The sequence below is a fragment of the Pelodiscus sinensis genome, chromosome 5 (genome assembly GCF_052426305.1).
Source record: "Pelodiscus sinensis isolate ZL-2025 chromosome 5, ASM5242630v1, whole genome shotgun sequence".
Lineage (NCBI taxonomy): Eukaryota > Metazoa > Chordata > Testudines > Trionychidae > Pelodiscus > Pelodiscus sinensis.
In genome coordinates, this window is record NC_143056.1 from 133,769,369 (window position 1) to 133,896,258 (window position 126,890).

At 56.8% G+C, this 126,890-nt stretch overlaps 8 protein-coding genes across 12 annotated transcripts; 7 read left to right on the top strand and 1 right to left on the bottom strand.

The window, feature by feature from the left end:
• Positions 1-548: 548 nt before the first annotated feature.
• LOC102462056 (perforin-1-like) lies at positions 549-4,910 on the top strand. Its single transcript, XM_006134368.3, has 2 exons — positions 549-1,078; positions 3,794-4,910. The coding sequence occupies exons 1-2, from the start codon at positions 549-551 to the stop codon at positions 4,908-4,910; spliced, it is 1,647 nt and encodes a 548-aa protein (XP_006134430.3).
• Positions 4,911-10,996: 6,086 nt separating this feature from the next.
• On the top strand, positions 10,997-24,678 carry LOC102457746 (interferon-induced very large GTPase 1-like). Of its 3 annotated transcripts, none has more exons than XM_014579179.4 (6): positions 10,997-11,150; positions 11,645-11,983; positions 12,580-13,161; positions 13,703-13,768; positions 15,902-16,054; positions 18,234-24,678. In XM_014579179.4, the coding sequence occupies exons 2-6, from the start codon at positions 11,713-11,715 to the stop codon at positions 22,946-22,948; spliced, it is 5,787 nt and encodes a 1,928-aa protein (XP_014434665.3). In that variant the 5' UTR covers positions 10,997-11,150; positions 11,645-11,712; the 3' UTR covers positions 22,949-24,678. The 3 variants fall into 3 exon arrangements, with proteins under 3 accessions (XP_014434665.3, XP_006134415.3, XP_006134416.3); XM_006134353.5 differs by having other exon boundaries at positions 10,998-11,150; positions 11,693-11,983; positions 18,234-24,677; XM_006134354.5 differs by having other exon boundaries at positions 10,999-11,150; positions 11,693-11,983; positions 15,923-16,054; positions 18,234-24,677.
• Positions 24,679-30,351: 5,673 nt separating this feature from the next.
• On the bottom strand, positions 30,352-41,148 carry ZNF646 (zinc finger protein 646). Of its 2 annotated transcripts, none has more exons than XM_075928643.2 (2): positions 40,993-41,148; positions 30,352-36,574 (listed from the first exon to the last, which is right to left on the bottom strand). In XM_075928643.2, exon 2 carries the CDS (start codon positions 36,420-36,422, stop codon positions 31,470-31,472), a length of 4,953 nt encoding a protein of 1,650 aa, XP_075784758.2. In that variant the 5' UTR covers positions 36,423-36,574; positions 40,993-41,148; the 3' UTR covers positions 30,352-31,469. The 2 variants fall into 2 exon arrangements, with proteins under 2 accessions (XP_075784758.2, XP_075784757.2); XM_075928642.2 differs by lacking the exon at positions 40,993-41,148 and adding an exon at positions 39,358-39,754.
• On the top strand, positions 40,050-47,058 carry ZNF668 (zinc finger protein 668). The gene is made up of 2 exons (XM_075928658.2): positions 40,050-40,332; positions 45,163-47,058. Exon 2 carries the CDS (start codon positions 45,193-45,195, stop codon positions 46,921-46,923), a length of 1,731 nt encoding a protein of 576 aa, XP_075784773.2. The 5' UTR covers positions 40,050-40,332; positions 45,163-45,192; the 3' UTR covers positions 46,924-47,058.
• A 3,231-nt stretch (positions 47,059-50,289) lies between these two features.
• On the top strand, positions 50,290-59,431 carry LOC112547639 (perforin-1-like). 2 transcript variants are annotated; one of them, XM_075928687.2, is made up of 3 exons: positions 50,290-50,608; positions 54,485-55,071; positions 55,471-59,429. In XM_075928687.2, the coding sequence occupies exons 2-3, from the start codon at positions 54,530-54,532 to the stop codon at positions 56,591-56,593; spliced, it is 1,665 nt and encodes a 554-aa protein (XP_075784802.2). In that variant the 5' UTR covers positions 50,290-50,608; positions 54,485-54,529; the 3' UTR covers positions 56,594-59,429. The 2 variants fall into 2 exon arrangements, with proteins under 2 accessions (XP_075784802.2, XP_089635174.1); XM_089779048.1 differs by lacking the exon at positions 50,290-50,608 and having other exon boundaries at positions 54,489-55,071; positions 55,471-59,431.
• Positions 59,432-69,506: 10,075 nt separating this feature from the next.
• Positions 69,507-72,302, top strand: LOC102458948 (perforin-1-like). The gene is made up of 2 exons (XM_075926090.2): positions 69,507-70,060; positions 70,347-72,302. Exons 1-2 carry the CDS (start codon positions 69,528-69,530, stop codon positions 71,464-71,466), a joined length of 1,653 nt encoding a protein of 550 aa, XP_075782205.2. The 5' UTR covers positions 69,507-69,527; the 3' UTR covers positions 71,467-72,302.
• A 9,293-nt stretch (positions 72,303-81,595) lies between these two features.
• Positions 81,596-88,867, top strand: LOC102459189 (perforin-1-like). The gene is made up of 3 exons (XM_006134358.3): positions 81,596-81,697; positions 85,903-86,488; positions 86,879-88,867. Exons 2-3 carry the CDS (start codon positions 85,947-85,949, stop codon positions 88,011-88,013), a joined length of 1,677 nt encoding a protein of 558 aa, XP_006134420.3. The 5' UTR covers positions 81,596-81,697; positions 85,903-85,946; the 3' UTR covers positions 88,014-88,867.
• Positions 88,868-92,075: 3,208 nt separating this feature from the next.
• LOC102459548 (perforin-1-like) lies at positions 92,076-103,854 on the top strand. Its single transcript, XM_075928666.2, has 5 exons — positions 92,076-92,179; positions 93,624-93,716; positions 94,495-94,956; positions 99,075-99,660; positions 100,692-103,854. The coding sequence occupies exons 4-5, from the start codon at positions 99,128-99,130 to the stop codon at positions 101,812-101,814; spliced, it is 1,656 nt and encodes a 551-aa protein (XP_075784781.2). The 5' UTR covers positions 92,076-92,179; positions 93,624-93,716; positions 94,495-94,956; positions 99,075-99,127; the 3' UTR covers positions 101,815-103,854.
• Positions 103,855-126,890: the final 23,036 nt, after the last annotated feature.

Genomic DNA, 126,890 nt, shown 5'->3' on the forward strand with positions numbered 1-126,890 from the left:
GAGTCAGAACCAGCTGTGATTGGGCTGCAGGAACATGATCCTCAGTCGGTGGTCAAATCCACCACTCCCCTTGTCTCCAGGGGGCCCAGAGGCCAGTCACAGCCAGCTAAAGTCTGACAAGTATGGGAATTTGTGTGGCAATACACCGCCCCCTAGAGGTCAGACCCGGCTAGAGCAGCAGCCCGTGAATGAAAAGGGAGATGAGCATCTTCTCCCCTGGTGGTGAGTGACAGCTATTACTAATGCAACAGGAAGGGGAGGGGTTATGCCAATGTACAAAGGGGTGTTCCAATGTGAAATTGGGGAGCTGTTTCAACTGCATAAAGCCAACAGGTTCCTGGATCCCAGACACGCAGCAGATGTGATAGACATTGTGATTGACAGAAACAGAGGTATTGGAGGCCGCTTGCTTGACCTCTCTCCAGATAGCCAAGTTAACCAGCGGAACTGCCTGCTACAGGATTATGATTAATGCAGGATCTCTTTATGTCTCTCTCTGCAGTGGGTTTCAGAAACAGACGCCCTTTCCTGTGCCTGTCGCCCCAGCCATGCCCGATCTTAGAGCCTTCCTCCTCCTCCTCTTCGTAGTTCTCCTCCCTGGGGTCTCCCCCGACTGCCAAACGGGCACGGCTGCTGCATGCACAAATGCGACCTTCGTGCCAGGGCACAACCTGCTGGGGGAGGGAATCGACGTGACCACACTGGGCCGGACTGGGGCCTACTTGGTGGACACCAGCCAGTGGCGTGGCCCAAATGGCTCTTGCACCCTGTGCCGGAACCCTGTGCAGGGTGGGCAGTGGCAAAGGCTGCCACTGGCCGTGGTGGACTGGCGGGCCCAGGTCGCGTGCCGCTGGAGGCTCAGCAGCTCGGTGCAGAAGTCGGCGATGGGCATGATGGAGTCGTCGTCGGCCGTGATCCTGAACAACTGGAAGGTGGGGCTGACGGTGTCTGTGCCGCCCGTCGGTGTCTGGCTCGGGCTGGCCGGCTCGCACTCCAAACTGGCCCAATTCGTCATGCAGAAGTCCCGGCAGGACAAATACTCCTTCATCAGCCACGAGGTTTCCTGCCAGTACTACAGGTAAGCCCCAGCCGGCACCCCTCCCGACACAGAAAGGGCTCACCCGGCCCTGAGATGCAGCTGGCTCTGGGGAGAGGCGACAGAGGAACAGTTTTCAGTGATGTCCTTTTTGTCGAGGAGCCGAACATGCTCCCAGCCCCGAGTGTCCCCCAAACTGGGGCTTTGCAATGTCCGGCTTTCTTGTGGCCCGTTCCTTTAGCAGAGGAACAGCTCAGGATTGGATTTGCCCTGAGCTAACAGAGAGAGGAGGGCGAGGGACGTCCGGCACGAGGGATAAGGACAAAGCGCTGACCACCAACTAAAAGTTTTTGGGTGGCTAAGGCGTAACAAAACAAGCTACCAGGCAGTTTCCTCCTCCACCTCCCTTCCAGTCAGAAGGCTGACCACCCCTCCGGCCGACATCTCCCACGAGCCCAATGTGCTCAGGTCCTTGGTCATCAGAGGTGAAAGATCACACGGGGTCCTGGGCCCCTCTCTTGCGAAATGCTGAGTAGTTAAGTCCGTCCAGGCTGTGAGGAGGGTGACACAGAACCACAGAGCTCTAGAACTGGAAGGGATCTTGAGAGCCATCAAGTCCAGTCTAGCACCATCTAGCTCATCCCTGGCAGGCGTGTGTCCAACCAGCTCTTAAATCTCTCCAGAGATGGGGATTCCACAACCCCCCTGGGCAATTTATTCCAGTGTTTAGCCACCCTGATAGACAGGAGCTTTTTCCTAATGTCCAACCTGAACCTCCCTTGCTGCAGTTTAAGCCCGTTGCTTGTCCTATCCTCAGAGGCCAAGGAGAATAATTATTGTCCCTTCTCCTTACAACATGGGGCCGTCTGGCCGAGGAAAGTCCACGGCGCTTTGTCCCCCTGCGTGGGGTTTGCCAAAATTCAAATCGATCTGTCCCTGCACTCGCCTCTCAGGGCTGCCTTGATGGTCCGGCCGTGTTGACCACCTCTCGCAGTCCCACAGTCTCCTCTTGCACCTGGGAGACACCTTCCAGGCACAGAACCACAGTCCTTTATCGGGGGGGGGGGGTACCTTCCAGGGACAGAACCACAGCCCGTTATCGGGGGGGGGGGTACCTTCCAGGGACAGAACCACAGCCCGTTATTGGGGGGGTACCTTCCAGGGACAGAACCACAGCCCGTTATCGGGGGGGGGGGTACCTTCCAGGGACAGAACCACAGCCCTTTATGGGGGGGTACCTTCCAGGGACAGAACCATAGTCCTTTATCGGGGGGGGGGGGGGGGGAACCTCCCAGGGACAGAACCACAGTCCTTTATCGGGGGGCGGGGGGTACCTTCCAGGCACAGAACCACAGCCCGTTATTGGGGGGGTACCTTCCAGGCACAGAACCACAGCCCTTTATGGGGGGGTACCTTCCAGGCACAGAACCATAGTCCTTTATCGGGGGGGGTACCTTCCAGGCACAGAACCATAGTCCTTTATCGGGGGGGGTACCTTCCAGGGACAGAACCACAGCCCGTTATGGGGGGGTACCTTCCAGGGACAGAACCACAGCCCGTTATGGGGGGGGTACCTTCCAGGGACAGAACCACAGCCCGTTATGGGGGGGGTACCTTCCAGGGACAGAACCACAGCCCGTTATCGGGGGGGTACCTTCCAGGGACAGAACCACAGCCCGTTATTGGGGGGGAGTACCTCCAGGGACAGAACCACAGCCCGTTATCGGGGGGGTACCTCCCAGGGACAGAACCACAGCCCGTTATCGGGGGGGTACCTTCCAGGGACAGAACCACAGCCCGTTATTGGGGGGGGGGTACCTTCCAGGGACAGAACCACAGCCCGTTATGGGGGGGGGTACCTTCCAGGGACAGAACCACAGCCCTTTATCGGGGGGAGTACCTCCAGGGACAGAACCACAGCCCGTTATTGGGGGGGTTACCTTCCAGGGACAGAACCACAGCCCTTTATCAGCGGGGGGGTACCTTCCAGGGACAGAACCACAGCCCGTTATTGGGGGGAGTACCTCCAGGGACAGAACCACAGCCCGTTATTGGGGGGGTTACCTTCCAGGGACAGAACCACAGCCCTTTATCAGCGGGGGGGTACCTTCCAGGGACAGAACCACAGCCCTTTATCGGGGGGGGGGGGGGGGGGTTACGTTCCAGGGACAGAACCAGAGCCCTTTATCGGGGGGGGGTTACGTTCCAGGGACAGAACCACAGCCCTTTATCGGGGGGGGTTACCTTCCAGGGACAGAACCATAGCCCTTTATCAGCGGGGGGGTACCTTCCAGGGACAGAACCAGAGCCCTTTATCGGGGGGGGTTACGTTCCAGGGACAGAACCACAGCCCTTTATCGGGGGGGTACCTCTCGCCCTGCCTGGCAGACGCACACCGACAACAGAGTCCCCAAGCCGTCGGTGTGCTGGGAGATTTTCAGTAGCCTGGCACTGAGAGCGCGAGCAGGGAGTTAGGACCTTGCTTTCCACAGCTGGCACGGCACCTTTGAGGTGCAGGTGATGACGTGGATAAGGGGAGGGACACTGACCAGGTCAGCCAGCTGAAACTCATCACCAGGAGCCCTTGTTCTCTGGCCCTGGGCCACTGTTGGGATCACACCAGAGTCACAACCACCCAGGCTCAGATCCGGCCCAGGGTGGGGCCTGGGATGGCTCGGGGGGCTGGGAACGGGATCTTTGGCATGCGTGGGTGTCCATGGAGGATGTTCTAATTGTCCCATACATGTCTGGGGGCAGGTTCCGGGTCAGCAGGACACCTCCGCTCGCCCAGGATTTCATCCAGACGGTGAAGAACCTCCCCAGCGCGTACAACAAGACCTCCCAGCCCGAGTACCATCACCTGATCCAGACCTACGGCACCCACTACGTGTCCCAGGTGTACTTGGGGGGCCGGGCGCGGGACGTGACCGCCGTGCGGGTCTGCCAGGCGGCGCTGGAGGACCTGTCCGTGGAGGAGATCGAGGATTGTCTGAGCATGGAGGCATCCCTCAACCTCAAGCTGATTTCATTAGGGGCCGGCTTCAGCAAATGTAAGAAACAGAGGACGGCGATGAGCTCCCAGCAGAGTTTCCATGAGCACTACCGGGAGCGCCTGGTGGAGGTGGAGGGAGGGCAGAACACAGCCGACCTGCTGTTCTCCAGCACTTCCGCGGGGGCCTTCTCGGAGTGGGCGAAAACCGTGAAGTCCCTCCCCGGGCTACTCACCTACTCCCTGAGGCCGATTCACACCTTGGTGCAGCAGGACTCCGCCAAGCGGGAGGCGCTGAGGCAGGCGGTGAGCGAGTACATCCTGAAGAGGGCCTTGCGGAGGAATTGCATCCAGAGCTGCCCCCGGGGGGCCTGGCCCAGTGCCCTTGACCCCTGCTCCTGCACCTCCTCCCCTGGGGATGGCTTCATCAACCCCTTTGGCTGCTCGCAGCGCCGGGGCCTTGGAAAACTGCAGGTGACGGTGGAGCGGGCCAACGGCCTGCGGGGCGACGTCTTCTCCAAGACAGATGCCTACGTCAAGGTCTTCTTCGCGGGCAGGGAGATCCGGACTTGGATCATCGGCAACAATGACAATCCCGTCTGGAATAACGTTATGGACTTTGGGTCCGTCCATGTGACCGCCGCCAGCCGGGTCAACGTCGAGGTCTGGGACAAAGACCGGTGGAGGGATGATCATCTGGGGTCCTGCACCATCCGACTGACGGCCGGGGGGCCCCACCACAGGGAGTGTTACCTGAAACGTGGCCACATCAGGCTCCGCTACAGCCTGCGCTGTGGGCCCCACCTTGGGGGCCCGAGCTGTTCTGAGTACGTTTCCCAGCCCCAACCCCAACACGCCATAGCCATGGGGAAGTACCCCTTGTAGTAATGCTGTGGGTGGGGAATTGAAGAGGAGCATGGGATGTGCCCCAAAGCATTCCTAGCACCTACTCTGCTACTGGACTTCAGCTCTTATTCCTGCTTGGAAATTGGTGTCTTCTAAGGCCAGAACAGCCTCCTTTCCTTTGGACCTGTCACCTTCACAGAGATCCCTCTGGAAAAACATCCCACCATTAACTGCCTCATCCTGCTCTGTCAAACCAGTGCATCCAGGCACTGACTCCAGCCAATCAATCACTTCATGTTTTCAATGTATGCAAGCTATTCATCCAGCCAATCAACCAACGTAGCTATCCAGTATATCCATGGACTGTCTCCAACCAACCAACCAACCAATGTATCTCTCCGGTATTTCATGCATTGTCTCCTGCCAACCAATCACTTCATGTATTCAATGTATGCAAGCTATTCATCCAACCAACCAACCAACCAACCAACCAACCAACCAACCAACCAACCAATCATCCAACCAACGTAGCTATCCAATACATCCATGGACTGTGTCCAACCAACCAATGTATCTATCTAGTACATTCATGCATTGTCCCCAACCAACCAATCACTTCATGTATTCAATGTATGCAAGCTATTCATCCAACCAACCAACCAACCAACCAACCAACCAACGTAGCTATCCAATACATCCATGGACTGTCTCCAACCAACCAACCAACCAACCAACCAATGTATCTCTCTGGTATTTCATGCATTGTCTCCAGCCAACCAATCACTTCATGTATTCAATGTATGCAAGCTATTCATCCAACCAACCAACCAACCAACGTAGCTATCCAATACATCCATGGACTGTCTCCAACCAACCAACCAACCAACCAATGTATCTATCTGGTACATTCATGCATTGTCTCCAACCAACCAATTACTTGTTGTATTCAATGTATGCAAGCTATGCATCCAACCAACCAACCAAGGTATCTATCTAATACATCTATGGACTGTTTCCAATTAGCCAACTAACTACCCACCCAACCACCATATGTATCCAATGCATCCATCCATCCATCCATCCATCCATCCATCCAACCAATGTATCTATCCAAGACATCTATGGACTTTCTCCAACCAATTGCCAACAAGCCATCCAGCCAGCCAATGTTTGTATCCACTGCATCCAATAAACCAAAGACTGTATCAAATTCCTCCAAGCTACCATCTAATCCACTCATGTACGCATCCCCTACATCCAACATCTCTATCCAGCCAGCCAACCAACCATTGTATCCAGTGCTTTCAACAGATTTAGACAGTGAAGAACAACCAAGCAAGTAATGTATCCTGTGCATATAACTAACCATGAATGTCTCTTTCCTACGTATATATCAATGTGTTCAACCAATCAAAGCAACTAGGGATGTACAATTTCAATTATTTGGCTAATTGAACAGACAATGCAATTTGCATCGACTATTTGTTTAGTCGATAAGGGCACTTCTGCCTTTGAAGTGTAGCAACAGTGCTGTGGGGAGCATGGGGCCAGTGGGGGATTCGCTGGCCCATGCTCCAAGTGGCATTGCAAAGCAGCAGCGCCGCATAGAGGCCAGAGTCAGAAGGAGAATCTCCAGGTGACCCTGGGGTCCATGCAGCGCTGCCACTTAGATGCACCCTCTCCTCTTCCCCCCCCCTTGCTGCCTCTTTCTGATGGAGGCAACAAGGGGGGTAACTGACTAGTCAACTCACCTGTCGACTATCCGATAAGCATTTGCTTATTAGATAGTCAACTAGTCGTTCACATCCCTAAAAGCAATCCGGCCTTCCATTATCCATCCAATATGTATATCCAGTACATTCAACCAACCCATGAGTGCAGCGCATCAATTCTGTATATCCATCCCTCTGGTCAATACAGGTATGCAGTGCATCCAAGCTGTCTCTCCAACCAACCAACGAATGTGACCAATACATGGAACATCTGCATGCAAACAAACTCTACAATGCATGCAGTGTATTCATCTAATCAACCACTGTATCAGGAGCTTCTAGCAAATCTCTGAAACCAATCCGACATCCAATGGTTTGTCCATCCATCCAGCTATCCAACCAACGAACATTCAAAGCGAGTGCAACAATGCACTCAAGCAACGTATCCACCGATCCATCCACCTAACCAATAGGTGTTTGTCTGTCCATACAGCCATCCAACCAATGAACGTTCAAAGCGAGTGCAACAATGCACTCAAGCAACGTATCCACCGATCCATCCACCTAACCAATAGGTGTAGGCGGTCCAACCACAAAATCAACATAGCCGTCCACCCAATTAATAAATAGGTGTAGCCATTGCAACCAATCAACCAAAGCATGTGTGAAGTGCATCGCGCCACCCGACACGTGCAAACAGAGGAGCCCAATTTGCCACCCAAGCTATCCATCCACTCAGGAAATACAGCGCAATGATCTGTCGAGTGCATGCAGCCAAAAAGTGATTGGCAGGAGCAAATGCCAGGCCCTGTCCTATTGTGGCTTTAGAGTTAACCCTGTGCAGAAACCTGAAGGCACCCCAGAGATGGGTGGGGTTCTCACACTCTGATGGGAGGGGGCTGTTCTCTGATTCTCATTTCCTTTGCTGCCCAGAACTACCCAGTAGCTTTGGCACTAATGATCTCATCAGGAATACCCAAATCCTACCCACAATCCAGCTGGATGTTCCTTCTCAGATGATCAGCAGCAGTGCTGATCTATCACCTGGATTCACAGTTAACACCCCGAAGAACGTACCACAGGGAAGTGATTCTGGCTGTCAGCAGACTCAGGGAGATAGCATTGCATTCAGGCGGCACTAAAAAGGATGAATTTCCCTTATTTCCAGGATTAAAGCATCTTCCTGGCTCACTGCATCTGCTGAGTGCTTAATAGATCCATGGTGTGATTAATTGGTAGAGGAGGGCTGTTCACTCTGAACCCTACTGACTGCAAGACAAAGTTCTCCAGCCTGGAAAACTGTCACCAGCTTTGCAGCTTCCTCACAAAATGATTTGCTTCCAAGATCTCTGTGTCTATGCAAATTTCTCTCCCTGCTTCAATAAACATTTGTGAAAGGAAGTTTGCAAGCAGGAAGCCTCGTCATTCTTCTTGCCCCACGAGGGTGGAACAAGATGGATGAGCAGGTGTCATGCATTCTGGGGGACGCTGTGCTGCAGGGAGGGGGGCAAGGCTCAGCAGGGGTCACTTTCCCCTGGCAGGCAGGGCTGGCCCAATGCCCCAAGGCGGCGCTAGGGGGTGCTGTGGGGCAGGGAGTGGGGAAAGGCCTAGCAGGGGGCGCTCTCCCCTTGCAGGCAGGGCTAGCCCAATGCCCCAGGGCGGCACTAGGGGGCACTGTGGGGCAGGGTGGGGGGGCAGGTCAGTCAAACCTGCAATCTTTAAGAAAAGCTTATGAAGGGGAAAGGCTTTTTTCTTGGGTTCCTTTCGCTGAAGTACCCAGTGCCTGTGTGGCTGCACAGGGTGGCGGGGGAAGGTTTCAAAGATGCTGCCAGGCTGCCTATTGGGCCTTGCGCAGGGGCTGCAGTGGGGAGCCCTGATACTGCCGCAGTCCAGGGAGAGACCATCCTCCGGCCCCAACATGGAGCAGCCGTGGCTGGGGGGGGGAGTAGGGTTGCCAGGTGTCTGGTTTTCTACTGGACAGTCTGGTCTGTCCGGTAGAAAAATTCAGACAATACCAGACACGTGCAATGTCCGGTATTTTCCTGGCGGGGGTGGGGGAGCAACTGGGAGGCGGGGCCGCGATTGGCGCGGGGAGCCCTGTGGTCGCATGCAAAAGCCGGGTGGGGTGGGGTGGGGGCCGAGACTCCCCCCGCCCAGCTTTGGCACATGACCAGAGGCTCCCAGCGCCAATTGCGGCCCTACCCGGCTTCTGCTCACAACTAAAGGGAGTGCTTGCCGGGGGTGCGGCGCGAAGGCCTCCAGCTGTGGCCAGTGGCTGCACCCCTCCCCCCACCAGGCCTGCTTCCCGCCCCCCCCTCCTCCTGTCTAGCCCCACGGCCCCTGATCCCCCCCTCCCCCGCCAGCTCTGCTTCCCGCCCCCCCTCCTCCTGTCTAGCCCCACAGCCCCTGATCCCCCCCTCCCCCGCCAGCTCTGCTTCCTGCCCACGATCAAGTGTGTCCGGTTTTTTGGCAGGGTCTACCTGGCAACCCTAGGGGGGAGGCGCCACTCACCTGGCTGCAGGATGGAGCTGCCATGGCCCAGGGAGAGGGGCCCGGCCCTGTGGGCCGCAGCATGGAGAAGCCGTGGCCAGGGACGCCCTGTGTTGAGCCGGCGGGGCAGAGGCCAGTAGGTTGGGCTCCTAGGCAGGGGGCCATGGATGGAAAAAATGAGCAAGAACATTGGCTCGTAACTCCCCCCCCACACACACACACACCCAACCCCCAGTCTTGAACCTCTCCCCAAACCCACAGCCCCTCTGGCACCCTAAATCCCTCATTCTCACAGTCACCCCAGATCCTGCCCCCCTCTGCACCCCAACCCCCAGTCCTGAGCCCCTCCCCAAACCCCTCCTTGCTCCCCAAATCCCTCATCCTCATTCACAGCAGATCGCACTCCTCCTCCTGCATCCCAACCTCCTGCCTCACCCCACAGCCCCCTCCTGTACCCCCCAAACCTCACCCCCAGTCCCGCTCCAGAGTCCACCCCCCCCCCGGCCAGAGACCTCACCCTGTCCCACACCCTAACTCCCTGCCCTACTCCCTCAGCCCCACCCCCACCACACACTGTCCCTGTGCGGAATGACTTTTGTGACGCAACACGTCACCTCCAGCTCGGTGCACACCAGGGAAGTGGTGCCAAGCACAGACCCCTGCAACCACACTCGGGACCCACATTGTGCCGGGCGCGGCACAGACCCCAGCTGAGATCAGGGTCCCGTCAGGCCAGGCCTTGCATGGCCCGGGCACTAGTCCACCTCCTCCCGCCCCGAATAGCCCAGGACAGAGGATCCCTCTGACCTGAGCCCGGGAACAAGCATGTGGCTGAACCAGCTGTCCCACCAAGACGACCCGCAGCCTGGACGTCTTCCTAGAACCCAGCATGGAAGTATTTAAACCCCCCTCTAGTCCCGCCATGCAACCCCCCCGCCACACACACATTATTTCTGGCCTTTTTCTCCCACTCCCCCCGGCAGAGCCCTTAGAATTAGAGGTGGGGAACTAAGTGGCCCCCGGCTTGCCTAGATCCGGCCATGGAGGCTCAGTCCCTCCTCCCAGCATTGGGGAGCCGGCGCTGGCACTACAGCCCCCCCCCCCAACCCCACCGCACCATGGGGCTGGAGCACCCCAAGCTCTGGTGCGGGAGGGGAATGTGGGGAGCGTCTCTGCTTCTCCGAGGGGGCCCATGTCGCAGAGAGGTTGGTTGGGTTTCTTTGCCTCTCGCTTGTGTGCAGCCCCCGGCTGATTTGCCTGTGGGTCAGCGCCCCCCACCCAGCAAAGTTCCCCACCTCTTGACCCTGCCAATCCCACAAGAAAGAGAGAGATTCCCCGCTCCCCCGAAAAGTGAGTTCAAATCCCCTCCATGGAATTCAGAGAGGTTGGTTGGGTTTCTTTGCCTCTCGCTTGTGTGCAGCCCCCGGCTGATTTGCCTGTGGGTCAGCGCCCCCCCCCCCCAGCAAAGTTCCCCACCTCTTGACCCTGCCAATCCCACAAGAAAGAGAGAAATTCCCCCCTCCCCCGAAAAGTGAGTTCAAATCCCCTCCATGGAATTCAGAGAGGTTGGTTGGGTTTCTTTGCCTCTCGCTTGTGTGAGGCCCCCGGCTGATTTGCCTGTGGGTCAGCGCCCCCCACCCACCCAGCAAAGGTCCCCACCTCTTCATCCTGCCAATCCCGCAAGAAAGAGAGATCCCCCTCCCCTGGGGGCTGTTTTGAACGGCGCTACAAAGTTCGCGGTTTCGCGATTTCCCACGCTCGGGGGTAGGAGGTTTCCTGTTGGCTTCCCACCGTCTGCCCCCGCCCCACCCCACCCATCTGAGCTCCCCTGCGACCCAACACCTTGCCCCCGTCCTGCTGCAGGGCTCGGAGCCCCCCGGAGAGGGGACCCCGCCCTGCTGCAAAGGGGAGGGCCCAGCCAAGAGGCTGGCTGCGGGCCCGGGCCCGGTTTCACTTTCGATTCCCTGGCGCGGCTTCCCCCAAGCGCCTCGTCGCCAGCCGGGTGCGGTCCGCTGCTGCGGGGAAGGGGTCGCGCCTTTCCCTGGGCTGTGAGCGCCCTCCGGCCGTGCCCGCTGGGGTGAGATGAGCGGGGGGCGGGTCGTGGGGTGCGGGGAGAGAGGAGCGTCTTGAAAATGTTCCAAACCAGCCTCCTCCTGCAGGGCTGGCCCAGTGCCCCAGTTCGGCGCTAGGGGGCGCTGTGGGGCAGAAAGAGGGCAGGGCTCAGCAGGGGGCGCTCTTCCCTGGCAGGCAGGGCTGGCTACAGTGCTCCAGGGCGGCGCCAGGCGGCGCTGTGGGGCAGGGCCCAGCAGGGGTCGCTTTCCCCAGGCAGCCAAGGCTGGCCCAATGCTCCAGGGCGGCGCTAGGGGGCAGGGCTCAGCAGGGGGCACTCTCCCTGGGAGGCAGGACTGGCCAGGGCACTAGGGGGCGCTGTGGGGCAGAAAGAGGGCCTGGCTCAGCAGAGGGCGCTCTTCCCTGGCAGGCAGGGCTGGCTGCAGTGCCCCAGGGCGGCGCTAGGGGGCGCTGGGCTGCGCTGGGCTGCAGGGGATGAATTGTATGGGGTTTTTTTTTCAGGAATTACAAACACAATGTAAAGTCATTTCTCTCCCGCTCCCTTGCCAGCCCCAAGGAGCTGAGCCCCGATGGCCTTTGAGACGATCCGCCGGGGACGGGAGCGACTCATCACCCTCCTGCTGCCAACCCCCGACCTCGTCTTGGACGAAGCGGCCTCGCTGGGGCTAGTCACTGAGGAGGAGTACGAGGCCTTGGAGAAGATCTCGGAGCCCAGGGAGCGGATCCGCCGGCTGCTGATAAAGATCCAGAGGAAGGGGGAGTGCGGCTGTGAGCAGTTCCTGGCATGTCTGCAGATCCTCTTCCCCGACTTCCCGCCGGATTTACAGCCCCCGGCACGCCGTGAGTGGGGCCTTTCTCAGTGATTAGCGGGATTCTGTGTGAGAGACCAGATGGAGTCAGGAGACGCTGCCAAGTCACTACGTACTGGGGATGGGTTGGACCTATTAGAAAGGGACTGGGGCGGGGTCAGGCTCTCCTGGGTGAGACGTTCCAATGGGTGTCACATTCCTAGAAACCTGAGGATTTATTCCTGTATCCCCCTGTAGTACATAAGAACGACCAGACGGGGTCAGACCAAAGGTCCATCTGGCCCAGTGTCCTGTCTGCCCACAGTGGCCAATGCCAGGTGCCCCAGAGAAATGACCCCTCTCCTGTCACCCACTTCCAGCCTCTGACAAACAGAAGCTAGGGCCACCATCCCTACCCGACGTGGCTAATAGCCATTGATAGACCTAACCTCCATGAATCTATCTAGCTCATTTTTTAACCCTGTTAAAGTCCTGGTTGTCACAGCCTCCTCTAGCAAGGAGTTCCACAGATTGACGGTGGCTGGCCCCCAAGACACCTCGCCCTTCTCTCTGGACCAGGGCAGTTCCTGGAATTGTGAAGAAATCTGTCAGGCGCTGAGATGGCATCTCTTTGTTTTCCCTGTGCAGAGGGTGTAACACAGACAAACGAAGCAGAGAATCCAGAAGGTAGCGAGTCCTCTGAGAAGACTGGACAAGAACATTTAGAAGCTGATGTAACCTCATGGAGAAAGGATCCAGAAAATCCAGAAGGCGGCGAGTCCTGCGAGAAAACTGGACAAGAAAATCTAGAAGCTGCTTTAACCTCAGGGAGGAATGATGCAGAAAATCCAAACGTTGGGGAGTCCTCCGAGAAAGCTGGACAAGAAAATCTAGAAGCGGCTTTGACCTTAGGGAGGAATGATCCAGCAGATCCAGAAAGTGCTGTACCGCATGAGGAGAATGACCGTGGGAATGCAAAACCAGAAGATGCCATGTTCTCAGAGAAGAACGATCCAGAAAAGATGGAAGAACCTAAGATGCCGGGAGACGTGTTGTCATCTGGGGAGAGACCAGTGACACCAACTTCTACCACATCCCTAATGAAGAGCAGATCAGAAACCCTGGAAGCTGCTTTGCCCTCCAAGAAGATTGATCCTGAGAGTCCAGGAGGTGCCAGGCCTTCAGAGAAGGATACAGTTGCGGTGTCCTGCGAGGGAGCTGATGCTGAAGGTACAGGATGGGTCTCTAGATTTGCCCTGGAGGGCAGTCCTTAAGAAGTATTTATGGTGGCTGGGCACTGAGCACAGGATCCTGGGCGGGTTCTCCCTGGGGCTGTATGGCGAGGGACAGAGGGAAAGCGGGGCTCGATTTCACATGTAGGAAGGATCTAATGCCCGAGTGCTTGGACCCCTTGTCAGAGCGGAAGGTGCTCGTGGATTGCTTGTGGACATCCAGGGGGAGGAGCGGTGGTGCTTTCAGCACCCTGGAGCTCTATGGATTAACAGGTTCACTCAACCACGAACCCCACCTCAGAGAGCTTAGTGCCTGGATCTCCATTTCAGCAGCTCCCGCTACAAACTGGGCTCCTCCTCTCTTTTAATCGGGGCGAAGGTAGAATTCCAGGGAGCCTGGAGTTCTCCAAGGGGTTTATGAGATGGAGCAAGACTCGAAGGTCACCTCTTGGAAACCCTCGGCTAGACAACGTGGATGTACAGGCTCCTCCCCTCCGTGAACGTGAACTTAAGCGATTTTCACTTGTGTTGCTTTGCAGGGTCTGGAAATCACCCCTGTTGTGGAGAAGAAGGGACGAGCGCAGCAGTAAAAGGGAACTTGGAAGGTAGGGGCTCTGCCATTGTGTTAGACCTGAGCACGTAGGTGAGACCCGCCAGCCAGACCCCGGGTAGGACTTCTCTGTTGTAACTCAGAGCCCATCACCAGCGGGTGGAGCTATTTGCTCCTGGCCCTTCCCTTTTGGGCTACATGCCGCCGTAGGCAGCCTCCTCATCCCATCCCCCTCCATGCACTTGTCAAGGCTGTTGGGTTTTTTGCCCCCATTGCTCCCTTTGGAAGGCTGATCCAGAACGACCCTGCTCTGATCGTTACAAATCTTTGTCTCCTCTCAAACCCGCACCTGTTGACGGCCCATTTATATCACGTTTGTTCTCGTCGATATTTGTGCTGATCTTCAATAACGTCTGTTGGGTATACAGCGTTACTCCATCTTCCCCTCTCCTTCCTATTTTAAGAGGGATAAGGGATCTTTCGGAAAAGGCTTTATTTTCCGAAAGATCCGCGTCTAGACTGGCGCTTTCTTCCGGCAAAGCTCCAAGCTGAAAAAAAGCGGCAGCCATTTTTATGCTAATGAAGCGGGGGAGATTTAAATCCCCGCTTCATTAGCAATTGCGATACGTCTAATTTGCATCCCTTTTACGGAAAAGGGATGTAATCTAGACGTAGCCCTGGTGTTTATCCCGCTGCTGTGTGTATGGAGAGCAACCAGATCTCCCCTCGGACTTCTTGTGAAGTCAGGCGAGCTCTTTGGATCTCCTCTCACAGAGTAGGTTTTCCATTCTTCAGATCACGCCGCAGCCCTGCTCTGCCCCGTCCCAGTTCGAATTCATCTGCCGTAGACCCGGCAGACCAGATGGCACATAGGAGTCCACATGAGGTCTCACCCTAAGGACATCAGAACGGGCACACTGGGTCAGACCAAGGGTCCATCTATCCCACGGTCCTGTCTTCCAACAGTGGCCAATACCAGGTGCCCCAGAGGGAGGGAACACAACCGGGAACCATCAAGTGATCCCTCTCCTGACGCCCATTCCCAGCTCCTGACAGAGGCTCGAGACACCATTCCTCCCCATTCTGGTCAATAGCCATTGATGGACCTAACTTCCATGAAGGCATCTAGCTCTTTTTGGAACCCTGTTACAGTCCGGGCTTGTGAAATGGCAGCAACACCTGCCTGTCTGTGCTGGAAATAGTGCCCTGATGCACCTTAGATCTACGTGAGTCTCTTTCATGACCACATCCTATTGATGGTGCATAGCCATGCTGTGATCGATCAATACACCCAGGTCTTTCTCCTCTGTCCCTTCCAACTGGTAAGAAGTCCCCAGTTTATAGCAAAAATGCTTACTAGCCCCTAAGTGCATGACCGTGCGCTTTGCACTATTAAATATCTATTACTCCCATGTTCAAAGTCTTCCAGATCTTCTTCTACAAGATTCCAGTCCTCTCCCTTGTCCCTCCACACCATCAGCCCGATCCCCCCCAAGCTCAGCCCAATCACCGAAGCTGTAGGAGCCTTAGCAAGATCTCCCAATGTTGTCTTCCCTGCACATTAACACATCCCACTTTCTGTGCCATGGTCACTGATAAAAATGTTTGGTCCCTAGAGCGGGGTGGCCAACCCGTTAAAGGCAAAAAGCCACAATAGTTGGGGATATCGCGCAAAGAGCCGAGGGGAAAAAAGTTTTTGAGCAAAAAAACCGGAAAGCCCCAGCTGCATTTGGTTGAGAGAAAAAAAAAGGCTGCCCCTTTAAACAAAACTCTGGGTGGCTTTTTGGCCACATCAGGCTCCTGTTGGCCGGCGCCATCTTATCGGTGCCATTTTGCTTCAACGCGCCGGACGGTGAGCACAGGGGACAGGGGGCCGTTTTTAGGGGCAAAGGGGCAGCTTCGCGAGCCACAGGCTTCACAAGCCGCAATTAAAGGGGGAAGAGTCACATCCAGCTCAGAAGGCACGGGTTGGCCAGGCCTGCCCTGGAGTGATCCCGGAGGAGCTCCATTCGTAACCTCCGACCTGATGGTTTCGTATGTCTGCTTTTGTAAGCAAGTGGTTTTGAAGTGAGGTGACACTGGTGGAATGCCAGGTGCGTCAGACACTTGACGGGTACAATCGTCTGCCCCAGCTGAGAAACACTCCTCTAGGGTATCTGAGCAGGCTTCTCTTCTGGAGCCACTCTAGACTCGGATGTCTCCATGTCAGAGAGCAGGCCCCAGACCCCAGAAGTTGCCATGGTGATGGAGAGGAGCGGAGCTGAGACACCAGAAGATTCTGCATCGGTGGGCAGGAGCGGAGCTGAGACACCGGAGACCTCTCCCAGCAAAGTTCCCGGAGGTAGAGTCCAGACAACATCTCTCCCCGCCCTCCCCACAGTCTCTCTCCCAGCGCAAGTCCCCCAGCCCTGAGTTGGCCACAGGGGAAGTCAATAAGGGTCCCCCACGTTTCTGTGGTTGGATAGAAGAACGTCCCTATCTCTTCTGCGGGCCATGCCTTGCAGAGGTTATGTCTAGACTACATCCCTCTCTCGAAAAAGGGATGTAAATTAGATTGAAACGGCAAAGGAAGCTGGGATTTGAATCTCCTGCGCTTCATTTGCATAATGGCGGCCGCACATTCTTTCGAAAACGGGCATTTCGAAAGTGAAACCGCTGTCTAGACTCCTCATTTTTGAGGGGTACAGGATCGTTCAAAAAAGGAGGTTTTTTCTGAAAGAACCATGTCTAGACAGCGGTTTCACTTTTGAAATACCCGTTTTCAAAAACGCGCAGCCGCCACTATGCAAATGAAGTTCAGGAAATTCAAATCTCGGCTTCATTTGCAATTTTGATGTGTCTAATTTACATCCCTCTTTTGAAAGAGGGATGTAGTTTAGACATACCCAGAGTGTCCATTCACGAAACGTGGAAGATGCTGGGGTTGTTTTGCAAATACTACTTGTCGAGCTGACTGGAGAACAGAAAATGGTTTTGGGGCAGATTCTGAGATTTTGAAATTTTGAGTTTTACCCCTCCCCATCTGGAACTAACACCCCCAAATCCTCCAGAAATGAAAATTGGGGGGTGGGTGGGAGAAGACATTATTTCTGAGCCAGTGGGAACGCATGTGGCCCAACCGTGAGTAGGGATGTTAAATTTAGTTGAATCAACTAATCGACTAGTCAATGGGATTCCCATTGATTAGTCAATAAAGCAGGGGAGCCCCAGAGGGGTTAGCTCTTCTCCCTGGGAGCTAACCCCACTGCAGCTCTGCCTTTTAAATGTATTAAGAGGTTGCAGACTCTTCATACATTTTAAAAGCAAAAGTGCAGCATTTGGGGCCAGGCACGAACTGGGAATCAGCCGATTCCCAGCTTGTGCCAGGTCCCTGCTGTCCCTCTGCCTCTCCTGCCCCCACGGAGACAGTGCTGGAGGGAACCAGCTTTTAAGCCTGCTCCCCCTAGCACCGACTCCTGGTCATTCCCCCCTGCAGCAAGGAGGGAGAAGCGACTAGTGGACGGACTAGTCAATTAGTCACATCCCGAATTGTGAGATACCCTGCTGTTTCCAGCCATGGTTGCCTAGCAACTCAATGAGCACGGCTGGGCTCAATAAACTTGCCCTGAGGCCATGTCTACACTTACCAGCCAATCAACACTACAGCAATCCCTGCAGCGGTGTCGATTGAGTGGGTCTAGGGAAGGCACGCTAAATTGATAACAGAGCACTCTCCGGTTGGCTCCAGTACTCCGGCTTCCTGAGAAGTCAGAAGTTGGTGGGAGAACATCTATCGACATGGGGCGGGGTGGACACCGCTGTAGGTTGACCGAAGCTCTGTCTGCTTCAGTTACATTATTCCCATAGCTGGCGTAGCACAACTGAGAATGACTTGCCTCAGTAATGTAGACAAGACTGCGCTCCCTGACAGACGGACCCACAAGTCCCTATTTAAGCCAGGTAGCCACAGCAGCAGCCACAGCATCGACTCAATGCGTTCCTCATCCACAGCCCCACCAGACCTACTCCCGCCCAGCCCTTCCTCAGTCACATGGCTGCTCCACTCCTGCCCTGAACCCCTGGCTCTAATCCCCGGCTGGCTTCTTAACCGTGTGTCCGCTTCTGCCCTTCTGCTCCACTATGACCAGTAGGCCAGACTGCTGCCCCAAGTCTTGGTCACACCATCTACACCTCAGTGTGGGACATCCAGTCCCAGAAGTGAGGGGGTCTTGGTAAAGGGAAGCATTCCTCAGAATTAGCAGAGGCAAAGGGGCGTGAGTGGATAGCTGGGTTAGTCACCTCCGTTGTGATGGTGCTTGGAACGGCTGGTGCCTGTCCCCGCACTCACACGCTGGTCTCGGTTCCCGGTGGTGAGGACCAGGAATCGCCGCCGAGGCCAGTAGCTGTTCACCTGTCTGGAAGCGTGAGGAGACTCCGCTCCAGCAGGGTGAGGGCTTTAGGTCTAAATCCTGGGAAAAGAGAGACCGAGAGGAAGCTGTGACCCCATCCCAAGTGGTGACGCCTTCATTTCCCACCTGCAGGGAGAAGAGCTTTGAAGACCGTCCTGTCCAAGCTGAAACTCAGGAAGTTCAGAAGCCGGAAGCTGAGGCTGAGGGATCTCCTGGAAATCAGCCCGGAGAGCCTGAAGGATTGGACTCCTCATGCCTTGGTAGATTTGCCTTGGCACTTCCTGAGGAAGCTCATGGCTCTGAACGGGACAGCCAGAAGCACAAGCTTTGGGCAGGGGGCATCTGACGAGGACACAAGTGAGGACGAGGAGGGTGGGGTGAGAGGGGACGTGTTCTCTCTGAGGGAAGATGACTCTACGGTTTCTCTGCACCCCCTGGACGTTCTCTGCGCCGTGCTGCTTTGCTCAGACAGTTTCCTGCAGCAGGAGATCCTGTCCAAAATGTCCATGTGCCAGTTTGCCCTGCCTCTGCTGCTGCCCGCCCTCGACTCCCCCAGGTGCACCCTGCTGCTGTGGGCCATGCGGGACATTGTGAGGAGGTGGCGGCCGCACTCCCTGGCAGAGAGCCGAGGGTTCAGGGAGGAGAGCCTGGTGCTCACCCCAATGCCAACCGTCTCCTTTGTGCGGCTGGGCAGCTGCCGCTTCTCCAAGTCCCAGCTCCTCAACGAGGTTCTCAGCCCCGCCCAGCAGCACCACGACTTCTTTGTGCATCGGGACATGGAGTCTGGGAATGTCCCACGGGAAATCGCCGACGGGCTGGTCGAGATTGCCTGGTACTTCCCTGCCGGGCAAGAGAATTTGGATCTTTTCCCCGAGCCCGTTGCGGTTACAAACCTGCGCGGGGACATCGAGTCACACTGGCTGCAGTTCAGCTTTTTAACAGAGATCTCGTCAGCGGTGTTCATCATCACTGAGAGCATCAGTGAGAGAGAATACGCCCTGTTCTCCTCACTGCAGGGATCTACCACTCAGTACTACTTCATCCTTAACAATCAAGGTCAGAATACCGAAGAGACATTGGCCCTTCTCAATAAATTAGCCCTGCTGCTGGACATGAACAAATCGCAACTTCTTGTGAAGCAGAAGAGCAACAGCGCGGAGCTGGTGAGAAAACTACGATCCACCCTGCGGGGCATCATCAGCTCCTCTCCCAAGACCACAAGCACCCGAGACATGGCCGGGACAGCCCGGGAGCTCGGCATCCAGGTGGATGAAGACGGTGGAGCCTATCGGACAGCACTGGAGCACGTTGAAGAAATCACTGCGGAAATCCAGGACGTGGCAAAGTACAAGAAGGACGTGCTGAGGCTCCAAGGGGATCTGTGGAGGAACTTGGCCAAAGTGGAGAAAGAGCTGTGCCGCATGAAAGACCAACGGGATGTCCCTCCAGAAGACTACCGGTCCCAGCTGAGAGAGCGGTGGTTGGAGCTACGCAGGCAGCAGAATCAGTGTGACCTTACCAGCGGGATGGTGAAATTTATTAGCGGGATAGGACAACTGGGTCCAGCCGAGAAACATCACTTCCTGAAATGGATGAAGTTCCACCTGGACGGCATTGCCCGGGGGAACCTCTCTAGGCTCCGGGCTGAGTACAGAGAGAAATGTCACGCTCTAGGGGACGATGCACAACAGTTGGCAGAACTAGATGGACTCATCTCGGCCAGCTCCCTAGGGCTGGAGCATTTCATGCGTGAGCTGGGGCAATTTTACGAGGCCGAATGGTCGATGGTCAAAGAAGCGAAGATGGGGAACAACCAAAGACAATTCACCTGTCTCCCCGGCATCGCGGCTGAGCTGATGCTGGAAGGGTTTCCCATGGAGCTGATCGATGGAGATGCCTCCAACATCCCTCTGCAGTGGGTGACCGACGTTCTGACTGAGCTCCATGCCAAGCTGGGGGGAAGGTCCAGGATGCTGGTTCTAACAGTGCTGGGAGTGCAGAGCACCGGGAAATCCACCCTCCTCAACACCATGTTCGGCCTGCAGTTCGCAGTGAGCAGCGGCCGATGTACGCGAGGAGCCTTCATGTCGCTCATCAAAGTAGCAGAGACCTTTCAGCAGGACCTGGGCTGTGATTTCCTTCTGGTGATAGACACAGAAGGCTTGAAAGCCCCCGAACTGGCCAAGCTCGAGGACAGCTATGAACACGACAATGAGCTGGCCACGTTAGTGATAGGACTGAGCGACATCACCATCGTTAACATGGCCATGGAGAACGCCACGGAAATGAAGGATGTTCTGCAAATCGTGGTCCATGCCTTCCTCAGGATGGAGCAAATCGGGCACAAACCCAACTGCCAGTTTGTGCATCAGAACGTCAGTGATGTGTCTGCGCATGAGCAGAACATGAGGGACCGGAAACACCTCCTGGAGCAGCTGGATGAAATGACCAGAGCTGCTGCCAGGATGGAAAAGCAAAGCAGGGAGATGAAATTTTCCGACATCATGGACTATGACCCAGAGAAACACAGTTGGTACATCCCCGGGCTGTGGCATGGAGTCCCGCCCATGGCCCCAGTGAATATGGGGTACAGTGAGAGCGTGAGGGAGCTGAAGAAATACCTGTGTGAATTCATGAGACACCGATCACCTCACAGACCCCCCAAGGACATTCCCCAGTTCATCGAGTGGTTGGGCAGCCTCTGGAACGCCGTGAAACATGAGAACTTCATCTTCAGTTTCAGAAACAGCCTGGTGGCCGAGGCCTACACCCAGCTGTCTGTGAAGTTCTCAGAGTGGGAGTGGGAATTCCGCAAGGAGATGCATCTCTGGATATCCAAGGTAGAAACCACCATCCAGAACCAATCCCCAGACAACCTGGGTCCAGGCACCTTTGAGAAGCTAAGGCTGGAAGTCCACCAGATGCTGTATGATGGGGAGCAGAAGGTGCTGCAAAATCTTCAGAGCTACTTCGAGAGTGGAGCCGGGAACCTGCACCTGGTAGAGAAATACAGAGAAGATTTTCTTCGGAGCACGACATTTCTCCGGCACGAACTGGAAAGCTATTTGCTCTGCAAGTCCGAAGAGGCCATTCGTATCCAGAAAGGTCGGAGCAAGATAGACCATTTGCAGGCCAGATACATGAAAACCATTGAAGGGAAGGTGGATGGGCTCTTGCGGCAGTGCAGGGAGAGGGAGAAAGAGCTAAACGAAAAGGAACTGAAAAAGGAATTTGCCAAGATGTGGAAGGAAACCATAGCAGAGCTGCCGCTGGAGAGCTTACCCCTACGCCAAATCCACAAAGACATCCACTACCACCTGTGGAAGGACCTGCAGAACAGAGGGAGTTTGGTCAAGCAAGTGTTCCATCAAGCCCAGAGCTTGCTCAGCTACCGAAACAAACCTTTCCGCATCAAGAAGGAATATCTAGACTTGGGGTGGTGCAAAGCAGCGATGGAGTTTATAACCCAGCAATGTTCACGTGAACTCGAAGAGTTCGCCAAGTCCCTGGTGGAGGAATGTAGGAGATACATTGGGCAGAAGGTCCAATCTGGTGGGGATTACGACCAGACTTACTGCAGGGAGCTGCTGTGGCTCATCAATGACAGGCTCCAACAGAAAGTCGGGGGAAACATTCGCACCAGCGCGTCCTTCGAAGTCGACTTGAAGCTTCACATCCTTGGAGAGGCAGCCAGCGCCTTTCAGCAGATGCACGAAGATTTCCTCAAGAAGAACGACCCTCAGCGCCGCCTGGAGGAGCTGAGACCTCAGTATTTCTCCACCTTCAGAGACCTTTACTACGAGAAAGATGCCTGCCAGAAGAGGGCTTTTGATTTCTGTGACCAATGTCTGAGACCTGCCTTGTGGGACTATATGAAAAAGAGGCTGGGGATTGAGATAGTGGACGACTTTCTCAGCAGCAGAGAGTCCATCGAGTACGGCAGCCGGAGCTTTTTCCAGTTCACCGTGCAGAAGAAACTGCTGGAGGAGATGAACTTCGATAATTATGTGAAATACATTGTTGACTATGAAGGGTTTGTCAAATCCTGGATCCAGACACGCCTCTTTGATCACTACAGAGAGACCAGAGGTTTGGGGGATCTGGAGAGAGCGGTTCTAGCCACAATAATGAAGAAAGTCCAGGATGCTCTGGAGAGCTCTGAATGCAAAGAAGCCCTCACCGTCTCTGAGTTCTTGGACCACTTTTGCCAAGCGATGTGCAAGGAGCTGGTGATCTCCAAGGACAGTTTGGAGGTGATCCTCTTCATGAACACAGCTAGCGTTGGACAGTTCTTGGCCGATATCCAGGCCTTCCTCCCCCAGGTGGAAGAAAGCGTCCTCTCGGGGTGGGAAGAACTAGCAGGGGACATGGTCTTCACGCAGCTCCAGTTCCAGCCCCAGGATGAGATTTTCAAGCGCGTGTTCGGCTGCGGGAAGCAGTGTCCATTCTGCAAAGTCCCCTGTGAAGCAGGTGGGAGCGACCACAAGGAGCATTTTGCATCAGTGCATCGTCCTCAAGGGCTGGGGAGGTTCAGGGAGGAGACAAGTAACAAGCTTGTGTATTCTTTATGCTCCTCTGATGTGGTTTCTGGCCGCTTATTCAGAACCTTCCTCACAGCCTTCCAGTGGCAACCCTACAAAGATTATCGCCGATTCTTCCCCACCTGGCGCATCCAGCCGGACCCCACCATCAGTGCCTCGGATTACTGGAAGTTCATATTCAGAAAGTTCAATTCCCAGTTTGCCAGGGAGTACGACGCCTTGCCTGCCAATCTCCCGCCGGATTGGAAAAAATTAACCAAGGAGCAGGCTCTGCAGAGCATCCGAGAGGCCTTTAACATGGAATAGAGGCAGGGGCTCTGTGTTACAGCGCAGTCTTTAATTCCATAACAAGGCACCGTCGATCTTAATCCTGCTGTCTTGTAGCTTCCCATGGCTTGATTTGCCACCTGAAAGGACATCCCTTCTTCGTGTGTAATTGCCTTGGTTAAAACAAAATTAAATTGAAAAGAAAGCAGCTCCCTTGTGTGACATCGTATCGGCACTTCCACGGCTCCTCAGCAGGGCTGCGACCTTTAGACACCCCGCACACACCTCTGCCAGTTAATCTGAGTAACCAATAGCAGTTGTAGGTTGTTCTCCTCCATGGCGACCAGCCACCACAAGTGAGTGAGGGACGTACTTTGCCATTGGGTTCTTATTTGCAGACAGCAGAGGACTGGGGAAACTCAGGACTTCTGGGATCGTTCCCTGGTTCTGTGGGAAGTATGCCCTAGCGGTCATGTCATAGACCCCTCTGTGCATCCATCACCCCCAGCTCAACCTCTTCTGACCAACCCCTTCCAATAAGTCTGCACCAATCCTGGTCTCCTCCTTCGTTACACATTCCAATCCCCAACTGAAAACAGCATCATCATACGTCAGACAATTATTGCTATGGGGGATGCTACCAGCTGTGCCTATAATATATGTCTACCCTGGGCTTCTTCCCACGGTGAGGCAGAAATATGGCAGAGACATTTCCCTGATGGTAGGTTGGTGGGGTCTATAAAATCCTGGCTGATGTGGAGAAATTAAGAACACGTTATTTATTTGTTCCCAAAACATAACTAGAGGTCACCACATGAAATTAATGGGAAGCAGATTTAAAACAAACACACAAATATTTTTTCCACACGATGCAGAGTCAGCCTGTGGAACTCCTCGCCAGATGATGCTGTGAAGGTCAGAACTATCACAGGGTTAAAAAATAACGAGATAAATTTATAGAGGACAGGTCCATCAATAGCTATTAGCCAGGATGGTGGCCCTATACTCTGTCAGAGGCTGGGAATGGGTGACGGGGAGGGATAATTTGATGGTTCCCTGTTCTGTTCAGCTCCTTTGGGGCACCTAGCATTGGGCACTGTCAGCAGAAAGGATACTGGGCTACATGGGCTTTTGGTGTGGCCCAGTATGGCCGTTCTTAACTTCTTGTGGTTTATAACATTTCCTAGGTGTCTTCTGGGACATATCTAGAGACCTTCCCACGTTGACCCTGGTGGTCCACGAGCCACCTCCTGCTGAAATCTGGATCTTCCATTGGGCGGGTCATTGGCTGGCCATGAAGGGGCCAAGCTAGAATGGTGGGGAGCGTTCATAAAAGTTTTCCTGGCATATTCAGCTCTGAGGGTGCGTCTAGACTACAGGCTTTAGTTGACAAAGCTTCTGTTGACAAAGAGCATCTAGACGACATCCAGTTCTGTCGACAAAGCAAGCCACTTTGTCGACATGACAGTGTGGACGCAAAGGACAGCATAGATGCAATAACGCCTTCTGTCGACAGAACTCTGTCGACAAAAGGCGTTATTGCTCGTAGAATGAGGTTTATAGCCGTTGACAAACCTGCTGAGTTCTGTCGACGTTGTGTCGACAGAACTCAGCGGCAGTGTAGACGCAGGTATAGTTTTGTCGACAAAAGTCCACTTTTGTCAACAAAACCCTATAGTCTAGACACACCCTGAGGGTACGTCTAGACTACATGCCTCTGTCGCCAGAGAAAAACAAAAACTGTCATGCCGATCAGCTGTTTGTCGGCACAACACGGTAGTCTGGACATGCAGGGGTCGACATCAAAGGCATTTGTTGACCTCCTAGGTAAACCTCATCCCAGGAGGCATAACGGGGAGGTCGACAAATGCCTTTGATGTCAACCCCCGTGCGTCCAGACTACCGTGCTGTGCCGACAAACAGCTGATTGGCAGTGGCGGCAGCCATTTAAATTTAAATGAAGCGGTGATTATTTAAATCACCGCTTCATTTTCCTATGTCGGGTAGCCTAATCTACATGCCTCTGGCGACAGAGGCATGTAGTCTAGACACACCCTGAGGATGTGGAGAACAAAGGCACCTGTCTCCAGGAGGCGGTAACATTGTTGCCTGAGCATTGTGAAGTTCTACACTCTGGTGGGAGGACACGCGGTATCTTTTGAATGCCCCAGGCAATGAATTCTCACACTTGAAGGAATGTTCTAGACCAGGGATGGACAAATACCAGAGACCGGGCCAGACCCGGTCTGCCAGGCTTAGCCCCTGCTAGGCCCCCACTGCTAGATTTACCAGCGACTCCGCAGGTCTGGGTGATTGCCGTTCCCAGCCAATGGGAGCTGCGATCGCCTGTACCTGCGGAGGCGCCGGTGAATATAGCAGTGGTGGCTCGCCAGGGGATATCCTTTGTCCTGGCTCCCCACCCCCCACTCTGTTCCCAGAGCCAAGGATAAAAACGTAGAGTCCTGGCATCCATCTAGCCCCTAGTGCCCTAACCCAATAAACCTTCCTCTGAATAACACATGGTCTTACAGACCCCCAGGCTGTGTCTAGACTGGCCAGGTTTTCCGGAAAATCAGCCGCTTTTCTGGAAAAACTTGCCAGCTGTCTACACTGGCCGCTTGAATTTCTGCAAAAGCACTGACTTCCTACTGTACAAAATCAGTGCTTTTTGCGGAAATACTTTGCTGCTCCCGTTCGGGCAAAAGTCTTTTTCCGAAAGACTTTTGCGCAAAAGGGCCAGTGTAGGCAGCTGAGATTTGTTTTCCGCAAAAAAGCCCCGATGGCGAAAATGACGATCGGGGCTTTTTTGCGGAAAAGTGCGTCTGGATTGGCCACGGACGCTTTTCCGCAAAAAGTGCTTTTCCGGAAAAGCGTCCCGCCAATCTAGATGCTCTTTTCCGAAAATGCTTTTAACGGAAAACTTTTCCGTTAAAAGCATTTCCGGAAATTCATGCCAGTGTAGACGTAGCCCCACAGATTTGGTAACCAACTGAGATCTGCTCTGGTCTGTACTGAATTTTCTTGTCTATCTTCTCGCTCAGCAGAGTGGAGAGAGACCTTTTGTTTTCTACTGAGCATAGTGGGACAGTCAGACTGATGCTTTATCCCTCGCCCCGCCCCTTTTGGCTGGCTGATCGTTGTAAGGGGCTTTTTTGTAGGTCCCAATTTTGTAACATTTTATTTCAGTTGGAACCACTGTCTTTATCTTCGAAAAAAAAAACGAGGGGTTGGGATTGGCTTTGTTTTTCTCTAGGCCAGACAGTGCTGGACTTTAAGAAAATACATTTCAAAGAAAAATCAGTGGCTGCTTTTCCTCCCTCCTCAAGTAGGTGGGAGATGGGTGAACTTGGGTTAGGATGAAGGGATCCCACCGTTTTACGGCCCACCCCTGTGCGAGACAGTAGTTGGCAAAGCTCTACAGTTCTTGCGTCAAACTGGGCAATCCGGGAGAGACACGGAGCCCCGGTTTCCTGTCAGCAACGCCATTAACTTCAACCAGCTCTGATATTCTAGCTCCAAGGACCTGGTTGATGTCAGGCACGAACCCCTGGCAGCCTCACCACACTCTGGCTCCCAGCGCTGCTCAGTCCCCAAAATATCCCAGGGCAGTGCCAGCGCTGCTGGGTTAAGGGGAAGGCCCACCTGTCAATGTGCTCTAACATCCTGGGTTACATCCAATTCACACAACAGGCAGCGTGGGAGTGATTTGCACAAAGTGCTGGGCCTATGTGTTCCACTACTGTGTAACACAGTTACCTGTTTACCAGATTCAAGCATTGTTCCTGTGCAACACCTGCTACAACAGGGGCCTGGATCTCAGTTGGGGTGAGCGATCTGGGCAGCAGCTGGCAGAGGGGGTCCAGACAACATCTGGCACCAGTGGGGTAGAGAACAGGGACACATCCTATTACAGGGGGCTGGATTAAATTGTGTGGCTTGCGCACAATCCCAGCTGCAGGGGGTCCCTGCTGTTCACCCTCAACCATCTCAGCCTTAAGCAGGAGTGAGGCTGGCCCTCAACCTTGGGGAAAAGCGAGCCCAGAGACAAACAGCAAGAGAATCGCCCTTTGCTGTTTTTAAATTTCCTCTTTTGCTATTGCAGTGTTTATATAGGCATGGCAGCGGGATCTAGGGGTTAGAGCATTCGTCTGCTACTCAGACTTGAATTCTTCTTAGCGCCGCCCGCAGCCCATTGTGTGGCCAGCCTCAGTTTCCCCTTCTGTAAAGGGCCAGCGCCAGAGCTCTCCTCTGCAAAGGGAACGCACTAGGCATCGTACCAGGCTGCCCACAGAACTAAACCCACACACTTCCAACCCAGCGCAGAGACAAAGGGCCTGTGCTTTCCGGAGGCCCCGGGTTCGTGACGGAGAATGTAACAACAAAAGTAAGCCGGCCGGCGTTGGGTCCAGTTTTGTCTTGGTGAGATTTTTAGTTAATTAATAAAAAACAAAAACATCTTAAATACAACGCAGTTCCCTACGCCGCCCCCGCGCGCACACAATTCTAACCAACATTTTCTTCTTATACAAACGTTGTCCCCGAATCTCGCTACCGATCGGCTGGAAATAACAGTCCAACGCACTCCATAGCAACTTGACCAGGAGCCCCACCTCTGCGCTCCGAGGCAGGAAGACTTAGAAAAGGGGGAGGAAAATTGGCCCTTTCCCGCTAGGGCAGCTAAACGTAGCTGAGGGGATCGAGCGAGGCTGAGTCCCTCGTGTTCTACCCTCTCCTCTGTCGACAGAAATGTTGCCAGGAGCAGCTCGGACACACGCAATGCTCAAAGGATGAGGGTTGTGGTTAATAAGGGGTGTTTGATCCCCTTCCTTTTAAAATGGCCAAGCCGGGGGGTAGCTGACTCCTTTGCTCTCCTCCCCTCCTCCCCTCTATAGGGGCCAAGGTGCCCCGGGAGACTACCTTTCCTAGCACCGGCCAGGGCTTCCCATGATGCACTGTTTTCCCTCGCCCAGACAGACGCCTGTGCGCGTAACGGGAGGTGTAGCTCTGGCATCTAATGCTCTCATCTGCTTCTAGAAGCCATGTTCCAAGACTGGCTTGTATCTCCCATCATGCACCATGTTTTCCCATCAGGCATCATGAGAGGCAACCCAACCACAGGGTGCTGCCAGCCAGCAGAGTGGAGGACATAAAGCACTCAAACTACAATTCCCACAGTACACTGCAGCAACTCAAGAGGCAAGCCCATGGTGCATGATGGGAAATACAGGCTGCCCGGGAAGCCCAGCCTATATGAGAAGAGGATGACCAGGCCCCTGCAGTACACCTCCCACAAGGCACGGCGGAAGCATTTCTGCCTGCAAACCCTTAAAGCTTCAACTTAAAAGTAAAACGTGTCACACGCACACAAAAACCACCCTGAATTTTCAGCAGAAAATTTGTCCCTCCCCCCACTGAAAAATTAAAAACAAATTTAGCTTCCTTTGAACATTTTCCATGGGGTTGGAACATAAGCGAGCGTGGGTTTGGATAAGAAACTGAACCTCGCCTCGTTGTGTAGTCTCCGTTTGGGGGTGGAGAGCAAATGCAGTTGCTATTGTGTGGGCTGGGCTTTATTTCAAAATGAAAAACCAGACAGACAGAGAGAGAGAGGCCTAGATGCTTGTTTATGAAACAGGCACCAGGGGCTTTGCTGAATCTATAAGCGTATCACAGATCCCACAGATGCATGGTGGGGTTGGTATCAAGCCAGCCTCTCTCAATGTGCAGGGCTGGGTGGAAAAAGGAGAGTACCGTCATGAGTGGCTCAAAAGGATTAATAAATACTGGGGGTGGGGGGGGTCAATATTTGGGCTCCAGTTCTCATGACAGGCGGGGGGGGGGGGGTAAAGGAAACCCGTTTTATCACTGACAGAGGGCGTTTTGAAAGAGATGCCCAAATCCAGACTTGGTTCCACCAGGCAGCAGTGACATTTTACAATAACCACCACACAACAACCTGTTGTCTCACTATAAAGGCAGAAACAGCTTTTCATGCCCCGCCCTAAGGGACAGAAGTGAGTCTACCACATACATGCCTTTACGTTATTGCTATAGCACCGAAAAGCCCACCTGTGGGCCAGGGGCTGTACAGACACAAAGCAATCAAGCGAGGTACTTAAAAAGCTTGCTGCCACCAGGAGGGAAGTACCTAGAGAGCTGGGGAAACTGAGTCAGGGCATTTCCCAGTCTTAATCTAAGATGAATCTATGGCTAAGAACCCAGGGAGTTGAAACTTAACCCCAAAGCTAAGGTCACTTACAAAACAGGAAACTCCCACATTTATTGAGTTTTTTTTTTCCAGTGCACACAAAAGCCGCTAAATTACAGTTGGGTGAAGAACAAGAGATAGTCACTTCAATATTAACATGTTCCAGCAGGGGAGTGGGGACTAATGATTAGAGCAGGGGTTGGGAGTTAGGGTACGTCTAGACTACATGCCTCTATCGCCAGAGGCATGTAGATTAGGCTACCCGACATAGGAAAATGAAGCGGCGATTTAAATAATCGCGGCTTCATTTAAATTTACATGGCTGCCGCGCTGAGCCGACAAACAGCTGATCAGTCTGGACGCGGTAGTCTGGACGCGCGGGTGTCGACATCAAAGGTATTTGTCGACCACCCAGGTATGCCTCCTGGGATGAGGTTTACCTGGGTGGTCGACAAATACCTTTGATGTCGATACCCGCGCGTCCAGACTATCGCGCTGAGCCGACAAACAGCTGATCAGCTGTTTGTCGGCTCAGCGCGGCAGCCATGTAAATTTAAATGAAGCGGCGCTTATTTAAATCGCTGCTTCATTTTCCTATGTCGGGTAGCCTAACCTACATGCCTCTGGCGACAGAGGCATGTAGTCTAGACGTACCCTTAGACTCCAGTCCCAGCACTGAGGATAGAATCCAGGAGTCCTAAGGGAGGGGGTGGGAGTCTGTAGTCAGAGTGGGGGATAAATCCTTCCTTTAAAACTGCTCCACGTACAAGACAAATTCGGGGGGGGGGGGGAGAAGACAACTCACTTAAGGAAAGTGTCAGTGTTCCTAAAAAAAAGAGGAGGCTGTGTATGAGATCTGAGAACTGGCAGGATTTCTGCAATACACTTACATATTCTGCACCCTAGGACAATAAAAATATTCATACATCTTGGATCAGTAGCACAATAATAACTATTTCTGGGAAGTACAACTATTTTTTATCCCAACCTCTGAAGAAGGAATTTTTTTTCTACAATCACAATGCAATACCTGTTTTAAAAAATTACCAGTCTTTCGAAACAGCAAAACAGTGGGGTGTTTTTCAACACTTCCTCCCCCCAAAAAAGGATTCTTTCAGCTAATTGTTGCCAAGGAATTTTGAAGACAAATGTGTGGTGTTTACAAGGAAAAAGTTTCAAGCTGTATTTGCCTTTTCTCCTTAAATGGAAGTTTTTCTAAGACAGATTTTGTAAAAAAAAAAAAAAAATTGGGGGAGAAAAATCGTTATAATTAAGACAAGTTGCTCTCATGCAAAAAGTTTGTCTTACGACAGGTTTTATTTCTTTTAAAAAATGTGTTAAGGCCATTTTTATTGTGGAGGGATGAAGTTTTCTAAAATATAATTCTCTCCCTCCTGCACTGGTCATATCAAAAGTAACTATGTTTGTAACTTTTTAGAAAGTCTTTTACATTTTAAATTAAAATGTAGAATTTTTGCAGGGGATATCTCTTAGCCAATTTTGGAAGGAGGAAAAAAGGGGACTATTTTTAGGGGCAAAATTATTATTTTCTCCAATGAAAGGCATTTAAAAGTGTCCTCCTTCTACAGTAAGACACCATTCAAAAATAAGCTGGGAATTGGTAAAACAAAACCAGGAAATTAAATTCTACTGCTGTTGAAAAACAAAAAGCAGAACAAAAATAACATGACACCGATTGGTGATAGAAATGCAGCCGTGTTAGTCTGGTGTAGCTGAAACAAAATACAGGACTATGTAGCACTTTAAAAACTAACGAAAGCTCATCATCTAATAATCCATCTTGTTAGTCTTTAAAGTGCTACATAGTCCTGTATCATGACACCGATTGGTTTTTTATAACCACGACATTCAGGCTCCAGCTCACCAGAGCATCATCTGAACCAATGTATGTGGAACCCTTTGAGAATTACAGCCAAGCTAATTAAAAACTTGATTGAACTCAATTGGATTAAAGCACAAGCTTAGAGTTAAGCAGGTGCTTAGATCTCTCCTGAATTGGGAGCCAAAACAAGGTAAAAATAAGGTTAAGGAGAAAGTTCTCAGAGGCACAAAAAGGCAACAGAGAATCAAACCAACAGTGCTTCCCTACCGGAGAATTGGGGTCCACCCCAAAACCACCTACACGGTTCCACGGCAGACTGGAGCAAATCTCCTCCCCTTCCCCTCCAAACTCAGCCTCTCCCACCTCCATTTGTGCCTCTGAAAATTCCTCCCCTCCCTAACAATTTGGTGCTAGGACAACAATCGACACCAACATCCCCCCCTCCCATCTCTCCAGCGCCTCTCATCCCCCGCCCGCCCCCCCCACTCGCACATTCATTCGCAAGACCCTCAGCTAACTTGCCCGACGGCGGGAGTGGCACCGCCATCCACCCCCATGTTCTGGCAGGAGCCCGTCTCGGGCCCCTGGTCCCTGTCTGTGGTGGGGTGGCCAGCCTTGGTGTGGCCGTGGCAGGCCTTAGCGTGGCTGGCAAGGCGGCTGGAAGTCCGGAAGGCCTGGCCGCAGTCCTTGCAGCGGCGCCCTTTCTTGTCCGAGTGGGTGCGGAGGTGGTAGGTGAGGGCCAGGAGGTTGTGGAACTCCTTGAGGCAGGCAGGGCACCGGTAGAGACCAATGGTGTGGACCTTCTTGTGGTGGAGAAGGCTGCCAGCATGGCGGTACGTCCGCTCGCAACGGTCGCACTTGTAGGGGCGCCGGTCCACCAGGCCATTGGCACCAGGGGTGGCCCGAGCCTCCGCCTCTGCCTGGTGCCGCCACAGGTGCTGGACCAAGTCCCGAGAGGCCCTGTAGGCCTTGCCGCACTCCGAGCATTCAAAACGCTTTTTTGTGTGGACCCGGCCATGGTTCTTGAGGGCAGATGGGTTGGGGAATTGCTTGGGGCAGACCGGGCACTGGAAAGGGCCAAAGGGTGCCGGAGGGACGCCCACTGGGGTGTGGGTGCCAACATCAACATGGCCACCTGAGGCACCAACTGATGCGCCGCCAACATGGCTGCTGACAACATGAGAGCCTGAGGTACCCCCAACATGGCCGCCTGAGGTAGTGCTAAGATGGCCGCCGTCAACGTGGCCACCTGAGGCATCAACATGGCTTCCACCCTGGTCCCTGCGGGTGGCCCGCCATTCCCGTGCTGTCTTGCCCCGGACAGGGGTACTGCCCGCCAGGAGGGGGCAGCCTGGGGAGCTCCTGCTGCCGGGGCGGGGCCGGCGCTGGGCATGGACCAGCTGGTGCCTCGCCAGCTGCCTCTGCCATTTGAAGGCTTTGCCACAGTCAGGGCAGTGGTGGCGCTTGGCCTCGAAGTGAATGCGCTGGTGGTTCTTGAGCGCCATGAGGTTCGGGTAAACCTGGGGGCAGACGGGGCAGCAGTAATGGCCTGTCTTGTGGCTCTTGCGGTGGTTGAGCAGGCTACCAGCATGGCGGTAGGTCCGGCCACATTGCTCACACCGATACGGCCGCTCCTCGGGGTCAGGGGGCTTCTTAAAGGCAGCGGCCGGCACGGAGACCTCGCCACCCTCGGCGTGGGCCTTGCTTGCTTTCTTGGCATGAGCCGGCTTCCTGGAGGTGGAGGAGGGCAGCGGCGGTTTCCTCTCGCGGTGGACACGCTGGTGGCTGGCCAGCTGCTTCTGGAGGCGGAAGGCCTTGGGGCACTGGGCGCACTTGTAGCGCTTGGTCTCGAAGTGGATGCGGTTGTGGTTCTTCAAGGCCATGAGGTTGTAGAAGAGCTTCTGGCAGATGGTGCAGCGGAAGAGGCCTGTCTTGTGGGTCTGTTTGTGATTGATCAGGCTGCCTGCATGCTTGTAGCTCCGGCCGCACTGCTCGCAGCAGAAGGGGCGCGCCGGTGCGGGCCCTTCCTCCCCACTGCCCTCTTCTTCCTTCTTGGCGAGGTCCACCCGCTCCTCCTCCTGCGGGTGGTGGGCAGCACAGTGCGCCTCCAGCCCCGCCGCCCCCTGGCACAGCTCCCCACAGATGTCGCACACGTGCGGCTGGCTCTCCTCAGTGGCACCGCCTGCTGGGTCCTGTTTTCCAGGAGCCAGGGCTGCGGTGGGATCGCCTCCCTCCCCGCTGTGCGGGAGCGCCGGTTTCTTCTCTGCGCCATCCCCGCTGCTGGCCAGCTGGCCGGCATTCAGCTTACACTTGGGATGATTACGGAGATGGTTGCGGTAGGCGGAGAGGTTGGGGTACTGCCGAGAGCAGACGCCGCACTGGTAATCTCCCACCTGGTGGGTTTTCTTGTGATTGACCAGGCTGCCGCCGTGCCGGTAGGTCTTCCCGCACTGCGCACACGCGTAGGGGCGGCTGTCTGGGGGCGTCAAGCTGGATTTCTGCTCCTCTGGCAGTTCTGGCCGTGGTGCCAGCCGCAGCTGGATGGTGGTGTCGGCCAAAGCTGCTTCCTTCTCCTCCCGGTGGCCCAGGCTATGTTCTTCGAGGCTAGCCATGTCGTCAAACGTCTGCCCGCAATAGCCGCAGATGTGCGAGAGAAGCAGCTCTTCCTCCCCTCCGCGCTCCTCCGCCCGCCCTTCCACCTCCTCCTGGAGCCCTGGGAAAGCGGCATCCTCGCCCCCCTCCAGGCTGCCTTCCCGCGGCTCTCCCTCGCCACTGTGAGCCAGCCCATGGTGGCGCTGCAGGTCCGTCTCGCCCGGGAAGATCATGCCGCAGAGGCTGCAAAGGAAGGGACGCTCCTCGGCACCGGCGCCCGGCTGCTGGGCCATGGCATGGCCGCGGAAGTGGCTCTTCAGTGCATCCACGTTAGAGTACTCCTTTGGGCACAGCGAGCACTGGTATATGCCCAGCTGCTGGCCGGGCTTGTGGTCGAGCATTTCGCACTGGTAGGGCTGCGAGTTGGGGCTGCCGGGTGGCGAAGCCTCAGCCGCCGCCTCCTTTTTCGGGTGCTGCCAGCCGTTCACCATGCTGCCCCCTTGCAGCTTGTAGCTCAGCTTGGGCTCCTCCTCAGCCAGCATCCTCTCCTCTCCATCCCGGGGGCTTTTGGGGCCATCACACTCTGCCTCGCCACTCGCGTCCGGATGCATCGTGCCGTTAGGAGCAACTCTGGGCTCTGCCATGCCCCCCTCCTCTTCCTCCTCCGCCCCCACCCGGCTCTTCCTTGGCTTCTGGTGGCCACGTAAGTGGCTCTTGAGGGCAGCCAAATTGGAGAAGCGTTTAGCGCAGAGCGAGCACTCAAAATCCCCAGTCTGGTGCGTTTGTTTGTGGTTGATCAGGCTGCCCGAGTGCCGGTAGGACTTGCCACAGAGCTCACAGCTGTACATCCGCCTGCCCAGTGGCTCTGCCTCACACTCAGCCGGGCTGGGCTTCCCACTGCTGCCGTGCACCAGGGCGTGGCTCTGCAGACTGCCCAGATCCTGAAAGATCATCCCACAGCAGCCACAGATGTGGGACGTCCCCGCCGCTGGCCCCGCGGTCTCCAACTGCTCCACGTCTTGCTTGATGGCCTGCAGCAAAGCCGCCTCCCGTGTGTGGACGGTGCCCGGCTCCTCCTCCTCCTCCTCATCCTTCCCCTCCTGGGGACAGGGAATGGCATCCGTGGGTACGTGGCGCAGCTGGTGCTGCTGGAACTCTGCCTCCTCTTCAAAGCTCTCCCCACAGCAGGTGCAGGTGTAGTTCTCCCGCTCCTTGCCCCGCGCCGCCCGGAAATGCATGCGGACGTGGTTGCGTAGTGCCATCAGATTGGAGTACTGCTTAGGGCACAGGGAGCACTGGTAGACACCCGTCTGGTGGGTGTGCCGATGGTTAACCAGGCTGCCCCGGTGGCGGTAGGTCCGGCCACACTCCCCACAGCGGTACGGCCTCTCGTCCGACGCCCCGTCGTCCTCCTCCTCCATACAACCAGCCTCTTCCTCTTTGAGGGGGCCTCCTTCTTCCACCTCCCCGTGCGCGGGGGGCTCCGAGGCCTCGTCCCTGCTGGCTGGCTCTGAGGGGCCCTGGTCGAGGTGGCAAGCAGCCTCTTCGGGCGCTGGGGGGCAGGAGTAACGGAGGCCAGGCCGGGAGGCCGGCTTGGATTTGAGGTGAATCCGCAGGTGGTTCTTGAGAGCTGCCAGGTTGAAGAGCTGCTTGCAGCAGACGCTGCAGCTGTAGACGCCCGTCTGGTGGCTTTTCTTGTGGTTGATGAGGCTGCCGGCATGGCGGTAGGTCCGGCCACATTCCCCGCACCGGTAGGGCCGTGCCTGCTCTCCGTCCTTACTGTTGGCTTCCCAAGCCCCCTCGGAGTCCATCGTGGGTTGGGCCAAGCTCCCCTCCTCCTCTTTCTCCTCCTCCTCTGGGTAGAAGCAGCTGTGGTTCCTCAGTTCCTCCTCCTCAGCAAAGTTTCCCCCACACCTCACGCACAGCTCCCCATCTGTATTGCCCCGGTCTCCGCCCCCGGCCTTCGCCCCATCTTTCAGACTGCAGGGGGCGCCCTCTCCGAAGGCGGCCGGCGGCAGCTGGTAGATATCCAACTTGGCTGAAGTCTCAATGGAGTCCTCCTCCGAGATGCTGTGCTCCGAGCCCTCGGAGGGGGCTCTCCCTGCCCACCGGGCTTTCTCGTGGGCCTTCTGGTGGCTCAGCAACTCGCTGGGCAGGCGGAAGGCCTTGCTGCATAACGGGCACTTGTAGGGACGGTACTCCGAGTGCAGCCGGGTGTGGTTCTTGAGCGCCATGAGGTTGGAGAATTCCTTGAAGCACACAGCGCACTGGTAGACGCCCAGCGTGTGGCTCTGCTTGTGGTTGGTGAGGCTGCCTGCGTGCTTGTAGGCCTTGTCGCACTGGTTGCACTTATAACGTCGCTCTTCCACCGGCACTTCAGGCGCCTCCTGGCCTTCCTCCATTTTGCTGGGGAACTCGGCCTGCACCACCGACTCGGCGATGTATTTCTCCAGGTTGCTCAGCAACAGCCCAGCACCGCCGCCTTCTAGAGCGGGGAAAACATCGGCATCCGACGACGAAGAGTCCTGTCCTTGCTGAAAGTTGTTCTCTTCCTCCTCCTCCTCTTTCAGGCCGCGGCCGGCGTGGGCTGAGCTGTGATGGCTGGCCAGCTGGGAGGCAACGCGGAAGGTGCGGCCGCAGTCCAGGCACCGGTGGCGCCTCTCCTCGGTGTGGATGCGGAGGTGGTTCTTCAGGGCCATGGGGTTGGAGAACTCCTTGCGGCACAGCAGGCAGGTGAAGAGCCCCACCTCGTGGGTGCGCCGATGGTTCACCAGGCTGCCAGCGTGGCGGTAGCTCCGCTGGCACTGCCCGCACTTGAACGGCCGCTCCTCTTGCTGGGGTTGGCTCGGTTCAGAGCCAGGCTCTTCCATCACTCACATCGGACGGCGGGAGGGCGAAGTTTCTGCCCGCTTCACTGGGCTGGGCTGGAGTCCTGGAAAGCTACACTTTCGATGCAACAGGCCGGCATCCCCTCCGGCTGCTTCTTCCTCCTCCGGCTCCTTACAGCATCCCAAGGCGGCAGCTGTGGGGACAAGCACAGGAAGAGGGGTTAAGACACTGCAAAGGGAGTGCCCCACATACAACATGCATCTGACGAAGCGGGTCTTTGCCCACGAAAGCTTATGCTCCTACACTTCAGTTAGTCTATAAGGTGCAGATTCAAACTAACCCGGCTACCCCTCTGATACCTGACCACATACAACAGTTAACCATGTAATCACTAGGACTTGTAACAGTTACTGTTTTAAAACCTTTTCTGCATCCCTAGGACCCACAGTTTCATCCTCTCCAGACCAGGGGAACTAAGCCCAAGGAGGCACAAAACAGGGACCAGAAGGGGTTTGGCTATACTTGATAGCCTAGTGGGTACAAGGATACTGGATGGCGAAAGACGCAGCAGAACCAGATAGCCCCAGGCTCTCTATGTCTATACTTGTGGCCTCTTGCGCAAGAACAGCTGTTCTTGCGCAGTAATCAGCAGTGCATCCACAGTGCCCGCCCGCTCCCGCGCGGGAAGATGTACAGTACAGCGTGGTAAGAGACGGCTTCTTGCGCAAGAGCGACGCTCTTTTCTTACAAGTGTAAGCTCTCGCGCGCAAGAGCTCTTGCCAAGACAGCTTCCACTTGTAAGAAAAGAGCGTAGCTCTTGCACAAGAAGCACAAGAGTGGACGCTCTCTTGCGCAAGAAAGCGATTTTCGCTATAGAGTTTGATTGCGCAAGAATCCCTGCCGTGCAGCCACACTGCCATGGGCGCTCTTGCGCAAAAGCACATCTCACACACGGCAGCGTGGACGTGTTCTTGTGCAGGACTCCTTGCACTACAACCCTTACGCAAGAAGTTCTTGCGCAGGGAGCCACCAGTGTAGACATAGCCGAGGAGTCCTGGCTCCCAGCCCCCCTGCTCTATCCACTAGACTCCTCTAGCAAACCTAGGGAAGGACTCCAGTCAGGTGCACAGCAGCCCCAGCCCCGCCACACTCCGGATGTGCCTGGGGCGCTCCAGTCTGGCTGGGCTGAGACACACTTGGCCCAGACGGAGCAGCCCACAGCACGGGATCATGGTTAATCGGCTAAACACTTCATTTAACCCGTTAACTGTTTAGCTGCGATTTGACATCTCTACCACAAGGGGCACCACACAAAGCTAAGCTGCTTGGGCTGCAGTTTGGGAAGGCGGGTTGCAGGGATTAGATTTTCTGCCCTGGGCTCCACTGTGCCTAATGTTGTCCCTCCTTGGAAGACCCCCCCCAGGGGCTCTATGGACCCCCGGCTGACAACGGCTCCTGTACAGGTTAGGAGTCAAGAACTCCCTACTCTGCCAACGACACAGAGCAAGTCATTTGTGTTTTCTGTGCCTCAAATGCTACATCTCTAAATGGGGAACCCAAGATACCAACTCAGGGATCATCAGGCTATTCATCACACCTACAACGTGGCGGTCTTACCCTTTGTCGAGGGCCAGGCTAACTTATGGCACACTGGGTTAATAATAACAATCAGAAAAGTTTATGACTCCAGATTGCCACCTGTAACGAACTAAATAAAGGACTAAATGCAACTCTGTTTAATTTGTAACCTTTGCCCCGAAAAAACGTAACGTCACGCAGGTATATTTCGGCGTTTCTGAACATTGGCAACTGGCTTTAACTGACTCCATATTTTAAAGACTTCAGGGTGGGAAACGCGCACACACACACTCTCTCTGAGTCCACAATTTCCTCCAGAAAAGGCCAGCACCACACAGATTTATGTGACGAGACAAAAAATTGACAATGGAAGTTTTCCACTCCCATGAGCAAAGATCGCTGCCGGCTTGAGATGAAGTATAAAAAGTTGAAGCCCAAGAGAAGACTTTTTGGCTGCCTGACACACAATCTGCCAGGGACTATAAGATCTGTGCCCAGTGTAACCCACTTGCTTTCAATGCCCCAGATATTGCTAAAGAAACAACATTCTCCCAGGTCAGCCAGAGGCTGCTTGTGGGTGGCTGTTTTCTGTTTAGTCACACTTGCTGTCCAAGTTTCTAGGCCCCCAGCATGCTCATAGGAGACAAGTCAACAAGGCTACTCCCCAAGGTCGGCAGAGAAAGCAGCTCGCTGTGCTCTGGGGGACAACACACGTCACTCCGCCTTGCGACGTGGCTGCTTCTCGGGTGGGCTACTGGGAAACAACCGCACAGTGACACAGCACGGGGATGCACCGCCTGGCACGGGGATGCTGCCATCTCTGGGGAGGGCCAGCAGGGTAACACAGCCACAGGCCGGGCTGCCTGGCAGAGCGCTCATCCTGCAACGCAGCAGCTCCTAGGGCGGGATGCAGCAGGGGGACAGGCAGCCCCATGTGTGGCGAAGGGAAGGGGACACGACTCTCGGAAACCGCAGGGAGAGGAGCTGGAACGAGCCAGACTCTCCGCAGCCGCAGGAGGGGAGCGGGGGCCAGTGGTTAGAGCAGGGGGAAGGCTGGGAACCAGGACTCCTGGGGTCTGTCCCCAGCGGTGGGGGGGGGGGCGGGAGAGCGGGGCCCAGTGGTTAGCGCTGCGGGGGGGGGGAGCGGGGGGGCTGGTTAGCGTTGCAGGGGGGGGGGGGAGCGGGGGGGGGGCGCTGGTTAGCGCTGCGGGGGGAGGGGGGGGGGGGGGCTGGTTAGCGCTGCGGGGGGGGGGAGCGGGGGGGGGGCGGGGGGGGGGGGGCTGGTTAGCGCTGCGGGGGGGGGGAGCGGGGCCCAGCGGTTAGCGCTGCGGGGGGGGGGGGCGGTTAACGCTGCGGGGGGGGTCCCGGCTCTGCCCCCCCCCGCCGCCCCCCTCTTACCTGCAGGGGCCCCCCCGCGTGCCGGGGGCGGGGCCTAGCGGGGGGGCGGGGGCGCCGACTCCGGGGGCCACGTCGGGGGCGAGCCCCGGGGCTGCCGAGCGGGGGGAGGCTCCTCGCCGGGCCCCCCCGGGAGCGGAAACGGGCCCCCCCGCGCGCCCTGCCGGGGCCGCGCGACTCCCCCCGGCCCGGGCCCCGCGGACACTTCCTTTTGTTGCTAGGAAACAGGAAATGTGCGGCGGGGAAAGGCGGCCGGGCTGCCCGGGCGCGGGGCGCCACTTCCGGCGGCGTCCCCGCCTAAAGGGCCCCCCCCGGCACGCGCGGCCCCCACGGACCGTTCCGCCCCTCCGAAGGGCGGGGGGAGCGCCCAGAACACTCAGACCCGCCCCGCCCCCTCCTTGTGTCACAGGCAAACCCTTCCCCTCCCGCATGTGCCAGGACTCCTGGGTTAAGGGGGGGGGGAAGAGCCAGGACTCCTGGTTTCTTCTCCCCCCCCCCCCCCGCTGTGTCCTATTCAAAGCCCCCCTTCACCCCGCCCACTTCCTTTGTGACGCTGCTCTGGCACCACCCCTCCCATTGGCTGAGCTGGGTGCCACACTTCCGGTTATGGCCCCACACCCCCTCCCCCTGCCATGCCACACTTCCTGCGGTGCAACCCCCAACCGCTCCCCGCCCCCAACCGCCGCCCTGGAAACAAGGTTCCGCCCTGTGCATTCTAGCCCCCGAGTGCACCCCACCCTGCTGTCCCTGGGGTGCTGCAACCCCCCCTGAGCTGGGAGGCAATAAATCCCTCCGGCTGGAAACCTGCGGGGCCTTGGGAGGGTTAATACCCCTTTAAGCGACTCCTGTGCTTTGCATTTCTCCCCCACCCCCTCCTCTGCTGCCTTCTCCCGCAGGGTCCTAGGGGCTGACTCATTCTGCTCCAGCGGGGAGTGGGGGCAGCAGCTTCGGCAGCAGCAAAAGAGACGCAGGAGCCAGGTAAGGCGGAGGCCAAAGCAGCGCAGCCCCTGCTCAGCCGGGCCCCAGCCAGCTCCTGGTTTTGCATGCAGGGGGGGGGGTCTGCTTTGCAACCCCCCCCAGGACAGCGCCTCTCCCCTGCTCCCAGCCCTCCTGGCTCCTTGCAGCCTGGTGCGAGCCCGGCCCGAGCCGGCGGCTGCTCCCCGTGGGGGGAGCGGGTGCAGCCCTGTCGCCGCGCTGCTGCGAAGCCCGGCCCGGGCGGGCGGGCGGCTCCCGGCCCGTGGTCCTAGAGAGAGACATTTTGCAAGCGCCCCGTCCTGCAGCGCGCTCGGCTTTTGCACGGCTGCGGGGGCGGCTCTCCTATGCCACGGCTCCGTGCTCCCGGGCGGAGGAGAATCCACCATCCCCCCCCCCTTTTGGGGGAGCATCCCAGCAGCGCCCCGCTTTGCAATGCCTCCCTGGGGCGGCGTCTCCTCGCTCGGTCCTAAAACCAGCCATTTTGCGAGCGCAGAGGGGCCCGCCCTTTGCAAAAGGCCTCGCCTTGCAAATCACCCCCCCCCCCAGCCACGTTGCTGGGCTTCTCTGCTGCAGGCTACGCGAGGGGGTCGCCTCCAGGCCTGAAATGCACCCAGCGGGCTCCCCTCGCCCTGCCTCCCAGCTCCCGGGGCTTGCACGTCCCACCTTCCCCGGCTCTGGCTCCAGCCATGGTGCTCGACAGGCTGAGCCGGGCAGGAACGCGGTCTCCTGGCGCTTCTCTGCCGGGCCCTGCAGGATTACACCCCTTTGCACCGGCCTGGCCTCCCCCGGTCCTAAAGCCAGTCCTTTCACAATGGCTTTCCGCCTCCCGGCTCGCTCCCCCGGCCTGCCCGAGATCCGGAGCCCGGCAGCTGCCGGTCCTAGAGGGACCCAGGTCGCCTGGCTGCGCAGACACCCCCTGGCTGCACTGGCTGCCCCAGGCTTGCTCCTGACACCTGTGGGCATCTCCGCCCGAGCTGGCGGCTGAACCCAAGGCAGCCTGGCATCCGCCACATGCTGATTTTTCTGTAAGCCCGGAGAGTTGCCAGAGGCCTGGAAAAAAGCAAATGTGCCAATTGTTTTTTAAAGGGACGATTCAGGTAATTCTAGACCTGACCTCACCTTATCCTGGTGACCCCCGTTATCCTGGGGAGAGGATGACTTAAGAATGAAAGGGGTGTCACGTAATTAATGCAAATCAGTGGGGGGCAGGGGGTCCATAGAACCTGTAACTCAGTGGTCCCAAATGCGGTGCTCACCGGCGCCATGGTATTTATGTGCACCTGCCGAGTGACCAGGGCCAGCTCGAGCCATTCTTGAGCCCCAGGCACGTGGCTAGAGCCGGCTCGAGCCATTCCTGCGCCCTGGGCAGTCGGTGCACGATGCATGCGTGGCTCCGCCCCCAGGTGCACGATGCATGCGTGGCTCCGCCCCCCAGGTGCACGATGCATGCGTGGCTCCGCCCCAGGTGCACGATGCATGCGTGGCTCCGCCCCCAGGTGCACGACGCATGCGTGGCTCCGCCCTCCGGCGCGCTGCGCACCTTACAGCTGCCATCGGGCACCCCCCATAGGTTGGTGCCCTGGGCAGCTGCCCAGCTAGCCCCTCCCCCTTAATCCGGCCCTGCGTGTGGCACGTGCACGGCCGCAGCCCTGCCCCCGGGCGCCCGGCAGCCCCAAAAGGTTGGGGACCACTGCTGTGACAATGTTTTTATGAGATGACAAAGTTTTGCTGATGCCGATAGTCGTACTGATGTGATCTATCTTTGGGCATCTGGAAGGGGTTTGACTGGGGAGCATATGACGTCGGATTAAGAAGCTAGAATGTTTATCAAATGCACAAGGCCCGGGTGCAATGGTTTAAAACGTGAACAGCTGCGAGATCTCAAAATCCTAGAATACTAGGACTGGAAGGGACCTCGAGAGGTCGTCATGGCAGGACCCAGCACCATCTAGATCAGGGCTACTCAACTTTGGAAGCCCCGGGTGCCACACTGATACTCACAGCACATGCCAAAGGCCACAACTGAAGTGTGGTTGCATGTACATGAAATTAAAAATACAAATAAATGCAAATAGCTTCTTGCACACTGATGGGCATGAATACAAAGATGAAGGCAAGTCTACACAGCACGCAGGCTCCATTTAAGTCAGTTCTGCTCATCTTAATAAAATGCAACATTTACCCCATTTCCACCCATAGGACAGCACTTTTGATGAGCAACGACAGTCCAGGAATTTGACTACTAAAGCGCATCTCAACAGAAGGCCATTCTATTGACGACTTTTTGTTTTGGCTCCCGCCCGGGGGCCGCACACTGAGTCCCACGTAAACCCAAACTTGCACCGCGGGCCGCACACTGAGTCCCACGTAAACCCAAACTTGCACCGCGGGCCGCAAGCAATCAGGTTCTCGGCCGCATGCGGTGAGAAGCCCTGGTCTAGATCAACCCTGACAGGTGTCTGTCTAACCTCCTCTTACATATCTCCAGTGATGGAGATTCCACAACCCCCCAGGCAATTTATTCCAGGCTATGACTATACGTGCGGCTTCTTGCACGAGAAATATGCAAAAGAGGCTGAGCGTGGAATATCGCCGAGCTCCATTTGCATACCTAATGAGCCGCCCTTTTTGCGGAAGAGGCTCTTGCGCCAGAAGGAGCTGTCTACACGGCCCCTTCTTGTGCGAGAAAAACCCTCTTGCGCAATGCCATCACGCCGATTATTTTCCGGGATAACCGCATTGCGCAAGAGGTGTAGCGGCTCTTCTGCAAAAACGGTGGCTCATTAGGTATGCAAATGAGGCTCGGCGATATTCCATGCATCGCCTTATTTGCATATTTCTCGTGCAAGAAGCCGCGAGTGTAGACATAGCCCCAGTGTTGGCCCACCTTGACAGCAGGAAGTTTTTCCTGACGTCCCACTTAAATCTCCCTGCTGCGGTGGAAGGGTGCCCCTAGCATGGTCTCGCAGGGAACATAAAGCGGCCAGTCTGGGTCACAGCAAAGGTCCATCTAGCCCAGTGTCCTGTCTGCCCACAGTGGTACCCAGAGGGAGTGAACAGAACAGGAAATCATCCAGCGATCCCTCCCCATTCCCAGCCTCTGGCAGAGGCCAGGGACACCATTGATGGACCTAACCTCCAGGAATGTTTCCGGCTCTTTTTTAACCCTATTAAAGTCTGGGTCCTTTCTTGGCCCTAAGCTATTTCACCTTTTTCTCCTTGGCCTGGCAGAAAACACAAAATCCTCACCCACAGCATTTCCAGGGGCATAAAAATGAGGGGACTGGGAAGTCCTGAAGAGAAGGGATCTCTGAGGGTATGTCTACACTACCCCGCTAGTTCGAACGAGGAGGGTAATGTATGCATACCGCACTTGCTAATGAAGCCCGGGATTTGAATTTCCCAGGCTTCATTTGCATAAGCGGGGCGCCGCCATTTTTAAATCCCCGCTGCTTCGAACCCCGTGCAGCACGGCTACACGGGGCTCGAACTAGGTAGTTCGGACTAGGGTGCCTATTCCGAACTACCAGTACACCTCGTTTCACCTCCATTTTGGACCGGGTGTGTGTGGGTGGGGAGGGGAGGATTAACCATTGGAACAATTTACCAAGGGCGCGGGTGGATTTTCTGCCGCCGCCGATGAAGATGAAGGGACAAATTCTTTTGAGGACGTTCTCAGGCCTGTGTGCGCCGGGAGGTCGGATTAAATGCTCACCGTGGTCCCTTCGATATCAGAGGCAAGGCCGGGTCCATTGAGATTAGCGGGGAATAGTGCATCTGTCTGGTGAAAGGCACAAAGACAAGGAGAGGAAATAGACCGGAGCTCTTAATTCTGATGTCCCTCAGCCCTTTGGGAGAACGGATCAGTGCCCCACAAACCTCGGTGCTTGATCTTCACTACAGAACATCTGTAAAACTCTGTTTAACTGCAGAGGAAATCGGTTAAAGAACCCCGGATGCTGAGACAGCTGTCCTCTGTCCCCTGTGAATGTGTGAACCCTCTGCTGGCTAGCTAACTCTGGAAGAACTGTAGGCCCTACAAAAATAGTAACACTTTGTGCGATAATGGTTCTTCACCAAAAAAGAAAAGGCCGATAGCTCTTTAAAAACAGATCAGTTATATTTGCTTGGGTTTGAAGGAATTCACCCTTTGGTGTGGCAAAACACATGTGGGCCTCCCTTTGAACCCGTATCCTTATTCACAAGTGCTTCACAATAGACTCACAACCACAGGAGTGTATAAAAACCCTGTCAGCCCTCTGTGTAACCATGTCCCCTGTCTCTGCAGCATGGGAGTGCTCCCAGTTGGCCTGTTGGTGTCAGCAGTGGGATGATAAACAGTTGGTCTGTTCTACAATACAGGAGTTCATGGCATTATAAGTATTGGAATATGTGTTCCATGCAGGCCAACTGGAATGATTCTTTCCTGGTTTATCTATTTTAAATACTTGTCTGCTCCCCACTACTATAATACCAGCCCTTCCCAACCTTTAAGATATTTATCCTCACAAACCTGCTGGGAGGTAGAAAGTCCTATTAACCTCCTTTTGCAAAGGGGGAAACTGAGGCCTAGAGAGACCAAGTGGTGTAACAAGGGTCATTCAGGAAATCTTTGACAGAGCAAAGTCTTGAATCCAGATCCATTGAGCCTTCAGTTGGTGCTGTAATGGTTGGCCTGCCTTCCTGTTCCTGTGTGGCTGCATTGGTGGCAGAAGTGGGATTCTATTTTGCTAGTTTAGTCTAAAGAGCATCCCAGCTGCCGTGCTATGTCCCGAGAGGCGTTGATCTCGATATTGGCCCCTCCTTATAACTCTTCCTTGCCTTCTCTTTCAGGGAGCAGCCCCCTGTCCCTCCCCCCCAAAGATGGAGGAGCCCGAGGTGAGCATTGTGGTGAAGTTGGAGGGTGACTCGGAAGAGGAGAAAGAGGAGGCCGCCGGCTACGCCCGGTGCGGCCGCCGCTACAAGTGCCTGGTGTGCGGCAAGACCTTCCCCAACGTCCCCCGGGTCCTGCGCCACGCCAAGAGCCACGGCGGGGAGGGCACCGCCCCGGCCCAGCACGCCTGTCCCAGCTGTGCCAAGGAGTTCCCCGACCGGGCTCAGCTGCGCAAGCACCAGCTGAGCCATTCGGCCGACCGCCCCTTCCAGTGCTCGCAGTGCTCCAAGGCCTACAAGACGGCGCCGGAGCTGCGCAGCCACGGGCGCAGCCACACGGGGGAGAAACCCTTCCTCTGCCAGGAGTGCGGCAAGGCCTTCATGCAGCCGGTGTGCCTGCGGGTCCACATGGCCCGGCACACGGGCGACCTGCCCTTCCCCTGCGCCCACTGCGCCAAGAGCTACGGCACCCTCTCCAAGCTGAAGATCCACCAGCGGGCCCACACCGGGGAGAAGCCCTACACCTGCGGGGAGTGCGGCAAGGCCTTCGCCGACCCCTCGGTCTTCCGCAAGCACCGGCGCATCCACGCCGGCCTGCGCCCCTACCAGTGCGGCGCCTGCCAGAAGACCTACGCCGAGCTGAAGGACCTGAAGAACCACGAGCGGAGCCACACCGGGGAGAAGCCGTTCCTGTGCTCCGACTGCGGCAAGGCCTTCTCCCGCTCGTCCTCGCTCACCTGCCACCAGCGCATCCACGCCGAGCAGAAGCCCTACCGCTGCGGGCAGTGCGGGAAGGGCTTCACCCAGCTCTCCTCCTACCAGAGCCACCAGCGCACCCACTCCGGGGAAAAGCCCTTCCTCTGCCCGCAGTGCGGCCGCATGTTCTCCGACCCCTCCAGCTTCCGGCGCCACCAGCGGGCCCACCAGGGCGTCAAGCCGTACCAGTGCGACAAGTGCAGCAAGGCCTTCCGCCAGCCGGCCGACCTGGCCATGCACCAGCGCATCCACACGGGCGAGCGCCCCTACAAGTGCCCGCAGTGCGACAAGGCCTTCGTGGCCTCCTGGGATCTCAAGCGGCACCAGCTGGTGCACTCGGGCGAGCGGCCCTTCCAGTGCGGGGAGTGCGGGAAGAGCTTCGCCGAGCGGGCCAGCCTCACCAAGCACCACCGGGTGCACTCGGGCGAGCGGCCCTTCAAGTGCGGCCTCTGCGGCAAGACCTTCGTGGTGTCCTCCAGCCTCCGCAAGCACGAGCGGACCCACAGCGCCCAGCGGGCGGGCGGCGGGTGGGAGGAGGAGGAGGAGGAGGAGGAGGCGGCGGGCGCGGCGGCCCGGCACAGCTGCCGCTTCTGCGGGGCCGCCTTCGGCGACGTGGGGGCGCTGCGGCGCCACCAGCGGGGAGAGCACCCGGAGGCGGCCCCCGGGACGCCCACCTGCACGGAGTGCGGGGAGGCCTTCGCCTCGCCCTACGACCTGCGCAAGCACGAGCGGCTGCACCCCGGCCTGCGCCCCTTCCACTGCCCCGAGTGCGGCAAAGGCTTCTCCGACCGGGCCGGGCTGCGCAAGCACGAGCGCATCCACTCCGGCGTGCGGCCCCACGCCTGCTCCCGCTGCGGCAAGGCCTTCCTCAGCGCCTCCGACCTGCGCAAGCACCTGCGCACCCACGGCCCGGCCCCCGACGGCCCGGCCGCCTGCCTGGTGGAGGAGCTGGGCCAGGCCCCCTGAGCCCCTCCCCCTGGGCGGGTGGCCTGTGGGGCGCTGCTCCGGCTGCTCCCTTCTCTGGGAACCCCCTGGGGCTCCTGCCCTCCTCCGCTCTCCTGGGGGGGCGGTCTCTGCTCCCAGGCCCCTCCCCTCTGAAAGGCTATCGGCCTCTAAGGGCCCCTGCCCCTCCTTACTGACTTGGGGGGGTGGCTCTGAGCTCTTAAGCCCCTCCCTCTTCTGGGCTCAAGGGGCGTGGCTTTTCTCACAGACTCCTCCCCTTCACCCAGAAGGCGTGGCTGTCTGACACTCCTTCAGGGGGAGGAGGGGGGTGACTGTCTTGTCCCTGGGCCTCTCCCTCTCCAGAGCACCCCTGGGAGGGGTAGGAGGCTGGGGAGATTATGGAGCACACCACGTGGTTTGATGCCCCTCGCCTCAGGGGGCGTGGCTTTCTGCTCCCAGGCCCCGCCCCTTCAGGCATGGCGGGTTCGCAGTCCCTATGTGGGGAGGGGCCTGGCGCTGCCCGTTGCTGGAGGGAGTTGGAGCAGCGCCTGAGAGCCTGGCTGGACTCCCTGCAGGGCGGGGCCTGAGGACGTGAGGGCCGGGGGGTTTATCGACACCGTTAAGGGAAGCTCGCGGGAACCGCCGGCCAAAGCGCCTTTGTAAATGGGCCTCACCCGCCGCTGAGGAAAAGACAATGGAATAAACACCTCTTTTGTAGCCCGCGGCGATCCTGTGATTCCTCCCCTCCGAGCCGGGACCGAACCGGGAACCCCGACTCCCAGCCCCCCACCCCGCTCCGCCCACTAGACCCCGCTCTCCCCTCCAAGCCGGGACCGAACCGGGAACCCCGACTCCCAGCCCCCCCACCCCGCTCCGCCCACTAGACCCCGCTCTCCTCTCCGAGCCGGGACAGAACTAGGAACCCCGACTCCCAGCCCCCCACTCCGCTCCGCCCACTAGACCCCGCTCTCCCCTGTGAGCTGGGACCGAACCGGGACCCCCGACTCCCAGCCCCCCACTCCGCTCCGCCCACTAGACCCCGCTCTCCCCTGTGAGCTGGGACCGAACCGGGACCCCCGACTCCCAGCCCCCCACCCCGCTCCGCCCACTAGACCCCGCTCTCCCCTGTGAGCTGGGACAGAACCAGGAACCCCGACTCCCAGCCCCCCACTCCGCTCCGCCCACTAGACCCCACTCTCCCCTCCAAGCTGGGACAGAACTAGGAACCCCGACTCCCAGCCCCCCACTCCGCTCCGCCCACTAGACCCCACTCTCCCCTGTGAGCCGGGACAGAACCAGGAACCCCGACTCCCAGCCCCCCACTCCGCTCCGCCCACTAGACCCCACTCTCCCCTGTGAGCCGGGACAGAACCAGGAACCCCGACTCCCAGCCCCCCACTCCGCTCCGCCCACTAGACCCCACTCTCCCCTCCGAGCCAGGACAGAACCGGGAACCCCGACTCCCAGCCCCCCACTCCGCTCCGCCCACTAGACTCCACTCTCCCCTCCGAGCCAGGACAGAACCGGGAACCCCGACTCCCAGCCCCCCACTCCGCTCCGCCCACTAGACCCCACTCTCCCCTGTGAGCTGGGACAGAACCTGGAACCCCGACTCCCAGCCCCCCACTCCGCTCCGCCCACTAGACTCCACTCTCCCCTCCGAGCTGGGACAGAACCAGAATCCCCGACTCCCAGCCCCCCTCTCTGCTCCTGCCAATAGACCCCACTCTCCTCTCCGAGCAGGGGCTGGAACCCAGGAGTCTTGTGCTGGGGGCTGGACCTTGGACAGGTCTTTCACTCAGTCACTCCTTCAACAGCCCACTAAGCCCCTCCCCTCCCTGAGCGGATGGGGGTGTGGCTATGTGGTCCCAAGCCCCACCCCCTCACTGAAGAGGCGTGGCCAAACGATGCCCTCGGGGGATCCTGATTCTCATGCCCTGTTGCTCCTGCCACTTTCTAGGGCTCTTCCTAGAGGGGGGAGGTCTCCGGAGGTCTGAGCCCCTCCCCTTCCCTTGAAGGGTGTGGCTGTCCATCTCAGCCCCTCCCCTCTCACTCCCTCTGGGCGGGGGTGCAGCTCGGTGCCCCTAGGCCGAGCGCCAGCCTGCTGTCTGAGCCGGTGATGCTCTTTCCTCCTGGGCCCTTCCTCCAAGGGGGCGTGGCTCCGAGTTCTCCTGGCCCCTCCCCAACATGCTGCTGTACAGACCCCGGTCACTGGATCCCCTGTGCTGCTTTACCTCTCCAGCCCGGCCGCCTCCCAGTGCCCAAGGGCGATACTAGGGGGCATTGTGGGGCAGGGCCCAGCAGGGGGCGCTGTGCTGCAGGGAGCGGGGCAGGGCTCAGCAGGGGGCGCTCTCCCCTGGCAGGCAGGGCTGGCCCAGTGCCCCAGGGTGGCGCTAGGGGGCGCTGTGGGGCAGGGAGCAGGGCAGGGCTCAGCAGGGGGCACTCTCCCCTGGCAGGCAGGGCTGGCCCAGTGCCCCAGGGCAGCGCTAGGGGGGCGCTGTGGGGCAGGGAATGGGTTAGGGCCCAGCAGGGGGTGCTCTCCCCTGGCAGGCAGGGCTGGCCCAGTGCCCCAGGGTGGCGCTAGGGGGCGCTGTGTTGCAGGGAGCAGGGTAGGGCCCGGTAGGGCCCAGCAGGGGGCGCTCTCCCCTGGCAGGCAGGGCTGGCCCAATGCCGCTAGGTGGCGCTGTGGGGCCGGGAGAGGGGCAGGGCCCAGCAGGGGGTGCTCTCCCCTGGCAGGCAGGGCTGGCCCAATGCCCCTAGGTGGTGCTGTGGGGCGGGAGAGGGGCAGGGCCCAGCAGGGGGTGCTCTCCCCTGGCAGGCAGGGCTGGCCCAATGCCCCTAGGTGGTGCTGTGGGGTGGGAGAGGGGCAGGGCCCAGCAGGGGGCGCCCTCCCCTGGCAGGCAGGGCTGGCCCAATGCCCCTAGGTGGCGCTGTGGGGCGGGAGAGGGGCAGGGCCCAGCAGGGGGCGCTCTCCCCTGGCAGGCAGGGCTGGCCCAATGCCGCTAGGTGGCGCTGTGGGGCCGGGAGAGGGGCAGGGCCCAGCAGGGGGTGCTCTCCCCTGGCAGGCAGGGCTGGCCCAATGCCCCTAGGTGGTGCTGTGGGGCGGGAGAGGGGCAGGGCCCAGCAGGGGGCGCTCTCCCCTGGCAGGCAGGGCTGGCCCAATGCCCCTAGGTGGCGCTGTGGGGCGGGAGAGGGGCAGGGCCCAGCAGGGGGCGCTCTCCCCTGGCAGGCAGGGCTGGCCCAGTGCCCCTAGGTGGCGCTGTGGGGCGGGAGAGGGGCAGGGCCCAGCAGGGGGCGCTCTCCCCTGGCAGGCAGGGCTGGCCCAGTGCCCCTAGGTGGCGCTGTGGGGCCGGGAGAGGGGCAGGGCCCAGCAGGGGGCGCTCTCCCCTGGCATGCAGGGCTGGCCCCGTGCGCCTGCGGAGGGTTTCTCTCTCTGAGCGTTCCCGGCAGCCCCACGGGAGGTGTGTTAGATTCATCACAAGGGGTGGAACAATTGTGGGCTACAGCTTCCTGCTGAAGCGGCTGTAGCTGGGGCTTGAAGGTCACAGAGCTCAGCACTGGGGAGAGCAGAGAGGGGGAGATGCTGAGAGGAGCCGCGTGAGCCCGTCGGTGCTGCCCTGACCCTCTTTCCAAGTACCACTCTCCCGGCAGGGACACAGCCCAGCGCTGGCTGCCAGCAGGACCAGAGACAGCGCAGCCCCGGAGACGGGTGAGTGATGGACCCACATCAGGGACCCCGGCCGAGATCAGGGCCCCATCGCGCCGGGTGCTGCTCAGACCTCCCCGTGCCCTGCTGAGACTGGGGGCCCGGTCACTCTAGTGCTGCACAGACCTCAGCCCAGATCCCTAGTCCCCCTGTTCCAGCCCTCTGGCCCCACTGCTCCGCCAGCGCAACGAGAGCCCCAGCGTCTGCCCTAGCGGGGCTGCCCACGATCTCAGCCTGCCCCCTGTTCTGGGGGCAGCGGACAGGTGCAGCAGCTGGGGAGTGAGGGGCACCGGCAGAGCCAAGCAGCCAACACTCAAACGTGCTTTTCTTGCCTGCCTATGCTGGAGAAAGAGACACATTTCCTGTCCCCCCCCAGTCCAAGCCACCTGCCATCACGGGTACAGAGCTGTTACCTCCTTCCTGCCCCGAGCCTCCAGCGCGATGCAGGCTCCCACCTCAGTGGAACACAGTCCAAATCCACATTTGACTCAGCAGCAGGTGTGGTTAGTGAGGGCAGAGAGCAGCGCGTGGGAGAGAAGGGCAGAGCTTCTGGGGTGGCAGGAAGGGGACGGGATGCCAGGCTAGAGGGGCCCATGGGGCTGCTCTAGGGTGCTAGGGAGGGGGCAGCATCCTGGGCTGGATGGGCCCATGGGATAGATCCAGGGAAAAAGAGAGGGAGCGGGATACCGGACGCTCCCCACCACCAACCCCAGAAATTGACCCTCCAAGTTGTGGTTCAACATAACAAAATCCATCCCCCTGCATGGCCACCAGGGGTCCCCGGCGGTCTATGGTGAGACGTGTCGGGGCTCGCAAGTCCGAACCGCTCACAGGGTGGCAGCCCCATCTCGGGGAGCCCCCGCCAGTGTCACGCCCCTTCTTGGGAAGTCCACGCTCTCCTGGGCGGCTGCCCCTCCAGCTCCTCGGCTGGTGCCTCTCAGGGCCTTCGGCCTGTCTCTGCCCTCAGGGGATCCCCTCCTTCGGACCCCCCGGGGCCTTCACGCCCAGAGGGACTCATGCACCCCTGTTCTCCAGCCCGGAGCGACTCCCCTCAGCACCCAACAGGGGGGTTCACTGAGCTTTGAATGCAGCAAAGGATCCCTCAGGCCTGTCGGCCTCCGCGCCTCCCCCCCGCCCAGCACGTCACTCTCTGTCCCGTTCAGAAGCTGCCTTCTTCCAATATCCCCTCCAGCAGCCCCTCCCTGTCTCCTATACAAGTATTGAGGGTCCCCTTGGTCCCTCTTCTCCGCTTCCCCTCCTCCATCCATGGTTCTCCTGGCTGGAACCAGCTGGGCAGGGCACTGAGGTCTCCTCTCCACAGCCCACTTGGGCCATCCCAGCTGCATCTGCCGGTCACCAGGGCACCCGTTGCGGGAGTCTTCACTTGGGTGCGATTTCCTGTAACAGCAAACTCCCGCGCCCCGCACTGCGCCAACGACGTCCAAGGGCACAGCCCTGTCTACACTGGGGAGTTGTTTGGAAATAACAAGTGGAGTTAATCCCCAGGCTGCTGGCTAACCCTCATAATCACGACAGCGTCCACTCTACCCGTTATTTTGAAACGATAACTCCAGCTTCCTGTGAGGGAGGGATGTGATAGTGCAGTCCATCAACCGGTTAACTGATAAGCAAAAAAGGGAATCAAGACGACTTTTTATAAATACATTAGAAGCAAGACGAAGACCAAGGACAGGGTAGGCCCACTGGTCAGTGAGGACGGAGAAACAGTAACAGGAAACTTGGAAATGGCAGAGATGCTTAATGACTTCTTTGTTTCGGTCTTCACCGAGCTGTCTGAAGGAATGCCTGACATAGTGAATGCTGGTGGGACGGGGGGAGGTTTAGAAGATAAAATTTAAAAAACAAGTTAAAAATCACCTAGAAAAGTTAGATGCCTGCAAGTCACCAGGGCCTGATGAAATGCATCCTAGAATACTCAAGGAGGTGATAGAGGAGGTATCTGAGCCTCTAGCTATCATCTCTGGAAAATCATGGGAGACAGGAGAGATTCCAGAGGACTGGAAAAGGGTAAATCTAGTGCCCATCTATAAAAAGGGAAATAAGAACAACCCAGGAAATTGCAGACCAGTCAGTTTAACTTCTGTGTCAGGGAAGATAATGGAGCAAGAAATTAAGGAAACCATCTGTAAACACTTGGAAAGTGGCAAGGTGATAGGGAACAGCCAGCATGGATTTGTATAGAACAAATCATGTCAAACCAGTCTGATAGCTTTCTTTGATAGAATAACAAGTCTCGTGGATAAGGGAGAAGCGGTGAACATGGGATACCTAGACTTTACTAAAGCATTTGATACGGTCTTGCATGATAGTCTTATCAATAAACTAGGCAAATACAACTTAGATGGGGCTACTATAAGGTGGGTGGATAACTGGCTGGATAACCGTACTCAGAGAGTAGTTATTAATGGTTCACAATCCTGCTGGAAAGGTAGAACAAGTGGGATTCTGCAGGGGTCTGTTTTGGGACCGGCTCTCTTCAATATCTTCATCAGTGATTTAGATATTGTATAGAAAGTGCGCTTATTAAGTTTGCAGAGGACACCAAGCTGGGAGGGGTTGCGACTGCTCTGGAGGATAGGGACATAATTCAAAATGATCGGGACAAATTGGAGAAATGGTCTGAGGTAAACAGGATGAAGTTTATTAAAGACAAATGCAAAGTGCTCCACTTAGGAAGGAACAATCAGTTTCACACATACAGAATGGGACGTGACTGTCTAGGAAGGAGTACAGCAGAAAGAGAGCTAGGGGTTATAGTGGACCACAAGCTGAATATGAGTCAGCAGTGTGATGCTGTTGCAAAAAAAGCAAATGTGATTCTGGGCTCCATTAACAGATGTGTTGTGAGCAAGACACGAGAAGTCATTCTGCCACTCTACTCTGCGCTGGTTAGGCCTCAGTTGGAGTATTGTGTCCAGTTCTGGGCACCTCATTTCATGAAAGATGTGGAGAAATTGGAGAGGGTCCAGAGAAAAGCAACAAGAATAATTAAAGGTCTAGAGAACATGAGCTATGAGGGAAGGCTGAAAGAATTGGGCTTGTTTAGTTTAGAAAAGAGACGATTGAGGGGGGACATGAGAGCCGTTTTCAGGTATCTAAAAGGGTGTCATAAGGAGGAGGGAGAAAACTTGTTCATCTTGGCCTCTGAGGATAGAACAAGAAGCAATGGGCTTAAACTGCAGCAAGGGAGGTTTAGGTTGGACATTAGGAAAAAGTTCCTAACTGTCAGGGTGGTCAAACACTGGAATAAATTGCCCAGGGAGGTTGTGGAATCCCCATCTCTGGAGAGATTTAAGAGCAGGTTAGATAAATGTCTATCAGGGATGGTCTAGACAGTATTTGGTTCTACAATGAGGGCAGGGGACTGGACTCGATGACCTCTCGAGATCCCTTCCAGTCCTAGTATTCTATGAAAAGCTTCTAGGTTAATGCTGCAGACTACAGCCATTTCTCCCCTCACCAACCAGTACATTTTTCAGCAGCCTGACTCAGTTCTGGCGTGAGCCGGGTCTGGGACCTTCCCCTGCTGCAGCTCTGCATGGAGGAATTGCAATGCCCCCTTATTGCGCACTTTGCCGTGGGCATGTGACCCTCTACTGCCCCGTTGTAGTAAGTAACGGTATTAAAACCCCTGGAAAAGAATGGATTCCGATTGGGTAATCCATAGTCAAACATGCAAATGAGGCATCACGTCATTTGATTAATTCCTCCAGGATCCCTAGAGCCCAATGTTTTCATACGTATGCTATAGATCATGGCAGTTGTCGTTGGTGGTAGGGGAACGTCAGAGTTAACCTATGGAACTGTCTGCCACTGGATTGCCAATATTTCTGGACCTCTCTGTGTCTCTCTCTTTAGGAGCATTCGGAGGCCAGCTGCCCCGCCTGGGAGAGGGAACCCATCATGTCAGCCCTGCCCAGATTTGGGGTCCTCATCCCCCTTCTCCTCTTCAACTTCTCTGGGACTTCCTCCCATTGTCACACGGGCACAGTCAATGAATGCAAGCACCACACGGGCTTTGTGCCCGGGCATGGCCTGGTTGGTGCGGGCATCGATGTAACCAGGATGGCCAGGACGGCGGCCAGTGTGGTGGACAGCAGCGCCTGGCAGCAGTCAGATGAAACATGCACGCTGTGCCGGAACCCCCTGCTGGGTGAGCAGTTGCAGAGGCTGCCGTTGGCCGTGATGGATTGGCGGGCCCATGACTTGTGCCGCAAGAAACTCCAAAGCTCGGTGCAGTCGTCGGCGATGGGCATGCTGCAGTCGGCGGCGTCCGCGGTGCAGAACGACTGGACAGAAGATCTGGACGTGCCTGCGAAGCCCAAGGGTAACGTCCAAATGGCGCTGGCCGGATCGCACTCCAAACTGGCGAAATTCCTGGAGGAGCACGCGCGGATGGACAAATACAGCTTCCTGAGCCACGAGGTCTCCTGCGGCTATTACCAGTGAGTGCTGGGCAGGGTCGGGAGGGCTCAGCTGGAACGGGGGTCACAGCAACAGCACAGTGCCTGGGACGTTCCCTTGTAGGCAGTGCTGGCTTCAATCCAGGGCCAGGACGGGACGATGGGCTGGCCCAGCGGGAGGGGAACGGGAGATGAGGTCTTTCCTCTCTAGGCGGCACCACCTCTCCAGGATTGGATAAATATGGGAGTGGGAGAAGTCTGTCAGGACTGGCAATGTCCCCAGCAAGGCTGTGAGATGCAGCAGGCTAGGGAATCTACTCCGAGCAGGAGCCACCTACTCCGACTTTGCTCATGGGTTGGGTGAGGCTGTAGGATGTACAGATAAAGATATCAGGGGACCGGCCACGCTGAGCTCATTCCACACCTTGTGTCTCTGGGCAGGTTCCAGGTCAGCAAGACGCCCCCGCTCACCAGCCATTTCACTCGGGCGCTGGAGAACCTCCCGGAGCAGTACGACAGCAATTCCAAGCTGGAGTACCAGCAACTCATCAGCTACTACGGCACCCACTACGTGTCCCAGGGGGACCTGGGGGGCCGGGTGCGGGATGTGACAGCCGTACCGGTCTGTGACGCAGCGCTGAGCGGCTTGACAGACGACGAGATCAAGGACTGTTTGAACGCCGAGGCGGCTGTGAGTGTCAGAAAGGGCTCGACCAAGGGTGGGTACAGCAGATGCGAGGAGGCGAAGAAGAAGGGGACCGTTCAGGAGAGCTTCCACGAGACGTATCAGGAGCGCCACGTGGCGGTGGAGGGAGGACACAGCACAACCGACGTCCTCTTCTCCGGGAAGGACGCCAAAGTCTTCTCAGCATGGGAGGAGAGCCTCAAAGCCAGCCCAGGCCTGGTGTCCTATTCCCTGCAGCCCATCCACAGCCTGGTGGAGCAGGACGACCCCAAGCGGGAAGAGCTGAGTCGGGCGGTGAGTGAGTACATCACTAAAAGGGCCCTATGGAGGAATTGCACCCAGAGCTGTCCCCCAGGGACCGAGCGCAGCGCCCACGACCCCTGCTCCTGTGTCTGCCCTGGGGATGTGGTGACCAACACCATGTGCTGCTCACGGGAACGTGGCCTAGGGAAGCTGATCGTGACTGTGCAGAAAGCCAGTGGCCTCTGGGGGGACTACAGTTCTGCTACGGATGCTTTTGTCAAGGTCTTCTTTGAGGGCAAGGAGGTCCGGACCAACACCATCTGGAACAACAACAATCCCACCTGGAACGTCCACTTGGACTTCGGCACCGTCCGCCTCAACAGCGCCAGCAAGATCCGCGTCGAGGTCTGGGACGAGGACAACAAGTACGATGATGACAAGCTGGGAAACTGCGACATCCCGCTGGAGTCTGGGGGGCCCCACCAGAAGGATTGCTACATGAACCACGGCCGCGTCTGGTTCCAGTACAGCCTGCGCTGTGGGCCCCACCTTGGGGGTCGGAGCTGCTCTGACTATGTCTCCCAGCCCCCCCGGCAGAGCACAGCCCAGGGGAAGGAGGCAAAGGCCTTTTGGTGAGCCCCTTAGCTAGGGGATCGGAGAGGGGGCTGGGTGTGCACTGGTCAATTGCGCATCTTGTCCGACCATTTCCTGGCTCCCGCTCTGCTGATCCTGCTCTTCATGCTGTCGCTCCTGCTTGGGATTCGGCGTGTCCTGTGCCTGTAAGAGACTGTCTGCTCCCGTGAGCCCCTCATCCTCACAGCTCCCTCTGGGGAAACAGCCCATCGCAATCCGCCCATTCCGCATCCATCCAACTACTGCGTCCAGTGATCTACTGTGTTCATCTAACCAATAAGCCCAAGTATTTGCCTCCAGAATTCAACCTATCCTCACCCTCCTCTAATCTACAGCCTGTCAATCACACAATGGGTGCATTTAGTTTACCCAAGGTATGCAACCAAGAAACCACCAACTGAATTTAGTGCTTCCAATCTTCCCGTCCAAGCTACCGATCAAAGAACGAATTTGGTGCGTCCATCATATCCACCAACCAGTGCCTGTATCTAGTGCATCCAATGCATACAACAAACCAACCAATGAATCTATCCAGTGCAACCAAACCTGAAACGAAGGTATCTACAGCATCCCATTTAAAAGGCCAGCTAGCCAGCCAACCAATGAATGTGTTTGGTGCATACAAAATATCTAGCCAGGCAATCAACCAAAATGTTGAGTGGCTCCAATGTAACCAGCCAACCATGAGGTTTATTTAGCCTATCCAGCCTACCTGCCTACCAATGTCTCCAAGGCATCTGTCCAGCCAACTAACCAGACTAACCAGTCTGTGTATCCCATGCATCTATTCTCAACCTGTTTAGCATCGTTGGCTGTATATGGAGCTCTCTGTCTATTATGTGATCCACATCCACACTATATCTATACTGACTGTGTGGCCACCAAGATGTCACTTGAGATTGTGGTGAGTGGGCCGCGAGAGGGCTATGGGTTGATAATCACTGATGTAGTGCACCCAGTGTCACTAACCAGTCACACAACTAAGATCTTAGGTACATCCAGCCAACAAACCCACCAACCAACCAACCAATTGAAACAGCCAACCAATGAATGTCCTAACTACCTACAACCAACCCATCAACCAATATGTACAGGCTGCACAACCAATCCGGCATCCCAAGTATCCATCTGCCCAATGAACTCATCTATCTGGTGTGTCTCCTTGAAAGCGATGGCCTCTCCAGGAAAGGAAAAGGAACAAAGCTCAGTTCTGTCATAGGCTCTACTAATTAACCCCCTGTAAAAATCTGAGGCTGCTCCAGGGATGGGCGTGGTTCTAAACACCTAGCAAATGGGCTGAGTTCCTGGAAGGAGGATTCCTTAGGGAGCTGGTGTGCAACTGTTGAATCTCTTGTTTTCCACATTTAACCAGCTACTTTGGGGTTCGTTATGGCATCATGAGTGCACAGGCCTCACCAAACCTCCAGCTGGATGCTCTCTGCACCCATGGTAAACAAGGAGGATGACATATGACTAGCCATCAATAGGATTCAGAGTGAACACACAGGAGAACATTCCAGAGGGTATTGGTTCAGACTGTCAGCAGGCTCAGGGAGATGGCATTGCATTGGGGTCCACACTGGCAAGGGCAAATTCCCCCTAATTTGGTGATTAAAGCCTTTTCCTCATTCATCCTCACCTGCATCCACTGAGAGCCTAGATCAATAGCTCTGTGATGCCCCTCACTGAGGAAGGGGGGTTGTTCACTCTGAACCCCAGTGTTGGCAAGTGAAATAACTCCAGCCTGGAAAAATGCTATGCAGCTTTGCAGCTCGACTGCAAAACAATTTCCTTCTGGGAGGATTCCAGCTTTCTGAGCTTTGGAAATATATCTCCCTGCTTTAATAAATATTTGTGAAAGCATATTTCTAAGGACGAAGCCTTGTCTTTCTTCTGGCCGGAGTTGGATGGACCTCAATGAAGAGTAGAAATGAGCGGCTACAGTGCCCACTTGAGAATAGTAGGGGAGCTCTGAGTTGGAGGGGAGTGAGGCATGGCAAGACAGGGATGCTAGCGAGAGAAATAAATTTGCTGCAACGGGGAATCCAGTGTAAGGTGGCTAATGCTGGTCAGTGTGACTTCTATTGGGGACAGAGTGAGGCGGGTGGCTGGGTAAGAGATACAGGAAGATGGGCAGTGTTATTAGGGGCATTAATATCCCACAGCTGAGAAATGCAAGATATTGCTGTTGCCAAAGGATCCAGGAGGGGACACGAGGAATTTTTCTTTGAAGTGGGGCTCAGCTCTGATTTGGCCCTCGGGCAGGGGGACTGGCTGTCTGGGAGGCTAGAGATGGGGGATGGATGATTGCACTGCCATGTGGGTGAGATGTGTCCATCTTGCTACCACAAAAGGGGGGACCTCAATGAATTTCAATATTGACATCCAGTTTCATTCCTTAGCACCGGTGACAAATTCATGGCAAAGTCCATCTTTTCCGTGAAGGAGGTCCCGGCTGGCAGACGTGGTCCACCCCATCCAGATTGATATCACCCTGGGCTGCTCCATCTGCAACAGCTTGTATTTTGTCCAGGACCTCTTGAAACTTGGGTTAAGGAATGGTCAGTTTGCTCTGCTGTCCCTGGGCCAGAAAAAGGCATTTGACAGGGTGGACTCCAGGGTACTCTCGTAGGTGTTCAGTTTCAGATCCTGGTTTGTGCATTTTCCAAAGGCGCTGTGCACCTCCACAGTGTGTCCTTCTAGTTCAACTGGATCCTGACCGAACCAATCAGCTTCAGGCGAGGGAGATGTCCGGGGGCCTTCTCCCAGGCCAGATACGTACTCTGGAAACGAAGCCATTCCTGTCTCCTCCTTAGACTGAGAGCGTTGGTGCTTTTCTTGAGCCAGGGATGCAGGTGGTCCTGCCAGCATCTGCTAATGTGCTCTTCATGGTCTAGGTCAGTGGTTCCCAAGCTTTTTCGGCATCACACCCACCCTTTCGATTTTTGAGAAATCCTCATGCTCCTCCCCCCCCCCCCCGAAAAAAAAAGCTTGGTGAGCAAAAAGGAACTGACTGGGGCCAAAAAGCAGTCATGGCCCCTTTAATTCTCAGGACCTCTGTAAAAAAAAAAAAAAAAAAAAAGGTGCCGGTACTCCCGACGAACAAGCACCCAAGCCAGGAAAAAAGAAAATACCGGACATTTCACATGGCTGCTCAGACCAGCCGAGATCAGGGCCCAACGCGCCGGGCACTGCTCAGACCAGCCGAGATCAGGTCCCCATCGCGCCGGGCACTGCTCAGACCAGCCGAGATCAGGGCCCCATCACGCTGGGCACTGCTCAGACCATGGCTGAGATCAGGTCCCCATCGCGCCGGGCACTGCTCAGACCACGGCCGAGATCAGGTCCCCATCACGCCGGGTGCTGCTCAGACCCCGGCCGAGATCAGGACCCATCGCGCCGGGCGCTGCTCAGACCCCGGCCGAGATCAGGACCCATCGCGCCGGGCGCTGCTCAGACCCCGGCTGAGATCAGGTCCCCATCACGCCGGGTGCTGCTCAGACCCCGGCTGAGATCAGGTCCCCATTGCGCCGGGTGCTGCTCAGACCTCGCAGTGCCCCGTTGATACTGGGGGCCTTGTCACTCTAGTGCTGCACCACTAGGTGCAGACCTCAGCCCAGATCCTGGTCCCCTCGTTCCCCTACTCCAGCCCACTGGCCCCCACTGCTCTGCCAGTGCAACAAGAGCCCCCAGCAACGCCAGCTCTCAGCTCCCATCCACTGCCACACGCTGCCTTTGCACTGCTGATAATGCACCTCACAGGTGTCGTCCCTAGCGGGGCTGCCCGCAATCTCAGCCTGCCTGCTGCTCTGGGGGCAGCGCACAGGTGCAGCAGCTGGGGCGCGAGGGACACAGCCCAGCAGCCAACGCTCAAACGTGCTTCTCCTTCCTGCTCATGGTGGGGACAGTGACACATTTCCTGTCCCCCCAGTCTGAGCCGCCTGCCATCACGTGTGCAGACCGGTTACCCCCTTCCTGCCCCCAGCCTCCGTGGAGCTCAGTCCAATTTGACTCAGCAGCGCGTGTGGTTAGTGAAGGGAGGGAGCAGAGTGAGGGGGGAGCAGGTCGGAGCTTCTGGGGTGGCAGGAAGGGGACAGGATACCAGGCTGGGGGAGCCCGGGGGCTACTCTAGAGTGGTAGGGAGGGGGCAGGATCCTGGGTTAGCTGGGCGCATGGGACAGATCCAGGGCAAAAGGGAGGAGCAGGCTACCGGACGCTCCCCATCACAAACCCCAGAAACTGACCCTCCAGCTGTGGTTCAACGTAACAAAATCCATCCCCCTGCATGGCCACCAGGGGGCCCTGGTCTAGGGTGAGGCTCCTCAGGGCTCACAGGTCCCGTCCAGGTTGGACCCCTGTGGTCCCCGGTCGAGCCCCTCATCGTGTGACGGCCCCTACCCAGGGAACCCCCTCCGGTGCGGCTGCCCGTTCTTCAGAAGCTCCCTCCAGTGTGACGCCCCTTCTCAGGGAGCCCCCTCTCTCCTGGGGGTCTGTCCCTCCACCTGCTTGCCTGGTGCCTCTCAGAGCCTTCAGCCTGTCTCTGCCCTCAGGGGATCCCCTCCTTCTGACCCCCCCCCCCGGGCTGCCACCCCCAGACGAAATGGTGCAGCCCTGTTCTCCAGCCCAGAGCGACTCGCCGCTAGCACCACTCGGGGCATTCACTGAGCTTTGAACGCAGCAAAGGATCCCTCAGGCCTGTAATCCCCCCCACAGCCCCCAGCCCAGCACGTCTGAGTCTGCCCTGCAGCCCGGGGCTCTGCCTGCTCACTCCCTGTTCAGAGACCCCTTCTTCCAGCAGAGCCTCCAATATCCCCTCCAGCAGCCCCTCCCTGTCTCCTATACAAGTATTGAGGGTCACCTGGGCCCCTCTTCTCCACTTCCCCTCCTCCACCCATGGTTCTCCTGGCTGGAACCAGCTGGGCAGGGAACTGAGGTCTCCTCTCCGCAGCCCACTGGCCAGAACTGGGCCAAAGGATCAATGCCCACAAAACAGATATCAGTCAGGATCACAAAGAAAAAACAGTTTTTTGCCATTTCAACCAGAAAGGACATTGTCTCAACGACTTGATTACCTGCATCCTGCTTCAAAGGCCTTTTAAGACTTCACTTCAAAGAGAATCCTCTGAACTGTCATTCATGCTTAAATTCGACACTTTACACTCAAATTTGAATAAAGACGCTAATTACCTTACCCATTACAAAGATAGCTTCCCCAATTATCACCTCTAATATAATTAACTCACAGACATTTACCTCCCCTCCATCCTCTCCTCCATCCCTCTTCTGTTCTGAAATTTGATTTGTCCTTTTCATATGTGTTCATTTTTTTAATTGTATCCTTTGGTATATATGGTTGTGACAATTTTCTTCCACTATTTGATCTGAGGAAGTGGGTCTGGCCCACGAAAGCTCATCACCTCATAAACCATCTTGTTAGTCTTTAAAGTGCTACACAGTCCTGTATTTTACTCAAGCAAATGGCAGCCCTTGACTGACCCTGGGCGTTAAGTGGTGCCAGTCCACATCGGGGGAACCTTGCTGGGAACGTTCAGACTGGGGGTGCAGGAGCCGCTTGCCTAGATCCAGCCCTTGAGGTTCGGGGTCCCCACCACCACCAGGGAGTCGGCACTGGCGTTCCAGCCTTGCACACCCGAGTCTCATGGGTGAGAGACAGGCAAACTGGGGCGGGGGAGGGCTTCATCCATTGCCACGCCCACGCCCCCTCCCTCTGGTTGGGGCAGTGCTGGAAAGCACTGGTCTGGGGGCTTTCCCCTGCCTCTCTCATTGGCCATGTATGTCCCTGGGGAGCGGCATAGATAAGAGCCCCCCTGCACGGCACAGACCCTGCACCCCCTCCCACCCAGAACCTGCACCGCTACTCTGCTCCTGCACCCTCCCTCCCACCCCCACCCTGCTCCTGCACCCTCCCTCCCACCCCCACCCTGCTCCTGCACCCAGCCACCCTCCCCAACCTCTGACCCCAACCCTGCTCCTGCTTCACCTTCCCACTTCGGCCCTGCGCCCCCTGAGGTCCTGCGCCCTGCCTCCTGCCCAGAGCCCACCACAGACGCCGTTCCTGCATCCTCCCTCCAACTGAACCCCACCCCACAAGCCTGCTCCGTGGCAACTCCCTCCCACACTCTAAATCCCACAGCGTTGGCCTCACCCCAGAGCCTGGGCTGCTGTGGGCTCCCCCAAGCTCTGGGCGGGTGTGCAAGGGGGGGAGGGGAATGTCTTTTTTCTGCTTCTCAGTCAGGGGCCACGTCAATAAGGGGGAGTTTTCGAGGGTTTGTATGTTTGGTTTTGTGCCTCACGTCTCCATGCCCCCAGGTGATTTTTCTGTGGGTCCGTGGCCCCGGTGGGAAAAAAGTTCCCCACCCCCATTGTAAGCCATGGCTGCTCCCTCAGAAAGGACGGAGTCCTGCGTGGACAGGTGACTTGCTCATGTGACAAACGCCATTCTGGGAGGTACCGTTACCAGCGAGAGCCACGGGAATCCCTCCACCCGGGCACGGACGTAAAACGGCCACTGGAGATTCCCCCATTTGGTCTTCCCTCTGGCTCATCAGTTCAGGAGCAGCTCTGCTAGGAACTGAACGCGGGAAGACTGATAGCTCATCCCAACAGAACATGTATTCCTGAGGCGTCTGCGACAGCGATTAGACCATCTCTTCCACAAGAACGTTGTGTGGGTATGTGCAACAATTGTACTCTCAACCTTCTTTCTTTCTTTTCCTTTTCCTTTTCCTTTTCCTTTTCCTTTTTCTTTCTTCCTTTCCTTTACTTTCTTTTTTCTTTTTCTTTTTCTTTTTCTTTCTTTTTCTTTCTTCCTTTCCTTTCCTTTTCTTTCTTTCTTTTTTTCTTTTTCTTTTTCTTTCTTCCTTTCTTCCTTTCTTTTTCTTTTTCTTTTTCTTTTTCTTTTTCTTTCTTCTTTTCCTTTTCCTTTTCCTTTTCCTTTTCCTTTTCCTTTCTTTCTTTCTTTCTTTCTTTCTTTCTTTCTTTCTTTCTTTCTTTCTTTCTTTCTTTCTTTCTTTCTTTCTTTCTAATAAACCTTTAGCCGTTAGATGCTAAAGAATGGGCCCAGCATGCTGTTGTGGGTAAGAGCTGAGGAATAAATTGACCTGGGAAAGTTTGGATCTGGTGAGCCTGGTTTTCATAACCTCTCCCCGTGTGAGGAGCCGTGCTGGTTGTGGTACGGAATACACAGGGCGTTGCTGGTGTGACTTCTTAGCCAGTGTGGGGAACAAAAGCGCACTGTGTGAGGCTGGTTTGACACCTTAGAGTGGAAGCCCCCGGTCCTGGGCTGTAAGTAGCCCTGTTTCTGAGCAATTCTACCTGCTTTGTCTCAGTGGTGCACCCAGAAACCCTCATCCATGACACTCGGCGCAGGGTTTGTTTCACTGAGGGTTCCCTGCAGCCTCTCAGGCCCTGCGTCAAGACCCAGAGCAAGCGCATTTGCCCCACGCTGGCGGTGGAACAGTCACTGGCCACAGCTTCCTTCCCAGAAGACTGTGGCCGGGGACGTGAACCGGGGCTAATCGCTGTGGGGAGCATGATGACGAGAGACACAGTGAGAACCCCAGAGACTCGCTCCACCTTCAAAGTGCATCTCTCACAGCAGAGATACAGCAGAGCCCTGCCCGGGCTACGAACAGCACCCAGGGCCGAAAAATACCTCGGCTCGGCTCCTGAGACAGGTGAGTGATGGGTGGGGCTGCTTGGACCCCGCGCCCAGCCCAGAGCTGAACACAGAACCCAGGAGTCCTGGCTCCCAGGCCTCCTCCTCCAAATCCCTCAGCCCCACTCCCTTGCCTGCTCCCCAGTGCCCCCTGCTCTAGACCCTGGGTCCCTCCCAGGGGGGCAATGAAGCCCCCGGGTCCTGACTCTCAGTGCGATCCACTAGACCACGTTGCCACCGTGTGGCTGATAATTAATGCACATCGCTGGTGTCTCTCCTAGCGGGACAGCCTGCAATTTCAGCCTGTTTGCCTTTCTATTGGCAACAAAGCAGTGAAGATTGAGGTGCAAGGGCAGATTGGGGAAGAGGGAGGAGGCAGCCCTAGAGCTGGGCCAGCCAGGGGTTGTGGGTTGGGAGCAAGGGTCACCGGCAGAGTAGGAAAGGGGGAGGAGGGAGCCCCCCAGCTGGGCCAGCAGGGGCTGTGGGTTGGGAGCAAGGGTCACCGGCAGAGTGGGAAACGGGGAGGGGGGAGCCCCCCAGCTGGGTCAGCAGGTGGCTGCGGGTTGGGATCAAGGGGTGCTGGCAAAGCCAAGCAGTCAATATTCAGGTGTGCTTTTCCTGCCGGCTGCTGCTGGGGATATTGACACATTTCCTGCCCCCTCTAGTCCCTGCCGGCCGCCATCGCAGGATGCCGAGCTGTTACCCCCTTCCTGCCCCAGGGCCACCATTGCGATGATGCAGGTTCCCACCTCGGTGGAACCCAGTTCCAATCTACATTTCAATCAGCAGCCCCCGTGGTTACGAAGGGCAGGGAGGCTGGGACGGGTTGAGTCACAGAGATCTCCTTGACACTGTCCCCCGATGGTCTCGTCATTCCGCTGAGTCCAGCACCCACCACACACAGGTCACGGTGAGTTACTGAACTCAGCTAAAATAACCCGCACCCGCTAAGGCTCCCACACAAAGAGAAATTGCCACCACTCCCGACGGCTCTCACGAGCTCTCGTTAATGCCGAGTCCTTCTCAGGCCAGAGCTGATATTTCTCCTGACCCAGGGTCAGCAGAATTCCTTTGTTCCCAGAGGTTTGCACGTATCCTCTCGGGAGGGGGAGGGAAAAGTCTGGGAAGGCCGCTGAAGACCATCCATGTTTGCTGCCCATCTACTCTATATCTGAGGGTGTGTCTAAACTACATGGCTCCATCGATGGAGCCATGTAGATTAGGCTGATCGGCAAAGGGAAATGAAGCGGCGATTTAAATAATCGCGGCTTCATTTAAATTTAAATGGCTGCCGCGCTGAGCCGACAAACAACTGATCAGCTGTTTGTCGGCTCAGCGCGCTAGTCTGGATGCTCCCGCGCCGACCTGAAAGCCCTTTATCGACCTCCCCGTTATGCCTCGTAGGATGAGGTTTACCGGGGAGGTCGATAAAGGCTTTCATGTCGACAGGGGAGTGTCCAGATTGCCCCGATCTGCCAACAAACAGCTGATCGGCAGAGCGGGGCAGCCATTTAAATGTAAATGAAACCGCGATTATTTAAATCGCGGCTTCGTTTCCCTTTGCCGAACAAACAAATCTACATGGCTCCATCGACAGAGTCATGTAGTCTAGACGTACTCTGAAAGTGCTTGTGTATGGTCTCCCTGGGTATGTCTACACTATGTGGGGTGGAGGTGCTCGAATTTCACGGGAATTTACATATCTTCTTCCGGTCTCACTTTCAAAGAGGATCTTTCGAAAGTGGAAGTAGTCTGGACGCAGTTTTTTCGGGAAAGAAAACCCTTTTTAGAAAAAACCACATAAACCTCATGTTTTAAGGAAGAGTGGATTTTTTTTTTGAAAAAGGGTTTGTTTTTTTCCCCCAAAAACCCCCACGTCCAGCGCACTTTCACTTTCGAAAGGTCCTCTTTCGAAAGTGAGACCGGAAGAAGATATGCAAATTCCTGTGGAATCTGCATCATTCCCGCGGAATTTGCATATCCTCTTTCAGAAAAAAAAAAGTAGACTAGATATAGCCTCTGTCGGTTCAAGAACTCGCCCTAGGCAGTGAGAGCTAGGAACACCAAATTTGGCCTGCAGCTTCCTCTTGTCATAACTTAAAACAAGGTCAGGGGTTCGTTGTGCTGGAGGAGAGGCTGAAATTCCCCCTCTAGGGACAATCACCTGCCTAGTGATCACAGCTCCCCCCGATCATACAGAAACGTTGCCGGCTGTTCCCCTTCCTCGGGGAGCGAGGGGAATGCGCAGTTTGCTGCATCCCTCACTGGCTGGGAGGTGCAGAGGGCAGACAACCTGGACCTGCGCGCTGGAGCTGCAGCAGCCACGGAGAGGCACTTCTCACCTGGCCCCACGCTGCTGCAGTGTGAGAGGGCTGGGCCTGTCCTCTTTCCCCAGGGCAGCCTGTGTACTAACCCCCCAGGCCCACCCCAGAGCAATGATAGAACTGAAGAAAAACAAAAAATGAGTTTAGGACTTGAGCATCGCCGGGAAAATCTTCTAGTTCTTTGTACAGAATTTCCCCAAGGTGGGTAGCGTTTGTTCAATTCTCCCCACTGTTCTCTGCTTAAACAAAGCACACGAGATCTTTCAAAGGGGAAACGGCAGGACGCCACATTTATCGAGAATGCAACAGTTGCATATGCTTTTCAATCACTCATACACCCAAACAACACACACCAGGGCTGTGTCTAGACTGGCAAGTTTTTCCGGAAAATCAGCAGCTTTTCCGGAAAAAGTGCTTTTGCGGAAAAGCATCCTGCCAATCTAGACGCACTTTTCCGAAAATGCTTTTAACGGAAAACTTTTCCGTTAAAAGCATTTTCGGAAATTCATGCCAGTGTAGACGTAGCCACAAAGTCCTGCCAGACGATGTCATAGTTACCAGTCCAGAGTCTGTATCAAGCTAGTGGCCAGCTAGATTGAACACGGGGGGAGCAAGGCCTTTGTCGGTCAATCGCTCCGATGCTCCTCTGGAGTTGGTGTTGGCAAGATGAACCCAAAGTTCCATGGCAAAGCACCCTACTTTTATAATCCTTTTCTCTGTTGAAATCCATGTATTCCGCTGTGTCAGTCTGTGACCGGCGTGTTAAATTGTTGATGTCAATCGTTCCCAGACATCTCCTGAAGGCTCAACCTGTCCTGGATTGTTAATCAGTTGTTTTTAGGTGTGCCTGCCCTTCACCTTTAGAGCTGTCAATTCTGCCAATCTGATCCATTCTTGACTGTGGGTACGCACTGACAGTTTCTCTGATGTCGATATGTCTTTGCAGTCTGTCTTTTACAGTTTGTCTTCACCCCACATTCTCCCCCTTCTCTCTTGACCATCTGGCTCTAACGATGACCTTCACACCGTATCTCACTCATACAATCTCTCACACAAACTCCTTCAAAAGTAAACAATACTGTTTTATATTAAGCAAAATCAAAATCAAAACAGTTCACATCGGAGGACCAGGCCTTCGATATTTCTAATCTAATTAACATAGGGTATGTCTACATTCGCTCCCTAGTTCGGACTAAGGATGCAAATGTAGGCGACCAAAGTAGTTAATGAATTGGGGATTTCAATATCTCGCGCTTCATTAACATGATCTCGCTGGTGTGCTAGTTCGCATCACAGCTGATTTGAACCAGCAAGTGCGCACCAGGACGCAGTAGTTCGGACCAAAGTCCTCAAAAAATGAGGAGTAACATTAGTTCGGAACAAGGGTTTTGGTCCGAACTACCGTGTCCCAGCACGCATTTCCTGGTTCGAATAAGCTGTGATTCGAGCCAGCGCACCGGCGAGATCATGTTAATGAAGTGCAGGATATTTAAATCCCCACTTAATTAACTACTTCGGTCGCCTACATTTGCATCCCTAGTCTGAACTAGGGAGCAAATGTAGACTTACCCATAGACACAATAGGAGATCCTGTCTCTTTACTTACTAAACTTTAGAAGAAGGAAATATAGGACATATATACTTAACTAAAGGATTTGACTTACTACAATATTAAATATGATTATATATTACCTTACATTACTACATTACTAAACCTAAAATAAGAAATATAAAAAGAATAAAACTTTCAGTTCCAACACCCCTTTCTCCCCCCACTGAAAAGTACAACAGTCAAGATGGATTCCAGCACCAGGTGACATGGTCACCTGTCTTGGTAGGACCAACCACAATCCAGGCTTATAGGAAAAACAAGACTATTCACAGATCATTGTCTCGAGCATTAGTCCATTAAGTTCCTTGCGTACTGCTAATTCCCTTCATAGCATATGTAGAGATATAAATGGGCTTACAATTCAGAAGTCTATCATCTCATCCAAGAATGATGTGTACAGACAACTACCAACTACACCATCAGGGGATGACAAGATCTCCAAAGATCGGTTGTGTGCCCCACTTTGCATATTGGAGTTATGCATATGCATATTCAAAACACATTCTTATGCAAATTATGAGGCGCAGAGCCACAGACACAAAGAAGGGGGAAAGAGGTGACAGCATCTGTAGCAGAGGGAAGGGGATAGGATGTACGGGCAAATGGGTCAATGGATCTGATCAAGGGCTCAAGGGAAGGGGCGGGATATGGGACTAGATGGGCCCAGAGTCTGTTCAAGGCAGCTTCCTGCCATGTTTCCTCAGCAGCCCCATTTAAAGGTGGCAGCTTCAGGTGCTAGGGCTGATGCTGACCATGAGAAACCTCCCAAAATGACCCTCCTGCAGTGGTTAAACATGGCCACTAGGGGCCCCCAAAGGTTTCTACAGACCCTCATGGTCCTAACTCCCCCTCACCAGCCAGGGGGCCAATCTCTTGCAAGCCACCGACCAATTACAGGTCCTGGGCTCTAGTCACAGAGCACCGCCCTCTAGTGGCTCAGTGGGGAATTGCAATCACCCCTTCTATTGCAGGCTGTCAAGTGGCCATGTAAAACTGTACCACCCCCTTATGGTTAGTGCTGGTATTACAACATCTGGAAAACAGAGGGGAAGACAATGCTGCATATGAGGTAGTCTGTAGTCAAACATGCAAATGAGGCATCCATCATTTGCATAATGCCGGGAGGGTTCCTAGAGGCCAGAAATTTCATAGGTGTCCTATAGAACGTGGCTGATGTCATGATTGATAGGAAGGTGTCTCTGTGTCTACAACAGAGTAAACCTGTGGAACTGCCTGCCACTGGATTGCCACTAATTCTGCACCTCTCTGTGTCTCTCCCTCTAGGTTTTGAAGTTGGTGAAGGGGGAGCCCGTCACCTCAGCCATGCCCAGATTTGGTATCTTTCTCCTCCTCCTCCTCTCCATCTTCCCTGGGGCTTCCTCCCATTGTCAAACATACACGGCCAATGAATGCAAGAAGCACACGGCCTTTGTGCCTGGTCACAGCCTCGTTGGTGAGGGCATTGATGTGACCATGATGGAAAGGAAGGGAGCCTACCTGGTGGACAGCAGCACCTGGCAACACCCAGATGGCTCTTGCACCCTGTGCAAGAACCAGCTGCAGGGCGGGCAGTTGCAGAGGCTGCCACTGGCAGCGGTGGACTGGCGGGTCCGTGTCTCGTGTCGCAGGAAACTCAGCAGCTCGGTGCAGCAGTCGGGGATGGGCATGATGGAGTCAGCGGCGTCCGCGGTGCAGAACGACTGGAAGGTGGGGCTGGACGTGCCTGTGAAGCCCAAAGTGAACGTCCAGGTGGAGCTGGCCGGATCACACTCCAAACTGGCCGATTTCGTGGTGGAGCATTCGCGGATGGACAAGTACAGCTTCCTGAGCCACGAGGTCTCCTGCAGCTACTACCGGTGAGTGCTGGGCTGGGACGGGAGGGCTCAGCTGTAACAGGGGTCACAGCAACAGCGCATAGTGCCAGAGACTTTCCTCCTCCAGGCCGTGCTGGATCTAGTCCGGCTCCAGGGCAGGGGGACTGTCTCTCTCTGAAAAGCAGGGAATAGGACACCAGGCCTTTCCCCTGTAAGCCACCTACTTAGATCTTTGCTTCTGGGTTGGCCGGGGCCGTAGGACACGCCGATAACAATCTCAGCTGACCGGCCAGGCTGAGCTCCCTCCGCACCTTGTGTCCCTGGGCAGGTTCCGGGTCAGCGAGACGCCCCCGCTCACCAGCCATTTCACTGAGGCGCTGGAGAACCTCCCGGAGCAGTACGACAGCAACTCCAAGGTGGAGTACCAGCAACTCATCAGCAACTACGGCACCCACTACGTGTCCCAGGTGCAGCTGGGGGGCCGGGCGCGGGACGTGACAGCCGTGCGGGTCTGTGAAGCGGCGCTGAGTGGCCTGACGACTGAGGAAATCAAGGACTGTTTGAGCGCAGAGGCAGCTGTGAGTATTGGACCCGGCTCAGTCCATGGTGGGTACAGCAAGTGCGAGGAGGAGAAGAAGAAGGGGACGGTTCGGGGGAGCTTCCATGAGATGTATCAGGAGCGTCACGTGGAGGTGGAGGGAGGACACAGCACAACCGATGTCCTCTTCTCTGGGAAAGGCACCAAGGACTTCTCAGCTTGGATAGAGAGTCTCAAATCCAGCCCCGGCCTGGTGTCCTATTCCCTGAAACCCATCCACAGCCTGGTGGAGCAGGATGACTCCAAGCAGGAGGCGCTGAAGCGAGCGGTGAGTGAGTACATCCTTGAGAGGGCCCTGTGGAGGAATTGCACCAAGAGCTGTCCCCCAGGGACCCAGCGCAGCGCCCACGACCCCTGCTCCTGTGTCTGCCCTGGGAGTGCCGAGACCAACGGCATGTGCTGTTCGCAGGAACGTGGCCTGGGGAAGCTGACGGTGACTGTGAAGAAGGCCAGCGGCCTCTGGGGGGACCAGTTTAGTGATACTGATGCCTATGTCAAGGTCTTCTTTGAGAGCAGGGAAATGCGCACCCGCACCGTCAGGGAGAACAACAGCCCCTACTGGAACGTCCACTTGGACTTTGGCACCGTCCGCCTCACCAGCAACAGCAAGATCCGCGTGCAGGTCTGGGACGAGGACAAGGGGAATGACGACCTGCTGGGAAGCTGCGACATCCCGCTGGAGTCCGGGGGGCCCCACCAGAAGGATTGCTACATGAACCACGGCCGCGTCTGGTTCCAGTACAGCCTGCTCTGTGGGCCTCACCTCGGGGGTCGGAGCTGCTCCGACTATGTCTCCCAGCCCCCGCGGCAGAGCACAGCCCAGGGGAAGGAGGCAAAGGCCTTCTGGTGAGCCCCTAAGAGAGGGGATCGGAGAGGGGGCTGGCTGTGCACCGGTCAATTGCGCTCCCTGTCCGAGCATTTCCTGGCTTCCGCTCTGCTCATGCTACTGGGCTTCGTGCTGTCGCTCCTGCTTGGCAGTGACATCCAAAGAACCAATGAATGCAGGCAGTGCAATTAATCCATCACTCCACGGACCCATCCACCCACTGGAACGATCAAGCTAGTGCGTCCAGTTGAAAACAGACCAGAAGGTTCAAAAATCAGCCCCTAACGATTCCGGCATCAGTGATCAACCCTCTGCAGAAACTGCCATGCATGGGCAGAGTTCTAAATCCCAGTGGATGGGCTGGGAGCCCCGAGGAAGGGTTCATCAGGAAATTTGTCCACAATCATCCTGCAGCTTGACAGTGGGTTAGCTCATCCTGTATTTGCAGGCCACATCTACTATCTAATTAAATGTTCCCTGCTGAGACAGGCAAAATTGATGATGGTATATTACTTGCCACAGGTAGGTTTCAGAGTTATCAGACATGAGAACATGCCACAAGGCTGTGAGCAGGCTCAGGAAGGTGGCGCTGCATTGGTATCTTTTTTGAAAGGGCAATGAAAGCATCTTCCTGGCTCACCCACTTCTGCATCTGCTAAGAGTCTATAGTCACAGCTCCATGGTGCAGTTAACTTGTGAAATAGGCTATTAACTCTGAACCCTACTGACTGCAAATTAAATATCTCCAGTCTGGAAAACTGCCCTGCAGCTTTGCATCTCCACTGCAAAATTATTTGCTTCTAGGAGGAAACCAGGTCTCCAATCTTTGGGAATGTATCTCCCTGCTTCAATAAACATCTCTGAATGCATATTTGTAAGCTGGAAGTCTTTGTAATTCTTCTAACTTCAGTGGGCTGGACTGCGATACAGAGTAGAAACAAACAACCACAATGCCTGCTTGGGAACACTAGGGGGTGCTCCGGGCTGGAGAGGAGCCAGGCATGGCCAGACAGGGGTGCTAGGGAGAGGGATGAATTTGCTGCAACGGGGAATCCCGCGTGATGTGGCTAACGCCAGTCAAGGGGCTGGCTTATGTCAGGGACAGAGTGGGGAGGGTGGGGAAGAGCTTGAGGGAGCTGGGCGGGGTTATTCAGGGGCATTGATACCCCACAGCTGAGAATGGGAGACGTTGCTTTTGCCGAGGGATCCCGGAGGGGATGTGAGGAATGTTTCTTCTAAGGGGATTCAGCTCTGATCTGGCCCCAGGGCAGGGGGACGGGCTGGTGCAGGGGGCTGGGCAATGGGGCCTTTCCCCACTAGGGGGCGCTGGTTCTGACTGGCCCCATGACATGCCTGGCTCCGGGGGCTGGGAATGAGAGTGATAGTTCTGCGCTAATGGGGAGCTCCGATTCCCTCCAGCAGGTGGCAGCCTGGATCCTGCAGCCGCCCACGGGCTGATCCGCTAACTGCACCTTGCGTGTCAGTCCTGTCCGTGCAGGGGAGGGGTTGGCAGGGAGGCTGACTCGGAGCCCAGCTCCGGACCTGCCCCACGGGGGTGGAACAGGAACATGCGGAGCAGCTTTCCCCCTTCCCCCCAACCAGGTGGGGCCAGATTAACATCCAAAGGTCATTAATGTCACGGAGCCCAGGCCAGGCGCCTCGAGGCAGGTGGCCCAGAGCAGCACGGAGCTGGGACGACGCCTGCCCCAGAGCAGCACACGCCAGCTGGAGCAGCGGGTGCCGACCCGGAACACAGGCTGGGAGCAAAAGTCCTGGGAGATGTGGCCCAGGTAGGGGGGATTCCCACAGCCCCTCCCCTGCCTGGCACACGGGGCCCTGTGACTCAGGCTGCAGCCTCCGGTGGGGCTAGAACCGCACGTCTGAGCTGCTAGAGGCAGGAAGAGCGGCTCCGACCACAGCTCTCCCTCCGCTCCGCCCGCCCTTCGCTTCAGCTGCACAGCGCTTGGACAGAGTGCACGCCTGTGACATCAGTGGGGGGTAGGGGGAGTGTGGGGGGTGACCCCAGAGCTGCCACGCCCACTGCTGCACCAGTCAGAGCTGCCCCTCTGCCCACACCCGGGTCCTTCTCAACAGCCCTGCCACCCCGGGGATGGTCACCAGCAGCAGCTCAGTGAGAGGGGGAGGAGAAAATCTCTGGGCTCCCAGTTGTCCCTCCCTCCCCCGACCCCGGCCCTGGCCTAAAAGACCCACCCCGCAGCAGAGAACCCAGGTCTCCTGGCTTCCCGCTCCCCTTCACACAAAACATGAAGCTTTTCTCCTTAGCACTGAGTGGAGAGGGGGAAAGATCACCCGGTGGCGAGCGGTTCTATTGCTTCTTCCAGGGCTAGCCACAGAGCGAAACACGCTCAGAAGTTCGAGCTGTCCCCTCCCGATCTGCATCTCTCTCTCCCTCCACCCTATCTATTTATCTAGCTATCCCCATCCACTCCCTCTCTCTCCGCACACACTCTAATCTAATCTAATCTAATCTAATCTAATCTAATCTAATCTAATCTAATCTATGAATCATCTGATCTGACTGTTTATTGCTCTAGAAGGGAGCTTCAAAATTGATGGGCAAACCCAGTTCTGCATCAGGAGGGGGCTGAGGGCTGGGGTTTAGGGGAACTGGTGTAGCTGGTTGGGGAAGTCCGGGTCTGGCTAGCAGGGGGCTGTGTGTTGCGATTGCTCTGTCATTTCTCGCTCTTTCCTTTCCGTAAGTCAGAGTCCTTGCCCCATGTGACAAATGGAAACGCACAACTGAGGTGACACCCCTTCTCTGCCCCTCTGCAGCTTCCCTTTAATATCAGAGGCACCCCGTGCCAGAGAGATGTTCACAATTTCAACAATCAGCTTCTGGAACCCACAGACAGCATGTCCGGGCATAGCCTGCCCCCGGTACGGAGAAAGTGAAGGGGCAGATATCAGAGTGGAGAGGCACTAGGTTGGATTCATGGTGGTCAGGAGGGGGTGGAGGGTTTCACTGTGGAAACTGGCTACTCCCAAGAGCTACCGACCGATCACCCATCACTTTGGCGTGGGAAAGGCGATCGTTGGACTCGTGCGGATGGACGTGTGCAGGGTCGCCAATCACAGCCTGAGCCAAAAGGCCACGACTCTGGACAAGGCGTTGAAACCGTTGGTGGCTCTGCATGGATGGGCATCCCTCGTTGCGGAGGGGCGATAGATGACATGCATGTTCTACTCCTGGCCCCTGTGGAGCCCAAATGCTACATCTCAGAGGGACCATTGGTACCACCAGACAGAGCCCTGGCATGGCCCAGTTTAAACACAGGCACGGTTCACGTACCTAGCCCTGGCTGGCTGTCCCAGGGCACGTGCACATAAGGCACAAGACCCTCAAAACGGGGAGTTAGTCACTGGAGCAGGGGATTTGCTTGGGGCAGGGCCTGACTGCAGTCTGGGCAGGTGCATCTTGGGGAGAGCCAACGTGCAGGGGGCCTAACATCGGTAACGTCCACACCTTTTCCACAGGCTGCGGTAGCTCTGCAAGAGATTTCACGGCTGCGAGTGAGAAGAGAAGGGAGGGTTTTCCAGCAAGGCTGTGGCTTCCATCCTGGCCCTTACACCGCCTGCCTGTGTGCAGCAATGCCCCCGCCCCGCCCTCTGATGGCCCAGTGGTGTGGGAATGTTGCCCTGAACTGGAGAGTGAACACAGCAGCGCTACCAAGGATCCTGCAGCAGCAAATAGCCCGGCGGCTGCGTGACACCTTCAGCGAGATCTGCGAGGCTGATTACTGCGAAGCGAGAGATGCCTTCAACATCCTGCCCCCCGTCTGAGTAGCCCTGGGTCAGCGCTGGCAGCACACAAACCCATGCCTGCTTTTGGCAGCCTGGCCGCCCTCCACAATGCGCTTCAGCCCTTCCAGAAACCAGAGCCATTGACGTGGCGCGTCCTTTGCTGTTTGTGCTTCCCCAGGCTCCAACGGCTCCTCTGGGGTAGGAAATAGCTCCAGGTACATGCATCTGAGGATGCGGAGCCATCCTCTGGTTATAGGTCTCCCTTCCTCTTGGTATCCTCCTGGCTCGGTTCACTCTGGCATGGCCCCTGAGGCCCCAACATACCCACGCGGTCTTTGATGCGGGGGTGAGGTTGATGACATCCAACTCTCTGTAGAACTGGCAGGTCATCGGCGCAGCACTGGAGCGGCAGTTTTGCTTCCTGAGCCATTTTGAAGCTCCTTCACTTTGACCCTACACCACAGTGTCCCCCAGTCATGTCCCCTTTCAGTCATGCATCTTGAGATCTGCCCATCGGTATCACCATCCCTATGGCTGGAGCATAGCTGGGACTGGACTGACGACTGATGAGGTCCGGCACCTTGGTGTGGATCCAAATCGGGCGGGTCTCCTGGTGCATGGAGCAGGCGTCATCGGCTGGAGAGACATGCTGAGAATACAACATGCCTCACTGAGCAAGTAGGGATAGAAATGTAGCCGTGTTAGTCTGGTGTAGCTGAAACAAAAAACAGGACTATGGAGCACTTTAAAGACTAACAAGATGGTTTATTAGGGGATGAGCTTTCGTGGGCCAGACCCACTTCCTCAGATCAAATAGTGGAAGAAAATTGGCACAGCCATATATACCAAAGGATACAATTAAAAAAATGAACACATATGAAAAGGACAAATCAAATTTCAGAACAGAAAGGGGTGGGGGGGGGAGGTAAATGTCTGTGAGCTAATGACATTAGAGGTGATAATTGGGGAAGCTATCTTTGTAATGGGTAAGATAATTAGAGTCTTTATTCAAACTTAAGTGTAAAGTGTCGAATTTTAGCATGAATGACAGTTCAGAGCAAATAGGGACTTTCAAAATCCCAGCACTGGAGGGGTAAAAATCAGTAGGTTTGGAATGGCCTTTTTGCATTAGTGGTTAAGGAGTCAACCACAGCAGACTTCATCCTTTTTCCGTTTGTTTTGTAGTTTGGGATGATAGGGTCCAGTTGAGACCAGTATTATGTTTTGATAACTATAACCTTACGCTCTCTCTGTTTTGTAACCTAGGAAACCAGGTAAGTATGGAACTGTTCTACCTTGGTGTGTCTCTTGCTTATCCTCGTTGGCTCTGCATAACATCTTCAGGGTCAACCTCCTTGTAATCTCTGTAACCTGCTAGTTTGTAGGATAGGAATGCGTTGATTTAATTAGAAATTATATAAATAGTCATTAAGGGTGGGTGTAATTGTATTCATTATTTGCGTATTCATATTCATTTTATGGGAGTTAACATTACTAAATAAGGTTTTAGGAAAAGTAGCGGTAGACGTGAATTAACATACTAAAATAGATAAAAGATTCGAACTACTGCCAGGTTGTGGCCACTCGGACAGTGTGCTGAATGTCCGAGGTAAACGTGCGTAGGCAATAAAGCCATTCCTTTTACCCCATCCGATCCTGGGGCACCTGTTTCTTCTCTAACACAAAGGAATGCCAATGGGGAACCTGAGGTTTGGTCAACAGGGGCAGGGCCTGTCCAAGCCATTATGGCACCCCGGGTCCCAGGCGTGCACGGCGCCTGCACGGGCCCACCCCCAGGATGCGTGGCCCCGCCTCTGGGCACACGACGCATGCATGGGCCCGCCCCCGGGACACACGGCTCCACCTCCGGGTGCATGACGCATGTGCGAACCTGCCCTCAGGACGCGTGGGTGGATGCATGGTGCATGCACTGCCCAGTCGGCCTGGCCACTGCTGATGGCGTGCAGCCCGGGGACACCCAGGGCGGGCTGTGCCTGGCCATGCAGGGCCCTGCGGCCGCGGGGGGAAGAGCTCTGGTGGCCAGTGCTGTGGGGGTTAACATAGCCGCTGCCCTGGGCAGCTGCTGTAACCCGCCGGGAGCTGGGTGCCCCCTGTAGGTTGGCGCCCTGTGCACCTGCCTGGCTAGCCCACCCCTTAATCAGCCCATGACTGGGGGGGGGGGGAGGGGCAAGGCAGTGGAGTTCAAACCAATGACCAGAGAGACAAGAACAGGTGAGTACTGGAGGGCTATCACAGAGCCACTGGCCATCCTCGCTATAAGTCCAAGATACGTTCCAAAAAACCTGGACTTGGAACGAAAGGCGGGGAATTGTTTTCCATGGCTGACTGCCAATTGCGCAAATTGGGGGGATTTTTATGCAGCTTAGGGGTGGGGAATGGGGGGACTTATAACGCAGCAGTTCCTACAAGTGTCAATGAAGTTAGCACAGAAAGGATGCGACTTATAGCAGGGATGCCCCGTGTAGCACCCCATAGCATCTGGCATCCGCACCTCAGGGCTGTATCCAGAGCCCAGCAAGCTCTGTAGTCCTTGTGGAGGTGGTTTACCTGGAGCCCAGCAATAGCAGAGCTAGCGTGCACTGAGCACCTTGCTAGTGTGGTGTTGTAGCCAGACATGAACCCCATCTTGGTTTCCGCCCCCCTCCCCCAGAGAGCAAGAGAAAGGCAGTCAGCCTTTGATGCCCTGGGAACGCAGGTGTGGTGCCTGTCCCTGACTCTACCATAAACAGAAACCAGACAGTACATGGGCTAGCTGACGACTGGGAGGCCTCCCGCCACCCTGATGACTAATACCAGTAATTGACACACCTGCACTGTCCCAGGAGAGGGATCTTCACCCATCACATACCAGAGGTGCCCATTGCCTGCATTTTCCCAGCTGTGAATTATGCTTTGCACCCTTCATGGGAAACTTGGCGTTCGAAGCCATTTTTCCTAATTGGCCACTTGAGACCAGGAAGAAGCCAACGTGACCCAAGGGGTATAAAGAAGGGTTTAGTAGCCCACCCCATCTGAGCTCCAATCATTTACACCTGCTGGCAGGTATTGATTGTCTCCCGAGGTCTGTGGGACGCCCAACCTCACCCTACTTCTTCCCGAGGGATTGAGAGAAAGACGCTGGCCATGCCAAGTCTGGAACGCAGGGGTGAGAATATATACCTGCTAGGTGTCTATTTTGCATGCATTTAATAAGAGCTCAGAGAACCAAAAGCATTTCATGGTACCTGTAAGTGACTTATTAGTGTAATTTCTGTCCTGTCCTTTGTAGTGGCTGTGTTATCTGTAACACAGCAGTAGCATTTAACAGCTAAGTTTACCCTGTAACAATAAAATAGTAACTGTTTAAGCTTTAACCTGACTCCTTCAGTTGCTGTAACAGAACCAAGCACAATTTAAAAGAACTTCACCCAGTCATAAGGGACAGGTATAGGAAGAGCTTGGGCGTTTGGATCGTGTCACTCCCAGGTGACAGATCCGTTGGGGCATCTCTCAGTCTTCCCTAGACTGCCCGCTGCGAAGGGATCCTGTATCCTAGCAGCTGAAATCTGAGGTGTAATAAGCTCTCCCTGTAAACTTCTTGGGGCGCCCGTCAACCTTCTCCAGGTTGCCCGCTGCAAAGGGACCCTGGTCTCAGCAGTTGAAGTCTTGGGTGTATAACACACACACCACTCACTGCCCTGACCATCGGCTCACAGGTGTCCATTCTGGTCAGGCAGGAGTGACGGGGCCGAGGACTGATTTACCGCATGGTAGCTTGCTGGTGTGGAGACGGGGAGCAGGCAAGGGGGTGGTTATTGGGGTTCGTTTCCAAGCAGCCACATTGTGAAGCCCTTCCCACCTGTCTCTTATACGTCTCTATGTCTAGCATTTTCCCCTCCCCCAACTGCACACCTACAAAATCCCTTCTTGTCCTAACCCCTCGCTCCGCCCACCAACGTGGCTTCCTCCTCCTTGGGCTGGTTCCAGCACTGATGCTACAGAGCTTCCACTCCGTGGCTCCTTCCCTGCGCTCACGCCACGTTCCCCTGTCCCTTTTCCTCATTCCCCTACTCCCAGCGCTCACTGTCCCATTCCTCCTTTCCCCTTCCTGTTCCCACTCCTCCTCTGCAGAAGGGCCAAATATACCTGCCTCAGAGCCCTTCCTTAGAACTTATGGCCACGTTCCGTTCTGGAGGGTGGCAAGTCGGGGCCTTCGTCCTACCCCTTTGTGCCCCAGAGGAGGGGTGAGGCTGCACTCCAGTGAGGAGCAGGCATCTCTCCGTTCTTTCCGGCTTTTCTCTTCCTCCTCCTCCACCCCACTGCCCCTCCCAGCGGCTTTCTTCACCTTCCTTTGAGATAAGGAGGTGAGGCAGTTGTCAGGTGTGAGATCACAGATCGCACTCCCACCATATCCTGTGACTCTATTAGCTCCATCCCTTATCTGTGTGCTACACTAAGTGCCCCAACAGCATGTGGGGCACCACACAGCACCCTGGGCCTTTGTTCCTTACACAGACCAGTGAGGGTGCAGGCCCACCGGCAGCCACTCCGGACCCGACGGCAGAAATCCCTCTACCCCCTTCCCTCACCCAAGCTACAGAGTTAAATGGCAGGTCCAGCGGTCCAGCTGTCCCAGCCTGTGCCCTGAGAATTTCATCCCAGCTGCCTTAACTAGCCAACATGGGCTGCCTCTTACAAAGCCTTGTCGTTCACAAAAGACAGAGCTATGCAGCACGTTAAAGACTAACAAGATGGTTTATTTGGTGATGAGCTTTCGTGGGCCAGACCCACTTCCGCCGATCAAATTGTGGAAGACAATTGGCAGGACCATATGTACCAAAGGGATACAATAAAAAAAAGTGAACACATATAAAATGGACAAATCAGATTTTAGAACAGAGATGGCGTGAGGTTAGTGTCTATGAGATAATGATATTAGAGGTGATACAGCCGCTCTTCGAGTTACGAACGAGTTACGAACCAACACTTGGTCCGTAACTCGAACTGTTCGTAACTCGGATCCCATAGAGTTACATGGCGACCGCGCTGTTCGTAAGCACCGATCACCGTTCGTAACTCGGATCCGCATTTACGACCTGTCAGAAGCTCCACGATCTATCAGCAGATCCCGATCTACTGGTTGGTGACCACGGCTGTAGGCAAACTCACTGGGACAGAGAAACCCTCCAAGGCAAGCTGCATTATAGGTGACTGTAAGTGTTAGATCCGGAGGGCAAAGTCGGCCACACAAAAAATACTGAGAGAATTGTAGTGTCAATGGCTCAGTCGGTTAGATTTGATTCCAGCGACTTTTCTCGCCCCACGGCCTGTTCCAAGCAGCCCACAGCTGTCAATAGACTGGCTGGGTTCCCTGCTCAGCCTTTGACCCATCTGCCCCTTTCTAAGTCTTTGTCTTCCCAATAGTGTTGAGTAGGGAGAGGAGACAGGCCTGGTGCTGATGCCACTAGGAGTCTGGATTGTTCTTGATGAGCCATTGACAAATCCAGCCCACCCCGATGCCAGTGTCTCTTCCCCTCTAGCCACCCAAAGGCTGGCTGGGGGTGTTGCCCTCTTACGACATATTTCAGAAGCAGACATGTTGCAACACTTGCTAACTTCACCCCCCATCAGCATTCAACAGGATATTAACGTGCAACACATTAGGTCTTCTTCAGTGGTATCTCACAAAGCATCTGTTGTGTCAGATCTATAATTGGCACGTGGCAGCGGTGAACGATAGGGGTGCAGAGCACAGTCATGGGGTGCAGGAGTGAGCAGAGTCCCTTGCGGGGGGGCCCGTGGGATCCTGGTGCTGGAGTCCCAGGACATTAAAGGGTGGACAGGACTAAACACCAGGGAACCAAGAGAGAAAAGTCAACTTCAAACCTGCTGAACAGCAGTCCACCGTCGTGGTTTCCCCACTACCACCAAGTGCCCATTTCTCCACCCCTGGCCTGGCCTCCCCCATGGGGTCAGTGTGGGGGGTGATTCTGGATGCACCAGGGATCCCAAGCCAGGCTTGATTCTGCTGGGCCCGGTGGGGTGGCTCTGGATTGACAGCGGGATCCATGAGGTGCTGCCGTACAAGCTGTGGCTGCTCTTCCTGGGCGGACAGGGTTGGCCAGAATCCCCACAGTGGCACTAGGGGCACTGTCCCCAACTCGGCAGTAGGGGCCCCAAAGTCTCCCTGCAGCGTGTCTCTCCCTGAGGGACCCCTGCAGCTCCTCCGGCTTCTCACACCTGGGTGAGACCCACAGGGCAGTGTTCGAGCTGCCCTGGGTGCAGCAATGGCCGGCGACAGCTTCCTGTGGCAGAGGTGTGAATGGAGGCGGGAGCGAGATGCTGAGCACAGCATAAAGAGACAGTGAGAACACAGCAGACAGTCTGTGACGCCTGGATCCACTGGCAGAGACATCTCCTCCTGCAGCGACACAGCCCAGCCCCGGCTGCAGACAGCCCCCAAGGCTGAAACAGAGCTCGGCTCCTGACACAGGTGAGTGATGGGTGGGGCTGCTCAGACCAGCCGAGATCAGGGCCCATCATGCCGGGCACTGCTCAGACCCTGGGCGAGATCAGGGCCCATCATGCCGGGCACTGCTCAGACCAGCCAAGATCAGGGCCCATCATGCCGGGCACTGCTCAGACCCTGGGCGAGATCAGGGCCCATCGCGCCGGGCACTGCTCAGACCAGCCGAGTTCAGGGCCCATCATGCCGGGCACTGCTCAGACCAGCCAAGATCAGGGCCCATCGCGCCAGGCACTGCTCAGACCAGCCGAGTTCAGGGCCCATCATGCCGGGCACTGCTCAGACCCTGGGCGAGATCAGGGCCCATCATGCCGGGCACTGCTCAGACCAGCCAAGATCAGGGCCCATCGCGCCAGGCACTGCTCAGACCAGCCGAGTTCAGGGCCCATCATGCCGGGCACTGCTCAGACCAGCCGAGTTCAGGGCCCATCGCGCCGGGCCCTGCTCAGACCCTGGCCGAGATCAGGGCCCATCGCGCCAGGTGCTGCTCAGACCCTGGCAGAAATCAATGACCCCTTTGCTCTGGGTGCTGCCCAGACCAGCCGAGATGGGGGACTCCTTCATGCCACATGGTCAGGAACGTGTGGCTGGAGTATGTTCCATCTCTGGCATGGCTCAAACATACCTTTGTGTCTTGCCCGAGTCTGGGAGGAGCTAGACCAGGGCTACTCAACTTTGGAAGCCCTGGGGGCCACAGGGATACTCACAGCACATGCTGAGCGCCGCAACTTAAGTAGGGTTGCATATACATACTAATATTTATGCAAATATATGCAAATAGCTTTTTCACACTGACGGGCATGAACGCAAAGATTGAGGCAAGATTGCACCACACACAGGCCCCGTTTAAGTCAGGTCTAGTGATTTTAATAAAATGCAACATTTACCCAATTTCCACCCATAGGGCAGCACTTTTAGTGAGCAACGACAGTCCAGGAATTTAACGGCTCAAACACATCTCAACAGAAGATTGTTCTAGTGACGACTTTTTTGTTTTGGCTCCCACCCGCGGGCCGCGTGTTGAGCCCTGCGTAAACCCAAACCGCACCGTGGGCCGCAAACAGGCTGCAGGCCACATGCAGTATGTTGAGTAGCCCTGAGCTAAACCCCGATGCTGCTCAGATGCCGGCAAAGCCGGGATAACATTGTGCCTGCTTCTGCACAGATAGTGGCTGAGATCAGGGACCTCTTCTCTCTTGGCACTGCACAGTCCCCTCCCCCCATTGAGACTGGGGTCTTCTCACACCTAATGCTTCACAGAGCTCAGCCAAATCATAGACCCGAGTGTCCCACATCCCTAACCCTCTGACCCCGCTCCCTTGCCAGAGCAATAGCAGACCCGTGTAGTGCTCTAGCTGTTAGGACACACTGCCACTCCCCTGTTGATAATTCATTTCACAGCTGATATCTTTCCTACTAGGGGTAGCTCGCAACTTCAGGCTCTTTGATTTTGTATTGGCCACGAACAGCGGGGCAGCTGGCGGGATCCAAGAGCACCAGCAGAGTGTGAGGTGGGGAGAACCCCAGAGCTGGGATAGCAGAAGGCTGCGGGTTGGGATGGAAGGGCACCGGCAGAGCCAAACCGTCAATATTCAAATGTGTTTTTCCTGCCTGGTGCTGCTGCGGCAAGTCCACAAATTTACTATCCCTTCCAGTCCGAGCCGGCTGCCACCTCAGGATGCAAAGTTCCCCCCTTCCTGCCCCAGCATGCCCCATTGTGATACAGGCTCACACCTAAGCTGAACCCACGTCAGATCTCCATCATTTCCCACAGCAGCACAGGTGAAAAGATTAGGAAAACCAAGCCCATCAAATCCAAACGGGTTCTTCTGATACGAATAGACCAGACACATTTCCAGCTTCATTTGTACCTCATATCTTACCCCAAAGGGCACGCTGTGCCCATCCTTTAGAATTTACAATCGAAAGGTTTATTAAGGAAGAGACAGTGTGGCTACGTCTAGACTGGCATGATTTTCCGGAAATGCTTTTAACGGAAAAGTTTTCTATTAAAAGCATTTTCAGAAAAGAGCATCTAGATTGGCACGGACGCTTTGCCACAAAAGGGAATTTTGCCCAAACGGGAGCAGCATAGTATTTCCGCAAAAAGCACTGATCTCTTACAGTAGGAAGTCAGTGCTTTTGCCAAAATTCAAGCGGCCAGTGTAGACAGCTGGCAAGTTTTTCCGGAAAAGCAGCTGATTTTCTGGAAAAACTGGCCAGTCTAGACACAGCCTAATGGTTGAAAGTACAATTGCTAAATGAAAGCAATTACATACGCCCATTGCAAAATTCTTGGTGCAGGTTTGTAACAGAGATGGCATAATCTGTGGAGATATCCATCTCTGCGGTACATCCTTGGCTAGACAGGGTCATCAGTCCTTCTGGGCTCAGTCCATAGCACAGATGCTCCAGAAGTGATGAGTTGGAACGAAAAAGAAAATGGAGGAACCCCCAGGGCCCGCTTTATCCCCTTCCCAAGTGGAGGGAATCCCATTGTTCTCCTTGTGTGAAAGTGTCCCCCAAGCGGAGCACGTCCCCTGTCCATGCAGGACTCAGCCCTGCCGAGGCAGCAGCCATGGCTACGTACTGGTCAGCACCTTCACAACAAAACGCCTCAGATGTGGATTGGCACCACTTCAGGCTCACTGTCAGTCAGGTTGCTTTTCACTTAACTAGCCACCCTTCCTCAGTGGATAGGCCAAGCCCCCTGTCGATGTTTTCAGGACGCAAACGTTTGAAATACAAGTACAGAGCCAATATTCATCACTTCAATCACAAAAACGACACAGGCATGTGAGCAGTGAAAAGAGAATCAACAAATCACCAGCTTCCAGTCGACACCTCCCTGGGCCCACTTTACACACGATGCGGCGCAGACATGGACCCCGGCTTGCAAGAATGGTTTGTTGGTTCATCTCCCGAGCCAATAATGCCACACAGGCTACTGGGCTACAAGAGCCCAAGCGTCTGCTGTGGGGTAGTAGAGAGGGGAGGATACTGGGCTAGACAGGTCCATGGAGAAACCCGGGGCAAAAAGGAGGGAGTAGGACACTGAGCAGCCCAGGATCTGTTCCGGGGTGGAAGGGCATCCTGACACCTTTCTCCAGTGTAAAAGGGGCAACTCCAGATGTTGGGCTGATGCTGAGCATGGGAAACCCCAGAAGAGAGACCCTCCAGGAGAGGTTAATCAGAATCAAACCCACCTCTCTGCCTGGCCCCTAGGGGACCCCAGCTGTAATTTGCATGGGGGAGGTCACCTCAAGAATCTGTGGTGTCGTCATGGGCCGCACTTTTCTGCTATATTCCTGGAGGGATTATGGTATTTGGGAGGGAGGCTGGGTACAGGAGGGAGCTCCACACTGGGGTTTGGGGTGCAGGCAGGGGTGGGAGGGTGTTTGGGTGCAGGAGGGAGCTCCATGGTAGGGACCTGGGTGCAGGCAGGGGTGGGAGGGCTTTTGGGTGCAGGAGAGAGTTGTCACCGGGGGCAGGAGGTTTGGGGGCAGACGCAAGTTCAGGGTCAGGGAAGGTGTTTGGGTCTCCCGACGTAGACCCACATACCCCCCTCACTCCAAGAGGACCCGCACAGAGACACATTGGCCCCCTGCAGCCAGGCCCTCTGAGCAGTGTGTGGGGCCATGGTAGGCAGGCCTGAGCATCCAACTGGGCCACAGGACATTAGTGGCTAGCGTAGCCCAGGCTCTGGCTGCTCTCGCCCGCTGTCCAACCTGCTATTCACAAGACAGGGGCCTGGGTTGCTTTCAACGGCCCTCATGGCCACACCCAGCCACTGCATCACCTCACTAATGGCCAGCTCTGGATTTTGGCCACATGACACGGCCTTCTAGTGGCCCCAGGAGGACCTGCACTGCTCCAGTCTTGCATTATACATGAAACTGTGGCTCCTCCTCATGGCTAGTGCTGGTATTACAGTCTCAGGAAACGGGGGAGAGCTGGGCATTGATTCAGATTAGGTCATCAGTAGTCAAACATGCAAATGAGGTAACACCTCCAGGAGTCCTACAGCCTAGAGTTTTCATAGCGGTGCTACCCAACATGGCTGATGTCATGGCTGGCAGGTGGATGTCTCTGTCTCTACTAAAGTTAATCTATGGAACTGCCTGCTAGTGGATTGTCACTAATTCTGCAATTCTCTGCATCTCTCTCTGCAGGGCTGTTCAGAGGCCGACAGCGCCTCCTGGGCAGGTGAACCAGCATGTCAGCCGTGCCCAGATTCGGTGCCTTTGTTCCCCTCCTCCTCTTCATCTTCCCTGGGACATCCCCCCGGTGTCACACGGGCACCGCCAATGAATGCAAGCAGCACACGGCTGACGTGCCAGGGCACAGCCTGCTTGGCATAGGTATCGATGTGACCATGATGGCCAGAAAGGAGATCAGCCTAGTGAACAGCAACCTCTGGCAGCGCTCGGACGGAACCTGCAACCTGTGCCAGAACCCGCTGCAGGGCGGGCAGTTGCAGAGGCTGCCGCTGGCTGTGATGGCCTGGCAATCCCATGACTTGTGCTGCAAGAAACTCAGCAGCTCGGTGCAGCCGTCGGCGATGGGCATGCTGCAGTCGGCGGCGTCCGTGGTGGAGAACGACTGGACAGCAGACCTGGACATGCCTGCAAAGCCCAACGGTAACGTCCAAATGGCGCTGGCCGGATCGCACTCCAAACTGGCGAAATTCCTGGAGGAACATGCGCAGATGGACAAATACAACTTCCTGAGCCACCAGGTCTCCTGCGGCTACTACCAGTGAGTGCTGGGCAGAGTCAGGAGGGCTCAGCTGAAACTGTGGTCACAGCAACAGCACAGTGCTTGGGACGTTCCCTTGTAGGCAGCGCTGGCTTCAATCCAGGGCCAGGACGGGGTGATGGGCTGGCTCAGTGGGAGGGGAACGGGAGATGAGGTCCTTCCTCTCTAAGCGGCACCTCCCCTCTGGGACTGGATAAATATGGGGGGTTACTTACAGATCAATATCCCCAGTAAAGTCGGGTGAGTCGTCCGATGGAGGTGGCTGCTTTGAGCTGGAGCCAGCTGCTTGCAGTCTTTCTTGTGGGTTGGTTGGAGCCTTAGTTTGCCCAGAAAATGATCGCAGCTGACTAGCCTGACTGAGCTCACTCTGCACCTTGTGTCCCTGGGCAGGTTATGGGTAAATGGGACCCCTCACCTCACCTCTCATTTCGCTGAGGCGCTGAAGAACCTCCCGGAGCAGTACGACAGCAAATCCAAGGTGGAGTACCAGCAACTCATCAGCAACTACGGCACCCACTACGTGTCCCAGGTGCTGCTGGGGGGCCGGGTGCGGGACGTGACAGCCGTGCGGGTCTGCAAAGCGGCGCTGAGCGGCTTGACAGCCGACGAGATCAAGGACTGTTTGAGCGTGGAGGCAGCTGTGAGTGTCGTAAAGGGCTTGGAGAAGGGTGTGTACAGCAAGTGCGAGGAGGCGAAGAAGAAGGGGAAGGTTCAGGGGAGCTTCCACGAGACGTATCAGGAGCGCCACGTGGAGGTGGAGGGAGGACACAGCACAACCGACATCCTCTTCTCTGGGAAGGATGGCAAGGACTTCTCAGCTTGGATGGAGAGCCTCAAAGCCAGCCCCGGCCTGGTGTCCTATTCCCTGCAGCCCATCCACAGCCTGGTGGAGCAGAAGAACCCCAAGCGGGGGGCGCTGAAGCGGGCAGTGAGTGAGTATATCCAAGGGAGGGCTCTGTGGAGGTATTGCACCCAGAGCTGTCCCCCAGGGACCCAGCGCAGCGTCCACGACCCCTGCTCCTGCGTCTGCCCCGGGGACTCTGTGACCACCACCTCGTGCTGCTCACGGGAGCGTGGGCTGGGGAAGCTGACGGTGACCGTGAAGAGGGCCAGCGGCCTCTGGGGGGACCTCTTTGGTGAAACTGATTCCTTTGTCAAGGTCTTCTTTGAGAATAAGGAGATCCGGACCGGCACCATCTGGAACAACAACAATCCCACCTGGAACGTCCATTTTGGCTATGGCACCGTCCGCATCACCAGGACCAGCAAGTTCCGGGTCGAGGTCTGGGACGAAGACTTCAAGTGGAATGACAACCTTCTGGGAAGCTGTGATGTCCCGCTGGAGTCTGGTGGGCCCTACGAGAAGGAGTGCTACCTGAACCACGGCCGCATCTGGTTTGAGTACAGCCTGCGCTGTGGGCCCTACCTCACGGGCCGGAGCTGCTCTGACTATGTCTCCCAGCCACCTCCACAAAGCACAGCCCAGGGGAAGAGGCAAAGACCTTCTGGTGAGCCCTTTAGATAGGGGATCGGAGAGCAGCCTGGGTGTGCATTGGTCAATTGCGTTCCCTGAGCGACCATTTCCTGGCTTGCGCTTTGCTGACTCTACCACGCTTCATGCTGTTGCTCCTGTTCCCGTGAGCCTGTCATCCTCACATCTCCCTCTGGGGAAATAGCCCATCACATTCTGGATCTTTGTGAGCAGTGTGTCCTGTGTATTCATCCAAGAAACTAAGTAAGGTATGTTCCTTCTGCCTGCAACCTAGCTATCTGCCTTCTTCCCTGCTGGGGAATGGTAGTGTTTAGTTCATCCGACTTATTCAACCAGCAAATCACCAACTCAATTTTGTGTATCCATACAACCGACCAAAGAATGTGTCCTGTGTATGCACCACATCCTTCCATCCTACCAAACGACAATGTATCCACTGCTTCCAAACAGCCAATGAATTCATTAGCGTATACAATGTGAAAAAAAAACCAGTTCGCCAACCAACCAACAAATATATTTAGCGTATCTGGCCAACCAGCCAACCAATGCATCCAATCTGTTCAGCCAACCTGTCAGTGTCTGTTTCACCTACATCTGATGTATTCAACCAATATCTTATGTACATCCAAGTAGCCGGTGTAGCTTGTGCAACCAATCAAGCAATGAGCGTATCTAGAGCATCCAAACAACCAAAGACTGTACATAAGAACATAAGAACAGCCGTACTGGGTCAGATCAAAGGTCCATCTAGCCCAGTATCCTGTCTACCGACAGTGGCCAGCACCAGGTGCCCCAGAGAGGGTGGACCGAAGACAATGATCAAGCGATTTATCTCCTGCCATCCATCTCCAGCCTCTGACAAACAGAGGCCAAGGACACCATTTTATCCCCTGGCTAATAGCCTTTTATGGACCTAACCTCCATGAAATTATCTAGCTTCTCTTTAAACTCTATTATAGTCCTAGCCTTCACAGCCTCCTCTGGCAAGGAGTTCCACAGGTTGACTACACGCTGTGTGAAGAAGAACTTTCTTTTATTAGTTTTAAACCTGCTACCCATTAACTTCAGTTGGTGTCCTCTAGTTCTTCTATTATGGGAACTAATAAATAACTTTTCTTTATTCGCCCTCTAGACTGTATCTAGATCATCCAATGTAATAAGCCAGCCAGCCAAACAACCAATGAACGTATATAGTAAATTCAATACGATCAATTTAGTATTGACTAAGGATTGTAACTGATTAATGAACTGTAAAGGCAATTTTCCCTCTTTTGCTATTCACATGTCCTCTGTGAATGACACACACAGACGCATCCAGTCTACAAATCTGTGTAGGCAGTGCTATTAATCCATCTCTCCAAGGATCCATCCACGCACTGTAATGATCAACCTAGTACATCCAGTTGAAAACAGGACATACGTTCCAAAGATCAGCCCTTCCCAATTCTGGCATCAGTGATTAACCATCTTCAGAAACCACCAAGCATGGGCAGAGTTCTAGATATCCAATGGATGGGCTGGGCACCGAGAGGAAGGATTCATTAGGAAATTCATCCCTGATGGTTCTCTCATCCTGTACTTGCAGGGCCCATCTACCATCCAACTTCATGTTCCCTGCTCAGACGGGCAACACAGGGTATATTACTAGCCATTGGTAGGTTTCAGAGTTATCAGATATGAGGATATTCTACACGGCTATTGATTAGGCTGTAAGCAAGCTCAGGGAGGTGGTGCTGCATTGCTATCATTTTGGAAAGTGCAGTTAAAACACTTTCCTGGCTCACCCAGTTCTGCATCTGCTGAAAGTCTATATTAACAGCTCCATGGTTAACTGGTGAAAGAGGGTTGTTAACTCTGGACCCTACAGACTGCAAGTTAACTATATCCAGCCTGCAAAACTGCCATGCAGCTTTTCACCGTCACTGAAAAATGATTTGCTTTTGGGAGGAAACCAGGTCTCTAGATTTTGGGAATGTATCTCCCGGCCTCAATAAACATTTGCAGAAGCATATCTCTAAACTGGCAGCCTTTGTAATTCTTCTAATCTCACTGAGCTGCACCCCATTTTAGGGTAGAACTGAGCAGCTCTGATCTGGCCCCAAGGCAGAGGGACGGGCTGGGGAATGGAACATGGGGCCTTTCCCCACTAGGGGGCGCTGGTTCTGACCTGGCCCCATGACATGCCTGGCTCCAGAGGCTGGGGAATGAGTGATAGTTCGGCGCTAATGGGGAGCTCCGATTCCCTCCAGCAGGTGGCAGCCTGGATCCTGCAGCACCCAATGGTTGACAGCAAACTGCACTTGCGTGTCAGTCCTGGCCGTGCAGGGAAGGGGTTGGCAGAGGAGTTTGGGGGGGGGAGGGCTGAGCTCTAGATCTGCCCCCAGAGTGAAAGCTAGATCCTGTGTAGCAGCTGACAGGTACAGCAGCTCCAGAGAGCTGGAGGGGATGCCTTTGAGATGCATCTGGACCAGAGAGCATCAATCCTTAGCCCATTCCTCCCCCCTTCTCTCCCTGCCCCCCAACACACCAGTGACCTCAGAGCAAGCCCCAGCAGGGTCTATGGTCCTAGCTGGCACGGCCCACCTCCATCCCACTGCCGCCTGGGCCTGAGCCCTTCCCTGGGCTGGGAGTTGCTGCAGCGCCCTGGACAATACCCCAAGCTGCCGGGGGCAGCAGCATGGGCAGAGGTGGGACCTGGAGGGGGGTAGATGAAGGGTGGGTGGGGCCAATAAGGACACTGCAACATTGACAAGACCCAGGGGCCAACACAGACGTCTCCAAGTGTCGCTCTCCCAGGACCACGGGCCAGTCCTGATGCTGGAGGGAGAAGCAAAAATTCATCCTATAGCCCGGCCTGGGGGACCGCAGGGGGGAGAGTCACTTGAATTTTGCACAGATCCTGTCACCTGGCAACCCCCTTCCATGGCCAGTGACTAGCCAGTCACAGCGCAATGCAAGCGATAATCTGATTGCAGGGAGTAACACCGTCGATACCCATTTGGCTTCTTGGAAGAGTGATGGGGGGGGAGTGGAGAGGAGAGGGAACGTTCTGGTGGGGCAGAGGGTTGGAGTGGGGAGGAGAAGGGAGATCTGGCTGGGGGTGCAGGCTCTGGGGTAAAGGGTGCTGAGCGCAGGAGGGAGCTCTGAAGATGGTTGGGACAGGAGTGTGGGATCTGGGTGAGAGTTAGAGTGAGTGCTGGGGCAGGGAGTTGGAGTACAGGGTGTGGGAGCTGGGGTTTGGGAGAGGGCCGCAGGCAGGGTGTGGGGGGGCTCAGGGCTGGAGCAGAGCTCAGGGCCAGTGCTAGTGTGGGGGGCTAGGGCAGAGGTTGTAGGCTGAGGAACTCACCTGGAGCTGAGGGTTGCGGGTGCTGGTGGGGAAGGGGGTTAGGAAGTGGGGGGGGTTGGGGTGCAGGGTGTGGAAGGAGACTCAGGGCTGGGGCAGAGGGTTGGGTGCTGGTGGGGGAGGGGGTTGGGGTGCAGGGTGTGGGAGGGCTCAGGGCTGTGGTAGAGGGTTGGGGTGCTGGTGTGGGAGGGGTTTGGGGTGCAGGGTGTGGGGGGGCCCAGGGCTGGGGCAGAGGGTTGGGGTGCTGGTGTGGGAGGGGTTTGGGGTGCAGGGTGTGGGGGGGCCCAGGGCTGGGGCAGAGGGTTGGGGTGCTGGTGTGGGAGGGGCTTGGGATGCAGGGTGTGGAAGGAGACTCAGGGCTGGGGCAGAGGGTTGGGGTGCTGGTGTGGGAGGGGGTTGGGGTGCAGGGTGTGGGGGGGCCCAGGGTTCGGGCAAAGGGTTGGGGTGTTGTGGGAGAGAGTTAGGATGTGGGAGGGGGTGCAGTGTGTGGCGGGGGGGGCTGCGGGCTGGGGCAGAGGTCGGGGGGGGGCAGTCACCTCCAGGAGTTTCTGTGAGGGGGCGCAATGAGGCGACCCCCGGCTCTCTGCCTGGAATCGGGAGCAGGCAACTCCGCAGCTCCCAGTGCGCGCCATCCCCAGCCAATGGGAGCGGCGGGGCAGCGCCTGCAGCCAATGGCAGGGCGGCGCGGTACAGCGCTTTCCCCAGTGGGGTGGGGCAGAAGCACGTGGAGATTCCCCGCCCCTCCCCCCGCCCCGCCCCGGAGGAATCACGTGCAAAGTCCACTGACGTCACTGGCCCAGGCTCGGTGCCCGGGATCCAGGTGGCCTCCGGCAGCGCACGCCCGCTGCAGCAGCAGGTGGAGTCTCGGAGCCCGCGCTGGGAGCCAAGGGGCGGGGGGATTCCCCCCCCCCCGACCTGGCTGCAGCCCCCCTGCAGGGCTCGAGCCGCACGTGTGAGCTGCTGGCGCAGGAAGAGCGGCGGGGGCCACAGCTCCCACACCCCCCTCCTGCTGCAGCTGCAGGGACACGGCGCCTCTGAAGTCAGCGGGGGGAGCCCCCAGAACTGCCCCTCCCCGCACGCCTGGGTCCTCAGCCCGGCCGGGCCCGGGACGGTCGCCACCAGCAGGTGGGGGGGGGGGGGATCTCTGGGCTCCCAGGCCCCTCCTGGAGCGGGGACAGAACCCACGAGTCCTGCCTCTCAACTGTCCCTCCCGACCCCGGCCCTGACCGAAAAGGCTCCTGTTTCCTGCCCCCCCTCGGTTAAATCCGTCACAAGGCATCTGCTGTGCCAAGCCCCACACTGCCCCAGTGGAGTGGTGAATGGGGGGTTCCCGGGGGTATTGGGGGTACAAAGCGTCCCCCTCCCCCACCTCCTGTGGTCTGGAGTCGGGACACACGGCCCTGCCGGGGGGCGGGGGGATTGGGGCTTGTTCAGGCTGCAGCAGAGCAGAGCGAGGGGGGATCCGAGAGCAGCCTCCAGCTCCCTGCAGGGGGGTCCAGAGAGGCTGGGGAGAGGCTGTTCTCAGGGGGGCAGGGGGAGGAGCGATGGGCTCCCCTTGCAGTGGGGGAGGTGTGGATGGGACATTGGGAAAAACTCTTTCCCTGGGCGGGTGGGGAGGCCCTGGGCTGGGTTCCGGGGGGGGGGGGGGAAATCTCTGTCCAAGGGGTGTTTCAGTCCCAGCCTGACCCAGCCCTGGCTGGGATGGTTGAGTTGGGCGGGTCCCGCTTTGGGCAGGGGCTGGACTCGATGCCTCCTGAGGGCTCTGCCCGCCCTGGGTTCTGGGGCTCTTCTCTGCCTGTCTGTGAGCTCCACGGGGCAACAGGAAAGAGCAAACTGTGGGGGCAGCCTGGCGGAGGAACGAGCTGCAGGAAGAGGGGGTAGGGGGTTGGGGTGAGAGAGCAGGGAGATGGGGGTGACCCCTGGCAAGGAGATGGGGGAGCAGAGATCAGGGTCCGACCAGCAATGGGGGGCAGGAGTGAGCCCCGTCCCCTGATGGGAAGCACGGAGGTTTCTAGGGGCTGAGGGACCCCGGCTTTGGAGTCTGCTCTCCCCTGGCCGGCAGGGCTGGCCCCAATGTGACCTTGCAGGGTTTGTCTCACTGGGGTTCCACCTGGGGCCTCTCTAGTTCCTCACACCCCGGGAGGTGTCTGTGCTGGCCACAGCTTCCTGCCCAGAGGGATGTGGTTGGGCTGTGAAGTGGGGCAGGAGCCGAGCCCCATGGGGAGCACAGGGAGGACTGAGACAACATGAGACTTTCAGTGGGGACTTGGTCCACGTACAAAGTGCATCTCTCCCCACAGGGCACAGCCCAGTCCCAGCTGCCGGTGGGTCGTGGGGCCAAACTAGAGCTCCGCTCCGGAGGCAGGTGAAAGATGGGGGACATTGCTGCAAAGGTGACTACTCAGTCTCTGGCCCCCATGCACAGACACAGCAGAGTTCAAATTGGGGGGCTGTTACGTCAGGTGCTGCACAGACTTCAACCAGGATTGTAGTCCCAGCCCTCCCCCTCTGAGCCACTCACCCCCACCCCTCCCAGAGCGGTAACCCAGGAATCCTGACTCCCAGCTCCCCTGATCTAACCACTAGACCCCACTCCCCTCCCAGAGCGGTAACCCAGGAATCCTGACTCCCAGCTCCCCTGATCTAACCACTAGACCCCACTCCCCTGCCAGAGCAAGAATAGACCCCAGCAGTCCTGACGCTCAGTCAATGCTCTGCCCACTAGACCAGCTGTCCACTCGTTGATAGGCAGGTGACACAGTTGATCTATTTCGCTCAGGGGCAGTTTGCAATGTCATGAGCTTCCCTCATGTTCTGGGCCATCCTGTGCCTGAGAGTTTTCCCCACCTTCAACATCTGCCTCTGGGAAGAAGGGGGGGGGTGAGAAAAGTATACTGGATATAATAGGCCCTGGGTTTGATCCAGGATGGCAGGGAGGGGCCAGGATGTTGGACTAGGTGAACTCAGGGGCTAACTGCAGTGAAGCTAACCAAAAGGTGTTCATTACGGGTTAGAGGGAGCACAATGTACCCAGACTCCAAATGTCAGTGGTATTTGGGTCCTGCTTTGGGGAGCACAGTGGGGTTTTAACTTTAACAGCATGTTAACCTGTGGAACTCCCTACTACAGGATTGTTGTTAATGCAGGAACTCTCTGTGTTCCTCCTGACAGGGTGGTTCAGAGACTAACATCCCTTCCCAGCTGTGCCCAGAGCCTGCTGCTTCTCTTCTCCCACTCCCAGGGTCTCAACGCAATGCCACTTGTGCACGAAGGAAGAGTACAAGAAGCATACTGCCTTCGTGCCCAGGCACAACCTGGAAGCTGAGGGCAGGAAAGGGGCCTTTTTGGTGGACCCCATGCATGAACTCACTGCTTGTTTCTTCTTCATGAGCCATTGATTCAGGTCCAGCCCAAACCAATTTCAGTATGTTTTGTTTGAGGGACCTGGGAGTCCACGTAAAAGCAGCCTGTGGGTGTTTCCCACTGACCACATCTGAGGCAATAAAAAGAAATCATGAGACTTTTGGCTGTTACTTAATTCACCTACAAAGTGCATCTCTCCCAGCAGAGACACAGCCCGGTCTTAGCTGCCAACAGGTCATCGGGAGGGTGACCCATCAGCTGCGGAGGCAGGTGAGTGATCGGTGGGTCTGCTCAGACTCTGGCTAAGATCGGGAACTACTGCCGAGATCGGGGACCCCAGCGTGCCAGGCACTGCTCAGACCCCAGATGAGATTGGGGACCCCATCACACCGAGCACTGCTCAGACCCAAGGGTGCTATGTGGGGGAGCTTCAGTAGCTCTCCTGAAGTTTGAACCCTGAGATTCCATACCTGAGGTCTCCTTAAAGCTGCATGCCCTGGCTCTAGAGGCAGCTCTTAAATGCAACAGAATTTGAGCTGCTTGCAGCTTCACCTTTGGGGCAGGGAGTTCGTTATATAAAGAGGGAGGCAGGTGATTAAGGATAGAAAAGGCTGGGCATTCCAGTCATTGACGGATCCTTAGATCATCATGAAAACACTGCCAGAGGCAGGAGAGGGGAATTCCACTTAAAAGAGATGAGGGGGAGAAAAAAGAGCAAAAATGAGTCTTGTGCTGCTAGGATTTGCATTTGGATCCCTGCTGTTAAAGGTATACATGTTCTTCCAAAGTGTGTGGGAGGGGGAGAGGGGGAAAACAGAGAGGTGGCAGCATGTGCAGATACTGCACAACTACTCCAAACAGCAAAGTCCAGAGCTGAGTGCAAAGAGTTGCAAAGGGATCTCACCAAACTGGGTGACTGGGCAACACAAGGGCAGGGGGAATTCAGTGTTGATAAGTGTAAAGTAATGCACAGGGCAAAGTATAATCTAGTTGACAAATACAAAATAACCGATACCATTCAAGAAAGAGATCTTGGAATCCTTGTGGATCGTTCCCTGGCAACGTCTGCGTGGTGTGCAATGGCTTTGTACACCCACATCTTGAATACTGCATGCAGGTCTGGTCACCCCATTTAGAAAAAGAGACATTGGATTTGGAAAAGGTACAGAAAGGGGAACAGAAATCATTGGGGGTAAGGAAGAGAAGAAATTGAGAAAACTGGAACTTTTCAGCTTGCAGAAGAAATGACTAAAGGGTGGGGGGATATGTCAAAGATCTAGAGAATCGTGAAATGTGTGGGGAAAATAGAACAAGGAAATGTTATTCGTTCCTTCACGAACACAATACGAGACGCTGACCCAATTCAATGTACAGGTGGCAGATTTTAAACCTGCAAAATAAATTATTGTTTCACTGTCAGCTTGTGGAACTCTTTGCCAGGATCTGGAGGCACCTATAACATGATTCCAATAAACACAAAATAAATTCCAGGAGGGTAAGTCCATTAGGCTATGTCTAGACTGCAAGCCTCTTTCGAAAGAGAGCGTCTAGACTGCACGCGGAATTTCGAAAAAGCAAGCCGCTTTTTCGAAAGAAAGCACCCAGTGAGTCTGGATGCTCTCTTTCTAAAAAGCCTGTTTGCTTTCAAGAACGCCTTCTTTCGAAAGAGCACTTTCGAAAGAAGGCGTTCTTCCTCGTGGAATTAGGTTTACCACCGTCGAAAGAAAAGCCGCATTCTTTCGATTTAATTTCGAAAGAACGCGGCTGCAGTCTAGACGCAGGTGAAGTTTTTTCGAAAAAAGGCTGCTTTTTTCGAAAAAACCCCTGAGTCTGGACACAGCCTTAGTGGCTACTAGCCAGAATGGGGAGAGATGGTGTCCCTTGCTTCTGTTTGACAGACGCTGGGAATGGGTGACAGAAGATGGACCATGATGTTTGCCTGCTCTGTTTATTCCTTCTGAAGCACCGGGCATTGAGTTGCTATTGACAGACAGGGTACAGGGCTAGAAGGACCATGCGTCTGACCCAGTATGGGCATTCGGTGTTTTTACATAGAACTGAAATGTATCTGCCCTCTCGCTGTGACCCACGAGACCCCACTGCCCTCCCAGAGCTGAGAGAGAACCCAGGAGGCCTGACAGGGTCTCTCTCCCTCCAGAAAAGGAAAAAAATTGTAGCACTGTAAAGACTAACAAGATGGTTTATTAGATGATGAGCTTTTTGGGGCCAGACCCACTTCCTCAGCTCATATTCTGAAATTGAATTTGCATGACCATATGTAACAAAGGAATACAATGAAGAAAGTAAAGAAATGATGAACTGAGAAATCAGATATTAGGACAGAAGGTGGGAATGAAGGGCAAGGAAGAGATAAGGAAGGAAGAAATAGCTTATTGTAAGTCAAAAAGGGTTAATTTGGCTATCAGTGGCTGGGAAGGCTGTCTTTGTAATGTGTTAGTCTTTAAAGTGCCACATATTTTTCCTACATATGTTAGAGAGGACTAGGTCTACTCTTTATTTTATTTCTTTTGTATAGGAATTAGATACAGGGCTTCTGTCAGCTGACTGCTCAGTTGTCTGCAAAAAGAACAGAGTTTTTCTGACACCTTAGTAGCCTGAGAAAGAGGTGATGTATTTGGGGGAGGGGAACCAATAAGATTGGTCTCCCCCAGTTTGCTGCTTTGCTTGTACTGAGCAAGCTTAGTGATGCTGCTGAAGCTGCTGTCTTCAGTGTGTCCCCCTCCATCCTGCTCTCACTCTCTTCCCCTCCTCCACAATGGTATTAACAGTTCGCACTTCCCCCCCCCCCAACAAAAACCTGAAAAGGCGCATCCACTCAGAGCCTGCCCACAATGGGGGACTCTATTGCAAAGCTCACAGCTCAGTCTGCGGCTGAGAGCAGGGAGCCCAAGCTCAGACACACATTGCAGGCAAAACTGGGGGGCTGTTACGGCAGCTACAGCACAGACTTCAGCCAAGATTGTGGGCCCCAGCTCTCCCCCTGTAAGGGGCTAACCCCCGCACCCCTCCCAGAACAGTAACCCAGGAATCCTGACTCCCAGCACCCCCCTGCTCCAACCACTAGACTCCGTTCCTCTGCCAGAGCAACAACAGACCCCAGCAGTCCTGACTCTCAGTCTAATGCTCTAGCCACTAGACCAACTTGCTCTGCTGTTGATAGCCAGGGGACTCAGTTGCTCTATTTCATCTCAGGGGCAGCTGGCAATGTCGTTCTGTTTGGTTTTTTTGCTGGCAAACAGCAGGTGGGCAACAGATTGAGAGTGGGGGCACCAGCAGAGTTTGTGAGGGGCAGGAACCCATGGCTGGGCGATCAGGGGGCTGCAGGTGAGGATTTAGGGCACTAGCAGAGTGGGGGGAGGAGGCAGAGAGAACCCAGGGCTGGGCTGGTAGGGGGCTATAGGTCAAGATAAAGGGGCACTGGCAGAGTGGGGGAGGGAGGGAGCCCCAGGGCTGGAGAAGCAGGGCACCGACAGATCCAAGCCATCAATATTCAGGTTTGTTTTTCCTCCCTGCTGCTGCCGAGCTGAGTTCAGACATTTCCTGTCCCCTCCACCCTGAGTTGGCCGCTATCACAGGATGCTGAGCGTCCATTGCGATATATTTCCCAGCCTCAGTTCACAACCCCGTTCAAATCTGCATTTCACACAGCAGCCCCGTGGTCAGTGGGGGGAGGGAGGCAGAGCGAGGGGTGAGAGCTTCAGGGGCAGAAGCCAGGGGACAGGAAATGAAACTGGGAGGGCCCATGGGGCTGCTCTGGGGAGGTAGGAAGTGTCCTGCCCATGGGCCTGACCCAGGGCAAAAGTATGAAGGCGGCAGCTCCAGATGTTGGGGCTGATGCCGACCATGAGAACCCCAAGAAAACGACCCTCCAGCAGCGACTAAACATCACCATGGCCACTAGGGGGCCCCCAGAGGTTCTACAGCCCCTCATGGCCCAAACTCCCCCTCACCACCAGGGGGCCAAGCTCTTGCAAGCCACCGACCAATTACAGGCCCTGGGCTCTAGGGCACCGCCCTCTCGTGGCCCAGTAGGGAGCTGCAATCACCCATTCTATTGCAGGCTCTCATTGGCCATGTAAAACTGTACCGCCCCCTTATGGTTAGTGCTGGTATTGCAACACCTGGAAAACAGAGGGGAGGGGAATGCTGCATTTGAGGTTGTCTGGAGGTAAACACGCACATACAGCATCACATCATCTCCATAAAACCCCCAGTGTCCCTACAGCCGAAAGATTGCGTAAGTCTGATATAGAACATGGCTGATGTCATGGCTGGTAGGTGGGTGTGTCTACAATGGTGTTAACCTATGGAACTGCCTGCTACTGCATTGCTATTAATTCTGCACCTCTCTGTGTCTCTCCTTCTAGGAGGTTTTGAGGCTGGTGGCCCCTCCTGGGTGGGGAAATCCGTCATTTCAACTATGCCTAGATTTGGTACCTTCCTCCCCCTTCTCCTCTTCATCCTCCCTGGGGCTTCCTCCCAATGTCAAACATACACGGGCAATGAATGCAAGAAGCACACGGCCTTTGTGCCTGGTCACAGCCTCGTTGGTGAGGGCATCGATGTGACCACAATGGCCAGGAAGGGAGCCTACCTGGTGGACAGCAGCACCTGGCAGGACCCTGATGACACCTGCACCCTGTGCCAGAACCAGCTGCAGGGCGGGCAGTTGCAGAGGCTGCCACTGGCGGCGGTGGACTGGAGGGTCCAAGGCTTGTGCAGCAAGAAACTCAGCAGCTCGGTGAAGGAGTCGGGGATGAGCATGCTGCAGTTGGCGGCGTCCGCGGTGCAGAACGACTGGAAGGTGGGGCTGGACGTGCCTGTGAAGCCCAAAGTGAATGTTCAGGTGGAGCTGGCCGGATCGCACTCCAAACTGGCCAATTTCGTGGTGGAGCAATCGCGGAAGGACAAATACAGCTTTGTGAGCCACGAGGTCTCCTGCGGCTACTACCAGTGAGTGCTGGGCAGGGTCGGGAGGGATCAGTTGGAATGGGGGTCACAGCCACAGCACACAGTGCTTGGGACGTTCCCCCTAGGGGGTGCTCATGGGCACCAGGGTTGTGTCATTTTTGGTGGTGCCCAGAACAGGTCCAAGCAGACATAGGCACCAACTTCCCCTCTAGCGGGGTGGTGCCTTCCACACTCATGCCTCAGGTCCCACGTACACTGCAGCCCCTCCCAGAATCTCCCTCCCTGCTCTTCCTTCAGCCCCCATTCTTCCACTATTGCACCTCCTCCCTATACATATGCATGTCTGCCCCACCGTCTCCCCTAAAGTACACCTCATCTCCACTCATCCCCTCCACCATCCAATAGCTACCTTGGCCCTGCAGAAGCAGTAGGAGAGCAAAGGGGGAGGCCGGCAGAGTGGGGGAGCTTGGTTCCGCCCCCACGAACTGTTCCCTGTGCATTCTCCGGGGCATGGCGCCACCAGCCCATCTGCTCAAAGGCTGGTGAGGCCAGGCCGCCTTCCTGAGTGTCGGTAGAGCCTGGGTATCACGGGCCCATGTGACCTGCTGCCGGTGGAGTTACTGGCAGGACAGGCTGGCTCCTGGACACGGGCCTTTTCCCCTCTGCGAGGTGCCAGGGCGGGGGAATGACTGGTACTGGGGAATGGGGAATGGAGAATAGGGCTCTTCCCTTCAAAATGACACCATATCTCCAAGCTGGGCCCAGGGAAGGGGACTGGCCAGCAACGAAGGCCGGGAATGGGACAGGGGGCAGGGGCTGGAGAGCTAGGGGGGATTTTCCTCTCTTGTGTGTCAGGGTCCTGGTGACCAGCCATGGCCAGAGCATGGGACGTCCATCAGCTGACAATGCTCCCAGCAAGGCAGTGGGTGCAGCAGGCTGGGGATGCTGCTCTGAGCAGGAACCACATGCTTAATCCTTTGCTCATGGGTTGGCCGGGGCCGTAGGATGTGCCAATAACGATCACAGCTGACCGGCCAGGCTGAGCTCACTCCACACCTTGTGTCCCTGGGCAGGTTCCGGGTCAGCGAGACGCCCCCGCTCACCAGCCATTTCACTGAGGCGCTGGAGAACCTCCCGGAGAAGTACGACAGCAAATCCAAGGTGGAGTACCAGCAACTCATCAGCAACTACGGCACCCACTACGTGTCCCAGGTGCAGCTGGGGGGCCGGGCGCGGGACGTGACAGCCGTGCGGGTCTGCGAAGCGGCACTGAGCAGCTTGACAGCTGACGAGATCAAGGATTGTTTGAGTGGGGAGTCGTCTGTGAGTATTGGATCTGGCTCAGCTAAGGGTGGGTACAACCAGTGTGAGGAGGACAAGAAGAAGAGGAAGGTTCAGAGGAGCTTTCATGAGACATATCGGGAGCGTCACGTGGAGGTGGAGGGAGGACACAGCACAACAGACATCTTGTTCTCCGGACAAGACGCCAAAGTCTTCTCAGCTTGGATGGAGAGCCTCAAATCCAGCCCCGGCCTGGTGTCCTATTCCCTGCAGCCCATCCACATGCTGGTAGAGCAGGACGACCCCAAGCAGGAGGAGCTGAAGCGGGCGGTGAGTAAGTACATCCTTGAGAGGGCCCTGTGGAGGAATTGCACCCAGAGCTGTCCCCCAGGGACCCAGCGCAGCGCCCACGATCCCTGCTCCTGTGTCTGCCCGGGGGACACCGTGACCAACACCATGTGCTGCTCACGGGAACGTGGGCTGGGGAAGCTGACGGTGAGTGTGCAGAAGGCCAGTGGTCTGTGGGGGGACTACTTTACTGCTACAGATGGTTTCGTCAAGGTCATCTTTGAGAGCAAGGAGCTGCGGACTGGCACCATCTGGAACAACAACAATCCCACCTGGAACGTCCACTTGGACTTTGGCACCGTCCGCCTCAACAGCGCCAGCAAGATCCGTGTGCAGGTCTGGGACGAGGACAACAAGTGGGACGATGATGTACTGGGAAGCTGTGACATCGAGCTGGAGTCTGGGGGGCCCCACCAGAAGGATTGCTACATGAACCACGGCCGCGTCTGGTTCCAGTACAGCCTGCGCTGTGGGCCCCACCTCGGGGGTCGGAGCTGCTTTGACTATGTCTCTCAGCCACCCCGGAGGAGCACAGCCAAGGGGAAGGAGGCAAAGGCCATCTGGTGAGCCCCCTTAGCTAGGGGGTCGGAGAGGGTCCTGGGTGTGCTTTGATCAATTGCGCTCCCTGTCCGAGCATTTCCTGGCTCCCACTCTGCAGACGCCTCTTGCTGTTGCTCCTGTCTGTGTCTGCTGTGCCTATAAGAGTCTGTCTGTTCCTGTGAGCCCGTCATCCTCACAACTCCATCTGGGGAAATAGCCGAGCAGAAATCGCTTGTTCTGGATCCAGCAGCCCACTGCATCCAATAACCATCTACTGTATCCAGCTAACCAACAAATCTACTGCATCCGACCAGTCCACCTGCTCCCCCATCCAGCCAACTGCCAGCTAAGCAACCAACCAATGGCTGTGTTTACTTTATCTGACTTATTGAAACAACAAACCACCAACGGGATACAGAGTCTCCAATTTATCCATCCAACCAAACAGATCAAAGAACATATCCTGCCTATCCCCCATATCTCTCCGTCCATCCATTCAGCCAACCAATGCCTGTATCTAGTACATCCAACATGCAAAACCAACCAACCAATGAATGCATCCAAACAACTGATGAATTTAGGTAGAGTATACAACATTCACAACAAACCAACCAATGAATTCTCCAGTGCATGAAAACAACCAATGAATTTCTCTAGAGACGCTAATCTGAAATGCCAGCCTGCCAGCCAACTAATGAATGTGTTTTTTTTAAATAAAAATGTCCGGTCAGCTAATCACCGAAAGCATTGAGTGGCTCCAATGTAACCAGCCAATCAAGAGATGTACTTAGCTTATCCAGCCTACTTGCCAAATGAAGTATCCAATGCATCCGTCCAGCCAACTGACCACTGTGTGCATCCTATTCTAAGCCTACCACTGAGAGAGCATGTGCATTTTTCTCTGTTATATGGACCACATCCACAGTATAGTTGGGCGCTATCTGCATGTCCGTCAGGATGTCACATGAGCCTCTGGAGTGTGCTGATTGGTCCAAAAGCGACCCACAGGCGGTGGATTGAGAAGCACTGATCTAATACATCCAGGGCAACTAACCATCCAACGGATGACCTAAGTAATGTCCTAATGCCAACCGATTAGTCAACCGACATGCTGTGCTACCCATCCTCCGCCCCATGTATCCCCCCACCCCCACCCATTCTATTTCTCTGTCTGGTATAGCCGCTTGAAAGGTGCACAGCTCAGCCATGTCTCACTGTGGCTTCAGTGATTAACACTCTGAAGAAACCTGAACACTCTCCAGAAATGGGCGTGATTCTAAACACACAGCGGGTGGGCTGGGCTCCAGAGGGACCTTACGGGCTGGTCCCTAACTGTGTTTCTGTTGCTTTGCACAGTTATCCATCTCTCTTGGGTTAGTTATGGGATCGTGAATTCACAGGCTGCACCGACCATTCAGCTGGCTTTTCTCTGCTCAGTTGGCCATCAGAAATGATGACATTTCCCCTCATAATCAGTAGGAGTCAGAGTGAACACCCAGAACAACATGGACTATGATTCTTGCTGTCAGCAGCGTTAAGGAGATGGCACTGCATTCGGATCACATCGGGAAGGGTGTATTCCCCCTACATGAAGGATGAAAACATATTCTTCACTCACACCTACCTGTGTCTGCTGGATGTCTAGATCAATAGCTTCATGGTGCACCTTAGTAATGGAGGGATACTGGTTAACTCTGAACCCTACTGACTACAAGTTAAATATCTCCAGTCTGGAAAACAGCCATGCACTCTGCAGCTTCACTGCAAAACGATTTGCTTCTGGGGGCATTCCAGGTCTCTAGGTCTTTGAGAATGTATCTCCCTGCTTCAATAAACATTTCTGAAAGCATATTTCTAAGCTGGAAGCCTTTGTAATTCTTCTAACCTCAGTGGGCTGCACCGCATTGTAGCGTAGAAACGAGCGGGTGCAATGCCGGCTTGGAAACACTAGCGGCTGCCAACTGCCCGTCTCTGTGGGCTGCGGGTGGTTTCAAGGGCCCAGCTGCTGGACAGAGGCAGGTTGGGAGGCCTCGACCCCCATTGCATCGCAGCACAAGCTGCACTGGTGCACAGCCGTGGCTCCCAGGGCAAGAGGCAGCTCGCTCTCCAGCACTGGGAGGCGTCCGTTTAGTCCCCCCACCCATGGGGTATTTCAGAGCAGAGTAAAGGGGACTGGGAGGAAGCATCCTGTGGCCTATCAGCAGTCCCCCATCTCCCATGACTTCTGTCCCTTCCCATGAGGCTCCTTCCCAGCCCTCGCTGGGAAACCTGGCGCCCTCTTCCTTAGGCAGGGAGGGGACGCAGCGATATTCCCACAGGAGACCCACCTGCTGTACCTCCAGGCTCACACGCAAGGGCGGGCATTGACGCTCATCCATGTCTGCACCCCAAGGCCCGGAACCGGTGCATTTCTTTCATCGGGCGTCCAGCTTCCTTGGCACCTCGGATCCGCGCGCGCGCCTGGCCCTGGGCAGGGATTTGAATACCAGTGGGGAGCAGCGGGACAGCTCCGGGACTGAGAACAGGGAGGCCACTGTGGATAAGCTCAGGGAGAATCGTTGATCCCTCCCGGGTGCACGTGGCGTGACCACCGCTCGGACAAGGGTTCCACCGTGAGCTCGGTCCAGGGGGAGGTCGGTCAGTTGCCCCGTTCCTGCATGGAACGTATCTGGCTTTCCAGTTCCATCTTGCCTGGGCCCACCCCTCCCTGTTTGGCTGGCCCTATTCTCGGACCACCGTTTCTCACCTCGGCGAGGCCGGGGCTGGCCTATCGGCGGTTGGGTAACAGCTTGCACGTGGATGTGGCCTCCGTGGCATCCTTCCAGACAGTCTAGCTGGCCCGGTGAGGGGTTGGAGCGGCCACCCACTGACCCCAAGGGGCAAACGCCCCTCCCTGAGCCATGGTGGGCTCACCTGGATGACTCACCTGGGAGGAAGCCGGGGGCGGGGCCAGTGATATAAAGGGTCGGCCTGCAAGGCCAGTGGGGGGCCTGCCAGAGAAGGAGCCAAAATCCTTCGCTCCCCAGCCAGCCATGGATCCAGAAGCCTCCCCAGCCCCGCCTGCCGAGGAGCCAGAGCTGAAGGGGGAACCCATACGGCCTGAAGGACCCACCACCGAGCCAGGTACAGCGTATGGAGGGGAGAATTGGAGCCGACCTTCGACTGGCTGAGGGTCCATTGGCTGTGGTGTGGACCCCGCTGACCCCGGCCTAGCAGGTCAGTGAGTTTTGGACTGGATCCCTGCTGACCCAGCAGCTGACTATCAGCTGCTATTAGGGCCCTGGGCTGGAGTGCCGTGGTGTAGGGAGGGTCCACGTTCCCCCTGCCACTCCTTGATTGGTTGGCAGTCTCCCCGCCAAGGTGCCTGAACCCCTCCTGAACGAGGAGACAGACTGCTTACCCGTGCTTACTGGCCGTGGACTGGTTGGTTGGACCTGGAAGAAGCCCTTGTCCTGCCGCGGTGATAGCCCTCTCTGAATCGGGGCTCAGACTTCAACTGCGTGGCCACCCACTGACCCCGAGAGGGACCCCCCTCATTCTGTGGGGTGCAGGGCTGTGGTGCGCTTTCAGCCAACACAGTATTGGTGGGATGTGGGGAAGGAGCACACCTACCTCTTTGGCCTGTACTGCACCAGGGTGCCCACCAGCGGAGAGATGCAGTGATACAGAATGTAGGGTAGGAGATCATGGAGCTGACGAGCTGCCTTGATGCTCCTCTCTTCGCGACCCTCCCCCTCCCCACGAGATCCATACCTGTCTGGAGCATGCCAGGAGAAGTGGGAGTAGTTCCAGGCCCTGGACAACCATCGGACGTGGGGTGAGTTCGTTCACAGACTTATAGTAGATGAGGTTGGAAAGAGACCTCAAGAAGCCATCAAGTCTAATATGGAGATTCCACCCCCTTCCTAGAGACCCCATCACACTGCTTCCTCAGTCTCCTACAGAAATCGTTTTTTCTGAGATGCAACCGAGACCTTCTCCACTGCAACATGAGACCATTGCTCCTTGTTCTGCAACCTGCCACGGAGAACAGCCTCTCTGCATCCTCTTTGGACGCCCCCTGCAAGTAGTTGAGGGTTGCTCTCAAATCCCCACTCCCTCTTCTCTTCTGCAGACTAAACAAACCCATATCCCTCAGCCTCTCCTCCTAGGTGATGTGCTCCAGCGCCCAAATCACTGTGGTCGCCCTCCGCTGGACCCTCTCCAATGTGTCCACATCCTTTCTGTAGTGGAGAGCTCAAAACTGGATGCGGGACTCCACAGCTGCAAAAAAAGCACCGCGTACGTCAACCTTTCCCACATCATCGGGCACTAGGCTGCCTTCCCCATTCAGTAACAGTCCCACACTTTCCCTCCCCTGGTTGCTAACGTTCCCATAGATTGCTGTCTAGTTGTCCTTCATGTCCCTCACCAGCTGCAACTCCGGTTGGGCTTTGGCTTTTCTGATTACACCCCTGCATGCTTGAGCAGTATTTTATCCCCGTCACTGAGCATCTGACCGAGTTCCCACTTCTTGTGAGCTTCCTTTCCGTGCTTAAGATCATCAAAGATTTCCTACTGCTCTCTGACACACAGTGCAACTCCTCCACCTTTTCTCCTCCATTTGTCCTTCCTGAATACTTTGTACCCATCCAGGACAGTGCTCCAATCATGTCAGTCATCCCATCAGGTCTGTGTTATTCCAATCACATCACAGCTCCTTGACTGTACCAGGTCTCTGGATTTTGGGAATGTATCTCCCTGCCTCATATTTCTAAACTGGAAGCCTTTGTAATTCTTCTAATCTCAATGAGCTGCACCCCATTTTAGGGTAGAACTGAGCAGCTGCAATGCCTGCTTGGGAACACTAGGGGGCGCTGTGGGCTGGAGAGGAGCCAGCCATGGCCAGACAGGGGTGCTAGGGAGAGGGATGAATTTGCTGCAACGGGGAATCCCGTGTGATGTGGCTAACGCCAGTCAAGGGGGTGGCTTATGTCAGGGACAGAGTGGGGAGGGTGGGGAAGAGATACAGGAAGCTGGGCTGGATTGTTCATGGCTGAGAATGGGAGACCTTGCTATTCCCAAGGGATCTCGGAGGGGATGTGAGGAATGTTTCTTCTAATCTAAGGCGATTCAGCTCTGATCTGGCCCCAGGGGGACGGGCTGGGGAATGGGACATGGGGCCTTTCCCCACTAGGGGGCGCTGGTTCTGACCTGGCCCCATGACATGCCTGGCTCCAGAGGCTGGGGAATGAGTGATAGTTCGGCGCTAATGGGGAGCTCCGATTCCCTCCAGCAGGTGGCAGCCTGGATCCTGCAGCACCCAATGGTTGATCAGCAAACTGCACCTTGCGTGTCAGTCCTGGCCGTGAAGGGAAGGGGTTGGCAGAGGAGTTTGGGGGGGGGGGGGGGCTGAGCTCCAGATCTGGCCCCAGAGTGAAAGCTAGATCCTGTGTAGCAGCTGACAGGTACAGCAGCTCCAGAGAGCTGGAGGGGATGCCTTTGAGATGCATCTGGACCAGAGAGCATCAATCCTTAGCCCATTCCTCCCCACTTCTCTCTCTGCCCCCCAACACACCAGTGACCTCAGAGCAAGCCCCTGCAGGGTCCATGGTCCTAGCTGGCACGGCCCACCTCCATCCCACTGCCGCCTGGGCCTGAGCCCTTCCCTGGGCTGGGAGTTGCTGCAGGGCCCTGGACAATACTCCAAGCTGCCGGGCGCAGCAGGATGGGCGGAGGTGGAGTTGGATGGGGGTAGATGAAGGGTGGGCGGGGCCAATAAGGACACTGCAACATTGACAAGACCCAGGGGCCAACACAGACGTCTCCAAGTGTCGCTCTCCCAGGACCACGGGCCAGTCCTGATGCTGGAGGGAGAAGCAAAAATTCATCCTACAGCCCGGCCTGGGGGACCGCAGGGGGGAGAGTCACTTGAATTTCGCACAGATCCTGTCACCTGGCAACCCCCTTCTACGGCCAGTGACTAGCCAGTCACAGCGCAATGCAAGCGATAATCTGATTGCAGGGAGTAACACCGTCGATGCCCATTTGGCTTCTTGGAAGAGTGATGGGGGGGAGTGGAGAGGAGAGGGAAGGTTCTGGCGGGGCAGTGGGTTGGAGTGTGGAGGAGAAGGGAGATCTGGCTGGGGGTGCAGGCTCTGGGGTAAAGGGTGCTGAGCGCAGGAGGGAGCTCTGAAGATGGTTGGGACAGGAGTGTGGGATCTGGGTGAGAGTTAGAGTGAGTGCTGGGGCAGGGAGTTGGAGTACAGGGTGTGGGAGCTGGGGTTTGGGAGAGGGCCGCAGGCAGGGTGTGGGGGGGCTCAGGGCTGGAGCAGAGCTCAGGGCCAGTGCTAGTGTGGGGGGGGGGGGGCTGGGGCAGAGGTTGTAGGTTGAGGAACTCACCTGGAGCTGAGGGTTGCGGGTGCTGGTGGGGGAGGGGGTTAGGAAGTGGGGGGGTTGGGGTGCAGGTTGTGGAAGGAGACTCAGGGCTGGGGCAGAGGGTTGGGGTGCTGGTGGGGGAGGGGGTTGGGGTGCAGGGTGGGGGGGGCCCAGGGCTGTGGTAGAGGGTTGGGGTGCTGGTGGGGGAGGGGTTTGGGGTGCAGGGTGTGGGGGGGCCCAGGGCTGGGGCAAAGGGTTGGGGTGCTGGTGTGGGAGGGGGTTGGGGTGCAGGGTGTGGGGGGCTCAGGGCTGGGGCAGAGGGTTGGGGTGCTGGTGTGGGAGGGGGTTGGGATGCAGGGTGTGGGGGGGCCCAGGGCTGGGGCAAAGGGTTGGGGTGCTGGTGTGGGAGGGGGTTGGGGTGCAGGGTGTGGGGGGGCCCAGGGCTGGGGCAAAGGGTTGGGGTGCTGGTGTGGGAGGGGGTTGGGGTGCAGGGTGTGGGGGGGCCCAGGGCTGGGGCAAAGGGTTGGGGTGCTGGTGTGGGAGGGGGTTGGGGTGCAGGGTGTGGGGGGGCCCAGGGCTGGGGCAAAGGGTTGGGGTGCTGGTGTGGGAGGGAGTTGGGGTGCAGGGTGTGGGGGGGCCCAGGGCTGGGGCAGAGGGTTGGGGTGCTGGTGTGGGAGGGGGTTGGGGTGCAGGATGTGGGGGGGCCCAGGGCTGGGGCAAAGGGTTGGGGTGCTGGTGTGGGAGGGGGTTGGGGTGCAGGGTATGGGGGGCTCAGGGCTGGGGCAGAGGGTTGGGGTGTTGTTGTGGGAGAGAGTTAGGATGTGGGAGGGGGTGCAGTGTGTGGAGGGGGGCTGCGGGCTGGGGCAGAGGTGGGGGGGACACTCACCTCCAGGAGTTTCTGTGAGGGGGCGCAATGAGGCGACCCCCGGCTCTCTGCCTGGAATCGGGAGCAGGCAACTCCGCAGCTCCCAGTGCGCGCCATCCCCAGCCAATGGGAGCGGCGGGGCAGCGCCTGCAGCCAATGGCAGGGCGGCACGGTACAGCGCTTTCCCCAGTGGGGTGGGGCAGAAGCACGTGGAGATTCCCCGCCCCTCCCCCCGCCCCGCCCCGGAGGAATCACGTGCAAAGTCCACTGACGTCACCGGCCCAGGCTCGGTGCCCGGGATCCAGGTGGCCTCCGGCAGCGCGCGCCCGCTGCAGCAGCAGGTGGAGTCTCGGAGCCCGCGCTGGGAGCCAAGGGGCGGGGGGATTCCCCCCCCCCGACCTGGCTGCAGCCCCCCTGCAGGGCTCGAGCCGCACGTGTGAGCTGCTGGCGCAGGAAGAGCGGCGGGGGCCACAGCTCCCACACCCCCCTCCTGCTGCAGCTGCAGGGAGACGCGCCTCTGAAGTCAGCGGGGGGAGCCCCCAGAACTGCCCCTCCCCGCACGCCTGGGTCCTCAGCCCGGCCGGGCCCGGGACGGTCGCCCCCAGCAGGTGGGGGGGGGGGGGGATCTCTGAGCTCCCAGGCCCCTCCTGGGGCGGGGACAGAACCCACGAGTCCTGCCTCTCAACTGTCCCTCCCGACCCCGGCCCTGACCGAAAAGGCTCCTGTTTCCTGCCCCCCCCCCCCCCCCGGTTAAATCCGTCACAAGGCATCTGCTGTGCCAAGCCCCACACTGCCCCAGTGGAGTGGCGAATGGGGGGTTCCCGGGGGTATTGGGGGTACAAAGCGTCCCCCTCCCCCACCTCCTGTGGTCTGGAGTCGGGACACACGGCCCTGGCGGGGGGATTGGGGCTTGTTCAGGCTGCAGCAGAGCAGAGCGAGGGGGGATCCGAGAGCAGCCTCCAGCTCCTTGCAGGGGGGTCCAGAGAGGCTGGGCAGAGGCTGTTCTCGGGGGGCAGGGGGAGGAGCGATGGGCTCCCCTTGCAGTGGGGGAGGTGTGGGTGGGACATTGGGACAAACTCTTTCCCTGGGCGGGTGGGGAAGCCCTGGGCTGGGTTTCGGGGGGGGGGGGGGGAATCTCCATCCGAGGGGTGTTTCAATCCCAGCCTGACCCAGCCCTGGCTGGGATGGTTGAGTTGGGCGGGCCCCGCTTTGGGCAGGGGCTGGACTCGATGCCTCCTGAGGGCTCTGCCCGCCCTGGGTTCTGGGGCTCTTCTCTGCCTGTCTGTGAGCTCCGCGGGGGAAGAGGCGGGGAGCTCAAATGACGCCCCCAGTCCCCCATTTCTCCTGCCTCCTGTTGTGTCTCTTGCACCCTCCTTCCTCTAGCGCAGCACTCCCGTCGCTGTACATCTAGCGCAGAGAGAACACACGCACCAGCAGCAGACACAATTTTCTACACTCTGGATCCTAGTGCCCCACCTCACCACCCACACTCTGGCACCAGAGGCGGCTGCCTCAGCTCACCTTATGGCAAAACTGAACCTGAGAAGGGTCAGAGAGCAGGGAGATGGGGGTGACCCCTGGCAGGGAGATGGGGGAGCAGGGCTCAGGGTCCGACCAGCATTGGGGGGCAGGAGTGAGCCCAGTGCCCTGATGGGAAGCACGGAGGTTTCTAGGGGCTGAGGGACCCGGCTTTGGAGTCTGCTCTCCCCTGGCCGGCAGGGCTGGCCCCAGTGTGTCTGTGCAGGGCCTGTCTCACTGGGGTTCCACCTGCAGCCTCTCGAGCTCTTCACACCCCGGGGGGTGTCTGTGCTGGCCACAGCTTCCCGCCCCACAGGCTGTGGCCGGGTTGTGAAGTGGGGCCGAAGCTGAGCCCTGTGGGGAGCACAGGCAGGGCTAAGACAACATGAAACTTCTGGTGGCGGCTTGGTCCACGTACAAAGTGCATCTCTCCCCGCAGGGCCCAGCCCAGTCCCAGCTGCCGATGGGTCATAGGACGAAATTAGAGCTTCGGAGGCAGGTGGGTGATGGGTGGGTCTGCCCGTGACTGGGGGCGTTGCTGGGAAGGTGACTGCTCAGTCTCTGGCTGAGAGCGGGGCCCCCATGCACAGACACAGCAGAGTTCAAATTGGGGGGCTGTTACGTCAGGTGCTGCACAGACTTCAACCAGGATTGTAGTCCCAGCCCTCCCCCTCTGAGCCACTCACCCCCACCCCTCCCAGAGCAGTAACCCAGGAATCCTGACCCCCAGCTCCCCTGATCTAACCACTAGACCCCACTCCCCTCCCAGAGCGGTAACCCAGGAATCCTGACCCCCAGCACCCCCTGATCTAACCACTAGACCCCACTGCCCTCCCAGAGCGGTAACCCAGGAATCCTGACTCCCAGCACCCCCTGATCTAACCACTAGACCCCACTCCCCTGCCAGAGTGGTAACCCAGGAATCCTGACCCCCAGCACCCCCTGATCTAACCACTAGACCCCACTCCTCTCCCAGAACAGTAACCCAGGAATCCTGACCCCCAGCACCTCCTGATCTAACCACTAGACCCCACTCTCCTGCCAGAGCGGTAACCCAGGAATCCTGACCCCCAGCACCCCCTGCTCTGACCACTAGATCCCACTCCCCTCCCAGAACGGTAACCCAGGAATCCTGACCCCCAGCTCCCCTGCTCTGACCACTAGATCCCACTCCCCTCCCAGAACGGTAACCCAGGAATCCTGACTCCCAGCTCCCCTGCTCTGACCACTAGATCCCACTCCCCTCCCAGAACGGTAACCCAGGAATCCTGACTCCCAGCACCCCCTGATCTAACCACTAGACCCACTCTCCTGCCAGAGCGGTAACCCAGGAATCCTGACCCCCAGCACCCCCTGATCTAACCACTAGACCCCACTCCCCTGCCAGAGCGGTAACCCAGGAATCCTGACCCCCAGCACCCCCTGAACTAACCACTAGACCCCACTCTCCTGCCAGAGCGGTAATTCAGGAATCCTGACTCCCAGCTCCCCTGCTCTGACCACTAGACCCCACTCCCCTCCCAGAGCGGTAACCCAGGAATCCTGACTCCCAGCTCCCCTGCTGTGACCACTAGACCCCACTTCCCTGCCAGACCAAGACTAGACCCCAGCAGACCTGACTCTCAGTCAATGCTCTGCCCACTAGACCAGCTGTCCACTCGTTGATAGCCAGGTGACGCAGTTCGGCTATTTCGCTCAGCGGCAGTTTGCAATGTCATGAGCTTCTCTCACGTTCTGGGCCATCCTGTGCCTGAGAGTTTTCCCCACCTTCAACGTCTGCCTCTGGGACCCCCAGAGAGCATGTCAAGGCATGGCCTGCCCCAGTACAGAGCATATGGTGCGGGGAGGGAACAGGTTACCGGGTAGAACAGGCCCTGGGGCTGATCCAGGATGGCAGGGAGGGGCCAGGATGTTGGACTAGGTGAACTCAGGGGCTAACTGCAGTGGAGTTAACCAAAAGGTGTTCATTACGGGTTAGAGGGAGCGCAATGTACCCAGACTCCCGATGTCACTGGTATTTGTTCCCTGCTTTGGGGAGCACAGAGCGGTTTTAACTTTAACATCATGTCAAGCTGTGGAACTCCCTGCTACCTGATTCTTAAAGCATGAACTCGTGTGTTTCTCCCTACAGGGTGGTTCATCCCCTCCCAGCCGTGCCCAGAGCCTGCTGCTTCTCTCCCCCCACCACCAGGGTCTCAACTCGATGCCACTTGTGCACAGAGGAAGAGTACGAGGAGCATACTGCCTTCGTGCCCAGGCACAACCGGGCAGCGCAGGGCACTGACGTGACCACGCTGGGCAGGAAAGGAGTCTTTTCGGTGGAGCCTGTGCCTGAACTCACAGCTGGTTTCTTCTTCATGAGGCACTAACACGGGTCCAGCCCATCCCAATTTCTATGTGTTTTGTTCGATGGACCTGGGAGGCCACGTAAAAGCTGCCTGTGGGTGTTTCCCACTTACCACATCTGAAGCAATAACAAGAAATCACGAGACTTTCGGTGGTGACAGAATCCACGTACAAAGTGGGGGAAGTGTGGGTGGGACATTAGGACAAACTCTTTCCCTGGGCGGGTGGGGAGGCCCTGGTTTGGGTTCCCTGGCGGGGGGGGGAGGAGGATCTCCATCCGAGGGGTGTTTCAGTCCCAGCCTGACCCAGCCCTGGCTGGGATGGTTGAGTTGGGCGGGTCCCGCTTTGGGCAGGGGCTGGACTCGATGCCTCCTGAGGGCTCTGCCCGCCCTGGGTTCTGGGGCTCTTCTCTGCCTGTCTGTGAGCAGAGCCGGCTCTAGGCACCCGCCAAACAAGCAGGTGCTTGGGGCGGCACATTGCCAGGGGCGGCATTTCGGCCCCGCAGGAGGAGCAGGTGGGGAGCCCCACGGAGGCCGCTCCGAGCTGGGAGCCCCACGCCCGGCTGCTCGGAGCCTGCGCCTGGCCAGAGGGCTCTGGGAGCTTTGCGCGGGCAGTCGCGAGGTGCGGTCCCTGCTGGGGCGTTTCTTGGAGGGTGGCGTGGGGCAGCCACGGCTTCTGCGCCTGCTTGTGACGCTGAGCTCGGCGGGGCAGGCGCCGGTGCACCGGCCATGGTGGCTGCTCCTGGCAACCGGCTCCCGGCCCACTGGCGCTGAGTTTAGGGGCTCGGCGGGCGCTGGGGCTCCACTGTGGCGGGGTCCCATCCCCCGAGAACCAGGGACAAGCAGGACCCTCCTCCAGCCCCTCTGGCCGCCAATGCACCCAAGGGGCACCCAGCAGCCCCTCAGCAGCCGGCTCCAATTGCTGCCACCGCTGCTACAGCCGCCTCCTGCCAGGTGCCCGCCAAGTGCCTGAGCAATCAGCATCTGGAGCTGCGATCGCAGCCGCTCTGCCGAACCACCCTCCGCCGTGGTCCCCTCCAGCCGGGAAAGCAGCAGCAGCAGAGAAAAACGGGAGGCGGGGGAGGGGTGGGCGGGAGATAAGAGAGGGCCGGTTCTATTTTTGAGGAAGGGGAAATTGCTATTTCTAACTGGTCCTCGTGCAGCGGCAGCCGCCTCCGCTCCCCGCTGAGGATCCCTGGTTGCAATGCGCGGCGCCCTCCACCAACTCTCCGCTCTGGCTGCAGGGAGGGCGAGGCAGCCGGCTAATCCCAGGCGCTACCAAAGCCCCAGGGGTGGCAGGGTCCGGCTCGCTCTCTCCCGCGCGTGCGCAAGCCCCTCTCCCCCTCACACCCACACGCGCTCCCAAGCCAACTGGCTGGAGCCGGGAGCCGCGGCTCCTCCTCTCCGCCCGCCCGCTCCGAGTTCTGGGGATCTCCCTTCTGGAGGCAGGTTGGTCATTTTTCAGTGGTGACACCGCGAGGGCGGGGGAGCCAGGGGAGGGGGAGGCGAAAGCACGTGCTAGAAAAGGACCCGTTCGCCTCTCGCTGCCGCACAGGCGCCGTGGGAACGCGCTAATTCGGAGGGAAGCCCCAGCGAGCGGAGCGGTAACGACAGCCGTTCCTGCCACTGCGAAGCGGCTCGGGAGCAGGGTGAGAGCGAACAGCGGCGAGGCACGCACCAATCCCGACCCCCTACTTCCCCGGGTGGCTCTCCAGCAGCCTAGCCAGAGGCGGGGAAGTTGGGGTGGGATACAAGGGAACGAAAGAGGAGTCAGAGTCCTGTGTGAAAACCGGGCGCTCAGCCTTAGCAGTGACATCTCCTCCCTCCCAGCCCTTCCTTCTGCATCCGACACACGGCTGCTTTGGGTGAAAGGGAATTCCCAGCCTCGTAGGGAGCCAAGGAGAGAGAGAGAGGCGCTTTCTGCTCTGGTGCGCACAGATTTACGGCTCCCAGGACACACCCGGGGCGAGGACCCCTCAGTTTCTTTTTCTCTCACTACTCGGAGTTCGGAAATAAAAACCCAAATATTCTCCAGACTGACACACCCTGGAAAGGTTGCGAGGCAAGCCGAGTCCCTCTCTCAAAAAATCACTCCTCCTGCGAATGATTAAGAGCTGGTTAGAAGGAAACACGCCTACGCCTACGCAGCCTAGGGAACCTTCCAGGTAAAACCGACCCACTCTTTTAAACGAGAAGATAAACCAACTAGTCTCCAGGGCTGTATAACCACTGAATGCACCCTGAGCTGCGCCTACAAACATCCCTTGGGCGGTAGATTTACTGATCGCCCTCTAATGGGCAATGATGGATTGCTGTTATTGTTGTGTTGATAAACTATGGATGTGTTCTCTATTGAGCACTGTATGGACCAGGTATAGAAAATCCATATAGTCTCCCCCAAGGAGTTTACCAATACATTTGACACAATAGGTTTCACAATCCTTAATAGCTTAGAATCAGAAGGGTAGCCCTGTTAATCTGAATCTGCATAAACAACCAGAAATCCCGTGGCACTTTACAGACTGAGGGTATGTCTACACTACCCCGCTAGTTCGAACTAGCGGGGTAATGTATGCATACCGCACTTGCTAATGAAGCCCGGGATTTGAATTTCCCGGGCTTCATTAGCATAAGCGGGGAGCCGCCATTTTTAAATCCCCGCTGCTTCGAACCCCGTGTAGCGCGGCTACACGGGGCTCGAACTAGGTAGTTCGGACTAGGGTGCCTATTCCGAACTACCGGTACACCTCGTTTCACGAGGAGTACCGGTAGTTCGGAATAGGACCCTAGTCCGAACTACCTAGTTCGAGCCCCGTGTAGCCGCGCTACACGGGGTTCGAAGCAGCGGGGATTTAAAAATGGCGGCTCCCCGCTTATGCTAATGAAGCCCGGGAAATTCAAATCCCGGGCTTCATTAGCAAGTGCGGTATGCATACATTACCCCGCTAGTTCGAACTAGCGGGGTAGTGTAGACATACCCTAACAGATTTGTTGGAGCACAAGCTTTCGTGGGCAAAAGTGGACCTTTTGCCCACGAAAGCTTGTGCTCCAATAAATCACTTAGTCTATACGGTGCCACAGGACGTTTCCTTATTACGCCATTTACTGTAAGCATGACTTTTGGACCTCCTTCTCCAGTCTATCAATTTGGTTTTGGTAACTGTGATTTGATTAACATTAAATGAGTAAACTAGTAGGAAATTGTTTTATTTCACTAACTACAAATTTTCTGTTTCCATTTTTTTAAAATTTTGAACAGAAAAAAACATCGGAAAGTGCAAACATGTGTAACAGCCAAAAAGGGGGTGGGGGTATTTTTGCTTCGGGTGGCAAAAAACTTAGAGATGGCCCCGTCTGTGACCTCTGCAGCAGTAAAGGAAAGAGCAAACTGCACAGAATGGTGAGAGTGCAGGGAGATGGGGGAGACCCCTGGCAAGGAGATGGGGGAGCAGGGCACAGGGTCCGACCAGCAATGGGGGGCAGGAGTGAGCCCCGTCCCCTGATGGGAAGCACGGAGGTTTCTAGGGGCTGAGGGACCCGGCTTTGGAGTCTGCTCTCCCCTGGCCGGCAGGGCTGGCCCCAGTGTGTCCGTGCAGGGCCTGTCTCACTGGGGTTCCACCTGCAGCCTCTCTAGCTCTTCACACCCTGGGAGGTGTCTGTGCTGGCCACAGCTTCCCACCCCACAGGCTGTGGCTGGGCTCTGCAGCGGGGCAGGAGCTGAGCCCTGTGGGGAGCGCAGGGGGGGCTGAGACAATGAGAACCTCATGAGACTTCTGGTGGCGGCTTGGTCCACCTCCCAAGTGCATCTCTTCCCGCAGGGCCCGGCCCAGTCCCAGCTGCCGACAGGCCGACGTGAGGCCGAAATAGAGCTCACCTGAGCTGTGGAGGCAGGCGCATGGCCGGACAGCGCTTCCCCCAGTGGGGTGAAGCCGGAGCACGCAGAGATGCCCCCTCGCCTACCCCGCGTCTCGCCTCGGAGGGCGCGATTCACGCACAACGGTCACTGAGGTGATGGGCCCAAGCCGGGAACCCAGGATCCGGGCGGCCCCAAGCCCCGAGCGCCCACTGGAGCAGGGGGCGGAGTCTCGGAGCTCCGGCTGGGAGCAAAGGGCTGTGTGGGGGTGGAGGGGCTTCCCGCACTCCCTCCCCTATCCTGAACCCGGCTCCTTCCAACCTGGCTGTAGCTCCTGGCAGGGCTCGAGCCGCACGTGTGAGCTGCTGGTGGCAGGCCAAGCGGCTGAGACCACAACGGCCCCCCTTCCCCGCTTTACTGTAGGGACACGGCGCCTCTGAAGTCAGCGGGGGGAGCCCCCAGAACTGCCCCTCCCCGCATGCCTGGGTCCGTCTCAGCCCGGCCGGCCCCGGGACGGTCACCACCAGCGGGGGGGGGGGGGGGAATCTCTGGGCTCCCAGACTCCTCCTGGAGCGGGGACAGAACCCACGAGTCCTGCCCCTCAACTGTCCCTCCCGACCCCGACCCTGCCCGAAAAGATCCCCCCCACACATACCTTGATTAATAGTCACAAGGCATCTGCTGTGCCAAGCCCCACACTGCCCCAGTGAAGTGGTGAATGGGGGGTTCCTGGGGTTATTTGGGGTACAAAGCATCCCCCTCCCCCACCTCCTGTGGTTTGGAGTCGGGACACACGGCCCTGCCGGGGGGCGGGGGGATTGGGGCTTGTTCAGGCTGCAGCAGAGCAGAGCGAGGGGGGATCCGAGAGCAGCCTCCAGCTCCCTGCAGGGGGCCCAGAGAGGCTGGGGAGAGGCTGTTCTCAGGGGGGCAGGGGGAGGAGCGATGGGCTCCCCTTGCAGTGGGGGAGGTGTGGGTGGGACATTGGGAAAAACTCCTTCCCAAGGCGGGCAAGGAAGGGCTGGGCTGGGTTTGCGAGGGCGGGCTGGAATCTCCGTCCGAGGGGTGTTTCAGACACAGCCCTGGCTGGGATGGTTGGGTTGGGGTGGGTCCCGCTTCGGGCAGGGGCTGGACGCTATGCCCCGGGACAGCTCTTCCAGCCCTAAGATTCTCTGGTTCTTCTCTGTGTGTCTGTGAGCTCCACGGGGGAGCACGAAAGAGCAAACTGCACAGAATGGTGAGAGAGCAGGGAGATGGGGGTGACCCCTGGCAAGGAGATGGGGGAGCAGGGCTCAGGGTCCGACCAGCAATGGGGGGCAGGAGTGAGCCCCATCCCCTGATGGGAAGCACGGAGGTTTCTAGGGGCTGAGGGACCCGGCTTTGGAGTCTGCTCTCCCCTGGCCGGCAGGGCTGGCCCCAGTGTGTCCGTGCAGGGCCTGTCTCACTGGGGTTCCACCTGCAGCCTCTCGAGCTCTTCACACCCTGGGAGGTGTCTGTGCTGGCCACAGCTTCCCGCCCCACAGGCTGTGGCCGGGCTCTGCAGGGGGCAGGAGCTGAGCCCTGTGGGGAGCACGGGGGGGACTGAGACCTCATGAGACTTTCAGTGGGGACTTGGTCCACCTCCAAAGTGCCTCTCTCCCCGCAGGGCCCAGCCCAGTCCTAGCTGCCGACAGGTCGTGGGGCCAAACTAGAGCTCCGCTCCGGAGGCAGGTGGGTGATGGGTGGGTCTGCCCATGACTGGGGGCGTTGCTGGGAAGGTGACTGCTCAGTCTCTGGCTGAGAGCGGGGCCCCCATGCACAGACACAGCAGAGTTCAAATTGGGGGGCTGTTACGTCTAGTGCTGCACAGACTTCAACCAGGATTGTAGTCCCAGCCCTCCCCCTCTGAGCCACTCACCCCCACCCCTCCCAGAGCGGTAACCCAGGAATCCTGACTCCCAGCTCCCCTGCTCTGACCACTAGATCCCACTCCCCTGCCAGACCAAGAATAGACCCCAGCAGACCTGACTCCCAGTCAAGCTCTGCCCACTAGACCAGCTGTCCACTCTGCCATTGATAGACAGGTGACACAGTTGATCTATTTCACTCAGGGGCAATATGCAATGTCCTGAGTTTGCAATGTTCTCTCATGTTCTGGGCCATCCTGTGCCTGAGAGTTTTCCCCACCTTCAACGTCTGCCTCTGGGACCCCCAGAGAGCATGACCAGGCATGGCCTGCCCCAGTACAGAGCATGTGGCTGTGGGGGGGGGCAGGATATTGGATAGAATAGGCCCTGGGTCTCAGCTAGGATAGTAGGGAAGGGGCAGGATGTACGACTAGCTGAACTCAGGAGCTAACTGCAGTGTCCCTAACCAAAAGGTGTTCAGTACGGGATAGAGGGAGCGCAATGTACCCAGACTCCCGATGTCACTGGTATTAGGGCCCTGCTTTGGGGAGCACAGAGCAGTTTTAACTTTAACATCATGTCAAGCTGTGGAACTCCCTGCTACCTTATTCTTAAAGCATGAACTCCTGTGTTTCTCCCTACAGGGTGGTTCATCCCCTCCCAGCCGTGCCCAGAGCCTGCTGCTTCTCTCCCCCCACCACCAGGGTCTCAACTCGATGCCACTTGTGCACAGAGGAAGAGTACGAGGAGCATACTGCCTTCGTGCCCAGGCACAACCGGGCAGCGCAGGGCACTGACGTGACCGCGCTGGGCAGGAAAGGAGTCTTTTCGGTGGAGCCTGTGCCTGAACTCACAGCTGGTTTCTTCTTCATGAGGCACTAACACGGGTCCAGCCCATCCCAATTTCTATGTGTTTTGTTCGATGGACCTGGGAGGCCACTTAAAAGCTGCCTGTGGGTGTTTCCCACTTACCACAACTGAAGCAATAACAAGAAATCACGAGACTTTCGGTGGTGACTGAATCCACGTACAAAGTGCCTCTCTCCCCGCAGGGCCCGGCCCAGTCCCAGCTGCCGACAGGCCGACGTGAGGCCGAAATAGAGCTCACCTGAGCTGTGGAGGCAGGCGCATGGCCGGACAGCGCTTCCCCCAGTGGGGTGAAGCCGGAGCACGCAGAGATGCCCCCTCGCCTACTCCGCGTCTCGCCTCGGAGGGCGCGATTCACGCACAACGGTCACTGAGGTGATGGGCCCAAGCCGGGAACCCAGGATCCGGGCGGCCCCAAGCCCCGAGCGCCCGCTGGAGCAGGGGGCGGAGTCTCGGAGCTCCGGCTGGGAGCAAAGGGCTGTGTGGGGGTGGAGGGGCTTCCCGCACTCCCTCCCTTATCCTGAACCCGGCTCCTTCCAACCTGGCTGTAGCTCCTGGCAGGGCTCGAGCCGCACGTGTGAGCTGCTGGTGGCAGGCCAAGCGGCTGAGACCACAACGGCCCCTCTTCCCCGCTTTACTGTAGGGACACGGCGCCTCTGAAGTCAGCGGGGGGAGCCCCCAGAACTGCCCCTCCCCACACGCCTGGGTCCGTCTCAGCCCGGCCGACCCCGGGACGGTCACCACCAGCGGGGAGCGGGGGGAATCTCTGGGCTCCCAGACCCCTCCTGGAGCGGGGATAGAACCCACGAGTCCTGCCCCTCAACTGTCCCTCCCGACCCCGACCCTGCCCGAAAAGATCCCCCCCACACATACCTTGATTAATAGTCACAAGGCATCTGCTGTGCCAAGCCCAACATTGCCCCAGTGGAGTGGTGAATGGGGGGTTCCCGGGGTTATTGGGGGTACAAAGCGTCCCGCTCCCCCACCTCCTGTGGTTTGGAGTCGGGACACACGGCCCTGCCGGGGGGCGGGGGGATTGGGGCTTGTTCAGGCTGCAGCAGAGCAGAGCGAGGGGGGATCCGAGAGCAGCCTCCAGCTCCCTGCAGGGGGTCCAGAGAGGCTGGCGAGAGGCTGTTCTCAGGGGGGCAGGGGGAGGAGCGATGGGCTCCCCTTGCAGTGGGGGAGGTGTGGGTGGGACATTGGGACAAACTCCTTCCCAAGGCGGGCAAGGAAGGGCTGGGCTGGGTTTGCGAGGGCGGGCTGGAATCTCCGTCCGAGGGGTGTTTCAGACACAGCCCTGGCTGGGATGGTTGGGTTGGGGTGGGTCCCGCTTCGGGCAGGGGCTGGACGCTATGCCCCGGGACAGCTCTCCCAGCCCTAAGATTCTCTGGTTCTTCTCTGTGTGTCTGTGAGCTCCACGGGGGAGCACGAAAGAGCAAACTGCACAGAATGGTGAGAGAGCAGGGAGATGGGGGTGACCCCTGGCAGGGAGATGGGGGAGCAGGGCTCAGGGTCCGACCAGCAATGGGGGGCAGGAGTGAGCCCCGTCCCCTGATGGGAAGCACGGAGGTTTCTAGGGGGCTGAGGGACCCCGGCTTTGGAGTCTGCTCTCCCCTGGCCGGCAGGGCTGGCCCCAGTGTGTCCGTGCAGGGCCTGTCTCACTGGGGTTCCACCTGCAGCCTCTCGAGCTCTTCACACCCTGGGAGGTGTCTGTGCTGGCCACAGCTTCCCGCCCCACAGGCTGTGGCTGGGCTCTGCAGGGGGCAGGAGCTGAGCCCTGTGGGGAGCACGGGGGGGGCTGAGACCTCATGAGACTTTCAGTGGGGACTTGGTCCACCTCCAAAGTGCATCTCTCCCCACAGGGCACAGCCCAGTCCCAGCTGCCGGCGGGTCGTGGGGCCAAGCTAGAGCTCCGCTCCGGAGGCAGGTGGGTGATGGGTGGGTCTGCCCATGACTGGGGGCGTTGCTGCAACGGTGACTGCTCAGTCTCTGGCTGAGAGCGGGGCCCCCATGCACAGACACAGCAGAGTTGAAATTGGGGGGCTGTTACGTCAGGTGCGGCACAGACTTCAACCAGGATGGTGGTCCCAGCCCTCCCCCTCTGAGCCACTCACCCCCACCCCTCCCAGAGCGGTAACCCAGGAATCCTGACTCCCAGCTCCCCTGATCTAACCACTAGACCCCACTCCCCTCCCAGAGCGGTAACCCAGGAATCCTGACCCCCAGCACCCCCTGATCTAACCACTAGACCCCACTCCCCTGCCAGAGCGGTAACCCAGGAATCCTGACCCCCAGCACCCCCTGATCTAACCACTAGACCCCACTCCCCTGCCAGAGCGGTAACCCAGGAATCCTGACCCCCAGCTCCCCTGCTCTGACCACTAGATCCCACTCTGCTTCCAGAGCAAGGATAGACCCCAGCAGTCCTGACTCAGTCAATGCTCTGCCCACTAGACCAGCTGTCCACTCTGCCATTGATAGACAGGTGACACAGTTGATCTATTTCACTCAGGGGCAATATGCAATGTCCTGAGTTTGCAATGTTCTCTCATGTTCTGGGCCATCCTGTGCCTGAGAGTTTTCCCCACCTTCAACGTCTGCCTCTGGGACCCCCAGAGAGCATGACCAGGCATGGCCTGCCCCAGTACAGAGCATGTGGCTGGGGGGGGGGCAGGATATTGGATAGAATAGGCCCTGGGTCTCAGCTAGGATAGTAGGGAAGGGGCAGGATGTACGACTAGCTGAACTCAGGAGCTAACTGCAGTGGAGCTAACCAAAAGGTGTTCAGTACGGGATAGAGGGAGCACAATGTATCCAGACTCCCGATGTCACTGGTATTAGGGCCCTGCTTTGGGGAGCACAGAGCAGTTTTAACTTTAACATCATGTCAAGCTGTGGAACTCCCTGCTACCTTATTCTTAAAGCATGAACTCCTGTGTTTCTCCCTACAGGGTGGTTCATCCCCTCCCAGCCGTGCCCAGAGCCTGCTGCTTCTCTCCCCCCACCACCAGGGTCTCAACTCGATGCCACTTGTGCACAGAGGAAGAGTACGAGGAGCATACTGCCTTCGTGCCCAGGCACAACCGGGCAGCGCAGGGCACTGACGTGACCGCGCTGGGCAGGAAAGGAGTCTTTTCGGTGGAGCCTGTGCCTGAACTCACAGCTGGTTTCTTCTTCATGAGGCACTAACACGGGTCCAGCCCATCCCAATTTCTATGTGTTTTGTTCGATGGACCTGGGAGGCCACTTAAAAGCTGCCTGTGGGTGTTTCCCACTTACCACAACTGAAGCAATAACAAGAAATCACGAGACTTTCGGTGGTGACTGAATCCATGTACAAAGTGCCTCTCTCCCCGCAGGGCCCGGCCCAGTCCTAGCCGCCGACAGGCCGACGTGAGGCCGAAATAGAGCTCACCTGAGCTGTGGAGGCAGGCGCATGGCCGGACAGCGCTTCCCCCAGTGGGGTGAAGCCGGAGCACGCAGAGATGCCCCCTCGCCTACCCCGCGTCTCGCCTCGGAGGGCGCGATTCACGCACAACGGTCACTGAGGTGATGGGCCCAAGCCGGGAACCCAGGATCCGGGCGGCCCCAAGCCCCGAGCGCCCGCTGGAGCAGGGGGCGGAGTCTCGGAGCTCCAGCTGGGAGCAAATGGGTGTTTGGGGGGGGAGGGAATCCCGCACCCTCCTCCCCTGTCCTGCACCCAGCTCCTTGTAATCTGGCGGCAGCCTCTCGCAGGGCAGGAGCCGCACGTGTGAGCTGCTGGTGGCAGGCCAAGCGGCTGGGACCACAATGGCCCCCCTTCCCCGCTTTGCTGCAGGGACACGGCGCCTCTGAAGTCAGCGGGGGGAGCCCCCAGAACTGCCCCTCCCCGCACGCCTGGGTCCTCGGCCTGGCCGGCCCCGGGACGGTCGCCACCAGCGGGGAGGGGGGGGAATCTCTGGGCTCCCAGACCCCTCCTGGAGCGGGGACAGAACCCACGAGTCCTGCCCCTCAACTGTCCCTCCTGACCCCGACCCCAGCCCTGACCTAAAAGATCCCCCCCACCTTCATTAATGCGTCACAAGGCATCTGCTGTGCCAAGCCCCACACTGTCCCATTGGAGTGGTGAATGGGGGGTTCCCGGTGTTATTTGGGGTACAAAGCGTCCCCCTCCCCCACCTCCTGTGGTCTGGAGTCGGGACACATGGCCCTGCCGGGGGGCGGGGGGATTGGGGCTTGTTCAGGCTGCAGCAGAGCAGAGTGAGGGGGGATCCGAGAGCATCCTCCAGCTCCCTGCAAGGGGCCCAGAGAGGCTGGCAGGAGGCTGTTGTCAGTGGGGTAGGGGGCAGGACAAGGAGCGATGGGCTCCCCTTGCAGTGGGGGAGGTGTGGGTGGGACATTGGGAAAAACTCCTTCCCAAGGCGGGCAAGGAAGGGCTGGGCTGGGTTCCTGGGAGAGGGGGGGGAATCTCTGTCCTAGGGGTGTTTCAGTCCCATCCGACAGAGCCCTGGCTGGGATGGTTGGGTTGGGGTGGGTCCCGCTTCGGGCAGGGGCTGGACGCTATGCCCCGGGACAGCTCTCCCAGCCCTAAGATTCTCTGGTTCTTCTCTGTGTGTCTGTGAGCTCCACGGGGGAGCACGAAAGAGCAAACTGCACAGAATGGTGAGAGAGCAGGGAGATGGGGGTGACCCCTGGCAGGGAGATGGGGGTTGTGACTGCGCATCGGGGTTCCCCTGACTCCTGCACCCCCATAATGCCCCGAACAGACTCCACCAGCCAGTAGAACAGAGGGAGTTTATTGCTTCTCCAGGGTACAGCCCAGCACAGATGTCATCTGGTTCCAGGGCAGGCCTAGGATGCCTCAGCCCCCTTGAGATGGGGGAGCCTGGGCCCCTAAATCCCAGCCCCTTTTCGTAGGTTTCTCCTCCGTGCTCCCAGACAGAAACTAAACTCTCTTCCAGCCCTGCCCCCAGCCAGGGATCCACTCCCCTTCTTCCCATTGTTTCACTCCCTGGGGAGGAACTCCTCAGACAGGTTACAAGCCCCCTTGCCTAGTGACTCATCCCCTGCCCTGCTGGGCCATGCTGCAGACAACAGCCAGTGGAGGTCACTCACTACCCAACCCTAGCAACCAGCATGGTACCCACACTATGTCACAAGGGTGACCCCTGGCAAGGAGATGGGGGAGCAGGGCTCAGGGTCCGACCAGCAATGGGGGGCAGGAGTGACCCCCGTCCCCTGATGGGAAGCACGGAGGTTTCTAGGGGCTGAGGGACCCGGCTTTGGAGTCTGCTCTCCCCTGGCCGGCAGGGCTGGCCCCAGTGTGTCCGTGCAGGGCCTGTCTCACTGGGGTTCCACCTGCAGCCTCTCTAGCTCTTCACACCCTGGGAGGTGTCTGTGCTGGCCACAGCTTCCCGCCCCACAGGCTGTGGCCGGGCTCTGCAGGGGGCAGGAGCTGAGCTCTGTGGGGAGCGCAGGGGGGACTGAGACCTCATGAGACTTCTGGTGGGGGCTTGGTCCACCTCCCAAGTGCATCTCTCCCCGCAGGGCCCGGCCCAGTCCCAGCTGCCGGCGGGTCGTGGGGCCAAGCTAGAGCTCCGCTCCGGAGGCAGGTGGATGATGGGGGACCCTGCCCATGACTGGGGGCGTTGCTGCAACAGTGACTGCTCAGTCTCTGGCTGAGAGCGGGGCCCCCATGCACAGACACAGCAGAGTTCAAATTGGGGGGCTGTTACGTCAGGTGCGGCACAGACGTCAACCAGGATGGTGGTCCCAGCCCTCCCCCTCTGAGCCACTCACCCCCACCCCTCCCAGAGCGGTAACCCAGGAATCCTGACTCCCAGCTCCCCTGATCTAACCACTAGACCCCACTCCCCTCCCAGAGCGGTAACCCAGGAATCCTGACTCCCAGCTCCCCTGCTCTGACCACTAGATCCCACTCTGCTGCCAGAGCAAGGATAGAGCCCAGCAGACCTGACTTCCAGTCAGTGCTCTGCCCACTAGACCAGCTGTCCACTCGTTGATAGCCAGGTGACGCAGTTCGGCTATTTCGCTCAGCGGCAGTTTGCAATGTCATGAGCTTCTCTCACGTTCTGGGCCATCCTGTGCCTGAGAGTTTTCCCCACCTTCAACGTCTGCCTCTGGGACCCCCAGAGAGCATGTCAAGGCATGGCCTGCCCCAGTACAGAGCATATGGTGCGGGGAGGGAACAGGTTACCGGGTAGAACAGGCCCTGGGTCTGATCCAGGATGGCAGGGAGGGGCCAGGATGTTGGACTAGGTGAACTCAGTGGAGTTAACCAAAAGGTGTTCATTATAGATTAGAGGGAGCTCAATGTACCCAGACTCTCGATGTCACTGGTATTTGTTCCCTGCTTTGGGGAGCACAGAGCGGTTTTAACTTTAACATCATGTCAACCTGTGGAACTCCCTGCTACCTGATTCTTAAAGCATGAACTCCTGTGTTTCTCCCTACAGGGCGGTTCATCCCCTCCCAGCCGTGCCCAGAGCCTGCTGCTTCTCTCCCCCCACCACCGGGGTCTCAACTCGATGCCACTTGTGCACAGAGGAAGAGTACGAGGAGCATACTGCCTTCGTGCCCAGGCACAACCGGGCAGCGCAGGGCACTGACGTGACCGCGCTGGGCAGGAAAGGAGTCTTTTCAATTGAGCCTGTGCCTGAACTCACAGCTGGTTTCTTCTTCATGAGGCACTAACACGGGTCCAGCCCATCCCAATTTCTATGTGTTTTGTTCGATGGACCTGGGAGGCCACTTAAAAGCTGCCTGTGGGTGTTTCCCACTTACCACATCTGAAGCAATAACAAGAAATCACGAGACTTTCGGTGGTGACTTAATTCACGTATAAAATGCGTCTCTTCCAGTAGGGACGCAGCCCAGTCCGAGCTCCCGACAAGTCAACGTGAGGCTGACAGGTCAGGTCTGGAGGCAGGTGAGTGATTGGTGGGTCTGCTCAGACTCTGGCCAAAATTGGGAACCATAGCTGAGATCAGGGACCACATCGTGACAGGGACTGCTCAGGCCTAGGCTGAGCTTGGGAACCCCATTGTGCCAGGTTCTGCTCAGACCCCAGATGACGTTAGGGACCCCATCACAGCAGGCACTGCTCAGACCCAAGGGTGCCATCTGGGGGAGCTTCAGTAGCTCCCCTGAAGTTTGAACCCCTAGAGTCCATACTTGAGGTCTCCTTGTAGCTGCATGCCCTGGCTCTAGAGGCAGCTCTTAAATGCAACAGAATTTGAGCTGCTTGCAGCTTCGCCTTTGGGGCAGGGAGTTCATTATATAAAGAGGGAGGCAGGTGATTAAAGATAGAAAAGGCTGGGCGTTCCAGTCATTGACGGATCCTTAGATCATCGTGATAATACTGCCAGAGGCAAGAGAGGGGAGTTCCACTTTAAAGAGATGAGAAAAAAAGAGGA

Excerpts from the sequence above, each read along its gene's own strand:
- LOC102459189 (XM_006134358.3), top strand. The coding sequence starts at position 85,947 with ATGTCAGCCGTGCCCAGATTCGGTGCCTTTGTTCCCCTCCTCCTCTTC. Across the intron at positions 86,489-86,878 it reads GTCTCCTGCGGCTACTACCA|GTTATGGGTAAATGGGACCC; the intron begins GTGAGTGCTGGG and ends GTCCCTGGGCAG.
- LOC102457746 (XM_014579179.4), top strand. The coding sequence starts at position 11,713 with ATGGCCTTTGAGACGATCCGCCGGGGACGGGAGCGACTCATCACCCTC. Across the intron at positions 13,769-15,901 it reads AGTAAAAGGGAACTTGGAAG|ACTCGGATGTCTCCATGTCA; the intron begins GTAGGGGCTCTG and ends GAGCCACTCTAG. Across the intron at positions 16,055-18,233 it reads TCCCAGCAAAGTTCCCGGAG|GGAGAAGAGCTTTGAAGACC; the intron begins GTAGAGTCCAGA and ends TCCCACCTGCAG.
- ZNF646 (XM_075928643.2), bottom strand. The coding sequence starts at position 36,422 with ATGGAAGAGCCTGGCTCTGAACCGAGCCAACCCCAGCAAGAGGAGCGG.
- LOC102462056 (XM_006134368.3), top strand. The coding sequence starts at position 549 with ATGCCCGATCTTAGAGCCTTCCTCCTCCTCCTCTTCGTAGTTCTCCTC. Across the intron at positions 1,079-3,793 it reads GTTTCCTGCCAGTACTACAG|GTTCCGGGTCAGCAGGACAC; the intron begins GTAAGCCCCAGC and ends GTCTGGGGGCAG.
- ZNF668 (XM_075928658.2), top strand. The coding sequence starts at position 45,193 with ATGGAGGAGCCCGAGGTGAGCATTGTGGTGAAGTTGGAGGGTGACTCG.
- LOC102459548 (XM_075928666.2), top strand. The coding sequence starts at position 99,128 with ATGCCTAGATTTGGTACCTTCCTCCCCCTTCTCCTCTTCATCCTCCCT. Across the intron at positions 99,661-100,691 it reads GTCTCCTGCGGCTACTACCA|GTTCCGGGTCAGCGAGACGC; the intron begins GTGAGTGCTGGG and ends GTCCCTGGGCAG.
- LOC102458948 (XM_075926090.2), top strand. The coding sequence starts at position 69,528 with ATGCCCAGATTTGGTATCTTTCTCCTCCTCCTCCTCTCCATCTTCCCT. Across the intron at positions 70,061-70,346 it reads GTCTCCTGCAGCTACTACCG|GTTCCGGGTCAGCGAGACGC; the intron begins GTGAGTGCTGGG and ends GTCCCTGGGCAG.
- LOC112547639 (XM_075928687.2), top strand. The coding sequence starts at position 54,530 with ATGTCAGCCCTGCCCAGATTTGGGGTCCTCATCCCCCTTCTCCTCTTC. Across the intron at positions 55,072-55,470 it reads GTCTCCTGCGGCTATTACCA|GTTCCAGGTCAGCAAGACGC; the intron begins GTGAGTGCTGGG and ends GTCTCTGGGCAG.